Here is a 144,179-nt window from a genome sequence, read left to right on the forward strand (position 1 = left end):
CAAGAACCCAAACGGAAATTTATCCTGCCCAGGTGTATACAAATGTCTGTGTGGTTGCTCCAGCTTTCCAAATCCCTGGCTGTCAGAATCCCTCTGTAGGAACTTGCTTCTATCACCTACAGAGAAAAACCTAGGGCTACTGTGCTTGCAGAATAGGCATCTCAAGCTACTGTCTAAGTAGCACTGAATATATACACAAGGCATTTGAAGAGTTTCATCTTGCTGAATCTCATACATCATAGGGTCCTTCCCCACAGATTTGTTCTGGTGTGTAGGTGCTACCTGTGGGACTTAAACCGGTGATGGTGTTCAGCTGTGGCGCTTATGTGTGCTACTGTTCACAGCCTCATCTCCCATGGAAATAGAAGCCATCAGTTCAAACTGGCCTTCTACTCTATTTGTTTGGGGTAGAGAAAGATAAAATACATACAAGGAGACAGGAAAGAGATACTGGATTGCAGTTTTGAAGAGTGTCTGAAGTCTGTTGGGGTCCTGTTACATCTTATTCTCCTTACGTAGTTATTGAAGTGCTTAGTTTGAAAATCTGCAACTTTAGTTTTGTAGCTAAAAGGGCTAGATTGTGATCCAAGCAGTGCATGGAGCACCACAGTACCTGTGGCTATATGACCTCTGTAACAGCATGTTGCCAGGGCAGGTTTAAGCTGGATATTAGGAAAAGGTTCTTCACCCAAAGGGTGGCTGGGCACTGGTACAGGCTCCCCAGGGAAGTTGTCACAACACCAAGCCTGGCAAGAAGTGTTTGAACAACGTTCTTAGGGAGATGGTGTGACTCTTGGAGATGTCCTGTTCAGGACCAGGATTTGAACTTTAATGATCCTTGTGTGTCCTTTCCAACTCACGTATTCCTTTCTAACTGATTCTATGGCTAACCATCTCAGACACAGGCCAGGAATATTATGGTGGCCCACACTTGGAATAAGCAGGGCAGCTGCCAAACTGGGATGAAGATTACTGCAGTTTTCCCTAAAGGCTGCTTGAATAAAACAAGCAACCCTTGGAACAGATGCTAAAGCCATCTCTCCTTTCTCTTAAATGAATCTTCTAATCTCCAAGTCTCGTGTTGCCTTTCTTTACCTCCACAAGAACAACAGAGCTTATTTTCTCCTTTAATATAAATTAATATTCAGTGTACTTGCATGGAAGAAAAAGGTGCGAGTTTAAGTTCCCTTAAATATAAGAAGGCATAAGGGAAGTCTCTTGCTCCTTCTACAGACTTGAAGTGGGGTATTACAAGTTCTACATTTGGGGGACATCTGAGGAAGTGTCAAGTTACAGACTGAATGGGGCATGTAGGAGAACAGACTGAACACTTGGAATTTTTGAAGGGACTTAAAAATAACAAATTTCTCCTGCCTATTTAAGTTCTTAAAAGAAAAATACCTTTTGATTTGAGTGATTACAATCCTACCATGAAGTTCAGCTTTTAGCAAAAGCAGAATAAGGTGAGCATACTGAATTAACTGAAGGTTGAATTAACTTGAATAAAGCAAAAAGATAGTACAGTTCATCTCTAATGCTGCTATAGAGTGAAATTTATTTTAGGGTGCCTTGTTTAAACTCTCCAAGGGTCAAATGTTGTGTAGCATTATACATTGATCTTTCCAGTTTGACTTAATTTCTTGGAAGCAATGCTTGTTCCTGTAAAAAGTGCAATGGATTACTTGGACAAAAATATGTAACCATGCCATTTCACATGGAGAAGGTGAATAATCAGTCTTATAGCCTGAGATGTAGGACATTCTTGTTACTAAACTAAATAAAGTAATTGCATGAAAAAAAATTGTGGAACCTGCCAATAGAGGACATTTCTAGAAGATGAAAGTAAAAACTGCTTCAAAACGAAGGTAAACGGCTGACTCTTCCATCAAGAACCAAAAGAACTAAAGATCAAGGAACAACTTCCAGTTCACAAAGTCTCTAATATCAAGAGCTAGAAAAAAACAGACTATATTCACCTTATACCTCCCCTAAGTACTTGCTAGGGTCTTCTCTCTCAAGCTAAATTGGGGTGAGGAGATATGGAGAATGCTTTTATTGGATCTGACATAAGATACATTTATCTGCTACGACTGAAGAAAAACCACAGCATGTCTCATGCTCTTCCCTTGAAGAACCTTGTTTGTCCATCAGAACACAACTTCAATGCAATCTATTTGTGCAAAGTATTCTGAAACACTGAGCACACTCCTTTTTCTTGCTCCCTGGCCATTTCACGTATCCCCTTGGTGAGGCAGCTTACACATTCAGAACAAGCTTAAGCTTGTGCTGCCGCTCCTGCAGTTAGTTGTTTCAGGACCATTCTTATTTTCCTGAGTACTTCTAGTTCTTCCCATAATGTTAAGGAGCTTGAAAACTGACCTGAGTTCTTAGCATTGGTTTGCTGTATCGATTTTAATGCAAGAGTGTTTCCCTTGCATCTGGCAGCATTTTTTCGTAACTTACACAGAAATTCCAAGAATGATAGCCTAGTGTTGCTTCCCTTTACAACATGTGCTTTCCTTCTTAGTATTCAAAAGCTCTTTCTTCTGCAAGTGACTTCACTTTCTGCTTGCAAGAAAAGAAGAAAACTTTTCATCAGGCTGAGTTTATCACTGATGTAAGCAAGAGTGTTTAGCCACAGCTATCTCAGTGAGCTGGTTACATAATTAGTCTCAACTACACCAAGACTAATGTTAAGAGGCTGTTAAACAGTGATACATGAAATGTATCACTATCTGCTTAACGTGACACCAAAGATTAAAAGAGTATTATCAAAAATTCTTTAAGCTAAATAACAAATACCTCTACAAAGGTTTTCTTTATCTCCTATTTATATAGGTATGATTTCAAATTGTAACTGGTCCATTTTGTATGTGGCTATTTATTTTAGAGCAGCTCTTTAGATAAACATGAGTAACTCTAACTACTTTTTGGTTGCTCATTCCAGACCTTTTGACAACCTTTATGATCTTAAGGGCAGCCAGTGTTTCCTCTGAAATTCTACATCTTACTGTCAATGGCACTCTTTCACCAATTCTGCTTTCTTTCAGCTACAACTGCCCTTGGTTCTGTACTAAGGCTTCTTCATCTGTCAGTTTGTGCCAGGTATAAGGTAAAAATGCTGCCTGAAATGGAGTCCACCTTGTCCTTTAGAACTGCCAACTTAAGAAGCTGGAGGAAGGCACTGGTTAATAGAGAAAATAAAGTCAGGGACAGCTTAAGCAAAGATCCTGTCCTTAGAACCAAAGTTGATACCTGAGTTGGGACATTGCTGTGGTTACTATTTCTGGCTGGCATACTCATTTTATGAAATCACTTTAGGGTCAGCTTTGCAATGATTTTCAATTTTTAATAATTCAGAAGCTATTTTTGGGGAGCAAAGGGAAGGTATGAATATTTGTAGTAAATGCTCACTGACTAAATTCTGCAAACGCGTTTCCTTCGTTTGGACTTGGTGGGCAGGAAAAGAGGCCACATACAAAAAGAGGTAAACGTGGGGGAAGCGTTATCTCAGGTTTCTGAAGCATAATATGCATCTCAATAGATACTTTCCATTATATAACCTTCACAAGACCTGAGTTCTTTGAAAAGGCAGTTGCAGATCTCAGCTTCTTCCCCTTCCTACCTTTATTACTACAAACTATTTCTTGCTGCAGTGTATAGTTACACCTGCCTACTTTTAAATGATGCAGAAGCTTTAAGATTTTTATGATGACGAAGTATCATCTACACTTCACTTTCTATTCTAACACTGAAAAAGTACTGCTTACTAAATTTATTTCTGAAGTTGTTAATGTTTAAGTATCACTGTTGCAGGGTCACCATGTTACGCATTAGGGAACTGTCTGCTGCCACAGTGATTGGTGCAGCAGAAACTCGGGTTGATGAGAACTCCCACTGTTTACAGCTTTATTAATCTGAGGGAAAGCACTGTAAAAATAGGTGGCATCTTATCTATTACAAATATGAGAAAGGCTGTGAAAACAGAATTTTAGCAATCACTGAGAATTTACATTAAAAATAATAAGGCAAACCCAACACAAAACACAGTCACTCAATAACTTACCTCAAGATTCAATGAAAGCTTTCAGCCCTTTTGGACTCATTCTTTTCTCACAGGCAGCAGTGCCTAATCTGAAGGAGATACTCCTGTAACTCCTATAAAAGGATCAAGGCTTACAACTGAAAATAGCAACTTTATGTTCTCAGTTTCCCTTATTTTTATATAAGAACTAAGTTTTTCAATTTTAAGGTCTTTTTGGCCTGCATATTATCTTTTAAAAAAATTGTAGCTTAAGCTTTTAATTAATTTAACCAAGCTGACACTGAAACAGTGTGGTCTTAAACACCGAGCCCTTCAAAAATGCAAACCAAACCAAAATGAAAAAGGGAAATCACAGTATAAATAGACTAACTTCAACTGATGAAATTTTACTTTTAAAAATAGTGACTAGTTCTTGTGTTCTCAGTCAGTTTTGATAAAAAAGAATGACTATAAAATTAATTATCTGTATGACTAAGAAGCAGATTTGGGGCTACAAAATACCATCACTACAACTTTCCACACAGAGAGTTTGACAGGAGCTACAGCAAAGACTTAGAAGCCAAGATGCTTGTGTCCAGAGAACTGTGATTTTCAGGTGAGCTTGTTCACTGCCAGTATTCCTCCCCATGTGACGTGACTCCAAAATGCTCTAAGTCATATGCTGTATTTACATTCAAGCCTTGAGTGAAAATTGTATCATTTGTTTAAAAAGAAAATTGGGGTTTTTTTTTAATTTTCTCTCCTCTCCACTGGTTTGGAGAGATTAAAAATCTCCTTTACAAGGGTCAAGGTTATATTCACAGTTAAAATGTAGGAGAAAAAATTGAGATAATGATTAACCAGTAACCATTTAAACATGTTTCCCAATAAGCTGCTTCAAATTCACCTACTTCCAGCTATATATAAATGAGAACAAATTGTTTTATTACTGCAGAAAAAATGTGTGGTGTTCTCATTTAACCCTAGAAGACCAAAGAGATGATGACTGTTGATAGAAATAAACATCTTAAAATACTGCAGGGGAAAAAAGCAGTATTAGTCTTTCCCAAGTACACAATGTAGTAATTTACTTAAACAGTACAGGTATAAACATAATATGATGGAATAACACTTGAAATACCTGAAACAGTAAAATGTTTAGAGAAATGACACATGGAAACCAGAGCCACTTGTGAAGTAATTCAACTAATTTTTCTGAAGTTAAAACAGCTTTTGGAAAATGAAAAGAAGCAGAATCCAGGCTCAAGTCCAAAGAACTATGTGGAAAACCCATCTTTTCACATAGCTTGTTCTGTGGTATATTTATGATTACAACTGTTTGAATTAATTTTTATTCAATGGTTGTCTTAAATCCATAATAAAAAAAAAAAAAGGCAGTGTTGACTACCACTGGAAAATTGCAAATAAAATGTTTAATTTCAGAAACTGAGTTCACCATTTATAAATACACTAAAACATAGTAAATGCAAAATTAGATTAGGCATAGGTAGAGTATTTTAACAAAGCTACAACTTTTCTAAAAGGTCATAGGCAAATGATGACTTGTTTCCCAAAAATGTATTCAATGAAAACTGAAATGATAAAATGAATCTTTCTAGAGTTAAACTAAGGAGAATGTTCCTTTCAAATTAAAATGCTGGCTATTTTTTCCATCTTATTTGAAGTTTTAAAGGCCCTATATCTCATTTGCCTGATGGACACCAACATTTAAGAATCAACCTTACTACATAAAGTTCTAAGCAGTGCACCATATCCATAAGGCTATTACTGAAAACCAGAAGATCAGTTATTTCTGTACTAGGAGCTTTAAAACAGGCTGTTCTACACAACTGAATTTACACTAGGAGTAAGGGCTCAATTTTTACAATAGGGACCTTATAGTTTTGATGCACTAAAGATTAGAAAAGGCTTCAGAATTACATTAGAATCTTTGTGGTAAGTTGCCTTTTTTTGTACATGGCATTAAATAACAAGCATTAATTCACAAACTTTGAGAGAACTTCCAAGACCTTTTATAAATACCCAGAATATTTCTGTAATTCACTTAAAATGTAAAACTTGAACAGGAGAACCCATAATGGGAAGTTTTACCACTGACTGCTGTATAACTGACATTCCATCTCATGTTAAATTTAAGATTTATTTTCAGATATTAAGTCAACAGTCTCCTTTAAACACATCGTCCTCAATAACTTCTTAATCCTTTAAGTACTTTAGGGCTTGCAGTTAAAAACATCATATGATAAAAAGACAGCTTGAACCCCATCTTTCACGTACAGCTTTCTTTTGACAACTACAAAACCTGTTTTCTTGCAATTAAAGCAATGTTCAACTAAAATACAGTACCTGGTTTATGGTTTTTACATAATAATTGAATAAAAAACTACAGAATAGAACTGTTTACATCTTTTTTTTTTTTTTTCTTTTTTTTCCATTCTATTAAAACAAATGACTGAGCTTTTTAAAGTTCATTTACAATTATGGATTAAAACCTACATAATTTTGTATAATTTGACGAGACAGGCTATCTCTAGTGTGAACTTTTAAAAAACATATATACAATATCTGGCCTGAAGTACTATGAATAAGGCACATGTAGACATATTGAAAGCTGAAAAAAATGAACCTAAAATTTGGAATTGTAGTCACTGATTAGATGTCATACATGGCCCCTATTGGAGCAATTTAAAAATCTGAGTTATAGATAGTTAATATCCAGTGAGGAACAACAGATTTAGTCTAGCAGTTTGTTCATTAGTTTCAGTACTGGAAGTATATTAAAGGAAGATTCACTTTCAAAAAGATAAGCTTTTCAAAGTGTTCAATCATTAACCTTGACTGACTAAAGTTGTTGCTTTCATTGGATGTACTGAACAGTCTCTCTGAAGGAACAATGCTTGGTGGACAACCCAAGAACCTGACTGCTAATTTTGACAGTACTGGCCAAGATGACTTCTTAAAGTTCCAGTAAGTTAGAGGATCACAGTTATGCTCAAGCACTTCTTCCTCCAAGTAAGAAAGCACCATTTCCTCTGGTAACTTTGCTCTCTCTTTCAGGTCTTTTGTTTTCTTCATGTCACCCATGAGTGACCAAAGGTTATCTTCCCCATATGAATTTGTAGATGGTGAACCTATATCACATCCATTGGAAAGAGGTTTATCATCATCTGAGGTAGAACTCATTATTTCCAGCTCCCTGATTAAGTCTTGTTTATATTGTTCAGCCTCCTCTTCTGTAAATAATGATGTTTTATACCGGGGATCCAGAAGTGTAGCAAAAATGTACCTTGGATCATGAAGCGTGGAGGACAATCTACTCACCATAGCTTCTTTCAAAGATTTCAGCATAGTATCTATGCCCATAGTTTCCTCAAACAGCATTTCTATTTTTCTGTTAAGTATATGAATCATTGGAATCACTTGGCTTAGAGTAGACATGTGTGTACTCATCTCCCTACTTGCAGCTTCAAAAGGTTTGAGAGCATGACACACTGACTGCATGACTTCCCACTGATCACAACTTATTAGCTCCCGAAAGCTGCACTCTATTGACATTTCATCAATTGCTCTTTTCTGTTCAATAAGACGTTCAAGCATATGAAATGATGTGTTCCACTTGGATGGAACATCTTGTATTAGCTGATGCTGAGGCAACTCATACTCTTTTTGCAACTCAGCTAGCTTCTCTTTTGCTTTTGCTGAGCGATGGACACGTTCACAGATCTTTCTTGCAATACTAAGCAAATTCTGAACCATTCTCTGGCTTTTAATAGCCTCATTTACAATTACATTAACAGTGTGACTAAAACATTGTACACTTGAATGATCACCTTCATTTAAAGTTTTCTCTATACTCTGATTATCAGTAACAGTAATCCCAATCTGAAGTCCAATGGAAGTAATCCATGTTTCCCACCAGTATTCTAGCTGCTTTTGAATACTGATTCCATTGTAGTCGCAGTCGATCTGTGATACGTTCAATAGTGCTGAGCAATGGTAATCCTCACACTGTGGTCGAAATGAAGACTCAAATGTTACCCAGTGAGCGGTCAGGGTTAGATATTCTCGTGTTTGGTTGCTCATCCATATTCCAGATGTAAAATGGATCACTCCGCTTTCAGCTTCTTTAAGATGTGAAATAATTATTTGTTTTACATTATCATACATATCTGGAATTGCTGTCCTAGAAAAGTAAGATGGAGAAGGTAAAGAATACTGAGGTTGCAAATATTCAAGCAGCCTGTTAAAGCCAATGTTGTCTACAAAAGAATATGGCTGAAGGTCAAGTGCAATCATTTCAGCTACAAGACTTGTGATTTTTTTGGCAACTGGGTGAGAGTCACAAAACTTGTCATTGGTTTCATCAAAATTTGAAGATCCTAGTATTTCTGTGCGGAGTGGCATGTGATTATCCGTAGATGAGGATAATACTGTCTCTGGGACATCAGTTTTCAAAACATTGTTATGAAACCGCTGCAAATGTCTTAGAAGGCAACTTGTGCCTAGGTTTGTTGGCTTTTTCCCTCTACTTATTATACGTCCGCAGTGTGTACATATTACTTTTGTCGAATCTGCAGAACAAATTGAAAAGTGATTCCACAGTTTTGAGGTCTTCTTACTATTAACAGGAAATATAATTTGATTATCATGTGTAACCATTGTAGGCAAGTCAGTCAACTTTGAGGATGAACATTCTGCAGAAGCCAAAGTGGCGTAAGGAGAATTTGCCAAACTCACATCAAGAAAGCTCTTTTCATTTCCAATTACATCAGGATGGCGTCTATATAGATGTCTCATTAAGCAGCTTGTGCCCACATCTCCTTTCTTACCACGACTTATCATACAACTGCAGTATCTACATACTGCTTTTAAACTGTCTGCAGGCGACAGTGAAAAGTGGTGCCAGACTTCTGACTTAAGCCTTTTCATAATCCTTTTATTTTGCTGAAACACAGCAGTAGGTTCAAATATTAGTGGACCTAATCCCTCACACTGTTTTTCAGGAGATGAAACAAAGGAGACTTCACCTATATCATCAGAAGATGACAGCATTGAGTCTTCCACCAGAGTATCTCCAGAAGTGAGATTTGTATGGATCTCCTCAGAGATTCTGTCTGGAGAAGAAGAAACAGAAGTTGGTTCTTTTATTAGTTTTCCTGGAGAGGATGACATAGAATTCAGATCGCTATCTGACGGTAGTAAAGAAGGCAAGAGAGTAGGAGGTGTGGTGTACAGAGGTGGTATGCTGGTACCACCCCCATTCTCTTGCAGGACAATGGAACGATGGGCTCTCCACATGTGTCTTATTAAACAACTCGTTCCTAAGTCTTTTCCATTTTTTCCTCTACTGAATTCATTCATACAGTGGATGCAAACAGCTTTAGAATTATCTAGAGGTGACAAATAAAAGTGTTTCCAGACAGCAGATCTCCTTCTAGAACCTGATGCACTCTTTGGAATTACAACTGTTTTTTCTGCTACATTCTCAACAGTGTCATCATATTGGTTGTTAGCTTGCTGTGGAGATGAACCGACCATGACTTCTTCTTTGCTGCACTTTTCAGAAACTGAGAGATCTGATATTTCTTCAGAAGAAACAATAGAAACAGATTCCTCAATTATTCGATCTGGAGATGGTATTTTAGAAGCTATTTTTTTGACCAGTTTTATGGGGGATAACATAGAACTCAGATCTCCAACATCTGCAGACTGAGGTGGCAGCAGTAATGTAGATGAAGAAAAGGAAGATATACCTGGCATAGTTCCATTTTCTTGAATAAGTACAGTGGGATGTGCTCGTCTCACATGTCTCATTAGACAACTTGTACTCAGGTCCTTTTCATTTTTACCCCTGCTAAATTCTTTCATACAGTACATACATATTGCTTTAGTGCTATCTCTAGGAGATATAAAAAAATGGTTCCAAGCAGGTGACTTTTTTCTGGAGCTTATGTTTCTGCTAGAAAGGAGGCTTTGTGTCACAGCTTCCATTGCTACATCATACAGCGTATTACTATACTGAGAAAAAAGAGATCCATAATCATCTTCATTTTCTGTAGACAAATATTTGCCAGGGTTGTTGGTAATGAAGTTCTTTTCTTTGTCTTCCTGTTCATCACTGCTGTCCACATGTTTGAAATCATCTTGTTCTGTCTTTATATCTGTTCTTTCTAGAGTACAGTTAATGCTGTCGTCTTCTTGCTCTACTTTCAAGTTACTGATTTTTCCCAATACAAAAGTATCATCCATTCCGGGGGAATCTGCTTTACTCATGTCCATGGATGATAAATTCTTGCCAAGACTTCATTTATTAATAAATATAGATAATTTAAAAGATTATTTAAAATTTGATTAAAATTTTGTATACTAAATGTAAAACAAAATGTGTGCATGTGTTAAAATAATCTCTGGTTTATGAATTCTGTATCCACATTGTACATAAGCAAATATAAGTAGTCATGAAAATGCATTTAAAAATTATAGACTTAATTAATGGAATCTCTTTTTTTTCCTCAGGATCAGGACATTTTAGGTCATAGATGAATGTTCTCAAAGACAGCTACTGCTAAATGCTTCATGTTGTAGATATAATCCTAAAAAATGAATGTTCTATTTTCTTGTTGAAGAAAGCCATTCTGTTCATCTTGATTGGGCAACTGAGATTCTTTTACACCATCTACAAAAAAAAAATAAAAAATCAGAAGACAAAGTTGACTAACACACATTAAAGAACTACGGTAAAAGTGAAATGAAAGCAGGCACTAAGTATTCTATATGTTTTGAGTTTTTTCTCCTTTAAGATAAAAAATATTCAATGTACAATTGAAAAAAAAAGGAAAAAGCCCAACATTTACTCAATACATTTACTGTGGGCAAATATGTGTCTACACATGCAGCTCTGGTTCAACTTTGACAAAAATCCAAGTCAAAGCATCACTTCTGTATTTCCATGCCCATACCTATACTTCATTCTACATTATCATACAACCACTGCATGCACACACGAATACCGAAGTATACACACACATACATATCTAAAGCCATATACTATATAGGTGTCTATACCTACCTATATATACACCTATAGTATAAAGTATATATATACTATAGTATAAAGAGTAGGTTTTTGAAGTTGCATAAAAAGTTCCATACAAAAGGGCAACAGCAGCCTCAAAAACTAGAACCAAGTTGTTGACCTGTCCCTCACAAATACGAAGAAATTGTCTGCATTTATCAGTCACTTTTTTTTCCACTGCAATTATATTAGAATTTTAAATTTTGCCAAACCCTTTCTCATTTATTCCTCTGTGTCATTAATGCAGTTATTGATGCGTTAATTCAAGATAACAAACATTTTTGGCCACATTGGTGATGCTTCACTATGCAATGCAATTTTTGCAAACTATATTTTATGGAACTCTTTCTGCACAGGTGAAGACAAAACACAAATTTAAACTGATTCTTTTAGAAACTTTCCACAACTTTTATGTGCTACTAAAAAACAGGAAGAATTGGGTTAATTCTTGCAGTGTCCTGTGCAAGGCCAAGAGTTGGACTGATGATCCTCATGGCTCCCTTCCAAATCAGCATATTCTATGATTTCAGCAATGTTAAAATTAGCCATAGCCACAAAACATATTAAGTAGGTTGTTATTCACACTGACATTTCCCACCTGTATCAAGATCAATGTCATAATAGCTTTGTAATCTATTTTAACTAATTTTCTTCTGAGGTTTGTTTACAAGAGAAGTTAGAAACACTCACTTTCTGTGTAGTTCTGATTTATGGAAAGCCTATCATCGTTACAACTTCCTTTCTTTTCCAGTGCAAGGGAAGGGACAGGGAAAAGGAGGGGCAATGATCTTACAGCAGCTATTTTAAGAGAAGGGAGATGGAGCAGTCAGAACTTGCTAAGAGGTAGGAAGCAATACTGCTTTTCTTTCTGTGTGGGTTTTAGTATTTGTGCCTTTCTTTCTCATTCTCAGGGAAAAAAATATATTTTCAGATACCAAAAGCTATGAGGGTTGAGCATGAAGAACAATGAAGGGAAAGACTTGATGAAAAAGGAAAACCTTAGATTTCTACAAGAAATTTACACTTCACAGGACTTTCCATTGGCTTGTGAAATCACATCTGAGAACAATTCTGGCAGCCAGACTAAATTTACATGACTCAGTACTGAACTGAATGAAACAGAAATTAGTGATCACACACATACTAATGATACGGACATATATGGATCTGGGACAAGAGAGAGTGTAACACAGTCAACTTTTTTTAATAGCAATCAATTCAAGAGGATTTTTGTTTCATCTTTACTTTGATCTAAGCTGTGAATTTGGAGCTTGTACTGCAAACAGGAAAAGCAAGAAAATATAATAAGCTGTTGTGAATTAGGATCATAGAACAGAAAGGCTCATAAGCAAGTGGCTTGATGCAGAGCTTACAGAACATAAATTATGCATGGAAGTACCAAGTTACAGTAAGGACATTACAGATTCCTAGCTAGATTACACAAAATAAATGTGTATATCCACTGGCATCAGGTTCTGATAAAGCTTTGTGCAATTTTTTTTAGCTCAAAACAGGTAATCACATCTTTATCCTGCAATTTCTTTAATTTCTCAGTTATGCAAAATCAATTCTAGGCTTTAAAGAGACCCTTCAATTGCCTCTGTCCTGATAAGCAGTTACTGCTTAACACAGTGAAGCTTAAGGTAGCTGTGATGGGAAGATTTGAAAACCTGATAAATAAGACCAGTTGCAAACTTTATAGCCACACTTTTAACTAGATTGGCATTCATTAACAACACATTGTGGTTAAGTTCCTAATCACTATCAGCCATTATCACTACACATTCAAACACTTAGGCCGTAATCATCTTATCCTAAATTAGCTTTGAGTACACAATGCCAGTGAGCTGATGCCATGTAGTGAAATACTGATGGCTGTGGTCCTTGACAGTCTTAGTTACTGAAGCTGAGGTTAAGAGATGAGGGAGCTGTTTGGGCTATGAAGCAGGAAGAACCATGGTGGTAGACTTCTTTCTTCAGTATTTCTTCTTGCTGTCACTGTGTGTTTTTAATATTCATACTCTCCTCCACCAAAGAACGTGGGAAGCAATCTCATCTGCTCCTGACCCTACTATCTTCATTTCTTTAGGACCAAAAATTGTTCTTGGTCCACCAGAAATCCTTCCTGAATATTCTGTATCCTTGATTTTTGATTGCAGTTTTTACTTCTTCAGCTGTTGATTCACATGGGTTTTGTCCTCTTTTTGTGCAATTAAACCCAGGTCTCCCTTTGTGGCTAAGTGTTAGTTTTATATTTATGTTTAGCTGTGAAAATGACTGCATGCTGTTAACAAAGTTATTCTATTAACAGTGTTTAAAAGCACTCACAGACTGTAGTCATTTACACTGTTTTACTGTACTTACGACTGAGTGTAAGACAAGAAAAAGTTATTTATATCTTGTCCACTTTATGGCTGTTAGAGGTCACTGGCTACATAGTACATATTTTTCTCAGCCTTATTGCTGCCTTCTAGAAATGAGCAGAAATAGCTGAGATTAGAGGAGACAATCACATCCTGGGAAATCCCCAAAGTTGGATGCCCCTTAGAAGATTTTGAATGTATTTTTTTCCATTTTCTTTCAAATATCTAAGAATGATTTTTGTTGCTTTGAGGACTGGACAAATGGCAGAGCTCAGAGGGTTGCAATCAGCAGGGCAGTCTGGTTAGAGGAAACCTAACTCGAACAAACGTGAAACACAGGAGGGTCCATCTGAATACAAGGAAAAACTTTTCTTTTGACAGTGACAGAGCACTGGAAGCAGCTGCCCAGAGTGGTTGTGGACTCTCCTTTGGAGATATTCAAAACCAAAATTGACAAAGATCTTCTCCAACCTGCTCCACCTGAACCTGCTATAGCAGGGGAATTGGACTAGTTGATCTCCAGAGGTCACTTCCAACCCCCATCATTCTGTGTTATCATGTTACGTCACACTGTAAAAGTAAGTCAAGCTCCTTCCCTTCAAACAGCCTTTCAAGTTCTTTAGAATACACTCCCCAGAATACTCAGGGTTAGAAACATAAGTATGTTTTTCATCTCCTCCTCCCATGCCGACTCTATGTAAAAGTCAATCTGTTTTAATAAGAAACCAAAAAGGATGTTTTAAAATTTTATAGTCACCTAGAACAAAGTATGAATTTGATTATGACCACGTTTACATAGCTTATTTACCCTTGAACCCAAGCTACTCAAAATTAAGGACTGCTAAACAAACAATATTCAAGAAGGAAAATGTTTTCAAAGGGACAAAAAGCTATAGGCAGTTAGCTCAAAGTGTTTTATGCTTTTGAAATCTCCACAATGAGATAGAGAGTCACCTTGCAACAAAACAATCTTCAAAGAAAATAAATAGAACTAAAGAACAACTAACTACTCAAACACACTACTCTGTACTATTACCTCCTGAACAATAGTTTGCTGTGGTAAGAAGCCAACAGAAACATTTTATAGGATTTTCCATTCAAAATGGGATTACTGAAAGCATACAGTAGTTGACAAGAAATGCGCAGAGAATGTCACTGATCTTGAGCACCACAGCAAACTGACATGACCAGAAGAAATCACTGCTGAAGGAAGGAGGTAAAAAGTGAAACACAGTTGTCTCAGAATTGCAGAGACATACATTAACACACAGAGAAATATGACAAGTATGCAAGAACACTGAACCATAAGCTGATTATTTTTTGTAAAGCAGAGCGTGGCCTGTAAGCTTTAAACAATTTTAGACTGAACAGCCAGGCAATAATCATGAACTTTATTAAATCACAGAATCTTTGTGGAAATAATGGTCCAGAAAAAGTAGTTTAAAACAAAAAAAACCTACATTATTATTGGAGAGCATGCAGTGTAAATACAAAGACACACACCTGCAAAATGCAAGAACAGTTTTTTTAAGAAAGATGTGGAGAAAGTGAAAGTATTTATTAGTTTGAAAAAAAAAATCAAAAGTACTGACAGATTTTGAACATAAGATGTACATAAAAGTTCATTAATAGTAATTTGCACAAATGGATGTCAATTTTATAAGTGCTAATCTTGTTTATTTTTGGAAACGTACAGACATCATTAGGAGTACCTAAGAGCAAGCAATACAAGCAATAAGAAACACATACTTTACGAAATTATTTGCTTCAACTGCAGTGGCAAGTACTATATTCATTAAGGAATATTTGCGAAAGCAAAACAATCAAACAAAACAGAAACACAAAAAAAAAACCCCCACAAAAATCCAGAGAACAGACATCCAAAATCCTAAACAATTAAGAAGTACATATTTGTATAGATTTATAGTCCAGATGAAATTTACTGCTTTTCAAAGTTACAAATTCCCTGAAGAAGGAAAACTAAGAACAGTGCATTTTTTCTATAGAAATTTCCTATGACAAAATTACAGTATTAGCTCACCTGTAAGAAACTAGAGATCTGCATGATACTGATCAGTCAAAATGCAGAATCAGAAATGCAAATTGGCATGTTAGTCACACTAAAACAAGGTGGGTCCCAGTCTCAAGTCTCACAGAAGCTCACAGGAATTTGCACATATGTAATAACATGAACTAGAGGTATGCAATAGTTTAATCTTGAATAAAGTACAGAAAGTCAGGTTTAATAGAAGAAACACATCATTCTGGACTTCACGGAAGGTATGATTTCTAGAGAACTGGATGAGAAAGAGTTGACACCTTTACTGTTCTTAACTATTCTTTACTATTCTAAAAGTAATTACCATTACTTCTAAGTCACCTGAAAGGCAGATCTTATGAAAACCACTAACTGTCATGATTTTACAAGAGTTTTTCTCTCCAACTTGTATAACATCCTCTCACATCCACAACCCTAAGTGCTCCATCTTCAAAGGATTGAAGAGTGGAAACAGCACCACCAGTATTGAACACTGCTCCTTGTTGACATGAATAGTCTTCTGTGAGCTCCCCAGTGTGCTTGTGCTACTTGTCAGGACATGACACAGAGACCTCTGATCTGCTGAAGTATAAAGATCACTCATGTCCCTTCATGTTACTGGAAAACTCAGGGCTTGATGTAAGCTGGGGCCTAAATCAGTCATTGCAGGCAGAGAAAAAAGGTGTAGAAAGCCAAGTGTAACAGGCACCATTACCCTCTGATTACACAACTCTAATTACAGATCCAGGAATTTAGCTGAAGCAGAGACTAAAAAGATAAATGTAAATATTCCCCTCTTTCTTGCCCCACAAAACATCAAATAATTTTACTGTGAACAGATGTTTTAAGCAGTAAAACAGACCTGCTAGGGCCAAGTTACACTTTTCTGGTTTAGTAGACTCTATGTTTTCTATTTTCCTCACCACCTCCAAATTAATAACATTTTAAGAAGATAACAGCTCAGAAGTGAAAATTTTAGTCATTTGACTATTGTTAAATGGACAGTGTTGAGTTAAAATGTAACCAACACACAGAAAACACCTAACACTGTACAAACTCAAACTCCTCAAATTTAGTTTCTTACTCTTGAAAGATGTTTTTATTTGTGTAGCTGTTTTCTTCTCTTGTTGCTGTAAACATAGAAAGTCAATGGGATGCTGTTTACTAATAATTTTCAAATAGATCCTGAAACCTCAGAAAAGATTCAAAACTAAAAGCTCCAACTTTGCAGCAGCATTTCCACCTCAAACCCTAAATCATCTGCAACAGTGTTCACACCAGCTCCTCCTGCAAAAAATTATACTGGCTTGTACTGCAATGCGTAAAAGGTTGAAAATAATTAATGACAGTGGTAAAACTGAAAAGAAACAATATGATTTCCAAATTAGCATCAGTAAAAAAAAACAACTTTGGAACAAAGTAGAAATGAACATATATTTAAGTAATATTTATTCTAAGAAAGGAGAATCCAGTTCTTAATTCAGTTCTTACACTTGTACGTCCTCAACCATAAAACTTCTTTAAAGAATTGAGATAATACTTTTAAAATATGATACATTACTATTATACAAAACTATACATTTCCCATTAATTAAAGCGTGATAGAAATAAGCATGTTCAAGTTAGCATGTATATTATTTACATCAGGCTGACATTTAGTTCTGGTATCCCAGATATGTTTAGTGGTGTAGCAGGATGCTGTGCCTGGAATGGGGTAAACCAACTTGAACACTGCAAATGTACAAGCGGTAAATGAAGCAGGGAGCATCACACTGCTTTTGGTGCTGAATAATGCTGAAACCAGCCTGACTCATCAGTCCCAAAGCAAAACATCCTCCTAGCGAGATGAAGGTGTGGTAGATCTGTTCCTGGATAAACGAACAAACAAGTGATACTACTGATAACTTGTCCAAAGCTGCTGAGCTGACACAGCTGGAGACATCTAACTTGTCATCTGACCATCATCAGTCACTTTACACTATAAAAGCCCAGTCCTAAATTTTAATGCAGGGTCTTCTGACATAAGCCTTCTTGGAGTGTATGTATGGAGATTTGTCTCTTTAATGGGGAACATCCCTCAAGGTTACTCCTCTTACTCCTTGAGGCTGAGCTAAAGAGATTTGCCCAAGGTCATTGTTATGGGTGAGTAACATCAATCTACTTAATTGTTTTGCCAGCTTTCATACAACTGTTTCATAGTGCACTATAATAGAATAGTTGTTACAGTTCCTGTACTGTGTAGTAAGAAATTCTGTAAATTATTTGTATCTAATGATAATACATTGTATATACTTATATAAAAATATAGGTTTGCCATCCTTAATCCTGTAGGACAAAGTTGTATAAAGGTTCAATTACACCTCTATAATCCTTTGGACAAAAACTGCTGAAAAGTCTGGATCCAGCCACACCCAGGCTCCTCTCTGAGAAGAAGTTCAGACCCTGTGATTCAACAGGAGGGCTTCTCTAACAAACTCTGAAGCTCCCATTCAGCCCAGCGGGTTTGGTAAACAAGCTCAGTACCCAAACGTTTCATCAGACTCAAATGATGCAGGCTCACTGCACAATTCTTACATATGTGTAAGAATGAAGCAGGTATCTGATACAGGGTACTGAGTCAAAGTTCAGCCTTATCTCTGAAGAAATCAATCTTCATAATTTATCTGCCAATGACTAAGCATGTATCTATTTGAAGCATCATCCTCTACCACCTAGACTTAAGTAACATTCTTAAACACGCTAAAGCCTATAGCACAAAATCCCCATTCCATACAGTTTTGAACAGCATTTATCTTGAAAGTAAAATAAAAATGTAAAGCTACAACAACAAAAAAATCACCCTGGTCAAAACATCACTCCCAACTTTTAGTAAAAAACAAGGAAGCATGTTACATGTGCCACCACACATAACATGATGTATCACTGGAATTAGTAGCACTATTCACACCTACAGTCACCTGATAAGCCTTTAATTGTTGCTATTTTTCTCCTTAGGGCACTAAAAATACCATCAGATCTCAAACGGGGCTACATCCCTTCACATGTCCTTTACTAACTTCTCATTGCAGCACACTGTTATGAAGGACAAAAAAATGCGTGTTCTACACATGCTAATAATTTGTCCCAGCTTCTACTAAGAGAATACTCATAAAAACAGATCTATCACACTAAGTAAATCATGTCAGCATTTGTCTAGAATCCAAACTGTCTCAAGTGTTGAAGTGTTACTTCTCATTATCAGGCATGCAATACTTGAAGGATATGTTTCTGAGGTATTGTTCACACCCACCAAATGTCAGATCTTTCACTGGTTAAAATGCCAATGTTTTAAGGTAAGTTTCATTGAAACTTTAAGCAGGATTTTCCTAAGTCTTACACATCAGTGTTGCTACAGCAAATTATACATTTATTTTGATATTTTGATCCTTTACAGTTTTTGACAAACAAGTATCATACACTAATATGATGGGAAAAATCTTAATGTTAGAAGAAGTAAGGTGGTTTTCTTAAGAATTTTTTTTTTATTATTATTTTTTTTACACAGCTGATGCATGTATTGTTTGGTTTAGAGCATTTTTAGAGCAGGACATCAAAGCTGCTTTTAGTATCACATGCTGTACAATTTGGGGCTGACAGGAGACAAATAAAGGTTTCAGTAACACAACACAAGGGTAAAATGGAGAAGATAAAAAGAAAAACAGAGTAGGAAAGATGCATCAGTATTATCACAGAACAGGAAAGGCACACAACCAAAACCACAGTAACAATAGGTAAGTCAGAAAAGAACGAAAGGAAAAAAACTAAAATTTACTCCATATTTCTTGAGAACAGCAGCTTGCTTTCAGAAAAGCATGAGAAAATTCAAAGCAAAGCTCCTCTGACAACTCTTCTCTCCAAGTGATCAATTCTCTGAATAGCCCATTAGACTCTTCTCTTTCTCCTCTCATGCAGCCCACAGCTGATGAAGTAAAAGGGATAGGATTAGGACAAGTGATTTTTCTACTGACTACTCTACCTTCCTAGTTTGCAACAAAATGAAAACCATACAGTTTTGTGGGTTTTATTTTTGTTAAATGTCTATCTTTAAATCCAGTAAGAGTGAAACTTCAAGCACGTTAAGGATGATTTCAAACAGTAAGAAATGATACACCTGTAAAGAAGAAACCTGAATAGGCAGGATGATGAAAAACAAAAAACAGGAGAGAGACACCATGTTTTGTGTAGTCAGTCTTCTTGGAATTCTTGCTGAAAACATCCATGTAAGTAGAAAGTGGAGAAAGTCCTCACAGAATGTAAACTGAGTCCTTTACAGAATATATTACATTAATCTGTTATAATTTTTCTGATATACAAAATGGAACTACCTCTGTTAAACTGCTAAGACTACCATGTAGTAGTATTTATTTTCCTGCTAACCAGATGAAGTCTGAAGATGTCTTTTTTAAAAACCCTTCATAGCTATCCATCAACCCAATTCTGTTCTCATATTGATGCCAGTTAATTATATGTCCTTGGATAGTTTCAACAGTGCTAATGAGAGATTTCCCATGGTTTATATATGACATAATAATATGCTTCTATTAAAACATTTGTATCCTGGAATGCTTGTGAACTAGAAGATTATGCAAAGGAAACGTAATCCATCATACCCAAGACCACAAAAACATATTTTCAAGGGTATGAACAATAGTTTAAGTACTTCATAGGTATTTTTTTTTAAACCTAAGATTAATCTTCCTTTTGTCACACAACTTTATTTCAAGTGAGAAGACACCTGGTATGGAGATGAAAAATTTCTTTGGAGAATCATTTGCAACTGAGAGTACCTTCTTTCTTGCTCATGTAATAAACTGAGTAAGCATGCCTAGATATTTCTTAAAGTAAGGAAAAGATCATGTCTTTATTAAATCTACTAAATAAAACAGAAAACAATATTCACACTGTCCAAGGTAATTAGAGCTCAGAAACACTCAGTTTCACCACTATGCCAATGAGAACAAGAAATGTAACAAAAAAAAGAGTTCCATAGCTCATGCAGGCATAATGCATATGCCCACAATAGGGGTGAATTTCTTATGCCTCTTCCAAGCATTTTTTGTCATTCTGTATTTTCTAAGTAAATTGTACATTCATCAGTAGCATCTGACATTTTCACCTGAAATCCCACTTTAAAAAACAATGATCACATCTCTCTGCCTCTCAAAACAAACCCTCCTAGTCATGGAACAGGGGCGAGGGAGGGAGAAATGACAATGCATCGTCTTCGTATTCACTTGTCAACCTGCCTGTTTGTAGCCTCCATTACAAGAGGGATTCTCCTCTTAACCTCTTTTAGGGATATATTCTCTTTGTCTTCTTCAAGGTAAGGTGATGTGAGAGTCTGAGGCACAAAGTGTGCCCTCATCTCTGATACCAAGCTCTGACATCCAAGAAAACACCATGAAAATAACTGTTAAATAGAAAAGCTTAAAGTGTGTGTAGAGAGTTTTCTTAAGGTACTGGGTGAAAAAGTTAAACTAGTTTAGAAAACAGAAGACAAGATGGAGGATTTAGAGAGTTTTCTCTTTTCCTTCTTCTAGAATTTTTTAAGTAGTGGTAAGTGATTGAATAGAAAATGCCGCAGTGCAACACATGGGTGAGGGATCATTAAGTCACTAAGAAAAATAATACACCTGTCTATTGTTAATTGGGTGAGAAAAAGTATAAAGATAAAGAGACTGCATAGTTTGGGGCCATTCTGTGCTATTCAAGCCAACTTGAGCCAAACCTGTGGTGGATGAACTTGTGCAGAAAGTCTGGGGAAGACCTGCCAAGTCTTTTGATGATATATTAATAAACGTGAGAAACAAGAAGCTAAACGTGAGAAACAAGAAGCTAACAAACCTTTTACAGTATCCTTCCTGAAACAGAACTGAGATAAAGGAAATTTATCTCCTCTGGGATACCCTTTGAGGGGGTATCCCAGAGGAACTCAGCCCTGAAGAGACTGAGATCCCACAGCAACAGGTGAGACTTTGCAAAGACTCAACTGACTCAGACAACCAAGCTAAAGGAAGCCAATACTGTTTCCACCAGCACCACACTGAGCACTCTCAGGAAGTACTTCTCTCAAAAGAAATTATTTACAGAAGAACCATCCTACTGCCATAGACAGATCTTAATTTGACCAAATAAGGTTTTGCTCAAGGAGCAAAAAATACAAGAAATTTTAAATTAAGAATAAAGCTTTTTGTAGTACTTATTTTGAAAAATGCAGTTAATGAGCTTTAATTAACATAATGCAACTCAGTTTTTAAGTAAGTTTGACATAGTACAACTACATAGGTGTCCTATTCATTGCAAGATCCACAACACTATTAGTATAACAACAGGTAAAGAAATGGATAACCCTTTTCATTCACTTGATTCCTATTATTAATTATTTTAATAAACCTAATATTTTGTGAGTTATAGAAAAGGGAAATACAAACATTTTTAAAAAAGGATGAGGAATCTTCCTGCTCTTTATGAACATCATTGTATTTCCTGTCATAAATGGATTATGGTCTCCCCACAGTTCAGTAAGCCACTGAAGACAACTCAAAATCACTAGAAAAGGAAACAAGCAGGACCTCAATTCCTCACATTTCCCAGTACCAAAGCAAGGATGCTGCTGACAGCACAGTCTGCACACTGACTGTCTGAAAGCAGACCCACTCTTCCCACTGTTTCAGCAGCTATTGATGCAAGTCACAGCAAGTGACAACCTCCCATGAAATGAGTTTTAGTCTTGTCTTTCAGTTGCTTTTTTTTTTCCCGTCTGTACATATGCTCCCGTATCATGCATATCATATTTCCACCTTTAATGAAGGATAAGGGGAACCACAGAGTAAAAAAACAGAAAAAAATACATGATTGCCATGAGCTATGCCCATATTAGCACTGGGATTTGCAGTTAAATTAAGAAAGGTTATCATGAGCTAGGAGCCAGTAGTTGGGTGTGAGACAAACAGGCTGGAGTTTTCACACTGCTTTGTTCTCTCCCACCTTCTCAGGGCACTACTAGATCCCTTTAATCAGGAACTAGCTTTTCTTCAATGATCTAAACTGCACATAAGAATTACTGTATAGCATACAAACAAATATTATTGGATTACAGTGGATGCTGAAGGATGTAGACCAGTAGCAGTGCTGACCTACCGAAATTTAAAATTTTCACAGAAAAGGATCTGGACAACAGAATCTTTGTTCTCAGGAGACTCCAGCTCTATCTAAGCATCTGTTTTTAGGGTACCCACTTTCAAGAGAATACTGCTTTAATCACAAATTAAGAAAGGATCTATCAGAACACTGAGCTTGCAGTCAACATTTCATATGGGACTATAAATCAAGAAATAGTTCTTGAAGGTACAAAGACCAGATACTCATTTTCATTGGACAGGTAATACTAAAGTGGATTATTTTCATTGAAGGCATTTAACCTTGAGAGTCACAATGGAAAGGTACTTTGAATATTATATACTACAGTGCTTGACACCATGTAATGAAACTGTGCAAAGCATTCAGTGACCTTGAGATGAGTATATTAGAATACAGCATTAACTACATGGAGAGTGAACTTTTGCATATTCTGGAAAAAAAGAACACCTTGCCCCTTTTGTTGTATTTATTTACAGTGGTCTAAAACTGACCTGGGAGGCTGGTACAAACAACTACTCACTCCTGCTCCTCAGCTCTCCTCTAGGTTTGGAAAGTGCTAGCAGCCAATTTTTGCTTAGACTAGTGAAGAATAACCTACATACACATTTAGTATGTATTGAAATCTCCTACGTCTTCTGTATTGGTCACCAAGGAGAAGTTTCCTTCAAGGAATGAATCTGAATCAAACTTTTAATTTTCTCTTCCTACAGAGACCACAGTCTTACAGGGAAATGCTATGAAAGTTGGGGTTGTTCACAGAGAAGGCTCCAGTGAGACTTTAGACTAGCCTTTCAGGAAGAGGAGTTTGTAAGAAGGATGGAGACCAACTTTTTAGTAGGGCCTGTAATGACAGGAAAAGGGGTATGGGTTTAAACAAAAAGAAGGTAGAGTTGAACTAGTGTCCTGGGGTGACTAATAAGGAATATATATATAAGGAATAGATTTTTTTCAGTGAGGATGATTAAATGCTGAAACAGGTTTTCCAGAGATGCAGTAGATGCCCCAACTCTGGCAACACTCAAGGCCAGGCTGGATGGGGCTCTAACTCATGTGGTCTAGTTAAAGATGTCCCTCCTCATGGCATGGGGTTTGACTTCATGGCCTTTAGAGGTGCCTTCTTCTGATTCTATGACCCCCACCAAGACTTCCTAGCTCAACATTTTCTCCATCTTACACATTCTGTCCATCTGTTGCTAACATGCACGTTAACCAATAATACATATGGCTTAAAAATGGAAGTATTTTATTCAGGGCACAGAGGGGATGAGATAAGAAATAAATACAAAGTTCTGAAACACTATACAAGAACAACATTTATTGTTACTCCACATATAAATGCTTATCGTCATATAAACAATTTTTTCTTTACAGCATCTTACTTTGGAATCTCAGGCTTCCAAAAAATCTGTATTCAAAAGCTCAAATGGAATATATAAAGTTTTAATATTTTTAGACAAAAACCCTAGAAGAAAATATTAAAACTAACTTGCTCAGTGAAGACATGAAATCTGATTAAGATGCCTGTAATTTGAGTACAGGATGAATGCAGCATCTAAGTAACCTCCACTTTCTAAACAGTATAATTCAGGGTAAGGATGTATACATGCCAGCTGATACCACAAAGTAAGGGATGCCCATAAATCATAAAACAGTTACTATTTCTGTACCACTCTAAAGATATCCAGGCTTCTAAACTTAAATTTTTAAGGCTCAGGCACTCATACAAATCTCGTGCTAAATTATTAAGCTCCATACAAGTCAGTGCCCAGGCATACAATTATTCATTACCTTTTTCTATTGTCTTCCTTTAAATTAATAAAAATAATGATACAAGACCCAAAACAAACAAGCTTCTCACTAGCTTATTGTGAAAAACAAACAAACTTACACATCTGTTCCACTGCAGGCAGGCGGCTTCATTTGAGGTTAAATAGTTGCTACTCAAAATTAATGAGATGATTGTATCTAAGGAAAAGAAGAAAGTAATTACTTCAATATTTTTTAAACACATTTACTGTCACAGTGGCAACTCATGAGATGTTTCAAATTTCTCTTTAGGTGACAGCTCCAGGAGCTGCACTTAACACCTCTCAGCTTTTTTCAAATCTCTAGCCCTCACAATTATCAAAAAAAATCAGACATTTTCACTTCTAGAGCTCCAAAGCAAAATAAAAATAATAAAAACCCATCAGATGATTGCGAAAATAAAATTTAAAAGTCAAATTTTTGTATTTATTTTAGCACTGCTCCATTTTATAATGCTTACGCTGAATGAAACAGAGCCTACATTACATGCAAGATTTTATAGGAGCTTGCTGACACCTTTCCATACACTACAGGATTCACCTTGTTAAACCTTCTCTTCATAAGCTAAACATATTGCTTATACCAACTAACTTGCTTGCACCAACCACATGTATTAATCAACATGCAATGGGATAGGATCAACACAAGATTATCATTCCCCATGTATGAGAAATGAGCAATTGCAAGTGGAGCATATTAGATCACATATTTTGACTTGGCAACTAAACAGACCAAAACAGTCTATTGCAGGACACATTTTTTGAGTTTTGCAACTTCAGTTCCAGTGATCTCATCAATATACAGAATGAGTGCCATAGTGTAGAGGCCCCAGTCCACTGAAAAAAACCTAACCCAACAAACCAAGAAAACATTTTGCCACCTTATAAAATCCATAATCTGCAAGGCATTCTCTCTTATATTGCAGAGCTTACTCTTCTTAATCAGTCTGAGATGTTTAACACTATAAATATATACACACACACATGTATATATATATATATCCACAATTAGAGTTTTCTCTCTTAGGAAGATTATCTCTCAGAGGGCAAACAGTCCTGATGACTGGCTTAGTGTGCATTGTGAAATGAACTATCATTTCTCTTGCTGACATTTTTTACTTAAAACCATTCCTATAGTGCCTCTTAAGCAATTGAAACACCTCCAGAGCTGTGCTGCTGGCTAATTTGACTGTTGAGATACTTTAGCTATCCCTATTACAGCAATATATAAATAATGTATGCAGAGAGGAAGGTGTCAGCCAAGGAGACACAGACCCACCAGAGGCAGGGCGCTCAGTGGAGCAGTCAGGGAACTCTCCTCAGATGTGGATTAAGCTCCTCAGGCAAAACAGGGAAGTGAACCTGGCTCTCCCACATTCCTTGCAAGTGCCAGAGCCATCAGACTACAGGCAAAATAAAGTACAAATATCCATCTTGCGCTCCCTGATGTCTTTGGAACACACCAGAGCCCCTCAACCCTTCTATTCCCATTTTCCCCCTCTCTGATTTGTTGAAGATGGCTATAGTTTCATGCCAGGCCAAACACTTTATTAAATTCAAACTAATGTTTGGGTTTTCTTGATTGTTTATTTTAAGAGAAGAATCACAAGAAGTAATTTTAGCTGGATCTCAGATTACTTTCTTTAGAGGCAGGCTGATTTTTTTGCAGGCAGACTGATTCAGAAAATAGCATACAGAATGACAGTAACAGGTAAACAGAATAATTAATAAAAAGCCACTTAACCTATTTGGGGTAAAACAGGCACAAATTCTTTGATCATTGCCACACAAGAGAAACATATTATTAAATATCTTCTCCCATATATTTTGCAAATAATTGCAAAAAAGTATTGCTAAAATGTTCAGCTGTTAAAAATCCTATTTTCAGCCTTGATTTTCAAGCTAATGAGTACTGTACCCCAGAACTGACTTTTATATTAATTATACAGAAAATCTGAACACTCCCTGCAAAAATTACTCTAACACATCACAGGAAAAACAATCTGTATGACATTAGTGAATGAAAACTGGAAGACACAGTGTAACCAAAAAAAAAAAATTCCAACAACCTTTCACACAGCTGTAACAAAAAACCAGTTCCCTTCTAAACCTTCAGAAAGGGATTGTCCTACACATCCTTAAACAACAAAGGAGTAAGGGAAAGAGGTAAGAGATAGAAAGGACGCAACTGCACAGTAATTGCTAAAGAGAGCACACAGATTGTGAGTTTACATAGAGTTTATAGTAATATAATAATATTTCTTATGTCAACATCCACTGAAAACCAGTCTTAGACTATAGAAAAGATTTATACCACACCTTTCAATATGTTGTTCAATATAAAAACAAAATTAAAAAAAAAAAAGACTATTTATCCTGAACTATCACACTTGAATGAAAATAAGGGCCTTAAAAATCGAGCTATTTCCCTGTTGTTGCTTGAACAGCCCATCATATTGAGTTCTATCTCATCACAAAAAAAAAACCCCAAACCAAACCACAGCCCCAAACCTAAACCAATACTACCATGGTTCAACTATATACCACACTTATTTAGGACAGAAGTTCCTTCGCTTCAGCAAACAAACAAAAAACAAACAAAAAATAAAACAAACAAACAACAAACAAAAAAAAACCACAAAAAAATTATGATTACTTACTTCTTGACCTGAGAGCTTTAAACTCTAGATTTCACTTGAAAGCTACCATTAGGCCACAGAAACTACTCAATTTTTTCACTAATTGGATGAAATGAAACCATTACATAGCTGTAAATTGATCAATACTGAGGATGCCAGTAACAAATACAAATTAAATAGCCAAAGATGTGCAGAAAACAAGGCACATCTGCCATATAAGAACTCTTTCTTTGTGAGGTCTGTTTTGAAAGCATACACTACAACAGGTAACATTCTGTGAATTTCATTAATTTTTGTTGACACTAGTAAAATAGAAAGATCATCCCTACTTCAGGAGAAAAATGTCACTCATGATGAGTTAAACACTCTGCTCTATATGGTGCAAAATTCCCCATTAAACTATATATAATATTCTTTTCTATATAAAACTGTATCATCCTGTTATTTGCATTCAGCTGATTATTTTAACTGTTCATTACAGTGGCAACCCCATAGCAAAACATGCTCACTTTGAAGATGAAACTCTTAAAAATAAAAGCAAGCTGCAAAAAAACAGGATTTGCAAACCCCCCTGTAAATATTCTTCACTGTGAATGGCAATAAATTGCAGCAAGCTGTTGGGAAATGCAACATGCACATTCTTTAACTCAAACTTTCTCAGAGGAGAAAAAAAAATGCCTCAGAAGTTAATGTATTTAGGATTCTAAAAACTCAAAGAGAACAAAATCCAACAAAAGAAGGAGAAGAAAACAAAAACTCAAAGGCCACTTCCTTCTCTAATACCTAGTTTTAAAAAGTATTTGATAGTACTTTAGTGGATTGACAATTTTAAATAAACATGTAAAATTCTGTTGCTCTCCTGTATTTTCCAAGGCCCTGTTATAATTCTTAGGGATATGTTAATGTTTATTGAAGAAGACCCCTCTGCACTAAGCACCTGTGACACTGGCTGTTCTGCAAACACAATTCTTGCTCTGGACATTTACTGTCTTGGTTTAAAATAAGCCATAGTAGGGGGAAGCACCAGACAGAGAGGCTGCAGCAAAGTAACAGGAAGATAGCAAATAGCAAATATTAAGCTCATCACCTGTCTAGCCTTCTGCTGTTCTATACTTTGCCTCTCACATTATCAATGAGGATGCTGTACATATCACAATTTTGCCTTATATAGATGTTATGAATGAGTGGTTTGGCTGCTTAAAGGAACACTGTCAAAGTGTTTAAAAAAAGCTGGGTTTAATATGGATATGTGAAAAAGCAACTTTACAGAGTTCAATGGCAAGATTCACTATACTACTTACTACACAGACTAAAGCATACAAAGGAAGATCAAGTAAGAAGCAATTTGGAATAATTTACACAAAAGCTGTGAATGCAAAAGAAGATTACAAAGAATATGGGTAGAAAGATAAGAGTGCAGAAGGATTTAGCAGCACTTAATACTTCAGTACTTTAACATTTACAAAGTGATTTATTAGTTTTCACAACAATTTTAACAATGACTTAACTATGGATTCAAAATAGTAGCATTTGTATCACAACCGATTCAAATACACACAGGTAAATGATGTATACACCTTTTCTATGTGTGTAAAGGCTCCTATGAAAAATTCCCCTCAAATTCACTAAAATATGTCAAATCCCTTTGAATTTCCCAATAGGCAATGGTTGCACCTTGAAGAACATGGAGATGGGGGGGTGAGGGGCTGACAGTCCTTGAGTACCACGAACTTGAAGGTTTGTGAGCTCTGGGAGGTGCTGGGACTGGCTGCTGTGGTCCAGGAGAGCTCAAACAGCCTCACTTAGGACTGCTGTTTATAGGGTCAGAAGACGATTGACTTTGGTCATCAGAAACCTTCCTTCATAACCATAAATGAAGTCAGTAACTACTAAGCTTTTTTCCCTGAAGTGCAGTAACAATGGTACCATTCCACTTGGGCTACATCAAGGTAAATGGTTTACCAAAGCTACAGGAGGTAATTGCTTATACTTTTTTTCCCACCTTTACTACCCCAGAGCTCCCTCACGGCCCAACTGGTACAGTCAAAGGACTGCTTCACCACTCAGCTGGTTTGCTCGAGGCTTCCCAGGAGACTCCAAGAAGGCAGAGCAGTCACAAGAATGGGGGGGTGTTATACCACAAGAAGTAAAAGAGTTATTTTTATGTAAGAGTACAAATGCTTGGAAAACTTTTCTCCAAGATGTTTAGTTTAGGTACTTCATTTTACTTATTCTCAATTAATTCTTACATTTGACTGCTCTGGAGAACTCCTATGGAATAAATTCCTCAACATCTGCTGAAGCTGCAAGGTACTAGCAACATAAAGTACCAAAGCAGACACACAACCAACCGTACAAAAACTGTCAGCATCTTGCCTGTTGCTCTTATACCTAGTGGACAGCACTCAAATTTTTAAAAGTACACCAAAGAATTTATTTTGTTTTGAACAGATTTTTTTTCCTCTGCAAAACCAGTCTCCATAGTGAATAATAGCTAGAATGCCCCTGCTCAGTATTTGCACAAACACAGGCTTCCTTAGTAGCAGCACAGTATCTTGGGGATAGTTGATAAAGTCTTCCAGACTTCACTCCCCCCAGAATGTAAGCCACGAATGTCCTCCCAAGGGTGCAGGCCTGCTCTTAAAGTGAAACACTGCATTACTGAAAATAACCTTTAGAAGTAAAGTGCTGTACTCATGCTCTTAAAAAGCAAAACAGACATATATGTATAGTGGGCCATAAAGACAACATGTAAGGAAAGTCTGGAAAGTACATTCATATTATGGGGGCTTGAAAAGCTTTCTCTACTTAGTATTATATGTGTAGCATGACAGCTCATACTATATTATTGAAATTTTTCAAAGGAACCCCTCAGAAACAAGACAGGACTGCTTCTAACAAGCACTACAGAGAGACGTCTCTACACTGCAAAGCCTAACTAGTAAACTTAGCAATGATAAATAGAACCACCATGAATGCAAAAGAGGCTTTAATCTTTCAGTATAATAATACATGTTTTTATACTTTCAGTAGGCTGTATATGCAGCAGACAATTTTTAAGTGCATCAGACACCCTGAGAACTCAAGTAAGCATTCTAACACAAGCGCTCTTAACATCAGAAGCTGCCTCAGTGTAGAAGCTACAAAATACATTTTTAAGCAAAATTGCCATGCCCCAAGCACAAAACGAGAGCAACACTACATGAAAGCAAAATTCTGCACTTTTCCGAGGCACCATTCTTGAGCGACTCTACCAAAGAGGGATGGCTGTAACTTCACCGCAAAAAACACAGACGCGGTGCTCACCCCACGGCCGAAGCCGCTGGCGGGCGCCTGCCCACCTCGTGTCCTGTTTCTCGGAGAAGGAAAACGCTTTTTAGGATTACCGGGCTTTCCGGTCCCGGTATCTGACTCGGGAACTGTATCCGAGGCGGTCCCCGGTCCCAGGTTCGCACCCTGAGGAGGGCGGTGGGCTCTCCACGCCTAGGCTGCCTGGGCCATCTTGGGTCGGGATGGCAGCGGCCACATGGTCACCGCTCCCTCCACGGGCCCGGCTACTGCGGCCCCGCCAGGTGGGCGCGGGCGCTCAGCCCCGGCCCGTCCCGCCGGCCCGAGCCGGCCCGGCCCGCGCCGCCACAATACTGGGGGGGGGGGGGGCTCGAGGCGCACCCGGCCCCACGGCGGGCAGCCCTCCCTGGGCGCGGGGCGGTGGGGCCCGCCAGGCGGCCCGGGACAGCACCAAACCCCCAGGCTCCAGCAACCTCTGTTCACCGGGCCGTCCGCGCCCCCCGCGGGGCCCCGCAGACAATAGAGCCGGCACTGCCGGCCTGGTTCCCGGCTTCCTGCACTGCCCCGCCACCACACGCCCCCTCCCCGGCCTAGCGGCGCTGTCCCGCGGGCGTTCCCGGGAGGGACAAGGCGCCGCTGGGCCGGGACGCAGCTCCCCGGCCGCAAAAGGCACCGAGGCCGCTGAGGCCAAACGCAGAGGTGGCGGGCACAGGGGGGGTCGGGGCGGGGGGAGTGCGGGACCAGAGAGCCGTAGCGCCCTGCCCGGCGCCCTCCCGGTGCCAGAACAGTGCTACTCACCTCCCCGGGCGGCCGCCCCGGGGGAAGCCAGAGGTCGCCACTGCCGCCGCCCGGCCGGGCCCGAAGGAGTTAAGAGGAAGGGCCGGGCGGGCCCGTCCCATTCATTACCCGGCGCTTTGTCTCCGCCGCCGCCGCGGCGCTGAGCAGCTGCCCCGGCTCGGCCGCCGCGGGCGCGGGGCGCAGGCGCGGGGGGCGGCGCCACGCACGGCGCGCGACATGTCAGCGCGCCAGGCCGCAAAATGGCGGCACCGGGCCGCGATGTTCAGGGACCGCGAGCTCCCTTCGCATCCGAGTCCCGGCGGCGCCCCATGCGGGCCGGGGCTCGACACCGGCCTTCTCCTCAAGGGCGCGGCCGCTGGTCGCACCCCGCTTCGTTGCTGGGGTGGCTGAGGGCGGTGCATGCGATGGCTCTGAGGGCGGCGGGCCGGGTTCGGAGCGGTTCCTGCGGTGCTTCAGGCGTGGAGGGACCTCCGGTGCCTCTGCCGCGGCCGGCTGCGCCTTCCTCGGGAGGCTGCGGGCGAGCGCCTCGCATTCCCCATGGGCCGGCCGCGGAGAGGGTTTCCTAGGCCGGCTGGAGCGGGCACGGACACGCTGTTCCGAGCGTCGCCCTCGCCCTGTCAGGAATTTAGCCTCCATTGTTCGTATCCGCAGTTAAACCCACCTTGATGGGTATGCGCGGTCTAACGCACAGCGGGTTTGGTTCTGGGCGCTGTTGTGATATACTGAGTTTGCCTTGGGAGGGCCCTTGACGTGGCGCTCGAGTCTCACCTGAGCAGGCATCCCAGGGGAGGATGTTCAGGGCTGAAGGGAATGCACTGCGCCGGTTCAGGGAAACGGTGGCCAGCTATATGCTTAAGGTCATGTTCTGGATGAAGCTCCTCCAGTTCTGGTGTTCTGTTCTAGGCCGGTGATTTTCTTCTCCGATTGAGAAACATTAGTTAAGGTTACCAATGGGCCGAGTGATCCAGGCTTTTCAGGTGGGGTGAGGGTGAAGAAGGGTGGTTTGTTGTTGGGTTCTTCAGGTGTATGTCATTTCTCCGGAGAGCTGAGAGAGATATAATCTGCTGTGATTGTGACATTTGTTGTCAAATTCCCAGAGGCAGTCATAGATTTCACTTTCGTTGCTTTAAGTGTTGGTAGTCATAACTCTGGTTATCTTTGGGAGTGAAAACAGGAGAAAAACCTTAGGAGTACTGTAAACATTACTGGTTTGGAAACAATGTTAAATTTTAGATTAAGACAGTGTTCAGAGAGACAGTGCTTAAGCAAGTCCTTGCTTTTTGATCTGCGTTATTTTCATCACTTAATTTTCCGGTTTTTTTTATTTTCAACAGATTTTGTAAAGAGTGTTTTGGTTGGTTATAGGCAGTACTTGAAGAGATCAGTTGATATCTTTTTGATTTGAAATAGTAGAGTTCTTCAACATTCTGTTGTTTTAGGTATATGTTTGTACTTAAGTATGTGTGTGATTTTCTAAATGGATTCTGCCAGTCAACATACAGTAAATGATCTGTTGTGGTTAATACTTTCTTTGGAAATCTCATGTCAAGTTATTGGGTTTTTTTTGGGTTTTTTTAGTCATACACTACTCAAACTCCCGACAAAATAGTTGTCACGCTGTGTGCAGACAGTCCTTTTTTTCCTTATTTCTTTTTAATTTACAGTTTCTTGTTATTGCTAGAATTCCAATGTATCATTGTGTATATATATATATATGTATATACAGACAATATTATATATATAGTACATATATTAGTTACTGTAGGTGACTGAGGCCAAGCATCTGAGGCCAGAGTGATTTCAGGTGAAGTTACTTGGACTTGCTTGGTTTCCACAGTTATAAAGTGCAGTTATATGAGTAGAACTACTTAAAAATAAAGTTTGATCTTCACTAGCTCTTCCTACTAGACACAGTAATAGAAGAGACTTAGGTAAGAAGTCTCAATCACCACTCTGCTGATGGGAAATTATGGAGGTGATGATATCAACAACTGTTATTATTAATATCAAAATATGTCACCTCATTAAGCATCTTTTAGAGAACTATAAAATTTCAACAGTTGGAATGACATGGTTGTGCTTATCACAATATGGAAAGATTGAATATCAGAGTATGTGGCTTTGTTAATTGCCTTTTTAACAACTGTGATTTTAGAGAGTTCCACAATTCATAGTTGAAAATTCTACACTAAATTAAAAAAGATTGGAAATTAATTTTGCACTTTTGCACTCTGTGTTGCTCTTTCTGTAATCATTTCTCTGTACCTCTTAATTTTTTTCATACATTTTATTCTGAGAATTAGCTTGAGGGTTATGAAAGTTGAGATTAATGAAAGTTAATTGTTTCTCTAAATTATCTTATAGGTAACTTGAGAACCAATCAGTGATTCTGTATATTATCTACAGGTGTGTATCACAGATTGATTGAAGTAACTGGAATTTCTCTGCTCTTATTTTACAAAAATAATATTTTTGTAAATTGGGTCTTAAAAATCTGAGCAAAGCTGGATCCAGAATGTCTTCTCACAAACAACCAAGTAATGTGATGAATAAAACGCGGAGGTGGTGATCTGGTGACAGTCAAAAAAAAGAGTAAGTAACTACGATTCCTAGAGAAGGCTCCAGACTGCCAGCTTGTGGTGAATGTAGCAGCACTGGTGTGGTGATTTATAATCACTGGTGTGATTTTCCATGAAGGTTGCAGTCTGAGGTGTGAAAGTCTAAGTAAGTGAAAGAACATATTAATTTAGGAAGACAGATAATTAGGAAAATCTGCAAGGCATCCTGACAGGAAGAAACCAAAACTTCTGTTATTTAACTTCAGAAGAGTAATTTTTTTCTTTGATTTTTCCTCTATTTATGCATTTATAATCTTGTTATCTGTTTCAGATAATGTGAATAAACATCTTTATTTGCATGGTTAACTGAACCTGGCATGAATTAAAAGTGAGATGATATTTAAATTAATATAAAAAAGTAATTTTTCACTCCAGTCCTTGGAGCAAACTGCAAGTATCTGGCTCCCCGTTATGTTTTGTAGAATAGCAGAAAGCTAGGAGACTGTGCTTCCAAATAAATTTTTCAGGTTTTCTGGAAAATAGGTTTTACAAGTTTAGAGAAGAAAGAAACATCACTTAGGTGTATCACTTGTAACCATCTCTCTGTCATTCTCGGTAGTGGAGTGTACCTTGAATTGGAAGGCTTTCAGGGAGGCTATAGCAAGAGCAAGATCAGTTGGAAATAAAATTTGATTCTTATATCCTATCCTACTGTGACAGAACTTAAAATATGCCTTAAATGCATCTATTTCAATATTATGTTATTAGCCCAACAAAGATGTTTAGTACTGCAGACAAAGTTTTGTGTTTTGTGGTCTCAGGGTTTCTCCATCACTGGACTGTTCATCTTAATCTAGTTTTATTGCTTCCTTCCTTCCATTTCTTTCTTGGTAGTAAACATAATGTTGATACTGCAGTGATAAATTTCTGTTCTGTCTTTCTGCCTTTGTATACATTTGGAAACAGTAAATGTTGATAATAACAGTGTAGTTAGTCATAATGATGCCATTACGTTGTTTTAGCAAAACTGACCAGTTAATACTTATTTGCAAACCTTCTCTGGTAAGATTATTTTCACTCAAACCTTTGGCTTCACCTCTAGTAACTTCTGCATCACTGATGCATTTTTTGTATGAAGTCATGAAGATTAAAACTACATCAAGAGATAACAGTTCTCAAATAAAGCACAAAGCATTGCAGATTTTTGTGTGCACTGAGGTAAATGATCTCATTTCTTCCTTGTAAAGACTCCAGCCTCTTCCAGGAACCTATTTAGGCAACATCAACTTAATGATCAAAAAATTAAAATAGAGGTCAAAAGTACTAAATTTAGATGTCAAACTTAGTATCTATTTAGTTTCTAACACAGGGCTATGATTTCTAAGAACTTGTAACATAGGAAAGTACTTTTATTTAGTATATGTACCCATTTATTTTAGTATGGACTTGGATCATCAGATCCAAGGTGTCAAGGTGGGTGCTCAGGACATAAGGAATGGGCAGTTAGGATTCACTGTCAAAACTATGGTGCCCTTGTGCATTTATATTAATTAAATCATTTTTTACAAACACAACTGTTTCATCTCTATCATCCTCACTCTGTAGCACATCAGAGGTGTATGTCACTGATTTTTGACTTGGAGTTGAGCGTGTAATAGCATGTTGTCAGGATTTACTCATACTTGCCCTTTACATGGAATAATCTTGGTGCTGGAGTATGTCTTTCAGGAGTGATCAGTTTGAAGTTCCTATTCTAGCATTTTTACTTGGCCTGTGGAGGTTTTGTCTATGTTGTGAAACCATCAGTATAAATCAGAACTGATTTATATATACATGAGCTTGGAAGTTCTCTTTATAAGACAGCATCAGGCCTTGGCTGAGGCAGCAGCAAGTCTGGGACAAAGAAAGTTGTGTAGGGCTCATTACTACTTGTTAAATGGTGCACACAAGTTGGGTTTCTCTGAACAGAGGAAGCTACAGGCCATGTTGGTTCCTCTTGGTGGTTCAGGCTTTTTTGTGGATGTCATGTGTTGAGTCTTACTTCTGACTTACTTTTCACTTTATTTTTCCTTCCCAGATCTTGATGTTATCTTCATGTAGTCCTTCCCCATATAAACGAGGAGGCAAGGTTTTAATTCTGGATGAGCCCATCTGTTTTTTGATTTCTTCTGAGACAAACGACATGGGATTCTAACAGCCAAACTTCCTCATTGCAAACCATCTTAATCATCTGCAGACCAGGTTTGTCCTCTAGAATGAATGAGGAAGAGATAGTAAAGTAATTAAGACTGGATTTGGGTCTCATTGCTAATTGAATTTTAACTTAATTATACTAAGGCTGAAGTATTAACTCACTGTAAATATTGGAGATTGTTTCTTAGAGATACATGTTTGTGAGTGAGCTAACTAGGAAAAAAACTTCCCTCAGAGCTTATACCTCATATTATATTTGCAAGTTTTTAAACTGAGACCAGAGGAACTGAGAATAGGGAATTCACTAAGGGTTTCAATAAATAAAATGTACTTTATGTATAATTAAACTTTATGAAGGCAGTGAGCAACTTGTCTTTGCTTGGATGAGTGCTGTGTAGAGAATCATTTCCAGTGTAGAGGAAAGGATCAGGAAGTAGGAAAGGGAGATGGTAACAATGTGTTTGCATAATGTTATTTACATAGGTTATGCTATATTAAGAAGTTACTTAATTTATCAGAAACTCAGGTCCCTTCTGAAATCTGAACCTGATCAGGATAACAATCACAGATACTAAAAAAAATTGGATTTTTCAAAAATCATTGTGTATCCAATATAGGTATGAAGTACACTTTATTTTCTCTTTGCTATGGCAGCATTTTACAAAACTGTTCAGTTCAAATAGGTCTTTTTTTTTGTGTTAACTTTCTATAGATTCTGTCATATCTGCTATTGAGGTTTCTTCAGTGTGTCTTGCAAAAAAAGAGGTCAAAACCCAATGCAGATTGTTTAGCCACGCTGTTTTGTAATTTCTTGCTGTGCAAGTATTATATTTTTAGAACTTTTTGCATAGCAATTACTGTTTTGTTTTTTGATTCCTACCCATTACCACTGACATTCTGTCTTTACCCATAACTTGGCTCAGTTAGTTATGCTGTGTGAATTGACAGACACTCCAATTCTAAACATATAGCTGCTTTTGTAAGCTAAACTAATGATGGCTAATAACTGGGGGTGCTGAAGGGGCACTTCCAAATCCTGGATTTACTTTACTGCTGTTCTCTTATGCTGGTAATAATTTTCATCTTATCATGCAGGGAGGCACTCTTGGGAGCTAAACAGAAAATTGATGACTTGTTTATGAAGGGGTTGTTCTGATGGCAGTTATTCTGTGGCAGGAATAGCATCCCACAAAGACCTTTGCAGGGGGAGTTACTATGCAGAACATATTAAAGGTGCCAAACTGTAAGCACTAGGAATTCAATACTTAATAACAAAGAGACAATGGTGGAAGAGAAGGGGAATATTGTTCTCTTGATTATGGCTGTATCTACTCCTTTGGAAACAGCAATATCATTATACATAAGAGTGCCAATAACTCTGTTCCAAGGGTTTGTTCTTGATAAATTAGTCTCTGAAATAGCAGATGGTACTTTTGCTGTTTGACAGACCTACAGATCAGTACATGGGCAGCTCTGTGCTTGTGCTGCAGCATGTTGTAATTTGGGTGTGTGTTTTTGTTTTGTATTATTGCAACATAGTTTAGATACGTTTTCATGTATATCCTAATCACGCAGTTTGGTTTTGCATCTTTTGTAGTGTCCAGAGGAGTGAGCTCAATCCTCACCTTCTACCTTGCAACAGTTATGAGCACATATTGTAGGGACCATCTTAAAACTGTGAAATCCTAAAGGTACATGATGTTAAAGGACTGAAAGTAGTGGATAAGTAAAGCAGGCTTTACACCCTGTCAATTGTGTATGTCAGTGAAGAGCTTGGTGTATTTTTCAGTCAGCAAATGACAGGATGCATGTCTTCTTGCAGTAGGTGACCCCAAGCAGTAGTTCCAACAAATGTTTAAATGGAAATGGGGTAAGGACCTTTGCATAGCAGCTTTACTGCTTGAAGACTAGTCTGTCAAATGATCTTCAAGCTTATCTACAGATAACATTGCATAGGACTGCTTAGCAGATGCAGCTCACAGAGGTATTTCTTATCAAGCACCCTGATCAAGCATGACTTCTGGTGGAACTCTTACGATAAAAGGTGTCTAGACCCTCATCAGTACCATAAAAGGCACTGACTCAGCTCCTGGTCTGTTTTTAAACTTGTGTTTTGGTGAAGACTGTTTGTTTGGATAGACATGAACTGTTTGGAAGGGTCAGACTAAAGGGTCTTAACAATTTATAAACAAAGAATCACTTTGGCAGTGAGAATGAGAAGGGTGGTACAATGCAGGAAGTAGGAGTTATGGAGTCCATAAGAAATAAAAAAATCCTTGATTCCATAGCAGTTGATGAACATCATGTATACCAATATAATTTCATTTTTATTTCCCCTTTTGTCATAATACAGATAAAACTGCCAGATCAGAGGAGTGAGAAGGAAAATCCAGACAATTCTTCCTAACTAGAGAACAAGGAATATATTCAGTAACCAAGTAGGAGTAAAATGGACCAACACTTCTCTTATATATTTGAAGCCAAAATTCTGATCTTCATTCTGAGATTGTCATCTAGGACTTTAGACTATATATCCCACTCAGTCTAGTATGACATACTAGTCTTTCTGACAAGGTATCAATGAGAACTAGGAGATGGATCAGTGGTACATGTATTTTTGTGTAAATACAAAAATTTGCAAAGGTCACCCAGAAGATAAGTGATCCTGCACCACCACCCCACAGACTGAAAATAGCTGAAATTTTGTCCACACATTGCTGTAATATGTCTATTGGTAAGGTTACAGCATCTTTTCCACAGTGAATGCTCTTCTGGCTTTTGTGAAGTTTGGGACCAACCTTTCTTTTGTGAACTTACAGAGTCATGCCCATGAGTATTCTACCAGTGCCACATACGATGACTGATGAAGTAAGTGAGATCTGAAAGCATTCCCATATGGGATGAGAGGACCATGGTAATGTTGTATCTCATAGATGAGTGTGAAGGTGCAAATTGTATAATGGAGAAGCCAAACTTGAAAACTACTGGTGATACATTACCTTGAGGCATCATACAGAAGTATCTCATGCAAGGTTAGGCATATTTGTTGTCATGAGAAGAAGACACACACAGTCCAAAACCTTTCTCAAAATGTAGATTCTTGCAGGTGTCTTGGTTTGAAAAAACAGGTGTCTGCTAAGGAAGGCAGGAACCTCCCTTGAAATGGAAAATTTTCCCCCTCTCCCCCCTTCTGAATTAGGATAATCTTGAAATCAAGGGGGTCTCTAGCAAAGATACAAGAGTAGGAATAACAGTTCTTTACTAGTAAAATTAAGATAAAAATGCAATAGTACAAAAAAAAACCGTGACAGAATACAACCTGACTCCCTGTTGCTCAGGGTGTTGGTAGCAGTCTGATTAAATGGTGGCTTCAGTCTTCCTGGAGTGACAGATGTGGTCCTGTTGAAGCAGGGGTCCTGTAGAAGGGTGTACTTTTCCCCTGAAGGTCCAGTGGTGGTGTAGATGGGTCCTGTTTTCCTCTGGGAATCCATTGGAGAAAGGCTGCCTGTGGTGTTCCAAGTCTCAGATTATATCCAGGTAGGAATGCTTGGCTTCTCCCCCCAGCTGGAGCATGTCACAATGGGATGATGTAAATTTATCAGTCATGCACTGAGACTCAATGGCCATTAACAGAAGATCCCCCTGGAGTTACGAGGGATGGGTCATGGAAGAGCTAAAGAGCACTGCCCCACCTGGTTTTAACAGATGGTAATAGAATACATTTGGTTACATCTTGCATTGCAACCCAAGACAGCAGGTTCTGAGGAGGGTGCGGTGTCAGTCCAATTCTTTCTTGTCCCTTCACCCAGCTGTCCAGGCCAGGAGAGGAATAAAAAGTTGCATCCAAAGTAGGTCAGTACCCCTGCCAGTATTTAGTGCTACAGTAAGTCTTGAGTTGACTTTTAGAATGTAAAACAAAGGTGATACACTTTAGAAACATAGAAATGTGTCTCATGAAGTTTGATTCTAGGAGAAAATGGAAGAGGAGTCCAAGGCAGATAAATAGTGATTGTCTTTCTTTACGTGATCTTTCTTGAAGTGATTCTATAGAGAATTTGACAGCTAGTGGAGGTGAAAGCTAGTAGGCAGAAGATCCTCCTGTGAAGTTTTTCATGCAGAGTGAGTCAACATTGGCAACTTGGTTAGTATTTTGATGCTGCCAGGTAGGGGTCTGAGGATTCTGGGGGACTGGGACTGAAGCCCCTTGCACATGTTGAACTGGTGTGAAAAAAGGTGGTGAGGGTTCTGTTGCCATCAAACTGTGGATCAGAGGGCTTCTTATTTTTGGCTTGAAATTGAACCATGCCTCACTTGTGAGGTGGAAAAGACAAAGGTAACAGATCTTTGAGGTTATAGGGACATGTGCCGAGGACTGGTCATATGCCCCAGACAATACTACATACCGTTCTGTTTTGAAATACATGGGCTAATGTATTACTTAAAATGGAGAGGTTGAGCATCCTGCTCTGGTAGCCTGTCATAAGGTCAATGAGAAATTATTTTGAAGTCTGAGACTCCCAATACAGAGCTTTTTGTTGAGTGTGTCCTGATCTTTGTGTCATTGCTCTGAAATATCATATGAAGGAATGACATGAGTTCTGTGTCCTAGCCTGGATGGTCCAGAGTGAAAACTCCACATACCACCTTCTTACTGAGAATAATTGGGAGAATCTAGAAGCATGAGTTTTAATTACTGAAAAGTAGTCAAATGGTGCAAATACCAATAAGGAATACCACATTATCAAAGAGATATCCAGGGACTATGGAATGCTGTAATCCACCTGGCAGAAAAAAGAAACTGGAAAAATGGCAGACTCGCTGTTTGTCAGACACATTAGAATGTCGACACCATCAAGGTTTCTGTGGAAAATTTGTCTCCACTTAAAATGTGTTTGTACAGCTGCACAGCAGATACACGTGTGAATTATCCCTTAAAAGATAAACCAACATATTTCCATATAATAATATTATTAGTTTTTTGATAACATTATTTCCATTCATTTTTTTACTTTGCACAGTAATGTACATGATATGGTATGATGTTCCCTCTTTAATACCTTTCTATCACAGGTTTAATTCCAGTGCAACACTAACTTATATCAGCATGTTTTAAGACTTCTGAGACTGATGGCAGGATCACTAAAAAAATTTAACTGGAGTGTAGTTCCTCACAGCAAGTACACAAATGATCAGATGGCCTCCATAGCTCATACTCTTATATTGGAAGTTGAAGGTCCTTTGTCTGAGGCTAAGGATCTATTCCTACAGTGAGCAAACTGCACAAGTGTTACCTGCTTTAATAGGTTGTGTTTTGTTCTGAGATCAGTGCACTAAATGGTCTCTGATAAGGAAAAAAGAATTTGGAAAGTACTTTTCCTATTCTACAAGATTTCCATAGCCTAGTTGCATAAACTCCTGAACCTTAATTAACTTTCTACAAGTAATAACAGGTATATGTATTTCTTATTCCCTAGTCATATATTTATTGTAGGACCAACTGGTTTTTGAGGCAAGGAAACATCTTACTGATAGAGAAAACATAAAAAGGAATTGGTAAGTTGTTTTGCAGCAATTTAGCTGAGTGGATGCTAAATACTGATGAGTAAAGAGAATCATACCTACTCTCAATCAGTTGCTTTTTATTATATGCAGGACTTGTTCTTTATGATTGGCATAGGCAAGTGTTTGTGTTAGGCTTGCCCAGCTAAACGTTTTTTAAGGATGTGGGTGCAGCTGCCTTGCAGAAATGTATTGCAGTAAAATCCTCCAGTTCTCGAATATGGCTGTAATGGCTGTCTAAAAATAATACCTAACAAAGAGTGTCCTTCGCAGGGGGAGCCAGAAATAACCTTCTTTTTCTCTGTCAAAATGTGAGTCTATTATCTGTTAATCTACTAGCAGCAGCTTGACCCAGAGACCACGAAAGAGCTGACTTTCAAGCATATTTTCTACGTAACGAATCTTGAGCTTGGACTTCCCCCCGAAAGAGATAATAAATACCACTCGCTTCAACTTTTGAGCCTCGGTTTTGTAACGAGCCGCGTCCCGCCTCCGTCCGTTCCCTTGCCCCCGCGCTGGGCCGTTCGAACGTTCTACCAGGGACGCGCGGCGGCTTCGCGCTCGAGCCCGGCCGGTCCGGGCGGGAGCGCGGTGCTCGCGCGGCCAGCACGTTCCCGCCCCGAGCGCGGCCGGTGCCGGCCCCGGGCGCGGAGAGCGGCGGCGCGCAGGCCCCGCCCCGTGGCGGCGGCAGCGCCGGGGCTGGGCGGTGCCTGGCGCCCTCACGTCCCTTCCCTCGCTCGCTCGCTCCCTCCCTCCCCGCCCGCCTCTCCTCCTCCCCCCCGTCGGCGCAGCGCTGTGGTGAAGCCGCATTGTTTGTGCCGCGGGGGGAGGGGAGCCGCTCAGCCCCGGGAGCCGAGCGCCGAGCCCACAGCCGGACGGCGACGCGCGCCGCGCCTCACGAATGCGCCGCGCCCGGCGGCAGCAGCAGCCCCGCACCCAGCGCCGGGTGACCGTCGCGGGCAGCGCGGCCCTCGCAGCGCCCGCCCGCCCGCCCGCGGCTGCCGGACGCGGGGCCAGGCGGCAGCACCGGCGGGGCCTCCGCCATTAACCCGGCCGAGCGTCGGCCGCAGCGGCGGAGCGGGAGGTCTGTCAGCCGCTCCTCGGCGGCTCCCACAGCGTGAGTACGGCCGGGTGGGCGGCGGGGGCGGCGGGCGGGGGCTGCGGGGCCAGGAACCTGCGGGTCCCGCCGCAGCGGGACGGGAGAACGGCGTGGGGGAAAGAGCAGGGCGGACTGGGCACGGCAGCCTGCGTGGGGGGGCAGCGGCGGGCGGGCGGGGAGGCGAGGCGAGCGCGGCGGTCTGGGGGAGGGAGGGAGGGCGCCGCTGGAGCTGTTTTGTCAGCCGCCATATTTGTGGGCCGAGTATTTTCGCGGCGGGGAGGGAGTGACTGTTGGGAAGGAGTGGAGATGATGGGCCCGGGCAGGAACCATCCTGCCGGGGGCCGGGAGGGGGGAGCGCCGCGCCGGGCAGGAACCATCAGCGGGAGGGGAGGGAGCGCGTTGGAGGCTCCCTGGGCGTGGGCAGGAAGTGTTGGCGCGGCACCGGCGAAGGCGGGCCCGGGGGCGTGGGCAGCCGCGCGCGGGAGGCAGGATTCCGGGATGGCTGTGGATTCTGGCGTCGGCGGCCCTTTTCCTCCGGGCCGGCAGAGAGCGGCTCTGGTGGTCTCGCGTGTCTCGGCCGTGAGACCCCGCTCTGGGCCGTGCCCCAGGGAATTGCTCCTACTGCGCGGCTGAAGCGACGGGTGGTGTCCGCCCCGTGTGCGTGTGAGCACGGTTTGCTTACCGTCCCTCATTGTCTAGGGCTGAAGAGCATTCCTGTAACTTTTTTTTTTTTTTAATGGTTTACATGAAACTGCCATTGAGAATGGAATTCCCTAGTCCATTGAGCAGGGGATCCAGGGACCAAAGTTCATTTGAAGAGGAGGAAGGTAACTAGGGCAGAGATTGTAATTTAAAAGTATATGGTACTGTACTTTTCGTGTTGGTTTTAGCCTTCCTACACCTTGATAAATAGCTTGGTTGGGTTTTTTTTTTTGTTTGTTTTGTTTGTTTTTGGTTTTTTTTTGGCCTCATACTGTGTATTTCTGTTACAGTGAGGAAAAACGTTTGCTGGTGATTTCCTTCCCAAGTAGCTGATGCAATTCTAGGAGATGTGGATAACTTTCCTGGTTTATATTCTGCAGTCTTTAAGGGTAGGGTAGTGCTAACAGAAGTGCATTAACATAATTTTGTGTGTAGTTAGTGCAATATCTTTGTGAGCATTGAATGGAAACTTGTCTTAGTTTACTCTTCAAATTTAGGTCTTGGTCCTCATTCCTGTCGATTTACACAATACTGGGAAGGGGAGTGGGGGGTGGGAGGGAGAAATGCTAGCTGATAATTACCTTGGAAAAGCAAACCAGTTGTAAACTTATGAATTTGCTATGCAGAACTCTGGTGTTCATACAGAGTATTTATAGAACATTTGTAAACAGAAGAATTTTGGAGAAACAAAACACTGCTTTAGCCTCTGGGGCATTTAAGTTATTCACACTAAATTTGCATGAAATTCGTCCTGAGTACTACCAGTTTTGATTCTGTGTGCATTGCATTATATTTGTAGGCTACCCATTCTGTGTTTTGAGACTGTAGCTTCCTTCCTAAGTCAGCTGTATTTACTGTTGAGTATTACAGTACACTTAGATGTTAGCTCAGTCATTTTTTTCATCAGTCTGGTTCATACAGTTAATTTGGCTTTTGCAACAGCTATCCTCTATCTTTAAGCAAGATCAAAGATCTTGTGCTTTTGAGTATTTTCTTCTTACTTTTAATGCCTGCCTGAAGCCATGCTCAAGAATCTTGGGAACAGAGTGGGGTGGAGAGCTTGGAAACCTTAATGTGTTCTACTGTGGTACTGGGCTAAGGTAGTGTGGACAAGTTACATGTTTTTGATTTCTGGAGGTCACCTCTCATCTCTCCCTCTGTATTTTTTTCCAAAACAGTCTCTATCCTCAGGAGCCACAACGAACAGATACACAACCAGATAAAATGTAGGAAGGGGCATTAAAAATACCAAAACAGACTTTTACATCTAGACAGAATTGAAAGGCAATTATATGAGGTAAACATGCTGTAAACTGTGTTTCTTGATTGACGAGTAAATTGAATCCATTCTGATCCGTACTAAGTTGCTGTACAGTGACACATCAGTGTGTTTTAGCTGAAGAATCCATCATTACTGGTTCACAATAGCAGAAATCAAGGCCATTGTATTATCTTTCGGTCTCTGAATTGCAAAATGTATATTGAAACTGGGAACTAACTTTTAGTTTTGGTTAAATTACTGGTATATTTTTGGTTTTAGTCATTTTAACTACTTTGGCAGTATTAGTTGTTAAAACTGTTTGCTGCAGTTAAGTGTGATCAAATCCTGTGTTGTTTTACATAATTTAATTATTAAATATTTCTTCCAAAGTCGTTGGAAGAGGTGGAACCTTTTATTTTCTTCTGTTGTTTCTAAAGGGCAGATCAGAGATCTGTCATGATTAAATACTAACTGTTGTCCGGCTATATGGTATAGAAACTAGTAATAAGGGTTAAGAATTAGTTGTGTAAAAGTTAGATCTATGAGAAGCATAATTCTTGCGTGAATAATAAAACTATCTTAGATTATGAAAGCAGAGTCCATTTGTGAGAGCAGACAGAGCCTTTTGGGAACTAGTCTAGGGTTAGTTGGCTAAGTGATCTAGTCTTCCTGTAAAAGGAGTTCCTTCAGTACTTGGAGGCCTTTAGAAATTGGCATCATGGATTTAAGCAAAAGGCAAGCAGCATGGAGTAGTTCATGTAGTTCACTGCTTGCTGTTTTCTTCCCAAAATAGATATACTGGTCTTTCACAGTAGTTGTGTTTTGATTTCTCTATTTGTCTGCTATTTTGGCAATACATGCTAACTCTAGTTGTGTTATAGTGAGCAGCCCTGACTCAGAATGCGGAGTTGAAATGGTGAGGCCCTAACAAAACTTTAGGCAGTGGTTAAAGATCAAGGGTTTTTTTTGTAGCTGAGGTTGAATGATGCTATTTATTAATGATTTATTGGGAAGAAGGAAGGAATGGAATAGATTTTTAAACTTGACAGTGTTGGTCAGGTTTGTAATATTTTCAGCCCTTATAGGAGAAAAACCCCACCTACTGTGAAGGTGTCAAAAGGCATGAGGATGTATGGAAGCTTTTAACTTAGAAATTTTGTGACCAAAATGTGTGCTCATCCTAGTCATGGGGCTTTGGAGTGGAGGGGAGAAAGCTATCTTTTTGTATAGTATGTGATGTTTTTGCAGTAGGTTGTAAACTTAAAAATTGTTTTAAAGAGCTTGGGACTGGGTTTATAAACAAGGAGATTTTTATCTGTCAGCAGATGATTTGAAAACAGGTCCTGAAGAATCTGTTGAAGGAGAAGGGTGTGTGTACATGCATACTTAAAAGAAAGAAACATGTTTTGGCCCTAAGTCAAATCTACTTTACAGGTGGAATATTTACTAGTTGCAGTTCATACTGCACCATATTGGGCACTGCAAGTTCTTGTCATGTTCTTGTCATGTTGTGAAAATAATGGGCTCACTAAGGATTGAGGAAGGTAAAAAAAGTATAGGGCTGTCAAACTGCCCACTTACCAAATGTGGAAGTGTGCTTTTTGAGCTTTTAAATATAGCTATAGTAATTGAGTTGATAACATGAGTGTTCGAAATTGCACTGGAAAATATTCAGAGAAAACTTGTTTTTCTTTCACAATTGCATAGTTCTTTTGATAAGAGGTCTAGAGGACATAATCTGTAGTTTCAAAAATTTTCAAACTGCAGGCACCCCTAAGGTGTTAAGAAGAATTGTATTAAAGGTTTTCTTACAAGGTAACAAATGCATTTTTTTATCGGTGACACTTTTGAAATGTTTTTGTTCTTATGCAGTGGTCTTTCCAACAGTGCTTCTACAGGGTTTCTAGCAAGGATTTTGTGTAACTGTGTTTACTCAGGGAAGATGTTATTTAGAAGATCTATTGATCTTTAGGTTAAACTTGTACGAAATTGAGCATTCCTATTGAGTCAGAGTGACAGACTTTAGGTTTTGTTTACTTTTGGTTAAATATATGCGTAGAGGGCTGTAAAACTGAAGGTTTTTCTCCTTACTACAGTAAAACTACTATTCTAATACGATTGATTTGAGTTCATAGTATTAACTGTTGCTCTAATTTTAGGTAAACATTACCAAATGAGGAGAAAAGGAAGATGCCATCGAGTATCGGCAGCAAGGCATTCTTCTTCCCCATGCAGTATTAAGCACTCCCCGACACGAGAAACCTTGACGTATGCTCAAGCTCAAAGGATGGTTGAAATAGAAATTGAAGGTCGCCTGCATAGGATCAGTATCTTTGATCCTTTAGAAATTATATTAGAAGATGATCTTACTGCCCAGGAAATGAGTGAATGCAACAGCAATAAAGAAAATAGTGAAAGACCACCAGTTTGTCTAAGAAGCAAACGCCATAAAAATAACAAAGTGAAAAAGAAAAATGAAGCTCTTCCGAGCTCACATGGTATACCTGCTACAACAGCTCCTCTTCCAGAACCAAAAGTACGGATTGTTGAATACAGTCCCCCTTCAGCTCCTCGGAGACCTCCAGTTTATTACAAATTCATTGAGAAGTCAGCAGAAGAACTTGATAACGAAGTTGAGTATGACATGGATGAAGAAGATTATGCATGGTTAGAATTGATAAATGATAAGCGGAAAAGTGATGGAGTGTCAGTTGTTTCACAAAATATGTTTGAATTCCTTATGGATAGGTTTGAAAAAGAGTCTTATTGTGAGAACCAAAAACAGGGTGATCATCAGTCTTTAATTGATGAAGATGCAGTGTGTTGTATATGCATGGATGGTGAATGTCAGAACAGCAATGTGATCCTGTTTTGTGATATGTGTAATTTAGCAGTACATCAGGAATGCTATGGGGTGCCATATATACCTGAGGGCCAGTGGCTCTGCAGACACTGTTTGCAGTCCCGCTCTCGGCCTGTAGACTGTGTGCTGTGCCCAAACAAGGGAGGTGCCTTTAAAAAGACAGATGATGATCGTTGGGGACATGTGGTGTGTGCTCTGTGGATTCCAGAAGTTGGATTTGCCAATACAGTTTTTATTGAGCCAATTGATGGTGTCAGGAACATTCCCCCAGCCAGATGGAAGTTAACATGCTACCTCTGTAAACAGAAAGGTGTTGGTGCCTGCATCCAGTGCCACAAAGCAAACTGCTATACTGCATTCCATGTGACGTGTGCTCAAAAGGCTGGTCTATATATGAAAATGGAACCTGTGAAAGAACTGACTGGCAGTGGAACAACGTTCTCTGTGAAAAAGACTGCCTATTGCGATGTACATACTCCACCAGGTTGCACACGGAGACCGCTTAATATTTATGGAGAAGCTGAAATCAAAAACGGTGTGTGTAGAAAGGAGGGATCAGTCAGAACTGCTAGGTCTACATCAAAAATCAGAAAAAAGACAAAAAAAGCCAAGAAAGCAGTGGTTGAACCCTGTACAGTTATGCCAACAGTATCTGCTCCTTATATCCCCCCCCAGAGGTAAGCAAACCATCAAAATGTGAGAAACCTTTATTATCTGTCTAATTCTAAACCAGTGCTTTTAGATTCCACCTTTAAGTCTTCGTATGTTTTTACATGCTTTCTTTAGAGGGCTTTTTCTGAGAATTACTGTTAATTGTACACATTGCACTTCTGTGGAGTTGCATTAAAAATGCAGTAACTTCCTCAGAGAAATTATTTAATGATTAAGTGATCTGTCTTGTCCTCAGAACATTTGGTTTGGGGTTTTTTTGTCAGACTAAGTTATGTTGTGTGTTCACTTGTCATTCACTGTACTTCTAAGAATTAACCACTGAATTTGGAATAGTAGATGCAGTTATCTTTATATTAAAGAAAAAAAGCCAAGCTCAAAGTTAACTTTATTTGTAGTTTTGGATTTCTGAGCTTCTTTTTCTGATTTTAAGAGGTCCAAAATGAAAATTACAATAGTGTATGTAATTTTTGAATCTTGTTCATCTCACGTAAATTACTTGTAGTGTAAAATCTGTGTACGTTTTGCAAACAACCTTCAAGGAAGTGTTTTCCTTGTGTGGCAGAATAACTTCTCCGGAGGTGTTCCCAAAATTTATGTTTGTATGTTTCCAACACCAATATATGTGTTTACCTGTTGAATTAATTTAAGAGCAGTAGTTTGGAAAGTTTCTCAAACAGGCACCAGTTCATGTGGAGGCTCATTTCCTGTACTGTGACCAGACTCTGAGTACACAGAGTGAGGACTTCTAAAATAATACAATGCCTTTTTAAGTAGCTGACTCACAAGTCTCAGGTAGTAAGCAATTAAAGCTGGTTAAATTAATCTAAATAAATACATGGTTAGAGACTGCAGTTCTTTCCGGTAATAACTTTTGTTAATGTAAGAAGCTACTTGACTGACTTTGACAAACAGCCTTCAGCTTCCATACGGTGTTCACAAACACCAGTCAGATTGATTGCTCTGTTCTCTGATAGGATTGGCTTGGTAAAATGGTATTTCTGTTCAATAATGCACTCAGAGAAGCTTTAGTTGACAGTAGACAACTAATACTGCTATTTAAACAGGATCTACTGTCCATGGAAGAGGGAAGTTGGTGTAAAATAATATGGCTTTGTCTTAATTAGGACCTAATAGTATAGTGTGTTTTTGTTTTGCTTTTTTTAAGACAATATAAGAAAGAACATGGACTAGAATTGAGGATTAGAAAGTATGTTCTCAATTGTGCCTCTGGCAGCTCATTTCATTGGCAACTTTAAAAAAAAACAGGCACTGAAATGGTGCTATCATCAGATGGGTTTTTTTTTAAATAGTCATTAGATGAGGAGCAAAAATAGATTAGGAGCAAAAATGCAGAGAATTTTCTTTTTTTCATGTTAATGATTAAATTTCTTTTCAAGTCTGCAGAGAAATTCAGCTTTCTTCTATTTGTGCTTCTCTTCATATTTCTAGAAACAAAAACAGTTCCTATACTGTATGTCATAAGTGTAAAAAATGTGCAAGTTTAAAGGTATTTTAAAGTTGAGCTTTATTATAGATTGCTTGTCTTTGGTTGAGGGAGGCGCTTGCTTAAGTAGTCTTTGTAACGTGAACATGTTCAGTCCTAGAAAACTGGTCCCTGAATTAAAAGTGAAACAGAAATGGGCATATTAAAAGTGATTACACTGCAGACCCAGATCTCTAGTTTTAGAACCAAAGTTGTCTAGTTTTCTTCGACTGTTCTTCATTTTTTTTTTTTTCCGTTTAGGAAGCACACTTGTGTTTCTGTAGGAATTAAGTACATACCCGTAAAGTATTAAAAAATTATTTGGATAATTTCACACTGGTCTTCATTTAAATTATTCTTTTTCTCTAATCTGTTTTTTGATACTCTTTTTTTCCCTTCAAGCTGAAGCATGATTTTTCAGAGGTGTTGAGGAAGAACAATTAAGCTATTTAAGTTACTGGAGAATAAATATATACACTCAGTGTTTAAACACTAACTAGTGCTTTTTTACCTGAATAATTTGATTTCAGTGTGTTTCCAACATCTCTGGAAATTGAGGTGCACATGGAGATGCTTGGTTAGGATGGCTTTCTTAATACCTAGATTGTTCATCTCCTTAGCATATCGCTGGCTCTTCAGAAGAGGTAGTTGGACGAGTGTACAAATATGAAGATCATAGTGAGGAGGAAAGTACATGCTGGATGCAGCCCCTGAGTACATCCGGCGAAGCTTAAGGGAAGTCGTCTTGCAGTTTAAGTTCAGTTTAAGGAGAAGGATTTGTATCCTTTTCTGGATGGTGACAGTATATGAACAACTGAGCATTTTAGTAACACAGTTTTTAATAAATTTCTTTTCCAAAATAGTTATCTTAATGTTAAGGATATTTTAAAAAGAGTGAGAGTGGAAAGCATACTTCATAATTTCTGCACAACTTTTGTAGCTTATAAATTTCTGGATCAGCTTACCTTATGGTCAAGTTTCTCTGCTACTGCCTTGAATGACTAGAATTTCTTACACAGATGTCATATGCTGAGCTTTTTGCTGTTAAATTATATAGGTAGTGTCCTTTCTCTAGGTCATTTGTAAACTAATTATATGACTTCTCAGACTGTGAACTACTGATTTAGGGGTGAGTTTCATCTGTGAACTACTGATTTAGGGGTGCAGATCAGTAGTTGCTCACCACTGATCCATTGATGATAGGAGGTAAATGCTTACCTCCCCTGCTTCTTTTTTTTGTGATTTATTTTTAATGCTGGTCCTATATCTGTCCTGTTGCCTAGGTATTTCGGAAAGTCTATACCTAAGTATTTACTTCCAAAGGTGCAGTAGTTCATCGTAGAGCCTTAAGGTGGTTTCAGTTTTCAGTGCTGTCAATGCTGACTTGTAACTTGCTTAGCATTTGTAATAATGTATGGGATTACCAGGGAGCTCTTATGCATGGAGGATGTGTGTCAGACCTGGCTGCAGAGATATGTTATTTCTCTACTAGGAAATTCCATTCAATTTTTATTGAAATACAAAACTCTTGAATGTGGTTGCTTACACTGTACTGTTTGTTGTCATCAGGTTTTTTTATTTGCCCGTTTTTGGGGGGTTTGCTTGTTTTTGTTTTGTTGATTGTTTAAAGGTAGAAATGAGCATCATCTAAAAGTTGTGTTTCTGGGAAGTGTAGGAAGCAGCTGTGCTATGTGGGGAGAAGAATGGGAAAGGACTCTAAAACTGTCACTGTTTGGGAGGGACAGAGAGTACCTGCTCCTCTTGGCAAATGGTATTCCAAAAATATCCTCCCACTGCCACCAGCTAGTTTGGCTGGAGAAAATGGCAATTTTTTATTGAAGTAGTATTGCCACTAGGGATGTGTAATGGTTGAATTTTGCTTAGTAGAGAGATTCCCCACCCCCAACCCCCACCCCCAAAAAAAAGTAGAAGGATTTTGTTTAGACTGCAGGTCCAGAATTTTCAAGTTAGGAAATCCTAACTTTTAGGACTGGTTTGACAATCTAAATCTAGCTGCTTCTCTCTGTTATCTTGCATTCTCTGTGCTCAATTTCTTGTGTTTTTTGGGTTTGTTTTAATCTGCTGCTGCTGATCCTTGTACTTTGTAACTATTGCCTTATTCAGCAATCAGGATGAGTACCTGAAGCAGATGTGTTACAATGTTAGCTGGGAAAATGACACTCTTTCTGTTACTTTGAGCACTTGATTCTTTAGTACAAATAGCATTGTTTTTGTGTAGTCTCTCGATCTTGTGTGTCAAAAGAGGCATTTAAAAAATGTTTGCTTGTTAGCCAGTGTCAATATTCACGCTATTTAAAAATGCTGTGAATTGTACCTATATACTTAGAGGGATATAGCATGTGATATAAAATATTTAATATGCAGTATTTTAAAAGTGTACACTGAGATACACTGTAATCTGCTTTATTAAAATGCCATTCATGCAAGTACTGCTCTATTAACTGGAAGCTGACATTAAAAGTATAAATATTTGCTTTCATTTTTAAATTTCTGTTTTTGCAAACATGACATGTTTGTTATGTCTGAAATTAAGAAAACATTTGAAATGCAATACTTGGATAGAGAGCAAAGAATAAGTAAAAAAGCCCCACTTTTATTAGCCGTAGGAACACTGTTGTTGCATGAGGTGTTGTTGCATGAGGTGTTGTTGCATGAGGTGCATCATTAATATTAAAAGAGAATTATAAGATTGTTATGAAAGTAGGTAAATAGGAGTTGACAGCTGAGAGCAAAAATTGCTGAGACTCTTAGAAAAACATTTTCAGCTCTTCTGATGGATCAGCATTTATGTGTCCCACATTAACTGATTTCTCTATGTTGATATTTGGTTTTGTTAGGAGAAGTACTGTGTCTGGTAATAAGCTGGATTTCTGTTACTGTGTCTCAAGGCAGAACCTGCATTTTCTTTTGGTTTATAATTTAGCCAGTTGAGCTATCCTGAACTTTCTTACCAAGTAATTAAATGTAATCTTGTTACCTTAACACAGAAATCCTGATAGTCTCTGAAAGGCTGTATGGACCAGAAAAATAAATAATAAATAAACAGGAAGTGTTGAAATGCAGTATAAGGGGAAAGGAACAGCACCTTTGAGACACTGTTAGTCAGCATTCACAGATAATGCTTCTTATTCATATATATGTAGCTTATTCATATATATGTAGTATGTGGATTTCTTTTGGGGATTTTTTAAAACATTTTTTAGGATACTCAGGTTTTTTTTTAATACATTCAGAAAGTCTTGAATGTAGGAGAAAAGAACAAGAAATTTGGCTTAAAATTCAGCATAAAAAAGCTATTGAAAAATACTGCTGGGGCCAACATTACAAAGAACTTGGAAGCTGAATAAATTTAGACCAATGTCTGTTAGCTCCTCCTTGAATATACATACATGTATGTATAATTCACAGAATCATGTGAAAATGCTTATTTTAATTCCAGGGGAGCATGATGTAGGTGTGTCTTGTGACTGTACCTAATACTTGGAGCATAGAATCACCTAAGTGAACGGCAGAAGTCATCAACTGCTGATGTTTCTTTTCTTGTCATATTGACTTTGAAACCTTTCTGTTACCTGTAGAAACTACTGCTGGTGTCATCCTGATCTCTTTGCTTAAATAAAAAAAGTAATTTTCCCTAAATTAAAAAAAGAGCTACTGTGGTGTTCAGTAGTTTTCCCTCAGCAGTATTTAAAAAAAAACTGAAGGTAACTTCAGAGCGTAATTTGAAGCTAGTTCATCTTGACACTGGTTGACTTATTAAATAAGGATTAATTAATGTGTTCAAAGAAGTGTAACTTACTTAGTAAATTGGAAAAGTAGGGTTTTTTTTTTTCCCTTCTGTTTATTTTACATGTACAAGGCCAAGACGCTTAAAACAAATTAATATGTAAGTTCTGTAAGGCATATAATTAATATTCTATGTGCTTTCTAAGGGGTTTGGTCCACAATAGTTATATATGTGATAATGCAGTTACAAAGACTAAGATTTATGTGATTTTGTTCTTCAGAACTTCTGAATTTCACCAGTTATGTGAATTTCCTTTTTTTTTTTTTTTTTGCGGCAAAAGGAGGATGTTATGATTTGTGCCATAGCAAAACATCTAAAGAATGCATTGTCTAAAGAACTGTCTTTTGGCAGGTTTTTTTATTCAATGATCAAGTTACAGAGTGCACAAAAAAAGATAAATACTGAGCTTTCTTCTTACTACAGATCAAAATGTGATTTTTGATTAATACATCTGATGTGAATTTAGCCTTTTGATACTAGATTTCAACATTATGTGTGGTCATTATATTTGTATAGTAATATATTTACATATGTGGTCACTATATATGTACAGGAATTGGCAGAAGTAATGTGGATATGATTTTTCCAAGAAGAGATTTTTCCAATTTGACAGGGTGGAGATTTTTCGTTGTTTGAGGTGGGTTTGGTTTTGGTTTTTTATTTTACTTACTGTTTTGGGTTTTTTTTCTTCCATTCCAAAGTTTTGGAATGTCACAAACTCTAGTTGTTAGAGCAGGAAGAAAATAACAAAGAATTAATTGAAATAACAATATTTTCTTACCTCTTCAGTTCACTGTTCTACTTTTCCTGTCCAAGAAAAAATTTACAAGCTGCTTGCTCAGATAGAAAAATGGGGGGTTCACGGTCATGTAAGCAAGACAAAGTGTTTTCTACATGTGCATTTAAAACCAAATAATATTTAAATACCAGTAAATGTTGAATAAAGAATAGGAACCTGGAGAGACTTTCAGGCTTAGAAGATGTATCAATAGATTAAGTATATACTGTTAGACTCTCAATCTAGGAGAGGTAAATTCAGTAGCTATACTTATAGACATAACAGACAAAAAGGAATAAAAGCTGCAAAGTAGTTCTAATTAAGAGTGTGTATTTTTGCATGGGGATTCTGCACACTTAAGTCGCAGAGGTTTAAATTAAATAGTTTTCAGTCTTCCCAGGATTTGATATGTACTGTTAGGCACGTAGCTGACTTCCGTTTGTTATTAAAAGAATGTTATCCTTTTTCAAAAGGAAATAAAGGCATGCAGATGGATTCTGATTTTTACATAGTTATTCATTTACCTGTGTTGTCTTTCAAGTTGGTCAGAACAGTTTGAGAGTTTTTATTTTTAAGTCATACAGTAAGTTTTATCTTTTATTGAGGAATAGGATAACAAAGTTGTTTCTTCACTATTTAAAGGATAGTGTATTGAAAGACAAGTTTTGCAAACACTTTGATAAGCAGCTGCTGCCAGAGGTTTTCTGTAAGAGTAGAGAGAGTTTCATCTATCGAGGTGGGCATTATGATCTTCAAAAACTGAAGTTTCTAGATTTGGAGGTAGGAAGAATAGTTGCTAAGACTCCAGAATTAATTCCAATTCCCCAAATAAATACTTCCATAGCTTGTTATTCTAGTTTTAAGCATAGTTGTCTTCCAGTAAGTGTCGTGGGAATTACTGTAATAATCTGTAGGGAAATCCTGCTTCCTAGAAGTCTCAGTATATTTTGTGGAACTTTGCTGAGCAAGGCTTGAAAATTTAAGTGTTCTGGAAACTCAGTTTACTTTGTTGCAACTTGTTCAATTTCTTTTACTTCATTTTGTTCTGACAGGTTTTAAAACGTATCTCCACTCTTTGTGTGGGAAAATAAGGGTATTTTCTTTGCTCTGTAAAGTGGAACATAAGTTGATTGTTAATGGATATCAGCATAGGTCAAGAGAAACTGGTATGTTAGTGGTACTGACCACTATATAATACAATTTCTTGTGTTACGGATACCTTTAGTAGTGCTATGCTGGATGAAGGAAAATGCAAAATAACTGATAAAACCGGAGGCTCAGGATAAGTATGGTAATTAAAATAATAGGGTTCGTTCATGTTCAAAACTTGTTTAGCTGTAATAGATTTTTGATCTTCCTTAGGGTGTCTGATTAATACAGATTTTCATACTAAGTTGTTCATGCTTGAATTACTGTAGTAATGTTGTCAAATCACATACTTGCTCAAGAAAATGTTCTCTCCAGTTTATATTTCAAAAACTTAAGAATCTTGAGGTATTTGAATACTAAAATAATACCTATGCAGTTAAAAAGTGGGTTTGTGCAGTAGTTAGGTAATGATTGATACACTATTCCCTATAACCAGTTGCCATAGTGTCCACAGTGATATGTAACTGAAAATGGGAAAAGAAGGAAGTCATGAGTCAAAGGAGGCAGCTGTGAGGTTTGCTATGGTAAATGCACGTGTCTTACATTGACAAAACTTATTTTATGCATTTGTCTTAAAGGTGGGGAGACTAGGACTGAGTGACACACTCAGTTCTCTGAATGCATTGACCAGTGCATTAAGTGTATCATCCTTTACAGGGTCGATTATCCATCAGATGTCTCCATGTAAGGAGGCTATAGGTGCTATTTCAAAGGTTCGGCTCAAAAGGGATCTTTGCTTGTTTAAAGACAAGCAGGAAACTGTATTGATATCCCTGTTTGTAGTGCACCTCACTGTTTTACAGGGCTGAGGCTGGGGAAAGGAAGTAGTTCTGGCTCACTCAGTTGGCTGTGGCACAGTTAAAACCGTTCTGAAAAATGTTTTTGTCATCTTTGTAGTTTTGGCATGTAGCTCTAAAAACACAAAAACAAGAATTGGTATGACTGCCAGTGCTAAAACATCAAAAGGCTGCAGTGGTCATCAGCTTGAAACCTAATGCTTATTTTATGAGACCAGTTAGATAGCAGCAGTCACTGAATATCATTGGAACACAGTCACCTTTTTAAGAATTTTCAAATTCCTCTATCAATGTACTTTGTTTTAAATAACTGGTAAGTTGGGGGAAAACTATGGGTTTTTCTCCCAGTAGTTGGTATGCTTGACTTGTCTTTGTAGAAATGCAATTTACTTGCTTGACTATGCTTGACTTTTATTTGTAGAAAATAATACAGAAAGCTGTTCTTTTTTGACATGCTTATACTGGAAGAAGTTCTAGTGTGGACAGATACCTTAACAAAAAAATGCCTTTGCTGAGGTGTTTTCTGTAGTTCTGGGAAGTGCCCTAAAATCTCTGAGCCTTGCCCCTCTGCACTGGGGATTTATCAGTGTTGTGTAGCAATTAATCCTGTCATGTCCAAGTCAGATCTTGGATGAAGTCTTTAAACAGCTCTCCCTTACCTAGACCAAATACATGCCTTTTTTTTATTCCTCAGTATTTTTTTTTAATTACATCTTTGTTGGATAAAAAAAGGGAAGTGGAACGTGTGGAAAATTCCTCTTTCAAAATCAGTACCCAGGCTGTACAACTTGCAGGGTTCTACAGCAACATTGTCTCATTTGCCCAAAATGGTTGTATTGCCCATCAAAATTTAAAGTACTTGGGGCTGTTAAAGTCCACCTGGAAGTATCAGACTAAGCAAAAGGGTGGTTCAAGAGCTGTGATATAGGTAGTAGGTTGTTAGTTTAACAGCAGATGTAACATCCTCCTAGCACTAAGTTCATAGTGTAGAGGCTCTGTAGATATCTGCCACATGAAGAGTTTCAGAGCTCTATTTTGACAAGTATGTAGCAGCTACCCATATGTGGTGTTTAAATTGAATACTTGGTTTAATTTAGAGGGGAGGGCAGAGATGAGTAGTTTGTAACCCCTTGTTAAGTAGTCTCTGCAGTCAAATTACCTTCTGTTTATTTATATTTTATATTTTGAAAGTTGGAGAGTGTCTTCTGTGAACATCTTTCTTAAGTTTCTTTTAACACTACTATTATAATTATATATTAATAGTATGGTTCATTATGTGAATTGGCAAATGTACTTAAAGTTGTCGTTAAAGATGTTTGCTTAGTCTTGCCACATCTGATGGGCATGAAGCCAAAGCACCTTTCTTCATGTTTTGATTCTCTGATCTTTCCAAATAGTTGTGTATTTGGCTATGTTTTTTTTTTTTGACTCAGTTCAGTAGGTTTTACTGTTTCCAAGAGATGTGTGAAAGCAGTTACTTGATTTTGATTGCATTCTATAATTAATTGTAATTATGTTGTTTGAAGTTTAGTAGGGTCACATCTGTTCTGCATTGAGTAAATCTTTGTGGAGCCTGTGTTTGTCTTCCAGCAAAAGATGTACAACACAGTCTGAAGTCCATCTGCAGACCTTCTAAGCTTTAAATTAAGCTAGAATTTTTCAAGAATGCCTAACTAGCTTAGTTATTAATCAAAACAACGTCATTGAGGAACCAAAGGACACAATGGCACAGTATTTTTAAAGAAAACCTGGGTTTGCTCTGCCTTTACCTGGTGATGACTGAAAACTTCAGCTACAGTTAGTAGCAATGAACAGACAATGAATATTGCTCCTTATCTTCTACACAGTCCAAAAAACCCCAGGGTTAGATAACATTTGGTGAACTCAAAGTACATTCACTTGTATGTTAGTCTGAAAAATATTTCTTTTTCCTAGACATTCTTAAAAACCATTTTACCCAAAGCTTACTTCTCACTTTATATTTTCTTTAGGTGTTTTGACTACTTAGCTTTTATCACTTACCTGCAAAACTTTCTTCCTAATACAAAAAAGGGAAAAAGGAGAAAAATATTAGTATGTATATACAGTCATGATTAAACATTTTTTTTTTATATGTCTCATGCTACTGCTCTACAGTTCAGACACTTCTTGAGTTAATAAATGCTTGGTTTAGTATTAAATTTTGGAGGATATGTGATAAACCCTGTACTATTGAATGTAGAGTTTTGCTGTGGGTAGTAGTAATATTCTGAGTGAAGATTTAATTTCTTTTTTCATTGTTATTATCCTTTCTGTAAGTGTTTTGCATCCAGCTCTCTTTGCAGCTCACTCCTGCTTCCAAATGAAGGAACCATCTCTCTTGCAATACAGGGGGTTGGTACAATTCTTGTGTTAATTTTACAAGGGCTGCCACCAGTTACAAATACCAGCATTATCATACAAAGAGAAAATATTTTCATGCTACAACCATTCTTCTAACTTCTGTTTTGCTGTAATTTCAAGATACTGTAGGCACAGACAGCTGAAGATGTTCCAGATAAACTTTCTTTTTAATATGTTTTCAGAAGCCAGTGTCGTGTTTGAGACTTGGACATCTATCTAATATGTCATTATTTGAAAAATAGGAATCAGTGTTGTATGTTTGTTCATAAAGCACTTTTCTTGAGTATTTGTAAATGAGTATATGCATATTTACATTTGTTAAAAAGCAGCTCTGGGCAAAATACTTACTGGTTTTGATCTAAATATTTTGTTAACTGTTTATATCATCCTCACATCTTCTCTGTTTGATTTATTTCTATCATATGTGTGGGGTAAAATAATAATTGTTCCTGTGTTTTATATTTTTTGGTTGGTTTATTTGTCAGAAATTTAATATTAATAGAGCAATACAAGGCTTTCATTGCATGTTTTTCTGCAAAAAGTTTGAAGATGTATTGTCTGTAAAATAAACTACTTTCTGTAGATGGCAACAAATGATCTGATGATTTTCTTAGTGACTTGGAGCTTTTTATCTGATTTCATTCATGAAATCATTCTGAAATGCACGTAAAGCTTTATTCTCAGCCGTAATCTGGGATTGCTCTTCCAATAGTGATACAAAAAAATTGATTCCCTTTAGCTTTATAAAGTACCTTAATGTATTTGGTAGAAACTACATTGTCAAACACTGGTTGTAATTTACCTGCTCAGAAATAATTTTACTGGAAGGGATCTTAATGAAAGTAGTAACATAGTGATTACTTCTGGTTTTATAGTATACATTCATATATATATGATGTTTAACTTCTGTAGATAAATGTTTTATGCTTTGCTGTGAAAAATACAATATCAGTTTTTCCATGTTTTAGATTAAATAAGATTATGAATCAGGTGGCCATTCAGCGAAAGAAGCATTTTGTTGAACGAGTGCACAGTTACTGGTTGCTTAAAAGACTGTCTAGGAATGGTGTTCCACTCTTGAGAAGGCTGCAGTCCAGTTTACAGTCACAAAGAAATACACAACAGGTATGTGGCATACTTTTTACTTACAAGAAGAAATCAGAAATTTTCTATTTTATTAAGTTAAAAATAAACTAGGAAACCTAGTGTGAAGTAAAAACTTTCTTTTACTCAGGACTGAATAAATTCTTTATGCTGTTCTGAAGTGATATTACCTATACTGGCAGTTGGGAATTGTCTAATATTTTTAATAGCTGAGATACTAAAAAAAAAAAAAAGTGTAGCTTTTTCTTCTGTTTTGCTTAAATGTTTCACAAAAATACTATCATCACAAATATACCATAATAATGCCATTATTCTTTGATAAGTGTTGTCGTTTTTTGGAACACATTCAGTGTATTGTCAGATAAAAAATAAAAGTTATTTTATATTCATCAAGAGATGCAAAGCAGATGTCTTATTTGACACTTGAAAAAAATGTGGATTTTATCAGGGTAAAGGGTTAGATAGCTAGTTTACAGTTTTCAGATTCAGATCTGTGTTGCCCACCTTGTTTGGTAATAGCAAAATGCAAGCTCTTGATGAAGTTCAAAGACCTGTTTCAACTTCTGGTTCTGCTTTTGACACAGTCAAGTGGGCTTATAGACAAACATAAGTTTAGTTGTACACTCCTGTGAATAAGTTGCTGAAAAACATCAAAACAGCAACTCCAGGTGGTCTGTTGGTTTCAAGTTGCTGGATGGCTTCAAAATAGTTAAAACTCGTGAATTGTGTGGATCCATGTGTGAAGCATCATGATGTGGAAATTTTTACTGCATCCCAGTTACCTTTTTTAGTGGAATAGAATGTGTAGGTGGCTGTGTTCTTTCCATTCTCCTGGCATTTGGCTGCTTGTAAAATACCCTCTAAAACTTAGGAATTAATTTTTTAATAATTTACTTGTATTAAATTGATTTTTTCCCCCTCTGAAGTGGAACTGTTATTTTAGTTAGAATTGTATTTTTTTTTGCTGGTTAAGTCATTGATTGATGTAGTCATAAAAATACTGTGTTCAACACTACTTCCTAATTATTTGTTCTTTCATGTTTATATGTGTTTGTTTTTTAGCTTTTCTAGTGGAAAAACTAATTAATAATTTCCAGAATAATTGAGATTGGAAAGGATCGTGATAAGGGTGCAACATCTCTATATATTTAAATAATGATTATCACAATAAAACCACTATTGTAATTGGTGTTTGATTAAAATAAAATAGGCCTTTAATATGAGCATTTTAAAATTCAATTACCTGTTTACACTTTGGTCCAAACAGTATTTCTTTATTTTCTTTCCTAATTTGAGAATGATTCTTAAATAACGAAATAATATATTCTAAATAAATTGAAAGCTATTTATATTGGTCTGTTAAAAACTTTGATATTTTGAAAAGTAAAATCTAGTTTCAAGGTGAGCTGAGTATTAAATGATTCTGTTGATGAAAAATGTGTAGTTAGTGCTTTTCAGTGAGTAGCAAGTGTTCTGTGTATGACATTGTCCTTTCCATAGCACCTTCAATAGCTGTTTATCAAAGCAGTCATAACTGCAAGGCATTTAATGTATTTTGTTACTCCCAAGTATAAACCAATCTATAATCAAGACAATAAATGGCAGTGGCATAGCTGTTGTGAGAACACCTTAAAAATTTTTAGATAGGCATGATTATTTTGTTAATTTCACTCCAGATGGGAAAATTCTTTTTGTTTTATGCGATGTGTCAGAATATCAAGAAACCTACACAGATTTTTCAGTTCATCAAAGAAATATAAAAAAATGATGTAATACAGATTCAGATTTTTTCTTTTTAATTGTTATTTAAACAGAAAAGAAGTGTTACAATGATGAACCAAAACCCTGAAAATTATTTCAGGATGTGTGGTGAAAAGTGGTTTTGATCCCTCTCTCTGGTTTGGTTACCAGAACAACTTTGGCAAAGGGAGAGGTCTTCATGATCTAGACTTACTTCCTAATAAATGTGTTTCAGAGTTCAGTTATGGTATGTATGGTTTTGAAGGTTCTAAAAGTTCTAAACTAGGCAAAAAGACCTTGACTGCCTCACTGTTTGCAGGAGCAAGAAACTCTGTAAGAGAATGGTTTATACTCTCACTTCTCTCTCCACCTAGAAATTAAGGAACGATACTGGAATACTCAAATAGATTTATGTTGTCAGTGTTTTAGTTTTTTTCGCTGAACTTTTAAGAATGCTTGAATGAAAATAAGGCATGAAATAGAAGTGTAGAAGCTTGCTGCTGCAATAGTGATGTTAGTTTAAAGCCACCATTAGAGGAAATAAAGAAATAAATAAATAAAAGAAATAAAGAAGGTGCTGATAACTTAAGGTCACACCTGCACTGAAGATTTCATTACAAACATAAGTCGCAACCACTAAATACTTTTTTTTTCTGATTGGCATACAAGTCCAGCAGAGCATGCTAATAAAACTAATTGTATTGCTCAGGTCCAGTTTCATCACTGTCATTCTGTTTTTGTTTGTGTCAAATTAAGTTACAATCTCTGTAAGGAGTGAGGCTGTTCTCACACATTCACATCCAGCATAAGGAGGGGTATGGTGCTACACTGACAGTATGCCTGCTGGTATGGAGACACTGGTAGCATACTAATGGTGAGATGAGTTCTCAGTTGCTGCTTGTTCTTTGTGTAGACTTAAAAATTTTTTCCTCTTCCCTTAGTATTAATAACTGTATAAGTTTTAGCTTTTCTAGGTAATGCTGTGTTCAGCAAGAGCTAAGTCCATTGGAAAATCATGGACTCACAGAATGGTTTGGTGTGGAAGGGTCCTGAAGGATCACCTAGTTCCCACCCTGCTGCTGTGGACAGGAGCAGCTTCCACTAGACTAGGTTACTGAATGCCCCACCCAACCTGACCTTGAACACTGTCAGGGATGGGGCATTAACAGCTTCTCTGGGCAACCTCTTCCAGCGTCTCACCACTCTCATAGTCAAGAATTTCTTCCTAACATCTTATCTCAGTTTCCCTTCTTTCAGTTTGAACTCGTTGCTCTTTGTCATATCAGTACAGTTCCTGATGAAAAGTCCCTCTCCAAACAAGAATTTCTTTTATTATAAATTTTTCTTGTGTCATCAGCCAAATGAAACTTGGTGGCTCGCAGGACAGTTTTATAAAGAAAGACTGGGAAGAAGAACAACTTTCCTACCAGAAAGTTAGTAGAAACTTTCTATGTCAAAGAATTGGAGGCTTGCTATTAATCCCCAAGACAGAGTGCCATTCAGAAAGGTAGTATATGAGTGCAGAAAAAAATAAGGCAGGCAGGGTGCTCTTGATATTTTGGGTCACATCATCAGATGGACAAGTATGTGCCTTTTATAGGGAAGGAAATTGGTAAAACAACTGATTCAGATAAAAGATTTTAATTTTATTCGAGTGCAACTACACTTTGAGGTTCAGACAAGTACTTAAGTGTCTGCTTTAACATTATTTTTTCTTGCTGTATTTAAGTTTCCTGACGTGCCCTAGAACTAGTACGCTTTGTTGACTTAACTTTCATTCGGCTTGGTTCCCCAGTTTCTTAAGTTATGCAGTTACATAAGGCAAAAGAGCACTCTGAATGTTAGCAAGCAAAGGGAGGACAAGCCTTCTACATCTGGCAATTTAATTTTGGTTCTGAAAAACAGTAGAACTGAAAAAAATAGTACAGCTGAGAGTTGGGTTGCATTTCCATGCATGAGTTTTATACTCAGAGATGATGGGGTTTAGGAGGGCAGCAGGTAGTGACAGTTATAGGCTTCTTATTACAGTGAGTCTCTTGAGAATTTTAAGGAATTGAAGATTATTGAAAATATTAATATTCTTTTCTGACAAAATTTACTTTCAACCATTCTGACCCCAGCAGTTAAATTACCTTGTGTCTATGTAAAGATTTAATGTTTTAAAAGAAATTAAAACTGTCAGTTGTAATAGCCACTGGGAAACGGAACTAGAGGTTTCTAGCTCCAGTTTTTAGGTAGTTTTCTTTTTGTCGGTTGTTTTTTTGTTGCTTTTTGTTTGTTGTTTTGTGTTGTTTTTCTTGTTGAAAAGAGGAACAAATGGTTGTTTCCAGATTACTGTATTCTAGTGCAGAAATAGTTGATATTTTAAGTATTTTCAACTTAATTGAAGTCAGAGATTTGAATAAAACTAAGCTTTATCTTTACAAAGTATATAAATCAATAAAATATGATGCAGGTGATAGAATTATAGCACTAACAAATATATTAGATAATCTTCCAGGTTTTGTAATTGTGTTTTTAGAGGCAACTATCTGAAGAATTGCACACTCTTCCTTTAGAGGACCTATGGTATTTCTAAATTATTCTTCTCTTACAGAATTTATGGCTTTAGTGTAATAATTTGTAATGTTGTTTGTTGTTCATGTGCTTAGCCACTTTCCTTTATTCCTCCGTGTTCTCTATATGGAAGCTGATGGAATTTGCTGTTTTTGTTTTAGCTTTTAGAACACCCTCTGAGATCACTTAAGTGTATATTGCATTATACTACTTATGGACAAGCATGCAAAGTTTTGGGTATCTCTTAAGAGATGCTTTTATAAAGTAGTCATTTTTCAAATGTAATAAATTTCCAAAGCAGATGTTTCTTTTGTGTACTTGGTAGTAATACCAGGAATTCAGTTTCTCAATGGCCTCATTTCTAGTGAATTACCAATACCATTTGAATCCTATAAGTCGTATTCTAGTATCCTCCCTTTTCCTTACGAAAAACAGTAAAGGCAAACAAACATTCTGGGCTTTGTGTGTACAAATCAATCTAAATACTGCAAGTGTTTAAATATTGCTTACTCTGAAAAATGTGTAAATTAAATTCTTTCATCCATTTTCCAAAAGGGTGTATTGCTGCATTACTACCTGCAGTACCATTTGAAGTTACTATATTTTCTAATAAACACTTTTCCTGTCCTCACAAGCCATAATTACTTTGTTTTGTTACAAGTGTGTCCTAGTTCTGCTGGGTGTGAGGGAGGTGGACTTTGTTGACCACATCAGTAATTTGTTTCTACCAGGCTGGAGTTTCTGAAGAAACTGGTGGTGTTCACCTAATTCAGATTTTGATGGAAAAATCCTGTATTGTGTTTTGCAGCTTGTTGTATTTCTCAGTTGCTGTTTGCTGTGTTACTTCTTCTGATGTCAATACCCATTTCCATAGGATATAGTTTAGATTTTGTTTTAAATTAGACCCTCGAGTAACTCTGGAAGATACCCTGACCACAGGTTTTCTGTTGTTGCAGCATGAAGCTTATGAGCAGGTGCCATAACTATAAGACAGTAGTTTCTCCTTTCATGTGCATACATTTTGTAATTGTATAGAACTATGTTTTTAAAAGAGATATGCATTTTTTATTTCATGAAAACATTTTGATTCTTTTCTTAGAGGGAAGATGATGAAGAAATGCAAGCCTTAAAGGAAAAATTGAAGTACTGGCAAAGGCTGCGTCACGATCTTGAAAGAGCGCGTTTATTGATAGAACTTATACGTAAACGTGAAAAATTAAAAAGAGAACAGGTAAATGGAGCACCTTTTAATTTGGTGAAACTTTTCTGAAGGATAATTTAAGTGTTTTTACACAGTTTTTTCAGTAGGACAGCTGTATTTTAATCCTCACGTAGGGTCAAGTAGCATATATGCATGCTGTGCATTCAAACTATTTAAAATATATAAAATTTTCGTAGAATCATAGACTGTCTTGGGTTGAAAGGATCATGAAGGATCATATAGTCCAACCCCTCTTCAATAAACAGGGACATCTTCAACTAGATCAGGTTAACCCATCCAACCCTAACCTTCAGTTTTTCCAGGAATAAGGCATCTACCACGTCTCTGGACAACCTGTTGTTCCAGTGCTTCATCCTCATTATAAAAAATTCCTTCCTTATATGTAGTCTGAATCTTTTAGTTTAAAGCTGTTACCCCTTGTCCTGTCATTACAGGCCCTACTAATCAGTTTGTCTCCATCTTATAAAACCCCTCTAAATATTGAGAGGCTGCAGTAAAGTCTCACTTGGGCCCTCTCTTCAGGGTGGACAGCCCCATTTCTCTCAGCCTTTCTTCATAAGAGAGCTCCACTCTGATCATATTTGTGTGTCCTTCTGGTGTGCTTTCTGGAATTCTATGCATCATTCATATACATTCATGTATTACTAGCTTTACACATGTATTATTATTTATATGCATATATTTTACGTATGTGTGTTTGCTTATACTTTATTTCATGTTTATATTATATATATGTACGCACACCTTTAATCTTCCATTAAGAATTTACTTTAGCCATAGCAAGACTGTTTAATTGCTGATAATTCTTTAAATGGCCTGAAAATTAAGCTACAGCAGAACTAAGTAGTGTCAAAAATTAAAAAAATCTGAAGGATGTTCAAGTATTTGAAGATGTTGATTCTGTTTTTTGAAATACTTTTCTTGGAATTTATGTAGAGCATTGTCTTTCCAATTACTCTTTGTTTTGGTCTTACATAGCTTGTAAGTCAGATTCTCTTTTTATACTTCAAATGTAGCAGTACAACTGAAATTTAATTTGAAACTGATTTAGCTGAAAACTGATGTCAGATAAATGCCAACTGATGATATTGAAAGTAGTACTGAACTCATTTACTTAAATGTATTTATATTTTTATCTTATCTAAATTACTATGCTATTGCTGCTAAACAACTTTAATACAATATGTTAATGAAAAATGCTCAGTTGGATAACTGTTACTTCTTTAGGTCAAGATTGAGCAAGTTACCATGGAACTTCAGCTTATTCCATTCACTGTACTTCTGCGATCGGTTCTGGATCAGCTGCAGGAAAAGGATTCTGCTCGTATATTTGCTCAGCCAGTGAACCTTAAAGAGGTATGTTTGCAGCTGTGTTTCCTGATGTTTACATGTGTCTTGGTGACACTTAAGTACGAGAAACAAGTCATTACATGCAGAGTTAGCAGTGTTACCTTTTAATCTTTATCTGATAATTAACATGAGTTATGGTTTACTGCTGTGAAGCCTTTTTATGTTTATATACCAAAATATTTTATTGGAAATACTTGTTTGGAATGTTGGGTACATACTGATACTTTTTAATAAGATGATTTTGGTAAAGCAAATTCTAATGTTATCAAAAATTGCAGTGCAGTTACTATGTTCTTACTTGAAGGTGAAATAGACTTAGAATATGCATGTGTGCACATACATGTACTGCATACGCGTCTTTTTATTATATGTAGAATCTTTCAGGTTGAAAAAGACTGCCAAGATCTTCAAGTGCAGTCTTTGACCTAATAACTGGCATGCCGACAAAACCGCATCGCAAAATGCCACACCCATTTGTTTTGAATACTTCCATGGGTGGCGACTGCACCACTTCCCTGAGGTGCCTGTTCAATTATTAACCACTCTTTCAGTGTAGAAATCTTTCCTAGTATCCAACCTGAACTTCCCCTGGCACAACTTGAGGCCGTTTTCCCTTGTCCTGTCACTAGTTGCCTGGAAGTAGGAGTACATAAAACCACAGAATTCCCAAGAAAAAGTAATTTCAGCATCTCAGTAGAGTTCAAACTTGTTACCTGAGATGCAGAACATTGTAATATGTAAACTTTTGTTGGCATGCAGATGTTTGTAATATCAAGATGTGCAATTCTGAGTTACATTTTTTATTTCTTGCATTGAGGTGTTACAAAATACGTTTTAAAAGTGGATCAGTTAGTAACTAATGTTACTTCGTCTGTAATAAAACAATTTTACCCATTTGTGTTTTAAATATTTATTCAAAGGTTCCAGACTATTTGGATCATATTAAACATCCTATGGATTTCTCCACCATGCGAAAACGGTTAGAAGCTCAAGGCTATAAAAACCTCACTGAGTTTGAGGAAGACTTCAATCTGATCATAGATAACTGTATGAAATACAATGCAAAAGATACAATATTTTATAGAGCTGCAGTGCGGTTAAGAGATCAAGGAGGTGTAGTTCTCAGGCAAGCCAGGCGAGATGCTGAAGGAATTGGTTATAACAATGAAACTGGAATGCACTTACCAGAACGGCCTAAACTTGAGTCACCCCAACCTTTCTCTTGGGAAGATGGTAAGATGTTTTTCAGTTATTTTTGAAAGTTGCATTTTTTATTGCACACAGCATGTGTGTTCCATACAGATGCTTAGGATTGTTGCTGTTCAGTTTGCTAACTAGATTCCCCACCCCACATTAAAGACATTGCTTGAAAGAGTCTGATGTTTCTATTCTATTCTGTGCTATTAGACATAAATGCTGTCTGGATTCTGATTTTGGCGGTGTCAGTCTAATTTAACAATTTATGCAGGAAAGGTTTTTAAGTTGAGTGCTTTCTTTCACATGATTGTTTATGCTTCTAAGACATGGAAAATGAATACCAGTGTTCATAAACTTAAGCACATTCCTAAATATCCTACTCAAAAAATTGAGCACGTTTGTAATACTAGGAATTAATTTTTTTTTCTTTTGACATACACATGAGTTTTCTAAGGTCTGGCAGTGCAGGAGAATAATTAATACATTTCTTTTGTTACCATAATTTTGTCCTTTTCTTTAACAAGATAGAATTAATCTGTTAGAGTGGAAAGGATTAATTATGTCTTCCTTCTGACCTTTTACTTCTTTGCTCTACTAAGTTTTTTTGAGCAAAATGCTAATTAAGAAAAACAGTAAATATATAGTAGGAATTATTTTCAGTATTTCTGACAGTAATCTAAATAGGTTTTTGACAGTATTTTTTTTTATTTTGGCATGTGAATTCATTTTTTTTCTCCTGTTGGTATTATTATTATTTCCCAGAAATATTCTGGGAAATGCTAACATGTTTTCAATTGTACATGTTTTGACTCCAGTGGATAGGTTACTGAATCCTGCAAACAGAGCACATATGTCCTTGGAAGAACAGCTGAGAGAGCTGCTAGAAAAACTTGATCTCACCTGTGCAATGAAATCCAGTGGGTCAAGGAGCAAAAGGGCAAAGCTGTTAAAGAAAGAAATCAGCATTATTCGCAACAAACTCAGTCAGCAACACAACCAAGCTCCTCAAATAGAATCAGGTATTGGAAGTTTTGAAGAAGAAAGTGCAGCATTAGAACAAGACGGAGAAGAAGAAGGTAAGGTTGTAAACCAGGTTTAAATGAGTACTGTCCTGAACCACTTCAGTCAGGTGCTGTGATATGAATAATACTGTGAATTAAAGAATTTGATAAATTGTAATTAATTAAATTTAAAATACTGATTTTAATATTAAAATAATAGTTTTAAAACATTAAAATAACTGCTTAATCACAACAAATATTTTAAGAATAGAACAATCTTCTTAAAAAAAAAAAACTCCATTATTTTTCATGGTAGCAAGGCTTTAAAAACATAGGTGTTGCAAAATGCAAGTGCAAATAATCTCATATGAAAAACAGTCAGAAATGCCCAAGTGGAAAATGTCTTTGTACTTTTGGAAATACATTTAAACATCAGAATATGTATTAGGGATCGTGTGAGCCTAGGTCAATGGTAATGAAGACTCTGGCTGTTGTTACTGTGTTTGTAGCCTTTTTTATTCACGGCTCTAGGGAAGAGGGTGGGCAGGCTTTGGAGTTGTTTATTTGTTTATTTATTTTAAATACAGCTAACTACTGATAAGACATAACAAATTTCATGTTGTAGAATCAAGTCACCCGTATGGCCCAGCTCTTCCCCTTTTGCTTTTCTTCCTCCTCAAAATATTTATCTCAGAACTGTCTACTTTTGGCTAATTGCCATGGTTTCAATGCGAGCAGTGTGCTGGAAGGACTAACTTCATATTTTAATTAAATATCACATTTGCATTTTTAGCTTTTAATTGAGTTTCTGAGGTTTTTATTGCTCATTTTTAAAAGATGCAAAAAAATCTGTCACTCAAATAAGAATTCTCTGGATTTTGTTTCATGATTAGCTCTAAGAAACTAAACTTTTTCCTTAGGAGAGTTAGAGATGTGTTTAATTTTTGAATAAGTGCATTGAATAGGAGGAGGAAAGAGCTCAGGGGAAAGTGGAAGCATGGTAATAAATAAAATGGTCTCTATTTTTTGTGGCTTTATGCTATCAAAATTTTTGAAAGGTGAAGTCAATAAAATGGTTGTCCTTAACTGCCATTCAAACAGCCACTTAGTGTTTAATTCCAAATATAGAATTTGCTGGAAATTTGAGCATTGGTAGAAAAAGCATACATGGGTCAACACATTATCTTGTTCTGAGGCTTTTAAGTGTTCTCAAAATGTTTAATGGTTTGTGTTTTTTAAATTTGGGTATCTTTTAATCTTCAAGTGATGATGGTATAGTTCTTTAGGAATGTGGGGTTTGGCACCTCATGAGTCCACAACATTTTTTTATTTATAGCTTAGCATTTTTATGTCATAGCCTTTCACTTCAGCTGTTTTTTATGAGAAAAGTAGTCCAAAGTGAGCAGTAGTGGTTTTCTTATATTTACAGTATGCTTTTTAAATAAAACATGATGAAAGGCATGATCCAGGGTTGATTGATATGGTTGTTACAGTTCTGATCTAGTGGAGAGTAATAATAATTAGTTCAAATTTCAGTTCTCAAATAGAAAGTACATAAAAGAGTAAAGAAAATAAATTGCCCAAAAAAAGATGAGAAAAGTATTAAAATCCTGTGCCCAGGATCTCTACAGGAGCTGACTTTGATAGAACTGTGAATTACACCCTGCAATTCTGTTTCCCGTCTTTGATTACATGAAAAATACAGTACCAGAATAACCCCATGAAATTTAGGTTTTATTTCTAAATAATTCTCAAATGGTTTTATGTTCTTAAATCTTTCTGCAAATATTTTCTAATTAGTTGTAAGAAAATCAGAATTTGCTCACAAAGGAAGTCCCCTTGGAGATTTCAAAGTACAGGATTTTTTAATGGCTGGTAGTTTACATGTGCTTATCTGACTGTACGTTTCATTCTACAGTCTTCCTGAAATACTAATTACCAATTCTAATACCTGTGTGCCTTCAAATGATGTAAACACAGTTACACTGTATTTTAAAAACAGGTATTTTTAATATGAACTATGCTATTGTTTGATTAAACCTTAAGAATGAGGTAAATATTTTTCTCCACTTAAAAATCATTGATTTCCAAGTGAACATTGCTGTGCCAAAACCAAACAAAATAAACTGCAAATAGAGAACTTAAACGCTTGGGGTTTTTACACCTTTCTTCAGGTGGCATAGAAAATTTAAGTAAGTCTAAATATTTATGTGATAGCATAAATAGTACATTAGTGTTATTCAGTTACTCTAGAATAAGTATTTCCTTTCTTGTATTCTTTTGGAAGGTAGAAAGATTATAACATCTTTTTGAGTTGATAGTTATGAGTTAGGACATCCTTCTGTTTGTTTTAGGGAATGTTGAAATCGTAGAATGTTTATTTTCTTTCCTATTACTTGCGATGAAAAACTGAAACTACTTTTATACACTCACTGTCCTATCTCTGTTGTCTTTTCCCAGCATGTATTTAGTAGAATTGAGTGGGACATGATCATACTAAAATGAATTAAAATGTGTGTGGGTGGAAAGGGCCTGGAGAAAAATGGTAGAAGGTGTTTCTTCTGATTTTTCATATCAAATCTGCATTATCAAGTGAGATATCTGTCAACCAGTATCTAATCAAGCTGCAAGATTTTGGGGATGTTGGGTTTTTCTTCCCCATTTTTATTACTTTTTCTTTTTGGTAGATAAAACTGGCCAAAACTGTAAAAAGGCTTTACAAATTATGTCCTTGTGTAGATTATGTAACACATTCTAGTTCATTCAAGTAGAACAGGTTACAAGTACATTTTTTTTTTTTTTTAATTGGTTAGCTGATAAAATTTTTCATAGGCAGGTAAGGTGAATACTGATAAGGTGAAATAGATAAAAACATGCGTTAATCAAGTATTTACTTGAATGGTAGTATAGTTGCATTTTACAGATAATCATCCACCACCCCAACTTTCTAATGAAAAAACAGATTTTGTAGTTTTTAGTTAATGAACTAACATAACTGCATGAGAAGAAAAAAAGTACTTATCCAGGTAGAAATTGTTAATACCAACTATAGACATCTTCTTTTCTACCCCTGTTACATTCCCACTATAAAAGTAGGAGCTACTAACTAGGACAGATTGTTGCTAGATAAGTTTTGGTTTTAAAATGTTATGCTTTGTTTCCAGACAGCAATTTATTTGGTGGGCTGCACATTTATAGTGAGTTTTATAATAGACTTTATAACTACAGGTTTTCAAAAATCACACTCTATTTATAATTTTTTCAGGAGATAAATCTCCCCCTAAACTTGAACCATCAGATGCATTACCTCTTCCTTCAAACTTGGAGACTAATTCAGAACCACCAACCCTCAAACCAGTAGAACTCAATCCAGAGCAGAGTAAGCTTTACAAAAGAGTAAAATTTGATAATGAATTATATAGCACTTCCATTCAGAAAGAAATAAATGGACACACTCCAGAACACTTACTTGACAGTAATCTCAATGAGTCGACTGTTTCTGCTGTAGCTGAGTCATCAACTGATGTAAACAGACGTACATCCATTCTCTTCTGCAAATCGAAAAGTATAAGCCCCCAAAAGTCTGCAAAGAACACTGAAACCCAGCCAACTTCTCCACAGCTAGGGACCAAAACCTTTTTGTCTGTAGTCCTTCCAAGGTTGGAGACACTTCTGCACCCAAGGAAAAGATCAAGGAGTGCATGTGGAGATTCTGAGGTTGATGATGAGTCCCCTGTAAAGCGCTTGGATACAGGTAAATGTTTACAAAACTTATTTGAATGGATGCATCTGGAAAGTTAACATACCTGTTAATTTTTACGTACGCGTGATTGCTAATCTTCAGATTTTAGCACATGAAACAGATTGTCCTCACTGTTGAGTAGTTACAGTTCAAAAAATTATTACTCATTTTTTTGTTGGCCCTTGACAATTAGACTTACTGAACCAAGTTTGGGTTCTTTAGTTTCATGATGCAGTTTTTAAGATTACATGTATGGGTGTATATGAAACCTCTAGGAAAGATGAATCGGCTGGTTTTTTTCAAATTCCCTGTTAAATTACACAGAAACTTGACATATGATGCCAAAACTTGAAGGCTTGTAAGCAGCAGCATAAAAAAATACTTGTGCCATGTATGATTTCATTTTGCTGAGTGTTACTCCAAGTGTATTTTTACATTATATAACTGATGACTGTGTATGAGGCACTTTGTATATCCATGTATTTTATGGAAGTGTTAAAATCCCAACGTATGACACTTCATGTGTTTTTTTTTCTTTAGTCTGTGCACTTTAAGTAGATTTGCAGGTAAGATTACACTCTCATTAAGACTTCTCTAAAGGATATTTTAAAGAAAATGTTATCTTGATACGTTACTGCAGAACAGTTCAAGACATTAATGATATCTTCTCTTAGCACACCATAGTTCTATTTATTTGATAAGTTCATATAAAACATTTGGGGAAGAAAAGCAGCATGAGGAAATTACTTATGGATATTTCCTTAATGTCATCCATGGCCATTGCTATGACTTTTATATTACCTTTGAAATAAATAATCTGTTTCATTGTCATGTTGGGAACCCTTATGCAAGTATGAAAACAGCATGTGGGGATTTTGTCTCTTTGAATGAAAGAGATAGGAGTTTAATTTGAACATTAGGTGTGAAGATGTTCATCAAAAGCTGGGGGGACAGGGAATTTATTTGGGGGAAAAGAAAAGTTTTTTGTTTGGTGGGAATTTGGTTTTTGTTTTGAATAACAGGATTTTTTGGTGTGTGGGGTGATGCACTTTTTTTATTTGGTTGATTGGCTGGGGTTTTTTTGAATGATCAGGTGAGGAGATTAATGATTCTAATGCTGGAATCATAGTATGAGGAAACATTATGTAAGATACAGTGAGTGGAGTTGTCTTTCATTTATATTTTTGGGGTTTTGTTTGGTTTGACTGTTTGGAAAGCCCCAACTTCGATTCCTTTTCCTAACAGCTTGGAAAGAGCATGCAGATTTGATCTGGTACTTTAGTTCTGAAGTAAGTACCAAGTGAAGGCAGTGTGATAATAGAAATGAGTTAATCTTTATTAATAATATAAAAAGCTTTGATTTCCAAACATCCTAATTTGCTAGTTTATAGTCCAGATAATTTCATTATGTACCTGTATATAGATTGCATTTTATCACACACAGTGAATCATTTTGTGCTAGATCAGAACAGGTATTAGTAGTAATTCCTTGAAATTATTATGTTAAACATTGTGAATATTTTCTTAAGGGGAAGAAGAGGTTTTTATTGTGTAAGAAAATTAACTTAATTTTTAAAGGGGAAAAAAAAGGCAGCAGCAAAACTAAAACTCACGAGATTTCTGAACACATTTAAATTCTTCCATTTTTCTTTCTCTCTGTGGAATTAGGTATATATAGAGCAAATATGCTTTTGATTATCTTCAAAATTAACAACCAATTTACAGAAATAAAATCCAGACATTAAAAGGTTTTTCTATTGTTATTCTAAAACAAAACTATGTGGTCTCTTCCTGAAGCTAGTAAAGATATGAAGAGAATTAAATTTATGTAGAACTAATACTTAAGGGGCATTTATAATTAGAATTTGTACTTGTTCAAGAAGAGTGACTTGAAAAGGTTTAGTCAATTAATATTGACCTGAAAATGTTCTAGTTAGTCTTTAATAGTATTTTGTGTTTTAAGCATATGTGGTTCATACAGATGTGGCAGTTTATTAGATCTTACTCCTTTGATTAGTTTTCCTGTTTGCAACTAAACATTTTGCTTTCACATAGGAAATTTTATTCCTCATGTTATTTTCAAATTTGTATCTCCACACTAATTTAAGCAATTTGCAGTTGGCAGCTATCTTGAGCTACAGTTCAGCAAGAAACCAACACAAATGTCAGATATTTACCAAGATTTAAAAACAGTTGAGATTTTGTATGTACACAGCTGGTATTGATTCATGCAGATGTCTGTGTTATGATAAAAATGCATTAGGTGATGTATACAGCAGTACATTCTTTCTATTTGGTTATCTTTTACAAAATTTAATCTCATGCTGTAGATAAAAATGTTTTTATTCAGTAGAAGACAGCAGAGCTTTTCCATCCAAAGCCATCCAGTCATATGCAACAGGCTTCCTGTGTGCGTTGACATGAGTCAGCAGCTTTGTGGGAAATCCCTGCAGTTGAAAATTAATTATTGTTGCACAGTTTTCTTTGAATGGTGTGAATATTAACTATCCTTAATTTTCCTGAATACAGGAAAAATAATTGAAAAGAACTTCGCTTAATATGCAAAGCATTGAAATTTTTAAGTGGTCGAGAGCTGCACTGTCATATTTTTTCTTTCTTACCAATTCATAGCCAGTATGACGGTTTTTGACATTATTTAAGGATATTTCTATCCCTTACTCTTCAGTCTCTTCAGTGTTTCCCCCTTTCTCGTCACTTTTGCATTCTTACATGATGAAGTTCAAAGGAAAACTAAAGTTTATTTAATTGAATAAAACCACACCTATGTGATTGTTTCATTCTTATAGACTGCTTTTATTGTGCTCTCTTGACTTATATTTGGGGTTGATATTTTTCCAGTTATTTTGAAGAAAGACATATATAGGATCCACTGACACACTCCTTTTTAAGTGTGGTATCCCACATGCTGTTTTCACACACAAGATTACTGAAATGGCAGTTCTTTTTCAGAAATTCATGTTGTTGAACAGCATGAGTTAACCTTTAAAGAGGACTGAAAACAGTTAATTTCAATACTCTGACCTTTCATATGTGAATCTTTAAAATATACGAAGCAGGAGTGTAGTGTAATCTTAAATTTAAATTTTATAGTGCTGCGTACACGTGTCTGAGTAGTTGCTATGTAGAAACTGACAGCTCCATAGTGGGGACATGTTTAAAAATTTCCTATAGATACTTGATGTACTTTGGGTTTGCTTCACATGGTATCTAGCAACAATTTCCAAAAGAAGATTGTTGGTTTACTTAGGAAATTCTGGTGATATCAGAGATTGATGTATGATTCTTGAAGGTTGAATTGAATTTAATGTCAAGTCTCAACTGTGACAAGTTCAGTGACCTTTTTATAATACCCATTGGATACTTACCTTGCTCCTTTGTTACAAAGATGAATCCTTTTTGTCAGGGAAGTATTTTCTGCAGTTTTTACATCAGAGAAAAATTAAACTGATTAATGGATAGAAGGTAGATTTTACTGACCAATAAAAATCTGCCTGTATCAATTGTGTATAAGTAAGATATCAAATGGAACAAATTGTTTCAAGAAACCTTTTTTAACAATGTAAAATGCTAGATTATGATCAGGTGAAATTTGCCTGTGTACTTGGTATTATTAATCATCACTAAGCTTTTGTAAATTTAAGTTAATTCACAGTTACTGTTACAGTACTCTCTATTTTAAGTAGAAACAAAGTATTTAAAATACACTATCCTAAAACAACCACTGTAACTTACCATAGAATCAGGATTTCAGATAGTGATTTTTATAGTACAGTATGTTGTGTTTCTATTATTTCTTGTCCAAATGCTGTAATAGAAAATTTCAGTGAAGTATATAGTATACTTCATATTTTTGCTTCCAGCTATACAGATTTTCTCAAGGTATTGAAACACATGTAAACAAGTACTTAGAATATGGATTGCTGAAGTAGAATATTGACACAGTAGAAAGCACAGAGTGGGGGAATTTATAATTTCTTGATACATACTTCACATACAGTTACCAGCATACTACAAAGATTCCTTATTAAATCTGTTAGTGAATGTTGGGCTGACTTTGTTTATGCTCAACTACTACAAAATAATGGCAAGTGACCTGCATATGAATTCCATTTGCATTTGATAGAATTTAATATTGTAGTGAGGACCGCTATTGCTTAATCTGATATAAGTAGATATTGTGTCTGGACTGAAATAAAATACAGTTTATTTTTTTAATTTTCAAGTACTTAATTTCTAATGCATCTTTGCCTCTCTGGAGCACAGGCCAATTTGGCTAAAAGTCAGGCTTCATATATACAGCATTCAGGTATCACTCACTAAATTGAGGAAGTGAAAGTAAAAGATACATATCTAAGAAACTTACGTCCTCGAAGTAAGTAAAAAAAACTAAAATAAAGTTTTTCCTTAGCAAAAAAAAAAAAAAAAAATTGGTATAATTTCTCTTCTGGGTAGCATAGACAGGAATGATAGTACATGTGTATATAGATAGATATATAATTGATATGCATTAATCAAGTGCAACAATTTGACTAAATCTATTGATAGATCCACAGTCCTGATCTGTTTTATTTAAATGCATAGTGCTTATTTCATGTGAAGTCTGATTTGAAATTTAAGTACTTGAGCACTTGGTGGTGTCCATGAATTTTAGCTGCCTGACTGCAGGAGGTTTGGAAACACGAAACAATTTAAGGTATATTTGCAAACAAGCAAAATATTGGAGATTGTGAAGGCCTGAAAGGAATTATTCTCTGGATTGTTAAATTTGTCAGTGTAGAGAGATAGGAGTCTGACTGTTGAGTTGCCAGGATAAATTTGGTTAATTGGTTTTCTAGTAGGTTGATAGGCCACTGGGAAATGTACGACCATTTGCTTAGAAAATAAATTAAGGAGAGAAAGTAGGAGGGGAAAAAAAAAACCAAAAAAAAAACCCCACTGCATTTCTAAATTTCTTTTTAGCCCACTCAAACTTTAGACAGTTCTGCCAGCCCGATGAAAATTTCTGTCAATTTAATTTCTGGGAAGATTTTGAGAGGTAGGGGAGGGGTTTTGTAATACACATGGAATAAAATAAGAGCATAGGGCAGAAAGACAGGGTAGGAAACTACTTCATGTCAATCAACACTTGCAATGGCTTTTAAGAAAATAAATGTTCTTTCTGGTTTTATTTCATATAAATAATTATAGTGATAACTTCCTGACTATGAAAAATCAATTTCCAGTTTCTTGATTTATATTATTAAAATAGGGGGAATTTTGAGCAACATAGTTGAGAATGGTGGGGGTTGATGAACACCTGGATAAATGGATACTTGTTGCGTTTTTCAAGGCTTGTGAGGTGTGTGCATGTATAAGGTACATTATACACTAGTATTCTGGAAATTTTTCATGGGTCTTAAACATGTTAATTTATTTGAAAATTATGTCTTTTGGGTTATTTTTAAGATATTAATTATTAGCACCTAATGTCCAATTGCTGTGTTTTCTATTATTATAACCAAGTCTTCTGTAATAATAAACAAATGTTTCTAGAAGCTGTTCTGGGTTTTTTTGTGGCTGTAAGAATTGTGGAGCCATTTACTGTATTCTGGTACTGTTTTTTTTTTTCTTCTTCTCTTTTTTTTTTTTTTTTTTTTTTTTTTTTTAATACTTAGCTCATTTCTTGGCCCAGGTTTGGCTTTCTAAAATAATTAAATGTCATAGTCCCCTATGTGCTTCATCTGCGACATTTAAGACTATTTTTTTCTGTGTGGTACAGATGGTAAACAGAACTGTGGGATTTCTTCAAAATATTTTAAAAGTTAGTGAATTTGGAGACTCACACTATACTTTTTATAAGTGCGTTCTTAATTTTTTTAAGAAGACATTTGCCATGGTGCTGAGGCTGAGTATAAATTACCTACCTTCAAATTCACAGGCTTAGATAGGATGAAGTCCCCTCTTGCCAGACATACAATGTATCAGAGTGAATCAAGTCAGCCGACCTGTTTGGAACATAGAATGCCTTGGAAGGGGCCTTTAAAGGCTGTCTAGTCCAGCCCCCACATACTCACCCACAGGTCTGATTGAAGAGGTGGACAATCCAAAAGGTTCATCCAGTGACTCCAACAGGCACTGAATCTGGCAGGCAAAAGTACCAGTCACTTAGGGCCCATTCTGCTGTGAGTGGAGAGAGTGGGACAGTTTACACAGTATCATTGACTGCAGATTCATGTCTGTCAGAGAAGGTTTGTGTGTGGATTTGTGGTTTGTGATAGTTTTTTTCTTCCTTTTCCTTTTTCCACTCAGTGAGAAGAGATTAGATTATGAATTTGCATGCACAGAGGAATGTCCTTCATAAAGAGCAATTATGGTAGCATGTACTTGTCTGCTGTATCATACACACAGCCCAGTATTTGTGGATAGTTTTAATTGAATAGCTCTACTATGTTTCCCATTGTAGTACCTGGATGTAATTTCTTTGGCATGCACATGCTATCCTAATAGGGTAATGCTCCCACTTTGATTTAATTTTCTCTTTTCCTTCTTTTTATTCTATTCCTTGACTTTCCCTTTTTCTCCTCCCTCAAAAGTTGTAATAATGCTCAGAAATCACTTCCTAACAGCATGGCATTGGAAAAAACGTTACAAAAAAACATTACAAAAACAGATGCTGAGAACTAACCTTCAGCTGATAAGCATGGCTAACTCCTGCATTCTCTAAAAAACTTCCGTGTTGAAGATAAAAGTACTTCAGGTCTGAGGGGAAAAAAGCAGCTATAGATTAATCTGATTAGACACAAAGATATGAGCATGCAAGTCAGCCTTATTTTAACTCTTTTGTTCAGCTTTGCCTAAAAATAGCATAGCTGGGCTGGGTTTAATGGCTCTTGATTATCTTCACTTGATGCTTCAGGCACTGTCAGGTTGACTGCATGAGCAATGAAACATCTCATTGGGTCTTTCTAGCTCCTATCGATGAAGACAGTCTTAGAGTAGCAAGCGCTATTAATTTTTGCTGGGCTGGAATAACTTTTTAGTATGGTGTTTCAGTCTCAAAGGATTCAGGTCATGCACTCCCTCAAGTACTCTGCATGCTGTCATAGAAGGAGGCTGTAAAGCATTCGATCTTTTATACTGAATCGTGAAGTTTTAATCTCCCTGCATAAAGTACTTCTCAAGGTAAAAAAAGCCTGGAAAATTAGCACTGGGAATGCAGCTGTGTAACTTACAGAAGTAATGCAAAGATTTGCAGTTTACTGTGGTGTCCTGTACGTCATCTCAGGAGTGGCAGATCTCTGCCTTGATCTCTCTCATGTAGCAACTTGTTTCATTTTCTATCCTAGAAAGAGGAACAAACTATGAACCAGTTTTCCTAAACAGTTGTAGAAGGCAAATAAATACTAAATTATTTATTTTTAATAGAATAGGATTACTGGACCTGCTTATATAGAAGAGCTCTGGAGTTCTCTGTCCATCTGTTTCCTTTTCTTTGCATACCATACCTAAAAACTGTGTTCTCACAATTATGGGGAAACTCTTATTTTCAATGAAGAATAACTGTATTGATAAAAGCTCTGTGTAAAATCCCGTAGATAGTAATTTGCAAAAGTTAGTTCAAATCAGGAACAGCTCAGTTTAGGAAATGGAGCAGCCTTTCTTTGTAGGTGTAGATCCTGCTGGGCTGCTCTGAAAGACTGTTAGGCACTAGGATTTTCATGCAGTATATTGATAAATATTTGTCATGCTTTTTCATTATATAAACTGTGAATTAAAATAATAATTACTGATTTAAGTCTTTAAGAAATCTCTAAAGATTTTTTCATTTATATCAGGATTTTGTAGTTGAAAAAGTAAAAATCTTCAAATGGAAAACGTTTAAAAAAATTTGTTTCTTTCGTAAGGATCATAACTATTTGGGCATAAATCAGTAAAAAATGTTTGGAAAAAAGATTCTGATCTTAAATCCTCTTAAGTAATTTTTGCCAAGGTAATTAGAAGTAAATGGTCCTAAATATTACTGACTTTGTATGGTAATTTCTTGGATTCTGAATGACATACTATTGGTCTGTATGTGATTTAGGCATTTAAAGCTTGTATTTTGCAGTCATCTGTTTTACATGTCATAAATTATATAAACCAAAGCTGATTCAGAATTCAGTTTGTAAAAGTTAGTTTTGAATTTTTCAGGTTTTGTATGTGTACTTTTTAATGGCATTTTTACTCTACCACTTCATCAGTCTGCACCACTGGAAGAGCTGATACTTAGAAGAAGTTATAAATTTTAATATTTTATATTTTTGAGAAATGTTTCTTCTTGTATGCTCTTTTTTCATTTCAGAGTTTTCTGGAGTTTTCAAATTCCTCCACTAAGGTTGTCTCCCATTTGCATATTTTAAAATGCCTTGAACAATCATCCTACAGTACAGAGATCCTGTTATAGTGCAGAGCAGCGTATGATCCTTACCTTACGGAAGCTGTAGCTATTAAATGCTGATCAGTCTTCCTTTCTGTTGTGTAAATTAGATTTTGCTGTTGTATCAGAGTCTCATCTGGTTTGATAGAGACAGATCTTATTCTCAGAACTGTAGAAAATTAGTAGTTACAAGATGAATTCTTTGGCATTCTTTTGGAACCCATCAAACAGGTCATTCATTGAACCACCAAACTGTATTTGTTCTGTATCACTTAAACCTTTAAAGGTTAACATTTTCTGGTTAGGATCTTGAAAGGTGCCTCTGTTTATTGTATAGGTGCCACATCATGGAAGCTCATGTTGAGCTATCTTTGCTGTCTTTAGCCATGACCAAGTTGTAAGCACATTTTAAAAGCTTTATTTCCAAGGGGACTCTTCACACCAGGCTTTGTAGTCTTTGAGTAACTGGCTTCCATTTTATCTGTATGCTGAAGACTGTTTTAAGCACTAGAAGCTTTGATGTGCTCTGATACTCATCTGTGTATTCTGAAAAGAAGAATTGTGTTTAATACTTGTACAGCACTCTAGAATTTACTGTTTGAAGTAACATTTAAAGAGTTACTCTCAAGGTCTTAGGCTCTTTTGACATAAAAACTTGGTGGATGCCTTCTTGTTTCTTCCCATTTCCAAGGTTTGCATTTTTAAGTGTACAGTAACTTTTGGTGATTTATTATCTTCAAGTATTCCGTTATCTTGTGTGTGCTTATCTGTATATATAAATCCCCCTAAATCAGTGGCATCCCCTTTCTTACTCTTACTGGAGATATTTTTAGACACATTTCTAAACTGTGTCCTTGATACATATGCACTTGGAGGTTGTGTTCTGTGTTTTCAATGACTTTCAGTATTTTCTTTTTCAAGAAAGAGGCCTGAATCAAAGTGAAACTTACTTAGATTGTCCCTTTAGAAAGCTTAGGTTTTAGTGATAGAATATATGGGACACTTGTGTCATTCTCACAGTCTCTGGACACAGAGACTTACTTACTGCTGTAAGGATGGCTTATTTATTTGAAAGCTCTGTTTCCTTTCAGAGTGACTTAATGGCTTTTTCACTGTCTTCCAGGTTCTCATATTAACTAATATCATGCTGGGTATTTATCTCTTTGGATCCTAATTATTTTCTATTATCCTCAACATGGAATGGAGTTCAATTAAATGATCATTTTGGAACGCAGAAAGACAATTACATTTGAAGTAATTAATTTGGATCATGTTGGAGACATCAGCCATCCTTAAAACAAAAAACAAATAGAAATGAACACTCTTGGAGGAAGTCTTTGTCATATATGAAACTATGCTCTTCATTCAATATATTGCCCCATTTCCGTAAGTTACAAAGTTGTATGTGTTGTAGTATATGTGACACAGATTGATCTCAGAGTTTTACCAGTCCCAGCATTCTTATTCCCAGAACATGTTTGGTGAGAGCAGATTAGCTAAGCATGCTACATCTCCATCCTCTTCCCTTCCCCCAAAAAAAGCAGTCTCATCATCCTTGGAGAAGTGAAACCTACCAAGAAAAAAATGTGGGGTTTTTTTTAATAAAATACACATTTTCCTCTACTGTGTATATATTTTAATGAGGAGTAACATCACTTGTTCTGGGTAAGTGCACAAGTCACTACTGAAAACAAGACTAAATAGTGTTGTAGAAGTGCTGGTGCACTGTTTGCAGTCATTTTTTGAATGCTCACAATTTTTTTAGTGGTTGAATCTTAGCCCTTCGGTCCTAGTGTTAGGAGAGCACTTCATCTTACATTTGGATGTGCTTGGTTTTGAATCAAGCCACACATAGTACATTTTTAATTGCTTTAGAATAATTTCGTTCAAGTTCTGCTTCTTTTTGTTTCAGCAGAACTGTAAGATGTGATTACAGTCTGAAATGTACAGTTCTGTATTCTGGGTCAGCATTTTGTACATTCATGGACATGCTGTGCTGCTCTTTGGACTATACTGAGCTTTGTTCCTCTACCATGTTTTCCTAATTTCTGCTCTCTTTCGGAAATTACCTTTTCTTGCTTCCTTTAATTTAGTATGGGCAACAAGATTCTAACTTGCTTGATGTGTAGGTAGTCAGTGAAAGTTTTAATTGCAGCTTAAGAACAAACTGGCATTGTTGAGAAAAAGTTAAAACTTTGCCTAATACAGTTTTCAGTCCAGTGAGAGACCTGTGGAAAAGTATCAGGCTGATCATCTTAGCCTTACTTTTTTTCTTCTTAGTTAGCATTTCTTTTTTTTTTCAAAATGGTTGTGTAATGCTATGACTGGCAAGGCAGAAAATTTTCCATGTACATTGAAGTTGAGCTGAAGATGAGAAATGGCAGTAACCCTGCATTTAAGATTGATAGCAGACTTCATTGTTTGAGAATTCCCTTTCTAATTCAAAAAAGTTAAGTTCTGCTTCCTGAGAGTGGACTGCTTTTTTGAAGAAACTTAAGAACAGAGGTGAAAAGTAAAGGAAATGAACCACTAATGAAAGGCTTTTAGTTTGATCTTTAGGACTTCTGGGGAGAAGAGGAGGATTGTCATTCAGTGGCAATATGTGTAAGAAGTTACATAAAATTTCACTCCATGACTGTAGATAAAGCTCATTTGATCTAAAAAAATCATGAGCTTTTGGAAAGTTTCAAGCAGGAGGAGTTACATCTCATGGATTTTCTTTATTTGGCCTTCTTAGTTATATCTACTGATTCAATAAAATGCAAGTTCCTTAAAGCAAATGGAGATCTTTAATTTCACTTACTCTAGCAGCTACAGGACATTGAGTGTTTCATGATTCATGGTAGAAAATAGTCTTGTAATGATATAACAGAAACCAAATTGTGTAGTATATTGGATCTATTTTTGCACATCAGTGCTACTACCATAAAGCACTTAGATTTTACCTCTTCCTTTTTTTCTGGCAAGTTACAAGGTCACTTGTGAGCTGCTTCATCTATGACTAGATATGAGAGTGTTTTGTTTAAAATAAGCCTTGAGATTTTCCCTTCTTAAAATAGTGCCTATTCCTTATAACTTCTGAAACATGAACTGTGTAAACTGGAGTCTCATGGATTGTGTAAGGTCCTGTCATTTGGGGCTTGATGCTCAGGAATATTCTGCAGATAGCTTGCATGTTCTTTGTTTTTTCGTACTTCCACAAGCAAGACAGAAATATGTCTGGGAAGCTCTAAATTATTTTGCACTTTAAGATTCCTTTTTTGTTAGAAGTGTCTTGGGGTTTTTTCCCCATTTATTGTCGTTTAATTCCAGCAGAAAGCCAAGTACCACCTGGCCACTCTTCACTCCCCCACTCATCCCTCCCCACAGTGGGATGAGGATGAGAATCAGAAAAAGGCAAAACCTCTGGGTTGAGATAAGAACAGTTTAATAATTGAAGCAAAGTAAAATACAGTAGTGATAATAAAAAAAGGAATAAAACCCAAGAGAAACAAGTGACACACAATACTCTGTTGCATAGCGCACACTAACCAGTGCCCAACCCTGTCCCCCAGCCATGATCAGCCCCTCCCAGCCAACTCCCATCAGTTTATCTATGGTGTGTGGCACTCTATGGTGTGGAATATCCATTTGACCAGTTCAGATCAGCTGTCCTGGCCATGCTCCCTCCCAGCTTCTTGCTGGGAGGCAAATACACCTGCTCACTGGCAGAGAATGAGACACTGAAAAGTACTTGACTTACTGTCAGCACTACTCATCAATGCAAGCATCACTGTGTTATCAACATTATTCTTACACTAAATCAAAATATATCACTGTATCAGCTACTCAGAGCAAAATTTGCTCTATCCCAGCAGAAACCAGGACACCACTGTTAGTAACCATTCTACAGATTGATAAAACAACTTTTACTGTAATCTGAAGTGAATTAAATGAGTCATTAAACTCAGAGTTTGTATTTAAACTAGAATAAGGCTGGACTGCCACTTCAGAGAGCTGTCTCCATTGCTATAGTTGAATGTTTCTGTTGTATCCCTTGTTTCCTAACTTCAGCAATCACACAATCACGTGGTTACTTAGTCCAGTGCATTGCTGAAAACTGGCTCCTTAACATAACAACATATTTCTTTGTACTGACTTGTTTACGATGAGACAACACTATTGCCAGGGACTGAGAGTGCCGAAATACACATTTGGTGACAGCACAGTCGTAAACTGATTGAAATAATAAAAATATGAAGCCCTTTTGTCCTGGATGTGCATGTACATACAAAACCAATGTATGCAGAAATAAGCATCCAAGTCACATTTGGCTTATATATGGTTAAATGTTTTTCACATGCTCTTACAATACAGGTACTTCTTTTTACACTTTCACAGTCCATTGGGAACTTGAACTGTGCCCTTGTTCTAGCAGCAATCATTACTTGATCTGTCTTCCTGTTTAAAATTCAGTCTATGGTGTGTCTTGTTTCTGCTGATAGCTGCTTCACATTAGCTAGATGCCTGAGTGATAACTTGAGTCATGTGTCTCCAGCTTGTGGCAGGATGAAAACAAAACAGTTTATATCCCTCACTGAAAAGATAAGTCTGACAGGATATTGAAGAGTAAAAAACCATTTTTTTGCAGACGTAAGAGATGTCCTTTGCAGAATGTTTTTTTTAGCTTTTCTTTTCAAATGCCATGCAAAACGTATTGTGATAACTTAAATTCCCCTATACACTTTTTCATAAAGCATACTCTGTTTCAGCACAGTCTTAGACCCAACTCCTCCTTAATCTGCAGATATTTTTATCAACTTGCTGAGAGTGAGAACAGGATCAGTAAATAGCACTGATTAATAGTTGTGTGCTTGACACTCAGGACAATGCTACCTCTATAATTTTTCTGCTATGGGAAATCAAAGGCAAATATAGGAGTTACAAAACTATCACTCTTGAATGAATATTTACAATGTAAACTAAATGACAATGAAAGAGAATGCTTATATGTAAATAATCCAGAACCTTGAACAAATATGCTCCTTTTTCTCTTAAAAATCTAAAATTGTTTTAATAATCCAAATGGAAGGTCTCCTGGGGTGGAGGGGAAAACCCCATAAGTCACTGTATGGAAATGCTTGAAAAATTACTGGATTGTACAAAGTAACTTGCTAAGCTCAAGTTCCTTAGTTATCGGCCTCCTTTGCAGAGGGCTTTATAACAAACAGACTGGAAGAATTAGTAAAAGGAGTTCTGCCATAATTGTTTTATAGTACAAAGCTCTGGAGGTGAATGTGAAGTTACATCACCTTGTTTGACTGTGTCTGAATGTACAACGATCCTGATAACCTTCAAGCTTTTGGTAGTGGTAAGGATGGCTGGGATGGGTAGCTCTTTCTTGTGTTGCAAGCGTCATGCTCAGAATTGAATTTGTTTTAAAATTTTGTAGGCTGCAGTTTGTAGTAGCTGACTGCAGGCTGGTACCATTTGCCTTTTTTAGTGAGCTCATTTCTGATTGTATTCTAGAGTCTCTGTTGGAATCTTTCCTTGTTAGTCCTAATGTCCACACCTCCACACAAACTCCCACACATCCTGGAAAGTGTTCAGAATGCTATCTTAGAACTTTTCATTTGCCTCTTTAATTGAGTATAGAAATGGCTTAATAAGGACTAAACTGTTTGTATAGTAAACCCAGAGCAGGATTGGCAACAGCCCATCAAATAAGTCGATTGTGATATAAAAGCCTTTTTAATGTTTTCATTACAATTATGGAATTAAAATGTAATATCCTTCGATGTATATAAACATGTCTTACGGGAAAGCTAATTAAAAACAGTACCATGTGTATTGTTGATTATCGGTGACAGAAAACGGTCATCAGTATGTCAGTCAGCCTGAATTTACTAAAATGGAAAGACTACCAGGAAGAATTAGATAGTGTCATGAATAAATCCATACCAGTTTTTACTTAGAGTGTTTGAAAAGATTTTAATGATTACAGCATTGCATTCAAATAAGCCTTTTGTTGACTTGGTAATTGCTTGATTTGTAACATTTTATTTTTGGGAGGTTTTTTCTACTTAGCTTTTGTAGAGTGATTGTTTTAATAATTGGAAACATTACTGCAAAGACTGATTTGGTAGTCCATTTAGTATTTCCCATATGGCACTCTGACTCTCTGGTAGTTTTTTTTGTGGTTTTTTTTTTTGTTTTTTTGGTTTTTTGGTTTTTTTTGTACCTTACCTGAAGCTCTATCCTCTATATTATATCTATAATATATCTATATATCTATATCTATACCTATATATATATATATCTCAAGGTATCTATAATACCTCTATATATTTAAAATCTGGACAACAGGAACTTTGTATTTATAATAAATACTTCCTTGAAATTACATATTTTGTTAATATTCACATTCCTTTTCATCACACCTGAAGGACAAAGCAATAATGATATATTGTGTGAATACAAAAAGTTGTTAATGAAAATGGTGTGGTTTCCAGTTTGATGCAGTTTATTTTCTGTGTTATTCTGCAGGTCTGTCAAATGGTTTTGGAGATGAAAGTAAAGAGAGAGCATTAGATGATACTCCAGGAAGAAAAGTTGAACCTCGTCGCCGCTGTGCATCAGAATCTAGTATTTCATCTAGTAACAGTCTCTTGTGTAACTCAAGGTAAAACTGCAAATACGAAATACAGATTTGAGACTGGATATATCAGTTTTCTGTAGTGCTTGTGACCCATGTTGGAGGATTGCATAAATTCTGGAAAAAAGAGTGTGTTTCATTTTTCTCAGTTATATCAGATCTGAGATACTTTTCAGGCTTGCTGGGATTCATCTGTTGAATTCAGGTTATTACATATCCAGGCAGTTATATTTTTAAACTGGCTGTGCTTCTCTTGCTCTGTAAAGATACAGATATGTTTTTGCATGTAGTATCTTGGCTTCCTATCCTACCTTCCTAATCCCGAACACTAAAAATGTGTTTATTTTTCTGAGGGCAAGAGAGAAGCAACTTACAAAGCAGAGTCTTGTACACAGAAAAGGTAGTTTGACAGCTTTGGAACTGTAGGTTGCTGGAAAGGTACTACAGTGATGATAGTAACTCTGTACCAAGTCTTGGCTTCCTCTCCATGGAGTCTGTTGTTAAAGACAGGACTGTCAGGACAGACACCTCTGCCACCACTGATGTCTCCATCACCAATGGTGTATTTTCTGAAAGAACACTAATCTCTGGGTGAAAGGTAGCTGTCTCCAGTCCTGGGCTATGAGGATGGGACGTACAGGAGAGTATAGGGTAAATCTGTTACACAGAAAAAGAGGACTATATTCATGTGTTCAGGTTAAGGGAATGGTGTTAATGCAGTCATGTCGAACAGGCTTCCAGAAACAAAGAGAATTTAATATGGCATCTATTCTAAACGTGATATTCTAGATCAAATTGTCAGTAAAATTGTTCAGATTCTATTTTCAGATTTCTTGAAGAAAACTCAAGTGTGCAGAGAACAATTTTCCCATTTTGAGTAGAGACATTTCACAATTGAAAGACTGGAATTTGTAGTGAGAAATTAGAGAATAGTTCTGTTTTCTGTGTAGTAGAACTGTTGGAGCAGTGGAACTGTCTTTGCTGATAACCGCACAATTCTGTGTATGAAAATAATCAGGGCTTTGGCTTTTATGTTGTTTGTATTTGTTACTCAAAATATTTTTAGAGCTTGCTCCACTGATTTTACTCTTTACTAATGAAATTTAAATTCCTGTTCAAAGTGTTGATTTATAGTGAACAATGTTAATTATCCAGTAATGTTTTTAATATTAATACTTTTGTAGTTTCAGTCTGCCGAAGTGTGGTAAAGGTAAACCTGCCCTGATACGGAGACACACACTGGAAGATCGAAGTGAACTGATATCATGCATTGAAAATGGAAACTATGCCAAAGCAGCAAGAATTGCAGCTGGTAACTATAAATAATTGAATTCTTAGTAGTATTGTATAATTTTGTTAATTTATTTGCCAGATTCTAACATGCTTATTTTTACTGCTTAAATACATTAAGCCTTCTGAGAGTGTTGTTGATATCCTTCTAGAAACTACTGAATTCTGCTTTTGACTCTAAAAACTTCTAAAAGAATAGTATCTGACAAGTAGTATACTGACAAATAGTATTTTGATTAATTTTCTCTCCATGCTTGAGGAAATAATAAGAGTAGATGACTTTTCTTTTACAGATCTTGTAAAACAAAATTAGTAATCATGTGCTAGATTAGTAACCCCTTACTACCATGTGGAATAAATTCTGACTAGGAAGAATTATAAGACTCTTACTTGTATATACACCTGAGAAGTCTTTGAGTCTGGCTGCATGCATCTATCAGCTTGTGTATGATTTCCTCTTCATCATTAAAATACCATTTTCTTTGTAGCTCTTTCTTGTTAGCTGTCCTGAAGAAGAGGACTTGTACTGTTTTTATGTATGAGATGTAGTTCTACATACATATTTTTTTTAAGCAGTCTGTAAATGAAGGATGGATTAATTGAAACCCTCATGGCTCTTTCTAACTGACATGTTAGAAATTTACAAGCTGTTAATAACAGAGCAGAGAAATAGAACTTACTGTGCAGAATGATTGAACTAATTTTTTGTTATGTGATCACTTCAAACACTTTCCTCTTGCTATTTTTACTTATAAATGGTCTTAAATCACCTTTTTTCCCTGGTATGTTTTTGTGATGTTGAGATAGAACATGTATCTGCATGCCACCTTTCATTATAAATAAGCAATGCTCATTTGAAATGCACTTTCTCTAAGGAGTAAGTATTGCCTGACTGCTGAAAATGCAGCTGCAGTCCCTGAACTATATCTTGGTACCAGGTTTCCCCACACAAGAAGTGCTGCCTGACCTTTACAGCATATGAACTTGGATAACTTTTCCCCTGTTGATCACCACCCCCAGTTCATCTTTAGGGTGTAACTCACTGCCTTCAGATCAGTCTCTGGACTACTGTATCTAAGGGATCAGTTGTGGTTTTGGTTGACTGAAAGGCTTAAGCTCGTCTCAGGCTTCAATCCATTGCTGAGCAGCGGAGAAGATAATTGAGCATTCTGGTAGAAGTGTACAGTAACATAAACTCAGTTGTTCATTACCCTGCTTTTTGAGAAGAAATAAAATACTAGTGCTGCTGCCTGGAAACCTGTTGATGTTTTTGAACTTGACTGCTGGAAAGGGTAGGGCAGAGAAACCAAGAAAACTTGTTAAAAATAAATAGAAATCAAAATGCAGGTTAGAATTTAGGCATAAGAATAAAAAGGTGTACCAGAGAAGTATTGTTAAATTACCAGGTGCTAATCTCAGTGTGAGTATCTAGGTATCCAGCACTTGGAAATATGTACATTCAACTTGCATCTTGAAAACCATCACCTCTGTAACAGGATTGTCATCGCAGTTGTAAAAGAAACTGTTATTTGAAGTACCATAATTTTATGTTTTCTTTGGAGCTTTTTTGAAAGTGAAAGACTTACTGGAATTTGGCATACACTTCCTAAGAACTTAGATGTTTTAAGATATGCTATTTCTAGAAGCATCTAAACCCTTATTCTTTATCTGTAGGCTTGGAATAAAGTAGTAATATCATGTCAAGAGCTCTTATGAATACTACCTTGTTTTTATTGGTATTTGGATTCTAAGGCTCATGAGCTATTGATTAGGAAACCAAGAAATGCAGATTTGTGTGAGGTTTCATTCTGGAACATTTTAATTTTGTATTTCTTTGTTCTTAGAAGTTGGGCATAGCAGTATGTGGATTTCAACTGATGCTGCAACATCTGTTCTTGAGCCTCTAAAAGTAGTATGGGCCAAATGCAGTGGATATCCCTCTTACCCAGCTCTGGTAAGTGCCCAGATTCCCAGAAGTACTACAGTAGTGACTGTTTCTGGTCTAAAAACACCATGCGCAAACTTCAGGTAATTGGTAAATTCCCATTCAGGTTGAATAAAAGTTGGCTTATTCTGCCCTCTTTACCATGCACTGAGTTTGTAATGTTATTGCAGTGTCATATTTTAAATCAGTAACTTCTGCTACCCTGCCTGCCCTTTGAGATGTGCAGTACTCCTGTGTCACGGTTTAACCCAGACAGCAGCTGAACCCCCTGCAGCCACTCGCCTGCTCCCCGTGGGCAGGGGGAGAGTTGAAAGAGTCACAGTGAGAAAATTCGTGGTTCAGATAATGACAATAGAGAAATAATAGGGAAAGCAAAAGCTGTGCACACAAGCAAAGCAGATTCATTCACCACTTCCCATGGGCAGCAGGTGTTCAGTCATCCCCAGGAACACAGGGCTTCATCACATTTGGCTTGGGAAGACAAATGCCATCACACTGGCCATCCCTACCTTCCTCCTTCGCCCAGCTCTATATACTGAGCCTGATGCCGTATGGGGTGGAATATCCCTAAGGTCAGTTGGAATCGGCTGACATGGCCATGTCCCCTCCCAGCTCCTTGTACACCCCCAGCCTCCTCATTGGTGGGGCAGTGTGAGAAGGGAAAAAGGCCTTGTCTATGTATAAGCATTGCTCAGCATTAACAAAAGCATCTTGATATTGTCAATGCCGTTTTCAGCTCAAATCCGAAACATAGCCCCATAGTACCTACTGCAAAGAAATTGTCTCTATTCCTGCTAAAAACAGCATACTTGTCTCAGTAGTCTTCATTTCTACATTATTTATTATTTCTGTTGCAAAATGAGCATAAAAATACTCTTGATTCTGCAATGCATTAAACAAACAAAAAACTCAGTGGCTGGAATAAACTGCAGCCAATTGTGAGTGATGTACTGGAAGCTTAAAGCTGTTGGTAATACAAGATATATATATATATATAAGTGTTTGTGTAAATAAAGGAGAAACAGACACAGTGCTATTTACATCAAAGGCTGAAGAGAAAATATTGATGAAGTGTTTGGCTTTAGTCCTTTGGGGTTTATATGAACTGTTCATACAATGGCTTGATTTATGTATGAGTCTGGAGAATCGCGACTTAATATGTGTGTGCTAAGGACAACATGAAATGTAATCATACAGAGTCAGGTTAAAACCTCTGGAGGTACATTATAGGACTCAAATACATTTGGGTCAGATGCTGAAAATTTGATGATTTGATGATTGTCTCTTGAAAGGTGTTAGCGCTAGATTTAAACTGATGAAGAAGACCAAATGGTTCCTTTTCTGCTGCCTTCTTTATGTCAGCATTGGTGTTTGTGAGAGTGGGACAACTTTAGGAGTTAAACCTCTGTCAAGAGAAGAAAATTCTTCTGATTTCTGCAAACTCCCCACACTATTAGCATTCTATTAATTCGTTTCCCGAAGTCAGTTTACTGTGGATTAAGATTGGTGCCAGTGTGGATGGTGGAAAAACAACAGGAGTTTGTAGAGTAGGAGATGGGTGGAACAGGCGTGGATTAAAAACCTTTCTTTGGGTAGAAGCTAAGCTCTTCATAATGCTGTGAGCTGCCTGCGAAGGAGTTTTTCCATCAGAATGGTTAGTTTAATGTTAGTAGCATATTCCCTCTCTCCCTCAAGTTTTGTTTAGAAAGACTTTGACTGTAACTGCATGTTTTGCTGAATCATTACATTTGATATGCAAGATATTTGAAAGGTTACACCTTTTTTTTTTGTTTTGTTTATAAATTTTTGCTCCAGAGTTTGGATATGGAGCATGTATTTTACAGAAATACTTAGAGCTTAACATGGGTTGGTTCTTTCAGGTATATGAATTTCAAACACCAAAATTTGAGGCCAGTTACAGCTTTTAGAAATCCTGGTTTGACTTTTTCATTCTAAAACCTGCTTGTCAGTCTCAAGGTTGTACTAAGTGGAATTAAAATAGGACTTTAAGAAGAGCTGATGATGGCAAAAAATGCCACTAGGTCTCCTCTATGCCTATTCAGCTTACGTCAGAAAGTTGTGCGTAACACAAAGTCAGTTTATATCCAGTAGCTGTTTAGTTCATTATTTATTTTGTGTAAGCTTACTTTGTAATACCTTCTTAAAGTGAGTTACATAATTTTAAATATGAGGAACTATCCTTTCTTCTCTCTTACAGATTATTGACCCTAAGATGCCTCGTGTTGCTGGCCATCACAATGGTGTTACTATACCAGTGCCACCTCTAGATGTACTGAAAATTGGAGAACAAATGCAGACCAAATCAGATGAGAAACTATTCTTAGTACTATTTTTTGACAATAAAAGAAGTTGGTATGTTATTGAAATGTATTGTTTGATGCAGTGACTTAAAATTTTAAGAACCAGTACCTTTGATCTAGAAGAAAATTGGAACATTTTTTTTCCATGGATATAATTCCTATGGAAGTATAAACTGTAAAATTAAAATTTCATATTTGAGTCTGTATTTGGACTAAGATACATATCACCACTGAAAGATACCTTTTTATTGTCAGTTTGGAAAAAAATAGTATAAGTTATTAGTCTTCTTTATTTACAAGCTACTTTCATTTATTGATCTGACGAAATTGCTTCATTGCTTCATAGGTTTTTTAAAGTTATAGTCTAACATTTATCTCTATCATTCTTCATCATTGCTTTCTGAATTACAACACTTCTCCCAGTCTGCTCAAGTGCATTTTCTTTGTATTTTTAACCTCTATTTAGTTAAATCCTTTATTAACACTTTAATTTGAAGTTCTTAGCCTTTTCTAAATTTTTTTTTCGTTAAACCTTCCCTATTTCTAGTTATCTTGGCATCAGCGATATGCTCTGTAGAGCCTGAATGGAGATAATTCACATAACAAAACATTTTCTTTCCCTCCCCCATGGCCTTCAGTTTTAGGGCTGGTAGGGATTTTCTGGGGACATAGGGGGAGACACACCAGAGATTTTGGTGTTCTTTTGGTTGTTAGGGTTGTTTTTGTTTCTGGTTTTGTTTTCTGGGGTTTTCCTAGGCATAGAAGCTTCTCATCTACCTTTCATCAAATTATTATTCCTTTCCTGTGTTCTCTGTAGACACTTTCTTAGTTTCCATACAGGTCAAGCTAACTGTAAATATGTCCATGTCTCATTTTTCTCTTGAATTTACTTACTTTTAGCTATCAGTTTCCTCTTCAGATGATTGTATGTGACATCTAGTGATGCTGCCATTCTCTTGACTCCTTCTATGCCAGTACGCTATCATTAAATAAATTCCCACCCAAAATTTATAACTGATGTTTGCTCTTCTGCCCCTTAGATTTTTTTGCATAATTTCTGTGTTCTTCAGTTATTTTCTTACTTAATTGGTACTTCTTCATAATTATCTTTCTTTCAGTTGCTCAGGATGCCATAAGCTCTTGCATTCTTCTGCCTCTGTTTGCAGAGAACATCTGCATTTAAACATACTCAGCATTCTGTTTCTCATTTTTTTCTCTTACTGGTGTCACCAGTGTAATGCATGTTTTTCCTGGTCACTTCCTTAATAATTGCTCTGATTGCTTCTTGATCTGGGGAGTCCTCTGCAGTATAAACTTTTCTGATTAGTCTCTATATGCAGGTAGTCCTAAATAATGTAAATATTGTGCAAAGTTTTCTCTGATGGGTACTCTGCATAGATAGACAGGAAAAGACTCAATACTTCTTCCAGCCCCTTTCCTCCCCTCTGCCCTGACCCCACCAACTTGTTTTGGTAATGATTCTTTTATTGTTATTATTTTGGCACTTATAATTCTATCTCTGTTGTGTCTCTTTTAGTCTGGAAACCCCTGTTAGTGATTTTCATTCATCTGCAGGGTGTGTGTCACCTTCAGTCTGTGATATCAGTGTCTATCCCCTGCGGATTTTCATATTTGTTTCTTCTTCGTCTCCCTGCTTATATCTGGAGGACGTGCAAAGCTTTCTTTTAAAAATACCTTCTTAAAACTTCCTTTGATCTGTATTAAAACTGATAATGGTTAGACTGCTGCTTTTCATGCTGTTATCATACTATGTCCTTGTACTGACTCTTCACATTTTATTTCAGTGTGTGCTCAATACAATAAGACTCTAGTTTAGAGTCCTTTAAAAGAATGAAAATATTTCAATAGCCAAATTTACTTATTTAAAAGAATTTTTTTTCAGATTTGACTTTCTGATTTCCTGTTGGTTTGGCTTTAAATGGTCTCCCAAACTAATGTTTTTAAACAAAAGCAGGGCATCTGCCTTCTGAAGGATTGAGATTGCAGACTACAGTAACATGTCTTAAAGATATTCATTAATTTACCTAATTTTTGTATTCCTTAATGTCTGTAACTTCAGAAAACAGGATTACAATTAACATTTATGAAAATGACATAAATTTAATTTAAAGCATTCTAAATATTTACTTTTAACTAGAAGAATGGGATGTGGAGCTTTTTCCATTATCACTCCTCCATGCCTAGAATTTGAAGATATTTATGGAGCTTAAAACAGAAAAGGACCCTGAACATGGAGCTAGTGGGATTTCATACTGCAGGGTAAAAACATGCTAAGGCAAAACTTCCTTGCCAGTTTAGCTTTCCCCATAAAGAATAAATCAAGGTGCCTGAAATGTAAGGCAAAAATCCGTCATCTGAAAACTCCTTGTAGTAATGTAAGGCAAAGAATGAAGAGAAACAGTACTGTGTCAGGTGAATCTGAGCCCATGTCCATTGTTAGTTGCTGCTATCTATTCTTCAGCTGCATCAGTATTTTAGGCTAATTTTTTTCTGTTGATATTTAATCACTAAGTACATATCATTGAATTCTGTATTCTGTTTTATGAAAGAGTTTTTTTTAGTATTTCATGTTCTTTAAATATTTAAGGCAAGTGAGCACTATCTTAAAAGGTGTTTTATTGTTTTGCTTAAGATGGTAAAGCTGATCTGTGATATGAAAAACATGGCATAGCAGCCCTGACATTTCTGGACAGACTTCTTGACTTTATTCTATATTTAATGGATTCATTTTTTGCCCTTTTCTTACAGGCAGTGGCTTCCAAAATCCAAAATGGTTCCCCTTGGGATAGATGAGACCATAGACAAGTTAAAAATGATGGAAGGACGTAACTCAAGCATACGAAAAGCAGTAAGAATTGCTTTTGATCGTGCTATGAATCACCTGAGCCGAGTCCATGGAGAACCAGTCAGTGACTTCAGTGATATTGACTAACAGAGATTCTCTAGCAAGGCATGAAAAATACCACGGAGACTTGAACTCTACTAATGAGCCTCTTTGTCTAAAAGAATGTATTAAAGATACAACCCCTTAATTGTTGATTCAGTGGCTGAGTTCTGCAAACTTGAAATAGTTGAGCAATTCTTCTAAATCACCATTGCCATATTGATTAATTATTTTATTGTGTTGTAGATTGGAGGATTTTCCACTAAACCTGTTAAAATGTCTTGTTCATAGTGTTCATAATTGTACATAAATGTATATTCAACACTTAACTTATTCTGATTTTAGAAGTAGCTCCTTAATTCCTTTTATAATTTTGCTAGGGAGGGAATTGGTTTTTGTTTTTTCCATGCTTTTTATTTTTTTTTCCTTCTTTCTGAGGTTAAGTTACCTAAGCACCATCTTCCAGCTTAAGGTGTTTAGTGGATCTTGAAGCCTAATATCAAAATGGCATCAAATAGATGTTTGCCTAAATCATATACAGTATGGTGCTGCTTGTATCATTTCTTCCTTGGTCTGTAGCTTCTGAAAAAGACTTCTGAATGTTTGTGTAAATTGTTGCTCTTTGCACAAAGTACCACATATTTAAGATTGATGTAAATTTACAATTACAAATATGTATTTTAAGAAAGGAAGTTGCATTATTTTGGAGGGTACTTTGTGAGAAAGACATCAATAAAAAATATACTATGTACATCACTTGCAAATCACCAAAAACACTCCATTGTTGCCCAAAATGACTTAAGGTTGTTATTGTTTTAAACAAACCTGGCTTAAAGCCTGCAAGCACATTATTCCTTTCAAAACCATATCCCATTTATCTCCCATTGGTTTAATTTTGTTGATATGTGTGCCTCCCTGTGTTTTATTTATTGTAGAAAATGTATTAATTTGCTTTATAATGAAAAATAAAATTGACAAATATATTGATATGCATTTTTATACAGGCACATGAGAAGACAACTTGCTTTGGGAGAAAAATGTATTGGAAATTGTATAAAATAACTCGATGGTTTGTGTGTAATTTGGTTTTTTGGTAACTTGTAATCTTTTGTTTCCAATGAGGGGATTTATGTAACTTTTAATTTAGAACACTTTGGTAGCAATAGAAACTTTGGATACATTTTTGTATGGTACATGTGATGTATATAGAATTAGTACTTTATTTTTATTTTTAAGAAGTAAAGCATTATGTTTGGGCAGGGGGAAGAAGGAGGGTGGGTTTCCAGAACTGCATTTTTATATTAAAAAGAAAAAAAATAAAGTCAAGATATTGATTGTTGTAGCTACTTTATTCCTACCTTCACTGAGATACTGAATTTGTAACAATGAAAATGGCAAGGTATGTTTGCAATGTGATTTATAATGGCTCCATTATTTATAAATGCACTGTGTTTGAACTCTTTTGCAGTGATATCGTAAATACTGTACCAAGTTATATAATATGAAACACCAAATAATGCATATGAATGCACGAAGTATTTATGCCCAGCTTTTTTATAAAGGATTAGCAAATACAGCAAAACCAATACTTTTTAAATCTTTTTTTTAAAACTTCATTGAATAGCATACTTCATTGTTAAACCTGCTTGAATCTTTATTTTAAAGGGACAATTACTTTTTAAATAGTTTTTAATGTTTTTATTCTCTATTGTTTGTAATACCCCCGTAGAAGCTTGAAATAAAATTTCTTTCTCAACTGTAAATTTTGTCCTGAATTTAGCCCCTGAGATTTTGCTGCAGTGCCCATTTTCTTACCCCATGACTGAGCTGTTCCAGAGGCACTGGGCCAAGAAGCTGAATGTTCTCCTGTGGCACCCAGCATTGTCCTTACTGAGTGAGCCCTTTGCGTAGGAGGTATTTCCAGTTAGCTGAGACCAGTGGCCTGTGATAGACCCTGGTAATTAGGGATGAGCTGGATAAATATCACAAATGATCAAGCAAATGGTTTTCTCAGACTTGGCAGCAGATACAGCTTTAGGGAGAACAGTGATGGCAAGTACCCTGGAATGACCATCACTGAGTTATGCTGCTGTGATGGCCACAACAGCCACATCAGTTAGAAAAATTAAAATCTGGTTGTTTGCATTAAATATAATGATTTCAAGGATCTGCTATATAATCATGCTCTTCTTTAAAGGGAATGGAGCCTAATTTGGGCAGTGTTGGAACAGTAGAACCACTTGTCATCATTAGGACTCTGTTAAAGGTGTTAAAAAAATATGCTGCATCAGATTTTATTTCTGGCTGGTTCCACAAAATGTACTCAGATTTTGGATGTGTAAAACTAGATAATGATTCTCATTTTGGTGCACAGAGAAATGGCTTTTTTCTGTCTTGGATCTTGGAAAACTGAAATGCAGTTACAACAAAAGTTGGAAGATGACAGTACGTGTATGATCAGAATGTAGATACCTGTGAAACACAAAGTGTCAGTAAAAAAAAGCGCACAGTTGCAAAATGATTCGTCAGAATGCTCCCTACATTCTCAGTTGTTTCACATACTAGCAACATAGTGGGGGGGGAAAGAGCTCATCTTTTATATGAAAAAAAAATAAAAAAAATAATTATTTTAGAACATTTTTTTAAAATTACATCTTCTGGGAAAGCTCTAGTTTGAATTTTGCTCAGACTTCCAAGTCTTATGATTTTTCCTTTCGGAGATAGGTTCTTCAGTTCTTGAAGAAGGAAAATGTCCTGCCTTCATCTTTGAGGCACTCAGGAGAATTATCAGCTGGAAAACTTTACTGATTTAAAGAAGCCTGGTCAGTATACTCACATAGCACACTACATCTTCTGATGGAACTGGCATGAAAGGCTCGTTTATTTTTGTTCTGGATATGCAGTGGAAACTCTGAAGAAGAAATCCCAGGAATTCTTCCCAGATCCTGTGAGGGGAGGTTGCAGCAGTGTCAGTTGCTGTTCCCATACTCTCTTGTGGTCAAGTCCAGTATTGTCCAGTGCCTCTTGAGATTGGGTCAAAGTTTAAAATAATTTCTCAGACTTGGCAATCTTTGGTGTGACTGGGTGTTTTGGATGGATTTCATAGCTACTTAGCAAAGGAAGTCTGAGCTCCAAAGCTGCTTTATTTCCAAATTCTGGGGCCTAGCCAGATACAGTGGTCAGATGAGTGCATACTGGAGTGTACTCCCCTATGTTTTAGACCAGGTTCCTCTACAGTGGTGATAACAAGAAAATAGAGTGGGAATTAGTATTCTAGTGGGGAGAAAAACTGGAACATCACATTCTGGCTTGCCAGCTTCTTGGGGAGTGTTACAGTTGTAATACAGGGTGTAAGTTTGCACATTCACTTCTCAGTTCTGGTGTGATCATTTCCTGTTAATATAAGCATGAGACCTACATCATCAGTTAAAACGAAATATAAAACTGTCTTTTCTTGTATCAAAATATGAGCAATTGTGTTATAAATATTTAGGGGGAAAATGACTAGAAAACAATGTTTTTTTAAAAAAAAGTTTGTTGCCGACCTCAGTGATTTTTTGGAGAATGTTTGTTGTGATTTTCTGTCTTTTACACTAGAGGGAGCAATGCACACAGACCATCAGCATCCACAAAATAAGTATTCAGTTTTTCATTTTCAAAACGATGCTATTAAACTTACTAATTGTGAACAGTCTTTTTTGCTTCTAGTATTTCTAGTCCATCAAAAGTAGCTTTCTCTGTTTTTGCTGCAAGTGGGCCGATTTGGAAATGCTTAATTTTAACTAGAGCTACTACAAAGGACATATTGCTCTGGATTTTCTGGCTCTCATGTCTAATTGCAAGTGACAGATGAGTAACTTCTTACACTTTTATTTAATTGTTGATTTTCTTTCCACAGTTGTATTATGTAGTGTTAGAAAATGACTCCAAGGTAGTTGCTGCTGGTAGCACAGTGCAAGTCAAACACATCAATTAACAGAAATACTCAAGTTTGAAGGTGAAAGTTCCAGATGAGACAGTTGTTCTGTCCTGTGGCCTGGCAAGGGGGGGTTGTCTTGAGGATGTGTGCAAAGGAATCAAATAAATTCATCTCAGTCTTCTGATCATATGGGTAAAGATTGTTGTCTATGTGAGAAAAAACGTTTTCATCCTAGTATATCTGTAATAAAAAACATGGAAGTGAAATGTAAACGGAGGAGACATTTACTGTCCACATCCAGCTTAGCACCCTTGTTGAATTCTAGGGAGATGTAACTGTAGTCTCTCTTCAGCTTCCCTGGAAACAGTCCCAAGTAGGTTTAGCCTTAGAAGATGGGTTAGGAATGCTCACACATCTTCCTCTCCTATGGTCAGTTACTGGGTCCTTCACTTCTCCACACCTGGCTCTGTTGAGGAGATGGTTACTGTCCACATCCAGCTCTATGAGGATAGGAATTCTCACATCCTTATTAAAAAAAAAAAAAAAAAACAAAAATACAGAAAAATCTTACGTAAATCCATGGAAAGTACAAGGAGGACAAAGGAGAATCTACACCTGTCATTTTAATGGGAAAGCAGTTGTTAATAGAAAGTCCAAAGACAATAAAGGATTGGAGTTGTTTTGATTGATTTTTTGGGCTTTTTTGGTCACTGTTTTTGAGATTGTGACAGTTCATTTTTTCAGTCTCCTAGTCCTTGTTAAAAAAACATTGATACTACCCTCCTTTTGTAATTTTGCTTTAGGGCCATGGCAAGTTGATGCTCATGCTCAAGCAGATGGAGAGCCACAGGAACATGAGTAATTTTTGTCAATAATCAATAGGGAACTACTGAAAACATTAGCAATTTTTTGCCATGAAACTTGCAGGATTTTGAGACTTTGAAGATTGTCTAATTTTTAAGTGTGCAGAGTTCACAAACGTAAAACTGTAAATTACTTCAGTTGTAAGAAAAGCAATCATGTCTTCTTTTCTGAAGAGATATTTTAAAAATAATTTACAGTTAAGGTGTGCATAAAGTGTTCCTGCTTAAGGTTTTCTGTTTAGCACTTCTATATAGCACTTTCTGTTTAGCACTTACTCTATAACGAAAATTTTATAAGGAAATCATTTGATAAGGAAAATAAGATAATAAAATTATCTTAATTAAAAATAACCATAAAACTTAATAGCTATTATATAGATATTATATTTAAAATATTAATCTTAAAATAATGAAGATAATATCATTTTATGCTGTAGAACAAAGGATACACTTTATTTACAAGGTTTTCAAATAATTCTGATTTTTAATGCTGCTTTAATAAAAGTCTGTTGTTCCTCAGCTGTTTCTTTCACTGAGAATGACTGACAGCAAACCAGTACTTGTCAGGAAGCACAAAACAGGAAACATGATGTTACACAGACGAGAGCAGACGTTTGGACAATCCCCATCCAGGTGCTCAGTGTGTCAGTGCTTCCCTTCCATGAATCACACAGTGCAGGAATTCCTGGGCAAAGCAAGCAAACAAACTTCCTGCATGGATTTCACATGTGCCCGTTTGAAGCAGTGGGGTAGGGACTTCTGGGCATTAAAAACAAAACAAAAAAACTTAATAATTTTGTGATAGGAACTGTGCAGTAGCAGGTCATCGTTCTTGATGGCCCAGAAGGTCTCTTTAATGTGTCATTAATTCTTATTTGTTAAGCTGCCTCATGGCAGATAAATAAAATTTTTTACCTAATTTTCTTAGGTCTAATTTTACTATGAATTATTTTCCTTTCTCTCCCCCTAATTCACCTGTTAAAATAAAATCAGAGTAAGTAATCAGAATTAATGGTTCCCAGGATGAGAGAAGCAAATATGCTGTGGTTTTTTGCTCTCCTTTTCATTTACTTACTCTCACATTCTGTTTACTATTTACTTCATGATGTTTTGCATTGTTGTGTTGGTGTTTATACAAGCCATATCATTAAGTTCTAGTTTATATAAAGATAATGATACTTTGTGTAAATAAAATATGTCATCCAATATTGTATTTTTTTTCTGTTTTTCAGAAGGCCTTCTGGAATGGAGTGAAAAATACTTCTCATCAAAATAAAGAGTAAGAGAGAATTGTTGGCAGTTAGGAGAAGTTACTGAATTGATTTATCAGAGACTATGCCTGTCAACCAGAAAATACAAGGAAAAGCTAAAGTAAACTGAAGAGGTAAAGTACTGATGACAGTAAAATAGTTTTTATTTTAAAAGTCCTAATTCCTAGGCAAGGAAAAAGAAGACTGCATAGAAAATGAGAGCAGGATTAGGAAATGAGAGCAGGATTTTCAGTTTAGAGTTAGAATAAAAAAAAATAAGGTCAAAGACAGTAACAGCAGCAGATAGTCACATGACACCTTCTCCAGAGCCTTCCATGCCAGAGACTGTTCATGCTGCTTATTACTGCAATTGTTCAAAGTGTCTGTCAAGTCTCCCATGCTTCATATAAGCTATTTGCATAAAAATAAACCATTAGCATTTTAACACCTCAGCAATAAAAAGTTTTAGTTTTGAAAACCTTGGTCTTATTTTATATTTAACATTCGGTAGTTTCATTAATCTTGGTTAGCTTGACACTGTCTTCTGTGTCCAGGGTTGCTAGAGTTGACAGTGATGTATGCAGTCAGGTTAGGTGTAGCTAATGAACTACACAAGTCTGTTTTATTACCTGTCTCTCTAAAAATTACTTTTAGGGACAGCCTGAAGTTTGTATTAGCTTTTGTATTCCAAAGTCTCTTTAATGTCAGCTATATGTGCACAATTACCAGTTAAAGAACAAACAGCCTTGAAAGTGAAAACACAGTTGCCAAGCTGAAGCTGAGCCTGTATAGCTGTTGGATTTTCAGCAAGAGAGCACAGGAAACCTTTGCAGTAGATATTGGTCCTCTCAAGCACACATAATCAAATTACCACTTTCTTTTCTGATATTTTTGGGATCTGCTATAAAAGAAAACCACAGGCTGTTTGGCTATAAGTTTAGACAACTTTTTACTGGTTAATTTGATTACAAACAAGAGGGAAACCAGTTCCAGAGCAAAACAAAGGAGTACATGGCTGAGTGCTGCTGCTGCTGCTGCCATTAAATTAGTTCTGATAAAGCTCCTGTTGGTGGAAATTGAGTGAATTGTCCAAGAACAGTAGAAATTCAGATTTTCCAGGGCCACAGAGAAAGCCTGGGACAGAGCTAGGAATCAAAATGAATACATTTATGCCTCAGTGACAAAATTATGTCGTCTTTTTTAATCAGTTGGTAAATTTGGAATTTAATCACTGGCTCAGCTGCTCAGTGAATTTTGTTAGAAAAGGAGTGTGTGGAGCTGACCCCAGCTAGCAGCAAAGCACCCCCAGAGCTACTCCATCATTCCCTGTGGGATGCAGGAGTACAGAGGAAGAGCAAAAGCAAGAAAACTTGTTGGTCAAGGTTAAACAGTTCAACAAGTGAGCATGGAATATGCCTTTGTTCAGGTTGACAGTTGTGGCTGCATTTCCTCCCAGTCTCCTTTCTCCTTCCAGCAGAGACAGAGTAAAAACCAGAAGGATTTGGTGCTGTACAAACACTGCTCATCAGTAGCCAAAACACTTGTATGTGATCAACACAGCTGAGTTACAAACCCAGAACAAGGCACAATATCAGCTGCTGTGACATTTCAGCCAGACCCAGTCTTAAACAAAAGTTTAAGGTTTTTTGTTTTTTTTTTTTCAATTTGCTTTCATTTGGCATCAGCATCAATGGTCTTGTTATGGTAAATTTTTTATTTTTATTTTAAGGCAGAAATCCTTTAATTGCTTGTTAGAATAGTCAACAGTGCTGTAGGCAGAGCAGTCCTATGGGATATGGGAGACTCAGACAGATTCCCATTTCATCCTGTGGACACTGAACTTGAGCTGCTGTTACCCTGACCAGCCTTCTATTCTGTAAATAGGAAGTCTTCTATAAAAAGCCTTGTTGAAATGAATATGCTTCAATGAAAATCAAAATTCTTATAAAAACCAGCTTAATAATTATATCAAAAAGTTTTGCTTCAGTACATTTATTTATCTTGGTCTCTGATTAACCCATAAATTTTTATTCTACCTAATTTCTACTCCTGTGCTGCAGATGTCAAAAACAATACAAAACTTTGTCTTACAAAACAGACACTAATTATTTTAGTCCATTTACTGCTACTTGACTGTTGTTATGAGTTGTTCCCAGTATCCAGTCTGAATGGGTATGAAATGACAGTATTGAAATAAATAGAAGTTTTACTGTGCATCCTGGGAATGTATTTGGGGACTACAAAAGCAAATAGTGTGTTTAGTTAAATAGTTTAAATTCATCTTTAATTTGTTTAAAGTTACAGGGTTTTACCAGTCTCTGCTCCATTTAGAAACTCCATTTGTATTTCTTTATGTGCTGATAAAAACATGAAGGTTTTAACATTTTATTTAAGTTAATTTCATACTGTTAGATCTCTGGGCAAAAAAGATGACAGGTTGTTGAGTATTATTCCCTAAATACATGTTAAAGTAGTAAAAAGAGAAAAGAAGTTCCTTACTTTGGAAAAGTGGAGGCACCAAAGTTTTAATCAAATGATAGCACAAAATTAGCACAGTTGTCTTTGAGGGATCTGAGAACTTCATTTTGATAGATGAGCTGCTCATTTAGTACAAATATACTACAAAGAGGTAGGATAACTATGTTAAGCATAATTTTTCTTGTGAAAAACTTTCCTTATTAAGACCAGCTTATTGTGAAAACACAGTGAAATGATAAACCGTGCTTATATATTTCACAAATATAATTCATTTTCACTAAGTGAGTGAGTACAATCTTAGTTAAATAGTTTTCCCTCAAAAGCAAAATATAAATACCTTAATGGGGTGAATTTTGCCCAAACTTAAGGCTTGGGCTAAAATTCATGTATCATCAATGAAAAAATTATAGCCATGGGCCAAAATTTTTGCAACAAAAAAATCTAAACCTGACTCTCTTACTCAGTTAAGGTTGTTTGTTTGTTTGTTTGCTAGTTTGTGTTTTGTTGCTCCACCTCTCTCTGCTCATCCCTTATAATTTCTAATAATCTTTCCCAAGGGTAGAACTGTAAAAGTAACTGCCTGGAGACAGAGATGAAGAGGACATGGCCCTGCCTTCCATTTTCCCTGTCGTGCTTCATCTTTCAGATTTCTTAGGGGCCCATTTTCCACAGTCATGGTCAGGTTTCCCTTTAGCTGATTTTCTTTCTTCTCCTCTGCTGTGAGAGGGGAAAGGAAATTGTTAACTCTGAAGGAGGTGAACAAACAGAGCACATCTTCAGCAGGGGGCTTTTACCATTTCACAGTGTGAACTTAAGAGGGTGCACAAAGACCCAGTTTTTCTGGATCCTGCTCTGTGTGCCCAAACAGGCCTGCTGAAGCAGGCAGGCTGAATTTGAATTTATAACTGCATGACAATATGTATCCAATATGAAATTTTAAATTGGCTGCTTGGTTGGATTTATTTATTACCTATTTTAAAACAATACATATTACAGACAAATACAAGTCTGCAGAGGTGCTGATTTCCAGACAATATTCTGCAACTAGCAGTTGAAACAGAAGAAATAATACACAAATAATATAATGTGTAATATAATATAAATAATAAATAAACCAGTTTATTCTTCAGTAAATATGCCTGCATTCTGCAGAGTAGAACTGACTCATGTCCAATTTGTTTTGGTAAACTAATGCTTTTTAGGTAAAACCCTCTTTTTGTATTATGGAACACTTGCATAAAAATATTATAATATATAAATTCAGTCCTTTCACTCAATTTATTACTATTTGCCATGGTTTGATTCATGCAGTCCACAAATGAGGCAGAGTTTGCAGAGTCCTTCAACTGTAACTGAAGTGACAGAGTTGACTTACTGCTAGTGATGTCTCCAGGATAGACAATAGCAGTATCAGTAGGCCTTTGGCAGACAAAGATTATAATGTTCTAAGACTAAGTTATGAAAGTTAACTATTTAGAAGGTCATGGGAATCTCTAGGGTGGGACATAATTGAATCATGACTTGTTCCCAGAGGAAGAGTTGCTGGCAAAGTTATCTAGGGCATTAAACTTTAAACAACTTTTCAGTTTTAAAAAGTTTGTTTTATCAAAAAAGATCACTTGCTGAATCCCATGCTTGCATGAAATAGAGGAATTTTGACACTGGCTTTGAAAATTAATGTTCTGGGGCCCATTTAATCCATTGTATCAGATTGAAGTAGCAAGGTCTTTGTAGCAGAGGGGCTGCAGATGTATCTCCGTGAGAAGCTTCCAGAAGGTTCCCCCATGTGTAATGAAGCCAATGCCCTCTGGCTCCAAGTCAGATCTGGTGATGGCCAAGGCTGAGCCCACCAGTGATGGTGGTGGTGGTGCCTCTGGGATAACAGATTTAAGAAGAGGGGAGGGAAAACTGCTGCACAACAGCTGGAAGAAGTGTGGAATGTGTGAAAGAGCCCTGCAGCACAAAAGCAGTTGGAGGAGGTGCTCCAGGCAATGGAGCTGGGATTCCTTCCCCTGTTGCCTGGGATGCCTGTGGTGAGGCAGCTGTGCCCCTGCAGCCCATGGAGTCCGTGGGGATGCACAGATCCACCTGCAGCCCCTGGAGGAGACTGAGGGAGGGTGGATACTCGGAAGAGGCTGTGATCCTGTGGGGAGCCCACACTGGAGCAGGCTCCTGGCAGTTCCCATGGGCTCACAGGGAGAGGAGCCCAGGCTGGAGCAGGTTTGGTGGCAGGACTTGTGACCCCATGGGGGATCTATGCTGGAGCAGCGCAGGGAGATCTGTCTCCCAGAGGTGGGACCCCACACTGGAGCACGGGAAGTGTGTGAGGAGTTCCCTCTCGGAGGAGGGACTGACATGGACAATGTGTGATGAACCGACATGATAGCCCCCATTCCCCCTGTGCGGCTGGTGGGGAGGAGGCAGAGGAACAGGGAGCAAAATTGAGCCTGGGAAGAAGGGAAGGTTGGGAAGGTGTTTTAAGATTTTATTTCTTCTGATCCTACTTGGATTAAATTGACAATAAATTAAACTAATTTCCCCAAGCTGAGTCTGTTTTGCCTGTGATCTTCTGATCAAACAGATGAGTGATCTCTCTCTGTAACTGCTGAGTGATATCTCCCTGTCTTTATCTCAACCCAGGAGGCTTTTTTACATTTTCTCTCCCCTGTTCAGTTGTGGAGGGGAGTAAAAGAGTGGCTTGGGTGCCCAGTCAGATCAGGCCCCCACCCCGATTAAGGAAGCAACTCTCATGGTCCTGAGATGCAGGATGGATCTGTGAGATAAACACAGTGCCCTGCTTGAGACTGCCAAGGAATCTGAACACAGCCATGCCAATACTTCCACTGCTACCCTCATGTCTACAGTGCAAGCAGATACTCATGGTTTTGTTTTCTGGTGGAGCTGCTCAGCTCTGGCAAATATCAAACTGTTTGCACAAAGACTCACTCTGTAGGCCGGGGAACAAACAAGAGATATAAAATGTCTGGATTCATTTCTTCATAAATATTTAATTGTTTATTTAAAGTGGAATAACTTTAGCAGTGGTAAAGACCTTTCTCATCACAGGCAAAATAATTAACTATGAGGATTTAAGCTTATCTCTGTGACTTTGCTACGGAACAAGAAAATTGTGCTGACCCAAACAAATCCTTGTAGTCACCTGGCAAAGGCTGTTCATTTCTCTTTCAGTCCATATTTTATGCAATATATTATGTACTGGGGTGCTTAAAGCATGCTGAGAATGGACAGGTCTCCTGCAGAATTTCTGAGGCTTTCCAGAGTGAAGGGCACCTCAGCTAAGCAATAACTCTATAGATTTTAAGAACTTTTGGTGAAAAACTCGGGTTTAAATCAGACATACAATATAGATATTTTCATTGTTTTCAATTCTCTTACTTTTACAGAGTCTTGAAGTAAATAACTAAAAGGCATTGAATTTGTATTTGAATTTTTCAAACTATTTAAATAGTCTTCTGAAACAAATAAACTTATTTATTTGAAAAATTTTGTTTTCCTAACTGTAATTTCCCTGCAACTGAAGTCCTACCCAAGTATTCACTGAATGAGCAAATGAGCATAGAAGTCTGCCCATGGAAGGATTAGAGTCCAATGCTTTTAAGCTGCTACACTTTAAATGTAGAGCTGAAATGTAGAATTAACATAATTTGGGAATGTCATTTGGTGACCTTTCTATTTATGTTTTCCAATTTTTTTTTTGTTTAGGCCATTTGCAGAGTGCTATTATTTCCCCCTGTCCACAGCCCGACCAGCCAAAACTAACTTCTTACTGTTCCTGATTCTGAGGTTTGCTGTTTCTGCGTGCTAATTCATCACTAACTGTCCAGTATATCAAAATGCATTTGCTAGTTTCTTCTAGAATTTACTGAGAATATTGAGTGACTTTCCATTAAATTCATATTTACTGGACTGACGAGCTGTAGATCCATCCGTCTGGAGTATGTGTGACCAACACAGCACAATTTGGAGGGATCTGATGCACAAGCAGATCATTTCACGGTAGTTGCTCTTCCACTGCTAATGAAGACTTTAAAGAGACAACAGATCTCAAAGGCTGGGTGGTGACTGTTTCATCCATTTCAAAATAGTACAGCTTTGCTTTCATATTTAAATAGCCGGTTGGAATCACAAGGCTACAGAACTAGGTAGAGTAAAAAGGATTCCCACTTCAAAGGGAACAGAACCAGCATCAATTTCAGGTATCTTGAGAGTATATGCCAAATAAATCTACATATATAATTTTTTTGCAATTATTTGCAGCTCTGTTGTTGAGTCTGAAGAAAAGACTTAAAAAGTTCACTGAGGTCTAGAAATAAGCAACAGTGTCTAATAATTACTGAAAACGTTGTTCTGATGAGTGCTACCTGTATAATTCAGTTTCTATGTGTCTGTCTACATGTGTAGGTAAACCCATATGATATAAATGGGTTCACACAGGGACTTTTCATTCACTCTGAGTGCTCTTTATGTTGCACAGACATCTGAAGTGGATCAAAGCTAACAAATGGTTCAGATAATCTCTAGTCATGTCCCAAGACCCTTAAAGAGGCCGAAGCACTGCTTCTGTTCCCCATCCTCCTCATGTATTGACATCAAAAGTGTTATTGTAAGACTTGGTATTGTAAGACATAAACCTATAGAGAAAAGCCAGAAAGGAATAGTTTAGTTGTTTTAAGCTCTATTACCAGTTTTTCATGCACCTGACAATCATTGCAGCTTCTTCACACTCCCGGTCTGGGTGATGGCCACATCCTTCTCTTGCAGTGTGATAACACAAGTCTGACTGCAGGGTTCAGGCTTATATAAACGGGGTTTGCAGAAAAAGAGACTATATACGTTTAGCATGTACATTTTTAATAACTGGGTGAAAAAGGTCCAAAGATCATCTTCTCCTCACAAGGTTACTCTTCTAGTCAGTTCTTTCCCACCCCTTTCTTGTTCTTAATTCTCCTGACAGAAGCAAAAGGCAAAGACAAAGCAGTATCAGCCCTGCTGTCTTTATTCTTTGGGAGGTTTCATGTAGTGTGAAGCTGTTTCTGTGCTCAGACAGCAGGAAAGATTTCATTTTCAGCAGAAAGAGGAGTATCTGATTGTCCAGCCTTCTGGTGGTAGTCAATTCTGTGAAGCCAAAAGTGAGCCCGCAACATATAAAAAGTAGATTAAGGAAAAAAAAAAAAGAACTTTTTTTCTGCAACAACTTTAGTGTAGGAGAAGAAAAAACAGGCTTCAATTGCTGCCAAGATGTTTTAGATTTGACATTAGGATAAAAGCTACTGATACTTTCACAGTTCAGGTTTAGATGGTTGACATATTTTGTGGAATTCTTATAATTTTCTATCTGAGCAGAGTAATTAATTAAACTACTTCAGGGCATTGGGTTTTTTTTTCCCCCTGTTTCTGTGTAATGATATTTCAGTCCTCTTTTTCTGCAAATGTCATTGTGGTTAAAACTTGTACACTTGATGTGAACCATTTTTACTTTTCCCCTCTTGCAGGCAGTCAAAAATAAAGATAGACCATTTCAAAAGTAAAATGTTTCTAAGTGGGAAACCACAAAGGCACACATTAAAAAAGGACTAAGGTTTTTAAATTTTTCAAATAAAAAGATAAACTGTTTTACAAGACGTAATTACCATCAATACTTCAGTAATCAGTGACAAGTGACACAGATAAGTAATTTTGTTCTTTTTGCTGGGGTTTTTGTTTGTGTTGAATAAAGGAAAACATCAAAACTAAATGACTCCATGGAAACTGCACTTACTCATGCTCAAAACATTTCACATGATCTATTAAACACAAATATGTTTTAATTTGAACACTATTTTTATGTTCCTGGTGCTATCCATATTTATAACGTTTATAACAAGTCTCATCACATTTCTTAGTATTTTAATTGTAAAATACTTAATGGTACTGACATTCAAAATAACATTATCAGCATTAGAATTAATACTGAAATTAATAGAGTAGTGGAAACTCTAAGAACATCTTTATACTTACAATGACATTGTGTAACACTTTATTATAATTTTAATAGGAAATTATTTCATTTTTATGGGTTTGCTATCAGCTCATAAATGTACCCTGAACAGGGAAGCTGTGTGTGGTTGAAACATAAATCTTTTACCTTAGGTTGACACTGTAATTCTTATAATGTCTGATACAAAAATGTGCCAGTGAACATTTTGGAGGCTTACAGAAAGGAGAGCCAAAATGTCCTATAAATCTAGTTTAGCTGTCACCAAAACCTTATCAAACCTCTTTCTTCATAGAAAGTTTCTTACATCTTAACATCTGTATCTTAAACCCAGGAGATTCCTCTGTTTTTCACCAGAAATTAACAGAATATAGTAATTTGTGGGGTTTTTCCTATGTCAGTCTTGGTTTAACTTCACATCCAAATCCCATTTTAATCCTTCCAATGAACATGCCCTTTTTAACTGCACCCAACTTTTACCCAGAGAACATTCCAGCTATGATTTGAATAAAAACTCAAGAATATCGACAACTTTGAAGAGAATCATGTGTTTTCCCCCGTGAAGGCCTACTCTTTATGCTGCAGATACTCTCTTTGATGGGTGATGCCACAGGGACAATTTTGTTTTAACATAACATATTGCCTGTTAAAATAAATCTAAATGAACACAGAGGTCACACTGAGCTGGTCCCAAATGTCCCTATAGACATATGTACAGACAGGTGGTTAATGTAGCCTCCTGTCCAAAACCAGATCTGGAGGGATTTCTCCTTATTCCTGACAGATGGTCAGCTCTTCTCAGAGAACCTGAATACGTTCATTTAAAATATTTATGTGATTCTAAGAACTGGAACTAAGGGTTCTTCGGGTGCAGAACCATGATGCACCTTTCAAAAACAGTTACTTAGGACTTTGAAATTAATTTTGTTTTCATGAGAAAACAACTACAAAAGTACTGAGGACAAAACATTAGTTATTTAGGGATAAAACAGCAGAGATTGACTGTATTGCATTATGCTCTATTTCTCTTTTGTTTCTTTTAAGACATCTGGGGTACTGGGACACATTTGCTGTTCTTCAAAGTCACTGCTGTTTGAGAACAGCATATGATTTGGATATCTGTCCATCCTGAACAGAATGCAGAGGACACCTCTCTTGTGCAGCAGACAAGGGACCTTCCCTGACCTGGGGACAGGGAAGGAATCCCTCCGTGTCCCCCGAGTTTCACTGGCAGCAGCGTACAGGTCTTGCTGTAAGCACACAGTGCTGTGCCATGCAGCCTTTCACGGTCACTGCAGCAGCTTCTCATCCTTCACCTGCTCCCTTCATCAGGAACAGGCTCTGTGGGAGCTGCCCAAGGCTGCCTGTGCTGGTCAGTTCTGTGGGATGCAGCTGATGTCATTGCTATGACAGGAAACATTTGCCTTAGCGTTCTGGTCAAGTTGCTTGTATCATCAACCCCAAAATGACCATGGGAAATAACACCCACAGCTTCAACTTTGTTTCTCCATGAACTGCAAAGCAACTCAGAGGAGCCCAGAATATAGTTGCACAGAATAACCCAACAAATGAGTCATAAAAATGTCTGTAAAAAGTATGAAGTATATGTGTAGTGATGGAGTATTAATATCTTTTCATCGTTGGGTTACAGGTAATTCCCATAATGTGACAGACCTCTGGATGATAATGGCAAGGCTCATGCTGTGCCACTGCTTACAATTATTACTGTAATTCCACCAAGATTATCTGCTTGCACAGGTAAAGAGAGTAGGTACAAAAATGTCTAGGCTTAATGTTCAGAGATACTAAAAATGTGTTTTTTCACAGGCAAGAGTGGATAATCTGAGCCTTTGGGTCTTAAGTCCTGTATTCTATAGAAATATCTTTCAAAACTTAAAGCTGGTTTGCAAAGAAATTTTGCTCTGACAGCTTCTGCACAATGAAGGTTTAGTGTCCTTATAACAGAGGCTCTGTTAAAGCGAGTTTGAAAGAAGACCAAGTTTGTCTTTAAAAAATAGATAAACATATTTCTAGGAAACAGCTGTGGTATTTTTTAATCAATGGAGGTTTTAAAGTGAATTTCAGCACATAGCTGCAACAAACATATGGACCAGAAGATGATTAATATGTATACACATAAACTCCCAAGAAATCCCTATTGTTTTGATAGGTGAAAATGACTCCCAGTAAGAACCAGACTCTATTCTGTGCTAAAATAATAACAAAAAAGAATTTGCATTAATAAAGTGTGTTAGCTGTAGTCAGTCTGGAGAAGTTTAGCCCTTGGTTGAAAGGTGCTGTTGGTGACCGAAAAAAAAAGTCTAAAACATTTCTAATGATTATTGATGTTTCCCAAAGGAGTAAACCCCACATAACGTGTTTTCTAGTAATAGTTTAAACTTTTGACATTTTCAGATTACTACTCAAATGTGCAAACAGTTATTCTGCCCTCCTATTCCTATTAATTTCACTGAGGAATTATTAGCTGTGGTCCACAGCAGGATTCCTTACATATTTCTCTTTGCAGCACCAGGCAAAAGTGGAATTTTCATTAAGTGTGGAATTTTCTGTGTCCCTGTGTCTCTCTGGGCGGTAACATTAACTGCAAGCTAAAAGCAGCTTACCTCAGGAGCTCATTGGTTTTGTTCCTTTATGTCCTTTTCAGTGGAAATACTTGTCTCCATGCCATTAGTATTGCATCAGATAGCTCTTTGAAAATATACCCACTTAATGTTCCATGTTGAAAGAAACATTGGGATACAACAGCAATTAGAACTGGAGGAGACTTAATGATTATGTCTTTAGTGTCAGAAGACACTTCCAGAATTTTGGATTTAGTCAGCTGATATATACAGGGATGCTAAGAGTACATGGCCTCTTTAGCTACCCATATTAAGTTGTTCTCCATAGGTACAATTTATTTTCCTTTTTATGATGTTTGATGTCACATCTGATGTTTTCTTCAAAACTGTGATTTAACAGAAAGGTGATAATGTAAACATGTCAAAATACATCACACGAGGATATGCATATCTGTTATTGTGACACAACATCTGCTCCTACTCGTGTGCTTTGTATGAGCATTTTTTAATAATGAAAAGTTGCAAAATTTGAAGAAAAGATTAAGCAATAAAATGTACAAAGCTTACTGCAACAACACACACCAAGAAGAGATGGATTTTTTAATTTGTTCTTATCTCTGCTTATGTCAATCTCTTCTGTGTTTACAGACTTAACAGCAGAATGGAGTCTGTGACCATCATTCTGCTGAGGTGTGAGCTTGTTAACACGGGAGTGCAACTTTCTTCAGCCAAATCCACACCTTAGTGCCTGGTGGAAGGGATACAGCCTGTTTGCTTGCCTTTCTTGTTTTAAAGGACTGAAATATTCCCCCACACTTTGCTCTAGAGTGTGCCATGTGTGCTGTTTTACAGACATGAGCTTTTCAGATGTGTGCTGATGTCCACTGAGGCATTATGCTGTATGTTCTCAAATGCAACAATCTTTTGTACATGGCCCATTCAAGTTATTCATGATTCTTTCTCAAAAGTGGAGCAACATTTCTCTTCACTTAATTTAGACAGGAAGAATTTTAAAGCTTTTTAAAATTAGGTCTGAATAATTTCAACTTAGAAAGTCAAAATAAATGTTCACTGTTAAAATTCATCTGATTAGTATGGACACAAATGGTTGAATATATTTGCATTATTTCAACTTCTGTGATAGAAGTTGTGTGTGTTTACTTGAATCTCCTCTGTGTATTACTACACCAAATAAAGAGCAAAGTAAATAGAGCTGAGACAAAGTTAACTGAGAATGAATGATCATTATATAAAATATTATGGAAAATTGCTCTAGAAATCTCTTACAGTTAACTGGCTGATATTATATATTTAATGTACAGTTTAAAGTGACTGCAATACAGTATAAAATATTAAAATAAAGCTTCCATTTATGAAAATGATGCTGTAAATGAAATGCAAATCAGGCTGATAGTAATTGATTGTTACTGGATCGCTACTATGTGATTAGATTTCAAACTTGTCATTGTTTCTTAATTGTAACACTGAAATAAAAAGAAAAATATTTAAAGAATAGTAGTATATCTTCAGTAATGTCCCAGTTTGACACCCTCTATATCATGTAGCCCCAATATATCGTTACTATTGACCAAGGATCCCTTTCAACAGAGGCTCAGTGGCTTCTCAAATGAATGTGACATTTTGAGGTCTCATCATAAGCTATGTATCAACAGTAAAAAGAAGGAGCCACACATTCTGCAGGGTCTTGGAAAACATAAAACAATGCTCTTAGCTTTTATCTTTGGATGAAATAGTCTCCTTGGCAGCAGATGACAGAGCAGGGAGCGGGGCTCAGCATTCCCCATAATAAACCTGCATTCTCCAGATGTGCCATGTTTTAGGAATGTCTGAGTGCCTGAGAGTTTCAAGCCCAGAAATCCAAGTCCAGCAGGGCAGTGTGCTTACAAAACAGGCAGTTTCCAAAGTATGACAATGATAAAATTCAGTAAATCAAACACACATAGAAGCATCATATATGTTTATTGGATATATGCTCTCTGGTCCAGATAATTATGCTTAAAATCTTTCCTTATTACACGCATCTTTCCTTGAGAACAGATTGTTTATGTGGTTGGGTTTTTTTTAATCAGCATTCTAAAATATATTTAATTAGGATGAAGATATGTTAAAATATTTTAGATGCAAATATTGAGTAAATAAAATAATTTATGCCCACTAACCTTTTTAAAGGAATCAGTTACCTTTGTAACTTGATAGGTGAGCAGTTTTCCTGTGTTAAAGCTGCTTTTCTAGCTAAAGTCTTTTGGAAGAGAGTATTACTTTACCAAGTCACCTTCTAAAAGGCTTAATTAATTTTTTATGTCTAAATTTATAAGCCATTAATCTTAGTCTTAGAATAGAATATTATGGGCTAGAAGAGACCACTAAAGGTCATCTAGTCCAAATCTCCTTCAATGCTCAGAGACATCTTCAACTAGATCACATTGCTCAAAGCTCCATCTAATGTTGATGATGAATGTTTCCAAGGATGGGTTATCTACGATCTCTCTGAGCAACTTGTTCCATTGTTCCTCCATCCACATTGTAAAAAATTTGTTCCCTATAGCTTGTCTAAATCTAGCCTCTTTGAGTTTGAAACACTATTCCCTGTTCTGTCACAATAGGCCCTAATAAAATGTTTCTCCCCATCTTTTTTATAGGCCACCTTTAGGCAGTGGAGGGCTGCAATGAGGTCTTCAGGCTGAACAACCCCAATTCTTTCAGCCGTTCTTCAGAGCAGAGGTGCTTCAGCCCTCTGACCATCTCTGTGGCTCTCTGGACTCGCTCCAAAAGGTCCATGTCCTTTCTGTGCTGGGGACCCCAGAACTGGACACTGCATTCCAAGTGGAGTCTCAGCTGTGTGGAGGGGCAGAGTCCTGCCCCTCGCCCTGCTGCCCACGCTGCTTTGGGTGCAGCCCAGGGCAGAGCTGCCTTTCTCTGCTGCAAGTGAACATTGCTGGGTCATGTCTGGCCTCTCATCCACCTCTCCCCACAAGTCCTTCTCAGCAGGGCTGCTCTCAGTGCCTTCATCCCCCAGCCCGTATACACTGATAATTCTTGCACATAAAACTGTTCCCTGTAATTGTAACGTGTTAATGCTGTAAAATATTTATTATCAGATACTATTAATTTTTTGTAAACTGAAATTTCTCTGATTGTTTCAGGAGAGCTGAACATCCTTAATTTGATCTTAGAAATTCATTGAAAAGTAATTTTTTTTCTTTTAGAGTGCAATAAATTTGTCAGCGTTGATCATAGGACAGCAAATCTAGATTTAAAATATTTTCTTCTGCAACTGCAGTCCACAAGATGGCAATCTTAGACTGAAATTGTCTCTACAAATTATTATGCCTATAGTTTTGCTGCTGTTTCTAACTTTGGGAGCATGTTTGAAGCCTGTTGTGCTGTGCTCATGTCTGGGGCTGCACTGTGAACAGCCCTCAGGCACGTTCTGATGGGCCCCAGTACCCTCAAAACTGGCAGCTCTAGTAGTGCAGAAACACATTCCTTTGGTCTAACCAGTTTTCAGTGTTACTTTCATTCAGGCATCTAGTTTTGAAACAATCTTTTTAAAAGTATAGAAGTTGTTTAGAAGTAGGAACACCACTTAATGGCTTCTGTATGTTTAATTCAAGCAAAAGCCTTGAACATAACCACACACATTGCACATTATCTGCTCAGTATACATGCTACCTTACCCTGTTCCCACCAGAGTATTAAAACCTCTGCTAATCTTTTGAAAAATATTGACCAAATATGTGATCCTCAGAATTAAGAAGCCACCACAGTTGCAGCTTCTCAGCTATGAGAACTTGTCTGGCTCCATTGAACTCAGCATTACCACCATGGTGTACATGCACTCTGGAAGGAGTTGCTCACCTCTCTCCTGGGGCACTCCAAGACTTGAAGGCATTATGCTAATTCAAAATTGTCTCTTTAGCAGGGTGTAGTTGGTAGCATAGTCCTAGGGCATAAATCAGCCTTCCTGGGAATGGTTTCAGAAATGGGCAGCAGAAGGCCCTGAGAAGGTGCTTGCAGGGTGACATGAAGAGCATGAGTGTCACAGCCATGTATCAGCCCTGGAATTCTGCTTGGCTAATTTTTTCCTACAGCTTAAAGTATTATTTCGAAACCTGAAAATGACAAACCCTCATTTGCTAGTCGTATTGAAAAAAAAATCACAACTAATTTTGTAATCTGTCTGTATTCATTCAGTGAACAAGCTGCACCTATTCATTACTGTTTATCTCATCTTTCTACGGCTTGACTTTGGGATGTGGAAATGTCAAAATTCAAGAATTAAATATGAAAGGAAAATTATCTGAAAGAAAGCCAAGAAAAACAAGATTAACAGTTTCATCTTTTTTTGCATTAGATTTTATTTATATTTTCTGAGTTACTGAAGGTTTCTGAGCATCAAAAAGAAGTTCTATTACCTTTCTTTAGAGCAGGAAGTGGACAAAGACCATTGTGACTTCTCTATCACCAGACTTAGTTAAAAGACTAAAGATTGGTGGAAAGGTAACTAAGAAATCCAGCTCGTTCTTCCATGTCCTTCAGGAAAGGAGACAACAGCTAAGGTAGTCACAGAGAACAGTATAGGCAGAAGCCCTGGTCTGATCCTATGCTCGACTTCAGTGCAAACAGCCAAGAGCTCTTCTGGGCAGCTGTAGGCTTGGCACTGCCGGAGAAAAGAGGTGTTGGCCAACTGGCAGGAGTGGGTGCTGCCACATGGTGACAGGACTGTGCCATCAGCCTGACTTGCTCTGACGTAAATGCTTTCCTGGTCTCTCCTCTTTCCATGTTTTGACCAACATGAGTCTCAGAGGACTGAAGTGCCTTAAGTTGTACTTTTTATCACTTTTTGATATCAAATTTCAAACTTAAAATTTCTCAAGCCCCTTTTTTCCTTCTTTTCTTTTTTTTTTTCCCAAAATTTCCTTCAGATTTTCCAAATTTGATGGAGGAACTTAAAACAAAACTGAATCTTCAATACTTCTTCCCACAAATCAAAACCTTTATATTTATCACTGTTGTGTGTTTATGGTTATTTGGACAATTTCCACTTGGTACTATTTTGGTTATTACTATTCCAATTGAAATAAATTTTGGAGATATCGAGATTTTATGAGATATTAGACAAATTATTTAAATAACTATATCTTACCTTTATTCATCACCTGCAATATTTTTTGGTTAGCAATGTATGAGAAAAATTGTATTTTGCACATTTCAGCACATTTTTTTTCTGGGGAAAAAAAAGGAGTTTACCAGAATGCAATATTACTGTATTACAGTGTCTTCCACTGACAAAGTTGATTGTGAGATAAATTTAGAAAAGGCTACAATAATTTTCCCTTAGTATCTCAATCTTATTAAAGAAAGGTCTGATTCAGAAATGCAGATTAGACCAATCCCCATAACTGTGTAAAAAGTTCATTTAAAAAGGTAATCTCAATACTGAGAAAGCCTTCCCATGTAATTTCTCTTTTTATCTCAAATGCCAGCAAAACAACACACCTACATAAGAGTGTAGAAAGGTGACAGAAAAATTAGAGGTCTCATCTTAGTCTTCTGATGTAATGGGGAGTTTTTCAATTGCTTTTAATAAGAGAGAGATAAGGTCTTGAGAATGTAAACAATCAAAAGTTATCTGTGTTAATTGCTTTTATTCTTAAAAAGCCCCATCAGGAGCTCTTTTTTAATCCAAACTGCCTGAAGAAACATTATAGAGTATATACATGAGCAGAGTTTCTTCTTTTACCATTTCTTATAACCTTGCACACACTGCTGGCTTATATTTCTACATTTAAAGTTGCATTAAAGTTAAATTTAATTATTTGCAGAATAATTAAAATGAGACTATTTCTCTGCAGTAAACACACACACGATCAATATTATCCTTTTATTTATTTTATACACTAAGAAGTACAAGAAAAAATTATGCTACAAATAAAAGCATATTAAAAGAGAAATCACTTCAGAGGGCATGAAACTGAGTGCTTGGATTTGTAGGTTATCACGGGGAAACTATTATAAAAAGTGTTATAATTAAAACCCTGTTTCTTAAAATTAATTACTGTGTAAAAAACCCATTGTATTGGAAACTGAGAGTTGTATAACAACACCATGGAAAGCATTGGTTCTTCTAAACCCAAACTATAATACCATTTTTTTACTTTGAGGGAATGGATGTTCCCACTGCACTGCTGCTCCACAGTGCCTCTTGGCAGTTCTTCCATAGGGGACCTTGGTTCCCACTGTTAAATTGTGAGAGCTTTCTCCAGACAAGGAGGAAGGGGTAAAAAAAGAAAATTTAGTTAAAGATTATTTTTTTCTTTTGAAGATTGGGCAAGAGCTGAGCACACAGGGACCCTTTGTGTGTGCCATTTTGCTGGGAAGCTGCTCGCCCACCATGGTGGCAGCCACGGCAGGACATGCACCTTGAGGGGCTGTGGTGCTTCTGGGCTGAAATTTTCCTCATCCTGCAGAGGTGAACCACCCCTGTGGGAAAAGTTACCCTACTCCCACACAGGTGTGGAATTCTGGCTTCCTATAATATGTGAAAACTGGAGAGTGTAAACGTGACGCGTTCACCGCTCACTAACAGTGGGGCAGCTCGCTTTCAGGACCATGGCAGAGTCAGGGTCTGCTGACAGGGTCTCCTCAGACAGGAAGGATGGAAGCTGGCACTCCTTTTGCTCCCAAGCAGTGTGGGAGCTGCTCCTGGCACACTGGAGACGCCCCTGACAGCAGGTGTTGGTGCATGCATGAGTCTGTCCCAGGGGGCAGGTGCTCCTCGGTCTTGAGAAGTGACTACAGTTGGTCAGTCATGCAGCCCCTCTTCCCTCCTCTGTCAGAATTTTATCGACCTCCTGTCATTGGCACTGCTCTTCCTTCAAAGAGGAGCTCAGGCTCATTAGTGGGGCAGCTTGTTCTGCTCCTGCCCTGCCTGTGGCTGCTTTTTGAGGAAGTCAAAAACTATTGATGAGACAGGTCTCATGAAGATTTATTCCCTGTCAAAAATAGGGGCATTAATACATTTTACAATTAAGTCTGTTTTCTCCTCTCTGAAAGGCTTCTTGCCAACTTCCAGTATCATATTTAGTTAAGTAATCTGTGAGGATTTGTTACATTATTTACACTGGCATAAATTATATTACTTTCACACAAATTTGGTTAATGATCTGTTGCTGAGATTTTCCACTGAGTTACAAGGCATGGAGAACGGTGTGCTGGCTTAGAGTGAGGGTCTGTGGCTTTCCAAAACAGAGCCTGTCACTACAATCACCCTGAAAGGACAAGGGTTGATGAGTCTTCTCTGAGGCAATAGCTCATTACATGATGATAAAGTCTAAAAGGTAGATGAATATAATTTGAGCTTTTATCTGGGGCTTTTTGGAACCTTAGTGGTCCCTCCTGCCTCTGAACCCTAACACTTGGCTCATTTTCAAAGCACCTCACCCTGATCAATCCAAAACCCTGCTTCAGTTTCTTCATTTGTGAAATGGGACTAACAGCTGCACTGCCAGCCTCAAAAACTGAAATAGGATGAACAGCTTTCTGGAGCATTACTAGTTCGTTTTCAGTGTTCAGGGGTTTTGTGGGGACTCTTGTAGGTTTGGCTTTGTTTTCTTTTTAAATTGCTGTGTAAATTTTTTATATCATTAAATATTAGAGACATATTTTGTGCTTTTTGCTGTAGTTAGAACCTTCCTTGAGAATAAGAAATCAAGACTGGATATTTTCATATATTCACAATATTTACTAGTAAGGTGTTGAAAAAAATTCTAGCAATTATAGGAAGAAGATAGTTTGCAAAATTATCTGATAACTAGCCTGCAAGAATCAAATTAATCCTTACTTACAGACAAATTTGCAAGGTGCCAATTAGGGTAGTTTTAGTTTGACTTCCAAAGAATCTAAATTGTACCCTTTGCATATAGTATGGGTATACTAAATTTATTGGTTATAATATTTCAGGTAACCTAGAATCAAGTGAAAAGTAAATTTCTCTTAAGCATGCTGAGACTGCTGTGGCAGAAGACATCCAACTGGTTCCAATAATATAATTCTGTTGCCTTCAGCAGAGTTTTTAGATTGATTCTGGTTTGGGATCTGGCCCAAAATGAAGAGGACTCATCCCGAATCAATCTGCTCTTTCAGATATTCTGTTTCTGAGATCTTCCCTTCCCCAGTGAAGGTCAGGGCAATAGGAGGTAAAACACTGTCATGATTAATATTCCCCACATCTGTCTGGAGCAGAATGCCTAGTGCAGGAAGTCAGCTGACCAGAGGGCATTGTTAAAGAAGGTGATGCATCCCTATAGCTAAAAGCACAAAGACTAGTGAGCAAACTTTTCCTCTGTAAGGAGTAAGTCTCAGGTCTCAGTCTGACAAATCGTTATCATCTGACCTTATTCAAAGATAGAGGTCAATTGGTTTGAAGTAGAGTTTTTTTTTCAGTCACAGCAAGATGTTGTTGTTTTGTTTCAACACTGAAAATAAAAAAAAGTACAACTAGTTTGTTGTTTGAGTTTGCCTAGTAAAATCAATAAAATTCATGGGTTTTTTTAATTATTTTTAATTATTTTTTTGGTCCGTAGAAAATCATTAGCATGGTAAGATTTCTAGCATTGGGAAGTAATAGTGTTAATAGTTTCTGCACTGACAAATGACCTGCAAAAATTATCTTCTATATTTATATGGCTTATTAAAAAAGTTGCATGGCACTAAGTAAAAGTTTGCACATCGTATTTGTGGGTCAATACCACAGGAAACATTCTGCAGCAACCTTGGAAATACCAAGACTCCACAGTGCAAAGAAAGTATCACTGTTTTTTTCTGGTGAAAGCTGCCTTAATTCCTTGTACACGATGAGTACTCCCCTACCTGTGAACACTTCACGATGTGTTGAGAAACAAGTCACCTGTCAGATGTTTCCTTTGAACTTATTCCTTTCAGTGAAGTTTTTGATGAAAAATAAGACTAATTCTCAGATTTTCATTCAGTAAAGAAAATGTTAAGTATTTTAAGTAAAATATAAAATGCTCTAAACAGATACAAAATTCAAAGGTGAACTTATTCAGTATTAACTTTTCTAATTTACTTTTTCCTCTGTTCCTATTTCATAGGCTAACCAGTTTATTATCTAGATCAAAATCTCAGAGTTCCTGAAGAATAGAGTTTCTAGTTCACATGAATGGCAGTAATTTTGCATTTAAAAATCTGTTATAAAGGGTAACCTGACCTATGATGTCTGGAGAATAGCTGAACTGTAGCTCACTTGCTGCTTCTTTTCTTTGTTGTCTAAGTGGGGAAAAGTTTAAGTCTGCTACAGAGAACGAAGCACTTTTGTAGGAAAGAATATGTACTAAAAAGTAATGTTTTCCCAACTCAAGTCACTGCTGTTAAGGTCAGTGCATAAAACACATTAATAACATTTTGATTTGTTCTTCTCCTGGAATCTCAAAACAGAAGCCATTATGTTTTGAGAACAAGAACAGAGCTAGTCTCTGGTGTAAGACAGTGCTTTGCACACTGGAGGTTGGTGATAGCAGGCTGTTTTGGGTTTCCTAAAGAATAATGGCTTGTGTTACCATTAGAGCAAGGGAGGGTAGGACCAGTACTTACAGTGCTCCATCACTGACAAACCTTGTGCATTAAATGCCATCAGTGACAGCCCTCACTCCTCCATACCCTCCTGCACCACCAGAAGGAAAAGACAGAAGAAAGAGCCTTAGCCTCAATGCATTTAAGTCATGAAGAAGGATAGGAGCTTGATTGCCTTCCTGGAATCTTTGGGTACAAAGTAGAATGCAATGCAAATAATAGGACTCAAGATACCAATAAACATCTGTCGTGACTATACAGAATAAACGGTGTTTAATTTAAATACATGGAAAATCAAAATGTGTATTTAACAATGTTTCTCTGAGATCCTGCTTCTTCAAATTCCAATTGTTTGAGAGGCTGCTGCTGGAGGACACCTTTTCATTTTATGCACACTGAAAGGAAAAAAAAAAAAAAAAAAAGCAGCATCACTGAAATTCAGTAAATAGTTATTTAAAGGTTGACCAAAGCTGTAAGAAAATAACTTCCATTTCTTTAATGCTTGGGCATATATTAATAACTTCAGTCATATTAAGAGTAATTTGGAAATGTAAAGCACCAGCAATAATTTCAGGAAGTACTACCAGTCGTAATTGTATATCTTCTCTATAATGATGCCGTTAACCTGAGACTTCAGCCCCTAAGCTTACCAGATCTATTTATATGTTTACTTACCCCAAGGTACTAGCCATGAAAATCCTTGAAAAAGTGCCATCATTAGCACCCAATTAAAGAGAAAACTTATGCTAATAAAGCCAGGAGTTGCTTTTTAATGCTACGAAAAAGAAAAAATATTTAATGACTGAGTATCTGGAAACCTTTTGATGATCATGATAATTAGCTCAGTCCAGCTACAAAATTAAGGGCAGTTTAAGTATTATAGAGACATTTGAAGGTTGCTGTATTCAGAAAAGACCTTTTGCAATCCTTTGGCAGTGAGCGGCATCTTATCCAATATACGGATTTAGTCAAAGAATGTCAGTAGTGGAAAACCAACTCAAGGATTCTGTTTGGGTTTTTAGAGGCTTTGTGTAAATCTTAGATGAGGAAAATAAATGAAAATATTTGAAAAGGCAGCTGTATAGCTGCAAAAAGTCATAGCTCCTGCATGTGCAGGAAGTTACATTCTGCATTCAAAATCATTGTTATTATCAATTCATTCCACTGAAGAATCCATAGTATATCAGTCTTGAATATATTCAATAACAGTTTATGACTTATTTCAACTACAATACATTTCTGAACCATTCTAGTACTGTGCAAATACCTCTCTCAGCTAAGTGATTTCAAGTGCCTGGTGCTAGTTTCAGAGGGCAAACAAACACACATTTTTGAATAGTCTAGATTAGCTTTTGATCTTCTCTCAGAGCAGTTCAAAGGGACAAAATACCTCATTTTCCAGGTACCTAAGAGTTTGCTGTGGCAGAGGTGATCTGATGGAGTATAAAGAAATTGTGTTGAGGGGGTATGGTTCTTTCCAGTTCCTGGATGGTCTTACAATCCAGAGGATGGTCAGGTACCAAATAATGCAAATTAGGGCTAAAATCACTTTACATTGTATTAACTTTTTCATGTCCCTGTGGCAGCATTGCTCAAGGAGGTTTGCAGAGATCTAAAGCCATCCTGGTCCTGCCTTCTTCAGTGAAAGCCAGGGACTACTTTGGCCATCTGTCGTACGCCTAACTCACCTTTCATCTGATACACCTATACACAACAGATGTAAATATAAATAATGAGGGATTACTTTTAATATCTAAAAAAATGATAAAAACTGAGGATTTTCTTTTGGTTTGTTCAGGGGACATTGCTCTTCCTTATCTGTGCATACTACCAACACAGTCAGCAACTATTTCATATTTTGCCCCTCCCCTCCCCTCCCCTGGGCCCTGCCCGCACACTGCCAGGCAGGCTGCCCGGCGAACGAGTGTTTGAGGGAGGGCAAAGAAATGCCACAAAGGCAGAGGAAGAGGTTAGAAGGTGTAAGAAATGGCCCTGCAGACAGCAAGATTAGAGAAGAAGCTGTGGCATGAGGTACCACAGGTGCTCGATCAGACGTTCCCCTGGAGAGACCCTGCTGGAGGTGGTTTATCCTGCAGGACTGCAGCCCATGGAATAACCCACCCCGGAGTAAGGATTATCAGAGAGGAGCTGTTCTGTACTGATCCCAGTCCCCATTCCCCATCCCCTGGTGCTGCTCAAGGGCTGGGGTGTTGTTCTAATCTTTGTTTCTCACTTCCCAATCTAACTCAGTTGTCAACAAATGAAATTCGTTTTCTCTGAGGTAGGTCTATTTTCCCCACGAGAGTAACTGGTAAGTGACCTCCCTGTATTTACCTTGTCCTATAAGCATTCTCCTTCCTCCCCATCCTGTTGAGTGGGGGCAGTGAGAGAGCAGTGAGAGTGCAGCTGGGTGGGCAGTGAGCAGCAGCTGGACAAGGTCAGCCCACCGCAAAAACACGGCAGAGTGCCAAGTGCTGCAGGTGCAGGAGTGGTGGATTCACACAGATACACTCCCATCAGGGTTGCCTGTTGTCTGCCACACGGCGGAATGTTTTGTGACTGTGCTTCTGTGTGAGTAAGGAGACAGCTGTTATGTAAGTCAGTGCTGAATTAGGGATATTCTCCTGTCCTCGGGGGCAGAGCTGTGTTGACAAACACACTATGCTTGGATAGGCATTACATGATGGTCGGCACTGTGGTGGAGCACAAGCCTGGGAAGTAGTCCTGTGCTTGATGTGCTAGATTAGCTTCCTGACATAGAAGAATGTTGCAAATTATACTGCCTTTTTTGGACGGGGTTGATGAGTCCCATGGCTGAGGCACAGAAGTTTACACATTATCCAGAAATGGATCAATCTTCTGGATCAAAATTTTACAAATAAATCTCAAAGGCAGAATCAGACTGACTGAACATAAAGTGGAGACAAAAAGATGAGATTTAGATTTCCCCTCTATGATAAAGTAATACCTAACATAAGCAGCAGTACACTACTGCACATCATAGTAATCAATTCTGCACAGCTTTGAAGAGAAGGGGTCCTTACACATTTCAGCAATGTTTGCTACAGTCCTGCATATGCAACTCCGACATGATTTCATCTACACTGTCAAAACAGTTGGTTTTGCTACCAAAAATTCCTGCTTGCATTAATGTGATATGTTCCTTGTCTGTGCATAACCCTTCATAGGCAGCTAAAACTTTTTAGGTATTGATCAGGATAACTTAGTGAATTTTCATCAGATACAGATTTTTTAAGGCATTTCCAGTCCTTCGCATCTCAGTGATATTTTTCCAGATGGAATTCAGTGAAGTTCTGGTATGTTCCTCATCACACTGACATCTTTATTTAGGGACATATTCCTCTGGGTCAATAGAAATTAATTCTATAGTATAAATAAATAAATATACTTAACATCTAACTATTAATAAAATATTGAAAAACTGCATCAATGCTATTGATATGGGTTCAGCTTTTCTTCTGTTCAGATTACAAAAGCCATCATCTATACTGCTAGAGAAGAGTATGTCCCTTGTCATTTTAAGAGCCCAGCCGCATTGAGAGTGCAGAGACATTTGGCTCAGGTAAGACAGTGGTAGTGAGGAAGAGGGGATCCTGGGACCCAGAAGGAGAGAAGTGTAGCTGCATTATTCTGTAGCTCAGTCATGTAAGGGGAGATGGGTATCAATTAGTCTGATGAAGCACTGACCAGAAGTTGTTTTATTGCTTCCAGACCTGGTCTGTTTTATTTGCATGTCCTCTCACTGCAATACGGCAGTCACTGCAAAACCAAAAAAGAGCTTCACGTTGGGCTCTGATGTGCTGCAAAGTCTTGCATATTTCAAAGTAGTCAAGGTCATGTGTGTGCAATCCAGAACTGAAAGAAATGCAGCTGCACGTCTATTAATAAAGAATGCAGTCTTTTTCTAAATTGTAGCTGATTATTAGTTTAAATTTGAGATCTTCCCCTCTCTTGTTCTATTATGTTGTAAACATTGATATTAATTACCAAATATTTGTATTAAATGCAAGCCCTCCTTATCTGAATATGTTTTGGTTTTTTTTCCTTTTTTTAGTTATGAAATGGTTGACATGGTGGTAATAACACCAAGGCTGTGGGTTTGATACTCTTATGGGCCATTCAGCTAAGAGCTGAACTTGATGATCCTTGTGAATCCCTTCCAACTCAGAATATTCTGTGATTTGTGTCATCTTAACAACAAATCTGCAGAACATTGCTAATGTCTATTGGAATTTAAAAATAGAAAGAAGAAAAATGTAGCATGAGCATGGGTGAACATATTTCAGTAAAAAAAAGTGAAAAATAAATATTTGAAATGCGTGTTCAGAACACAAGATTGTGTAGAAAATTTAGGCAGAAGATTGTAGAAACTGAATTAATCATTTTATAGAAAAGAAATGAATGTAGGAAGGCCTTTAAACTGGAATTGCAAAGACAAAAAATAAAATAGAGATGATATAAAAAGGGAGAAAATAACTAGAAAGGACAAAACATAGAAATAGAAGAAGAGATAAAAAAAGCATAATTTGATTTGGCAGAATGAGCAGGAATGGTTAGAGAGAACATAGGCAATGGCAATAGCAAGAAAACTGATGAGGAATAAATTGGTTTTATTTGATGATAAGTCTGTTTCTTAATTTCTGACTCCTTTTGGTAGATTGTTATGTATTTGGGTTGTATTCCAATAGCTTAGCTGACTGAATATTCAGCAGAGTCATATACTGGGATTATTTCATTCTGATAGCTGATAGAAGCTGCATGTGTGTAGCAAACAAGGTGATCAGATCAGCTAATCACCAAATTATATCAGAAGTAATTAATTCAGTTAAGAACATGGGATATATTGTTCATCCTGTGTTTAATGAACTTTTTATGCACAGGATTTCCCCTCATGAATTCCACTCATGAAGGCATTGAGGAACTATTTTAGGCTTAGTCAAAATCTCTCTCTTATGTCAAGGAGACATGTATTCACTAAGAACTAATTACTAAAAACAATATTGAAAACCCTTTTATGTTTAATATATTTTTAGTAAAAAAGGAATGTTAGAAAGCAGAGACAGCAGAATATGAGGCTTTTCCTATTTCACCCAGCTTGAATGGTGGATCTAGGCATGGCAGTGACTAAGTGTCATAGGACACTTGGTTTGCTGTGCCAGGCAAGATGTAGTTTCAGATAAGAATGTAAAAGAAAAGTTTATGAAACAGCATTAGTGAAACTCAGCCCAATTTTAAATATTTTTTTTCTCAGTTCTGAAGCAGCATCTGAATGTAAAGGTAAAGAATAATCTTCCTTTTTCCTGTCTGACATGAGTAAATTGCCAAGCGTAGTTTATAAAAATAAAATAAATGAGTTTTTTTTTCAATGTACATGAATAATTTTGAGCAAGCTTGCAAAAATCCGGATGCCCTTATTGCTCTAACCAAGTTTTGAAGGCCAAACTAGGCTACCTGTCTGCTCATTAAACAGTTACTTTCCTCATCTTTTGGGAAGAACTATCACTTTATATGAATTCATTCTAGCATAGTCAGAAAGGAATGACTCTCATCACAATTTTGTAAGAGCAAGGTCCTGAAATTGCACAACCTGAATGGACTAACAGAGGGATGATGTGACATGCACACACATGAATGCATTCCCCTGATCCCACAGAAATCTGTCATGTGGATATTTCCTGTTGTAGGTCTGCCCTCAATACAAGAGCTGATATTTCTGGCTGTTCAGAAACAGTCTCTCTAATGACCTTTTGTTATTTTCATGTTTCTTGCATTGAGTTTGTTCACTCTGGAGGCCTAAGAGCCTTCAGATCTTATATTTGCATTGTACAGATGCTCTGTACATGTTTTTTCAACACTTTTACATCTGCAGACCTTCTAAGGATAGTCAGGCTTGTCATTTTGTCATTAATGGCTCCTCTTCTCATATTCAGAGAAATAAATTTTTGAACTGCAACTCCATTGCACAAATACAATATAAAGACCCTAGATGGGACGAAAACAATAACTGAATAAGAAATAACCCAAGTTAAAGCATTTAAACTCTCAAATCAAAAATGTTGCTCTTAGAAAACAGAACTGGCTATACCCCTACCTCTTTATTTAGAGGAACTAAAAACCTTGGATGCTTCAACAGTTACATGTAGTTAAGTCTAGTTTATCATTTTACCTTCCTTCTACCTGTGGAAATTCCTGGGGATCCACCCTGCAAATGTTTTCATGGGCAAGGTTTAGTAATTTTGAGGAGTATCTAACCAGACAATAGGAATGAATCCTAACACTTATTTGCTTTTTGAGGCAGTCTAAACTCTAGCAGAGCAAACTAATATGATTTTCCTAGAGGACTGAGATCCAAGGTACCCTTAAATGGGATTTAAAATCTTGCTGGTTAATCAGATTTCTCTACTGTCTTAATGAGCTGCTTGCAGTGAATAAAAAGGTCCCTGAATAATAGAGGGATGAAAAATTATCAGTCCCCATGATCATATGGTTTGTATTCCTTATTGTATTGTAAATTTTGAAAGCAACATACACCTGTTAAATTGGTATGTTAGTTTTGCTACATGATTTTTTTTTTTTGTTTGCATTTAATGACTGGACCACAGAGAGATAGTTGAGGAGATAAGGAATGCAGCAGGGAGGAGGAGCTCTCCCTGCACACGAGAGAGAGTGTGTTGCAGTAAAGGTGACTAGCCTATGAAGGTTTGGACAGATTTGCTGGAGCAGGCAGCAGGGCTCAGACAGCATTAATGAGATTGTTTATTAGTACCGGATGAACAATTCTGCAACTCACTTGACAAACACCAAGCAAAAAGAACCACAGGGGAGCGTCCCACTGCCTTAAGCAACTCCATGATCTGTGGAACAAAATAATCACTGAAGAAAAACAATCTATTTTCCATCTATTGAGTTTTCTCCAACATACGAAAGTGCTTCTATCAGAATTTAAAATCTAGGCTAACCCTGCATGAGATCAGAAGCTTTGTTTAAAAATCAGAAGTCTGTGGTTAAAACAGCAGCACAAACCCAAAATGTTGTGACTGACTTAATAAGCTGTATATGCTGTTCTGCATCTATTTAACTTCTGGGTTTTTTAAGTTCCTTGTTTTTGATTCTTAAATTCAAAAGTGTTACCTTAGTTACTGCATAGCATCAGATTTTCTTACTCCTGAAAACTGCTCTATTTTCTACAACTGTCTGCTTTTCCTTCATGCCACAGTGTTTGAATCTGAAATGGATGTTTGTCAGATAACTTCACAAAATTCTTTTTTTTTTTTCTTTTTGAATACATTCCCTCAGGGTCTGCCTGAACTAAGCTTTGTCTGTACACACACATTTCTATTCCCATGAAAACTGTGTGTGCATAAGCATGTTCACATATACATTGTCTTTCTCTTTCCATCCTTCCATTCATTTATCCATCCTCACATCCATTCACTCATCCAGTTTAAGAGCCATTTCTTATAGTATAGGATAAACAATATACTTTGCAGGGTTTTAATCTTTTTTTGTCGGTGATCCAAGATCATCAGGAAAGTGAATGTGAAAGGCTGATTCTGCTTCTTTATTAAGTAAGTCCAGGAAAACTGACTAAACTGAAAATAATTGGTCACACTGTGTCATTTATATTTTGAATTAGTGCCCAGAGTGGTTTATTCAATTGGTTGTTAAAGTGATTCTATGATTTCTCAGGTCATTTGTTCCCAAAGCTGAACCTTAGTGTTATAATTGAAGGTATACCATAGTGTTATAATGGAAGGTATACCATTTTGAGGGGATGTGTCATTATCATATTCCTTTTCTTGTGTATGCCTTCTTTCTTGTGATAACCTGATCATTCCCTGTTTATCTTGACTCTATCAGCATGAGCTGTCATTGTTATGGCATATGTTAAATACTGAGTATATTCTTCCTTTTCCTCTAGATCACCTGCTCCTTTCCTTCATCAATACAGTGAGCAACTCTCTTCTAACTCAGCAGAAAAGTTGCCACACATATCTGTACTCATACACTGTTGTCCTTCCACAACCTTGAAACAGTCATTCTTGAACTCATTTGATTGCAGTTTTACGGGTTTGGATTTAAAGTGTTTAGCACACCACAATTTTCATTGCTCTCTAAGGTTTATCTTCTCTGACTCTCACAGGTATTGCAGAAATGAAGCATCTCTCTGTTCAGCAGGAGAACTGTCGTGATTGCTAACAAGCAAACTGTATCTAGAGAAGGAATTTCATCCCTACAGTCAGCTCTTTCAGTGAGCAGGAATGGATTGGAAATAACACTTGTGCTGGTACATGGAAGCCATCTATCTATTTGGAAAGCTTTTGCTTATGTGGTTCAACATAAAGCAATGTCATGTAGTAAATGCAGAAAGCTGAAACATCTGCTTAAATAACCTCTTGGCTATTTATTAGGAATGGTAAAATTATATCTACCTTGGCACAGCTGAGGAAGAAGTCACCACAAACAAACTTAAGATTTTATTTAGCCTAAAAATAAATTTCTGTCTTCACAAGCAAGGGATGTCTCATTTTTGCTCATATAGAGATTTTGACTACAGAGAAGTAAAACTTACAATAAATAGCAGTTATTATTTTATGCAAGTTCTAGGTTAAATGCTTTCAATTTTATGCATTTTGTAAGGTCTTATGTGTATTGAAATCCCAAGAGATATTTGTTGACTATTTAAAGGCATAAGCCATATCATTATGAGGGTGGTGAGATTCTGGATGGAACAGGTTGCCCAGGGGTGTCGCGGTTGCCCCAACCCCGACAGTGTCCAAGGCCAGGTTGGATCAGGCCTTGGGAAACCTGGTCTAGAGAGCCATCCCTGCCCATGAAGGGGGTGGTTGGGACTGCACGATCTTTACAGTCTCTTCCAACTCTTAACATTCTATGACTGTGATTCTATGATTTATTGAAGAGCTCTTAGATGTGGTCATCCCAGTCTGACAGGCATTTGGGCTGTCAAGGCCCATAGCTGTCAGCAGGTAACTGCACTGTGTCAGCTCAGCAGCACTCTGTGGGCACAGCTAATTGAGGATATGATAGGTAAGGACTGAGTGTTGAAACTATGTCCTGATAATGATTTACAGTGATTATGAAGCAACCCCTGTGACCGTGTGTTAATTGATGCAGTGCCTGAGGCGATTTGCTGGCTAGCCCTTTCCCGGACCGTGCCGAGTGTGGCCACCCTCAGACTATAAATAGTCCAAGTGTTGGTAGAGCAGGGCTGCTCAGCTCAGTAGTAGCAAGGCTGCTATCTATGGCACACGATGGTCAGCATCTAGGGTCAGTGCAAGGATCAGGGCAGGGTCCTCTGATGGTTCCCAAAGAGGCTTATTCAAAAGGCGGGTCCAGGGACAAAAGACAAAACACACCAGGGTGAAGCAACTTATATACGGGGGAGGATCAAAAGGTGTGTACAAATAACAGAAAAATAAGGAACAGAGTGGGGAAGGATATAAGGTGGGGTTTACAACACATGGACCAATGGGAAAGCACAGGGGAAGGGAACATCTTACACATGCCAATGGGATGTCAAATATTGGAAGATTGACAGGGAAGGTTGGAGAACAAGGAGCAGGGTTTACAATGATGGATGGGGAAGATGCTGGAACAAGGGGTTGGGTTACAGTGATGGGCAGTATAGGGGAGGAAATAACTTGGGTCAAACCAACAAAGCAAGGGGGAAACAGAGCAAACGACTGCAAAAGGGACTTTTGACTTATTGAAGAAAATACACTACAACACAATACAATATAACAGTCAATGAGCAGCAATCTAGTCAAGCCTTGTTTTGAAATGTGAAACTGGCTTGGCTTATCAGTCTCTTAAATATTTCTAACATAGTGATCTCTAATTTTCTGACTGGTGTGTGTACATATAGATGTAGATATAGATATAGTTGATATAGATATAGATGATATAGATATAGATGATATAGATATAGATATAGATATAGATATAGATATATAGATATAGATATAGATATAGATATAGATATAGATATAGATATAGATATAGATATAGATATAGATATAGATATAGATATAGATATAGATATATAGATATAGATATAGATATAGATATAGATATAGATATATAGATATAGATATAGATATAGATATAGATATAGATATAGATATAGATATAGATATAGATGTATATATCTATGTACCCTCCCATATTTTCAGTTGTAATGCCAGTGTAAGGCAGTCATTGAGAACGAGACAAAGAATTTTACCTTTAATCTCATATTCTCAGGTTTCATCTACCTAGCTCTCTGCACTTTGGCTATTTAGTCTTTGCAAGGCATTTTTGGTACACCATAGTCAGCAAAGGAGAAAGGCACCATCAGACTTCATTCTTCCCAACTTTCCTGGACATCTAACTTGAAGTCACCTCTCTGGGGTATCTACACCTCTCATTTAATGATTATAGAGAAAGGTTAGGTGAATTTCTTGGGTTTGGAACTGACTACAGGATATTGCTGAACTGTTTCCCATCCCTGGAAGCTGCATCTTCTAGGTACTTAAATATTGTTTTAATTCAGGCCCGAGTTGTCTAAACATAAAACAGTCAACCCAGATTTTTTTCAGTTATGCGCCAGCCACCTGTATCAAGAGGAATATTAATTTATTTCAGTGAACTTTTTGCTTGGAGTTTTGAATGTAAGCTTACATATCAGTGGTGAGGAGAAAGCTCAGTCCATTATCTAGTGTGCCTGCAGCTAGGCAGCTGTACTTATTTTATTGAACCAAGTTCAGAGATTCATAGATCATGAAAGCCAGAAGGAACCATTGTGATAATTTGCTGTGACCTCCTGCATAACACAGTCCATTGGAGTTTTTTGAATTAATTCCCATATGAACTAATGTGTTCCATTTAGAAAAATAACCAATCTTGGAATTGTTTCCAGAGATAAGTCTGCCATAATCAGTAGCAATTATTATTAGCAAATTATTTTAATGTTTTATTAGTCTATAGTGCTTTACAGTTGATCTGAATTTGGCTTACTTCATCTAGATCATTTGATCTCATTACAGGATTACCTGCTGCTCTGATGAATTCTGATATTATGAAGTGCCTGTTTGTCATGTGGATATGGAGACTTAGGGCATGTAATAACCCAACTTTCCCTTTATTAAGGAAGACTGAATTAATTAGCTACTGAAGGACATGTATTGTGAGAGGTATTTTCTGATCAATAGAACTTGTATAAACATTTTCTACACTATGAACACCCTTCTAATAATGCAGGCCTTGGAGCTGGACAAGACAATATCCCTGTAGGTGTTGTAACACTGCCAAGTACAAAAACACAGATATCTTATCTATTCCAAATAAATATCCTGTTTAGTGAGACAGGATTTATGTGACTGGTTTTGATCTTGCTGTTTCATTTGAAGGATGAATTGGCTATTAGCTGAACAGGTCTGTTAATACTAATATCGTCAGATAAAAAATAACAGACAATTCCTCTGTTTTGTAAGCATTGGCTACATTTGGACCTACTAAATGCATTAAAAAGTACTCAAAGCCATACGGAATACCTGCACTGGTGCTCATTTTAGCATATGATCTACCCTTAGTGTTAGTGACCTGTCCTTACTGTTTGTCTTTCATACACTGTTTTGTCTTGTAGAAATAAAGTACATTATTTTATGTCCTAAGTTCTTATTCTCTGCAATTACAGATATATCATGCAGCATGTATTAAAACACTAGCTGATGTCCACTCCTGAGCAAATTATATTTATTTTACCTTCTTTGTCTGGGGGATTGAATCCTAAGTGATCTCAGTTACCAGTCTCCTAGAGTTCCTAACAGAACTGAGGTAATTATTTCCAAGACTATTTCTGAGCACGCAAATCACATTTTTCCATCTGAAGAAGTTTCTCTTTGGTTCTCTCTGATACCTACAGAAAGAACCAAGGGAGCCAAACAACTAGCAGGTGAAGTGGATTCCTGAAGGTGGGAGCTGCTTATACCCATTTGTGAAATTATCAACCAGTTTTAATCCTTTGATAGGTTTCATATTCTCTTTGTATTGCTGTGTTTTTGTAAGCAAAATGTGTTAAGTCAAAGGCCTTGGAGTAGTCTAAGAACACTACATCAGCTGCAATTACTTCTGTTACTTTATTAAGACTTACAGTATGATCACAATGATATTAAATTAGGTAATTATACACAAGAGGAAAGTGCTCTTTCTCCTTAAACTCATTAATTCTTTGAAACTGAGCTGGGCTGTTGCTACATACTGTGGTTAGGGAGAATCTTGGGATGTCAGTGTCTTTCCCATTTCTGTGACATGTTAGTGAACACATTTTTCACAGCAGTTCTTGAGGGCAAGGCATAGGAAAACTTGACAATTCCTGTCTTGATCATTGTTTTCAGTGCAAGTCATATTCTTCATCCTCTATGCAGGTCTTTTTCTGTGGTATGTTATTGCATAGGAACATAATAGCATAATTTTTCCATCTGTAGCATGAGTTGACTTTTCAGGATGATTGTTAGTGTGCATAACCTTGGGATGATTAGACTTGCAAATTCCAGAGGAACATGGTATGCCAAAATAATCTGGAGCACATGTGTATGGTTATATTGGCTATATTTGTGCATGCAGCTTGAAAGCAGTAACTTCTCTGAAATTTGAATTGTTTGAAGTGGAGCACTTGGACTTTGCGGGGAGTGGAGAGGGTTCTGCACTCTATAATTATTTATGTCACTTATCAAAAGCAGAAAAGCCTGCACAGGGAATTTTGGTGTGTTCATTGTACTCTGTACTTGGGATTTCTAGATAACATTCTCTTCTCTCTCAGTATAACAAATAAAAGAACAAAATCTTCATGGAGATAATGGAAACAGGCTTGCTTTCATTAAGTTTTGCCTATATGAAGATATTTACATAACTAGAACAGGAATGAACATCCAAAACATCATAATAAGGTTCAATCAAAAATTGGACCAGACAGGAAAGCATTATAACAATTGTTTTTATTTATCAGTGTAATCTAGATTGCAGAACAGAGAAATAAAATTTTGAAACTAAAGAAAAGGGAAAAATCCAGAAAGATTATTACTTTTAATTCAGGAAGGCTATTAAAAAAGATTCAATACAGGGCACATTGAAAGTATAAAAATTTTCATAGGAAAATGTTTAATGAATAAATGAAAGAAGATATCTACCAGACAATTAATATTTTCATAGGATATAAAGCAATCAAGGTCCAAGGCATTACAAGTTGTATTTCAGCTGGTACATAGTTCCACTTGGTATATGAAATACTACTGCCCCAAAGAAATCAGTACCGGGCAAGGATAGTTGGAAGGAATTTAGTTGTAAAGCTTGATGCAGCACTATCCAGTGCTTTTTTTTTTCTTTGTCCTTACCTGTTAGATTAGGATTGCAGAGGCAATGAAATGAAAATAATGCAGAGGCATGAAATGAAAATGGTGACATATGTATTTATTTGGTTGTGATCACACCTGGGAGACACAAGAATATGATTTGTATTTAAGCAAAGTGTTTATTAAAATATTTTTTTACCATTTGGACTGTCTTGGTTTAAGACAATTTAAGAGGGCAGACAATCCCAAATGAGTTACCACATTTTTACCCACCTCCTTTTCACCAATAAGAAGAGACAAATGTGAGAAGATATAAGTTTAAAAATGGCAAAAAATGGTAAAAAAAGTTTGGTAAAAAATGGAACAACAGGTGAAAAAGAAAAGTGATAAACACTAGCTACAATGCTCCTGAATCTCACAGACTTGGAACAAAGAGAAACAGAAATGGTGGACAATCCCTCCCCCCAAGATAGTGCCCTCCATAGGTGACTGTGTATGGGGAGAGAGAGCAAAGAGAGAAAAGCAACACGGCCATCAATCCTCCGCAATTACAAAAATTCATTCTTCTCGCCAAATAACAACCAAAGGGGAGAAAGGACAGAACAAAAAGAAAACCTGGAGTCTGAAACCAGCCAAATGCCCCTCATATCTCTCTGGTGGCCTGAACTGGGTTGGTAGCTGGAACCTGTGGAGGGACTTCACCTTCTCCTTGGCAAAAGTGGCATGCAGCTGGCTGGGATGACTTGGGCTCCGTGCCCTCCTGCTCTGACCAGGCACTGGTGGTAGGCTGGGGTGGCTCTGCAGAGTGGGACTGTTTCATTTTCCTTGGCATGGTGCTGCAGCTGCTTGTCTGCCGTGCACTCTCTGCCTCTGCTCTCCTGGCAAGAACGAAGAGGGTAAGGCAGGAGCGCTCCTGCCTGAGCAACACCAACCTTAAAAGAGCAGCAGAGCCCCTTTGCTGACATTGTGGTTCTGTTTCTGGCTACCAGGTCTTAAGAGATGGTAACAATTTTGGGTACAGGTAGTTATGGAATACAATAACATTTTGGGTTACCCAGGTCTGGAGCTATTCCCTTCTCATCCTCCTTCAGTGAAAGTAATACTTCGTTAGCCTATCATAAAGGTTAGCTGAATAGTTCAAAATCTCTTAATGCAACATGGAATGGGCCTGACTGTGCTACGAGATAATACTTAGCACACACCTCCCTCTGTCACATCCTGGTGCTCAGCTGCATGAAGGCTGATTTTCAGGGCTGAGCAGGCAGCACAAACAAAGAGCACAAACTGATCAGATTTTGTGATAGTGCTGTGCTTTTGCAGACAGAGACAGATCCTATGATATTTGCATTTTGAAAGATGCATTATTAATCTTTTTGCACCTGGCACACAGTTACTAATATAGCATCTGGGCACTAGGCAGTCTAATAACCCCAAGAGTGCCTTCTTGTCTAACTGTGCCATTCGGAGGTGTAATAATAATGCCTCAACCACTGCAGACATCCACCTCTCTGCTCTTTAGTCTCTGAAGAGGTTGCATTTAAGCAATATAAAGTGGCCACAAGCCTTAAACATTCCCCAGTTCAGCGCAGAGACAATTCCTTTAGAGAAATAATTGAGAGCAATAGAGCTGGCACAGATTTCTTCAGTGTTTTTGACTATTTAATTAACTTTGAGACTATTTCTCTTACTGCATTTAATTATCCCTACATTTTCTAGATCTTTGCAAAGCCCAATTCTCTTGCCAAGGTGATTTTTTTTTTTCATTTTAAGGGATCTGCACTTTTGCTCATTGCTGATTTCAGTGCCATTTGTGTGTGTGATGACTGAAGTGACCCTGGACCACTAAAAATACGAGCACAATGATTCACATCTTTCCTACTTTTTGAAATAAATACAATTATAAAAATATAAACTTCCATTAAGTATGCACATTCAAAAAAATCACTAAAAGTTTGAGGTGGACATGACAAATAATTTTAGCTTGCCATCAGGAATTTCTTTTCACCTGCAGAATAGGGTTAGAATATTGTGGCATGTATCCAGGCAAAGTATGCTTTCCCAAAGTAATTATTAATTATTTCTTGAAGCAAATTTAAAAAGTGATGAGAAAGTACTAACAAAAGCTTATTTCTGTTTTGCAAACAGAAGCAAATCTTCATGAAAATCAATGAAGCAATAAGCAATCAATTAATAGAAATTTCATTATGTAGCATCTCTGCACTCCTTAAGAAAATGAATGTATGGTTTAAGTTATGAATATTCAACAGTCTGTAAAATAACATATTAAATGATACTTCTAATATGTCTGAATTATGAATAGTTCCAGGAAAGGTTGCTCACAGTGTAGAAGGGGACTCTAAATTTGTCAATTCATTCTCAACTGAATTATATGCTAATATTATTATATGTAATTTGAATATTGCATCTTATACTTACTTTGTTCTTTCATTCTTGTGATCTAAAAGCATTTAGGAAATTATATTTCATGAAGTAAAGAAATCTGTCTGGGAATGAAATTTACAGCAGGTGTTGTATACTCAATTTAAACCACATAAAATAAATCTCTAGGTGGCAATTGCCACACACGGCCATGTTTGAATAATGTGGTAACGTATTCAAAAGGACACAATGAATGAATGGCTACAAACAGATAAAAATGCTAAAATACAACACAATAATTGCCAGTGAAGAGGCTGTGTCTTCCAAATTAGGCACTTTGATGGTCCAGGGAATGAACTTCTGCCTTTAGAGTAGGTCAGAGTCATTTTGCGGAAGTCTCTTTGTTGTTGAAAGCTAATTTGCCATACTCAGAAGCCTTTCTCAGAAATAATTTTAACTGAAGGTGATTAGAAAGATTTCAGAGGAGAATAAAAATGTTCCAAAGAGATTAAAAGCACAAGCTCCATTTCCCATACTGTGAGATGAACCCACCTTTGCCCTCTATGAGCCTTTCTTCAGATACGAGATACCCCAGAGCAAGGAACAAGAAGGGAAACAGTACTTGTTGAAAGAAGGGGACAGAGAGGATTTTGCTCTTGCAAAAGCTGAAGAATGGCTCCTGGCCACTCTGGATTCAGAACCCTGAACTCTTGGTCCTCTTTCACTAAAGGTCCTGTAATTTTGCACATTTATGATCTGCCCAGATTTTCTTTTGCTTTCCCCTCAACCCATCAAAACTCTGGGGAGCTGGCCCAAGGAATTGCAAACAGTGGCATCCCCTTTAGTTCAGTTAAATCACTGCAATTTTTAAATTGTGAGTAGCAGTTCATTGTGCTGTCTAATAATTGTAATAATTCTCAGCACTTTAATATAGCTATTCACCTTCAAAGAGTATCACAAATATTAACTAATTAATTTTCTGGTTTTCTTCTAAGTCACAGTATTGCAGGCTGTGATTATGCAGACCACCTAGGTAATTATAATTTTCTTTGCATTGAAGACTATTCCAAAGACAGTTTTTTGTTATTTTAGGTGTAGTCTTACAAATGCTAATTTCATCAGTTAAAAGTTAACACTAAACTGATTAAATGATAGAAATTTTGTTTAAAAACTTCAAGAGTGGCATGCTAGTAAATCCTTTTTGAAAAAGGATTCTTTCATCTAAAACTTGATTGGTAAGTACTGAAAAATAGCGTTAAAGGATTGGTTTTGACACAGTCCAGGCACAGGAGGAATATAAGGGAATTTAACTTTTATACTATTAGAAATTATTAAATTAAATATTCAAAATTCAGAGCAGTCTTTTGAGAATGTTTTCCACAATGATTTTGAGCTGAGCAGTAAGTAGAAATTGGTCCTTTTCACTTAAAAGAGGAAGTATGAAAGATGCATTTTGCAACAATTATTTTGGTCAAGATGCATAATACATGAGCCATTGTTCTACTGACCACCATTTTCTCAGTTCTTGATTGTTTTTATTACTCTATTATTGCTTCTTCCTTAAGTGATTATTTATTGCTTCTTCCTTAAGGGACAGCAAACAGTTAAACTAACAGAGTTAACTATTTTTCTTACTCTAAGGTAATAAGAATTAAATAATAAAAGGCATTTGAAATGAGCAACAGAGCAGATTCCTTAAATGTCTTCTGTCTCCTCTCTCCAGGGACAAGCACAACAAGGTGAATCTCATCATTATTTGTCTTTTCAAGGACAAAGCTGTGATAGACAGGGCTTAATGTGTATCTTGGTGGAATTGGATTTGATCCTCAGGGCTGGGCCAGAAGGCTTCTTTGTTAGATTTGTTAGATTTACTCTCTCTCCTGTGTTCTCTCTCTAGCACAAACAAAATTACCTCTTGGAGGCCTGCATCAGCCTCAGCACCCTGAGACTATCTCCTTTTCTTGATTTCAGTCACATCTAAATCTGTTTAAACTGTTGACATGATGATTTGTGGAGAGACAGGGATTAAGCAGAAGGGAGATTAACACAGTTGTCTGTCTTCTTTGAAATAATATACCTGCTGCCAGTAAGGGCATTCTTCAATTTACATAACTTAGCTCACAAGGAGGGTTTTACGGTTGTTATTGGGTTGCTTTTTTTGCTGTCAGCAGTACGAACTCCTACCTGCATATTTAAAACCTTGACAGTCCATCTCTTCAATTCCTGTAAGACTGAGACATGCCCTCTTCTTTTCCCAGACAGAACAGGATTTTTTGGTATTTGAGTAATATGCATTCAAATACATTATTTAAAAAATATGTATTAAATTCTGCTGGATTAGGTATTCAAATACCCTAAAGAAAACACCTACATTCCAGGAGAGTCAAAACTCTGTGAACAATTGTTTTGAAATTGAATGATGATCTCTGTTTTTCTTTCATTTGCTGAAATAAATTGGCAGATTAATTATTATTCTAGTTGTCTAGAAAAAAAAAAAAAGCCATGCAATATCTTCTTTAATACTTAGGTAATTCTTAGCAGCAGTTAACTGAATTGCTTGTTCGGAATTTTGGGCTTGGCCTTCTTGTGGGGGGGAACAAAGGACTGCAGAAAAGAAAGAAGAAAATTTTTTCTATAAACAGGAGAAAGAGTATCTATTTTTCTCACACTTTATACCTTCTATCTTTATTCAGTTATAAGGGATAAGGCACAGAGCCTTTTCTTCTGTATATCCAGGACTTTGTGAAGGAAACCTTGTTTTGAAGGTTTCAGTTGTTTCAGTTCCTTGTTAGGAACTGAATTGTGAGGTAGCACTATGCAAGTTAAGGCAAAGCACAAATTTTAAGCCAGAAAATTGATAAATGTACTGTTACAGCCACAGAAGCTGGAAAAAATATGCAGGAGAAAAAGGAATAATTACATGGAAAAAAAGACCTCCTGCTTAGGTGTGAAACTTCTTTTTTTAGTACTTTATATTTTTATACGAAATCTCACATAAAAGCTGCTTCATGATTGCTGAGTAGTGTGCTGTTCTGTTAGGATGAGGAAGCTTATGTAGTTTTCTCCAGCCTTGCTTCTCTGGGAGTCAAAGCACTTGTGAAAACATCTGTTGCACCAGAACTAGGAAAGTGTTTTTTTTTTTATTAGAGAGCTTCAGCTTGTTGCTCAGCACACTGCAGAAGAACGAAGGCAGAGGAACAGACAGAACTGTTCTTTTCATCCCCCTCTGTGTCTCACTGAAATGCTAAGCAGTTCTTAATGTGCTATAGGGTTGGGGTCTTTTTCAATGTGAAAAGCTAAAGTAATATGCACAACTACAAGTGATGACATAAATAAAATGTGTGAATGAGTCAATCCATTTCTTAACCTATTTCCTGGGTCAAATACATTTCTGAGGTCTGAAGAATTTACTTATTTTTCTTTTGGTTCTTTTTTTCAGACCTTTTACTTCATGATTATCTTTGGGTGTCCTCAGCTCTATCTATTAACCATGCATCAAGAAATAGATTATTTTCCTGAACTTCCCAGCTAAACCAAGCAGCTGTAAATCGTTCAGATTTTAGTCAAAAACTTTCAGATAGGCATCCAAACTTCGAGGTGATTGTAAGGCATGAACTGGATCTTTCAGATTTATTCATTTTTGGCAGAAATTCCAAAAGAAGTTGCTTTTCCATCTTTGTATTACCTCCATCTTTTAAATAGATCCTGTGACGTGAAATTTTGGTTACTTGACACTTGTTAATATCAGGATTTCTTTGAGGGCATAAAGATGCAGGCTCAGTCCTCAGGTGTGCACAAATCAAGACATGGAGTTGTAAGAGATTATCTCAGTGATGACAACGTGAGGAGGAGTAGGTAACATTATCAGTGACACACACCACTATGGAGGACCCTCAGCAGACTCCATATTCTCCAAAACCACACAAAGTTTCTGCAAGTCTTTGCATTGGTTTTACTAGCTTAAGACAACATCATTTATGACTATTATTATATTTGTTTTACCTGTCAACTAGTGCTGGGTTGCTGGTAGTTGAAAAAGACTCAGATGTGAAAAGAAAGGCTGTGTCTTGCACAGGCTTAGAGCAGGTATGGTAGAGACAGATAACTTCATAAGAAAGGACACACAATGATTAACAGAGGGAGAATACTTGATGAATAGATCCTTGCACTAAAAGAGATTTAGACAGCTGTATGTTTTCCAGTACATTCTATCTATAGTAATTGTAGTTGTTTCTATAGGTGAGATCTTATTTTTTAATTAATTGAATTGCTGAATTGGATGTTTTAAAGAAGGACAGTCTTAATTCTAGCCTTAAAATCTTTAAAGGTTTACTCCTAACTAAATAAATTGGTCAGGAAGAATAGGGCATCTCTATAAATTATCTTGGCATTCCACTTAGGGGAAAAAAATTATCTGGAAATTACCTTTTATTGCCTCAGATACAAGAAGAATCAGAAGTGCCAAAGGGATGCTGAGAAAGGCTGCTGTACTGTCCCCTTCTATTTTAACCCATTAGTTTGTTTGCTTTCACTCTTAGACTTTTCGGAAAAAAATTGAAAATAACCTCTTGACAAAAAGAGTTCATTATTTCCTTTTAGTGTGTGAAATTACATCAGCTGTAATTGCATCTTAGTTGCCATTAAATCTATGATGTGAGAGGAATTAATATTGCTAACTTTCTGAAATGTTTGTTTTATTTTGTGCAGGTTTAGAAATGTACAGAATTTTATTTATGCTTGCAATACCTAATCAAAAATGAAGACAGAAAAACATTTCCTCTAAACTCATTCTGCAAATTTAATTGCTTACAATATTCTCTGTAGGAATAAAAAAACTGCATGAATGCCCAGCATGAAGAGGCACTGGGATTAAATACTAAACAATTCACCTTACTGTGACTTCATATTAATGGGTTAAACATTTTAAACAGTTTATGTATTCACATCAATTTAAACTGCTGGGTGTATCTGTGGAATGAATAAATTTGCTGTTGTTTTTTTGGCTTATCAGTAAATCTAGTACAAAATCAGATGCTATTCCAGTTGGATTTATATTGCTGCAACAGATATAGATTATTACTGATGCCAAGAAGACTGATTTTCTGCTGATTTGATTAGCACAGTAACTGTGCAAAGCTACATATTAACATATTAGAACACTGCAGTCCCCCAGAAGCCTGCAGAAGGGAATTTTGTATTGGATTTGGAAAAAAACTGATCTGTTGTTTCTGTATCCTACTGCATTTATTAGAAAATTCATACAAATTCTTTAATCAGCCTGTTCATGTGTGCTAGGAAATGGGCTTTCCATATTAACCAGGGAAATGTCAACTCAAGGCTATGGGGGCTGGTGCTAATAAGGTTAATGAATAGCTGGCCTGAAAAGCAACAGATGGGCCTAACAGAGCGGGAGCCTTAATGGCATTTGTAATGCCTAGGGTCAACTGCAGTTTATCTTCATTTTTTTCTCATTTAAAATATTCCAACAGAATAATAAAATAAGTTTAAATTTTCCCCACAGGGAGATGAAATTTATGCAGCACTGTTTATTGAATATCAATGTGTTTGGTTATAAACAGAGGACTGCTTCACCACTGCTAGAACTGTAGTTGTTGTATATCTGCATTTGCAGAGGAATTTTTCATTTAGCTCACTTAAAACATAATCTCTTTTTATCAATTGCTGCTGCAGAGCTGGTTTGGATATTTTATTTTATTTCTTGTATTGTTTTTTTTTCTGAAGACAGCTAACACAGAAGGTCAATTTATGGCTGT

General features: G+C 37.0%; 2 protein-coding genes across 10 annotated transcripts; one reads left to right on the forward strand and one right to left on the reverse strand.

Moving 5' to 3' along the window:
- Positions 1–5,438: 5,438 nt before the first annotated feature.
- ZBED4 (zinc finger BED-type containing 4) lies at positions 5,439–32,805 on the reverse strand. 4 transcript variants are annotated; one of them, XM_088055593.1, is made up of 3 exons: positions 31,999–32,805; positions 24,589–24,665; positions 5,439–10,721 (listed from the first exon to the last, which is right to left on the reverse strand). In XM_088055593.1, exon 3 carries the CDS (start codon positions 10,322–10,324, stop codon positions 6,806–6,808), a length of 3,519 nt encoding a protein of 1,172 aa, XP_087911719.1. In that variant the 5' UTR covers positions 10,325–10,721; positions 24,589–24,665; positions 31,999–32,805; the 3' UTR covers positions 5,439–6,805. The 4 variants fall into 4 exon arrangements, 3 of the variants coding, with proteins under 3 accessions (XP_087911719.1, XP_014104530.1, XP_005519262.1); XM_014249055.2 differs by lacking the exon at positions 31,999–32,805 and adding an exon at positions 31,231–31,386; XR_015772560.1 differs by lacking the exons at positions 5,439–10,721; positions 31,999–32,805 and adding exons at positions 17,845–19,479; positions 31,231–31,386.
- Positions 32,806–42,576: 9,771 nt separating this feature from the next.
- Positions 42,577–97,703, forward strand: BRD1 (bromodomain containing 1). 6 transcript variants are annotated; one of them, XM_005519204.3, is made up of 13 exons: positions 42,577–42,657; positions 46,762–48,142; positions 59,503–59,659; positions 65,034–65,165; positions 66,384–66,512; positions 67,427–67,739; positions 68,519–68,779; positions 71,970–72,458; positions 87,388–87,523; positions 88,681–88,808; positions 90,631–90,740; positions 92,950–93,104; positions 95,822–97,703. In XM_005519204.3, exons 2-13 carry the CDS (start codon positions 46,776–46,778, stop codon positions 96,003–96,005), a joined length of 3,561 nt encoding a protein of 1,186 aa, XP_005519261.1. In that variant the 5' UTR covers positions 42,577–42,657; positions 46,762–46,775; the 3' UTR covers positions 96,006–97,703. The 6 variants fall into 6 exon arrangements, with proteins under 6 accessions (XP_005519261.1, XP_014104442.1, XP_087910817.1 ...); XM_014248967.2 differs by having other exon boundaries at positions 90,634–90,740; XM_088054691.1 differs by having other exon boundaries at positions 72,354–72,458.
- The last annotated feature ends 46,476 nt before the right edge of the window (positions 97,704–144,179 follow it).

This window comes from Pseudopodoces humilis, chromosome 5 (genome assembly GCF_049639895.1).
Source record: "Pseudopodoces humilis isolate 2021_Gansu_Grassland_sample_001 chromosome 5, ASM4963989v1, whole genome shotgun sequence".
In the NCBI taxonomy this organism is placed as follows: Eukaryota; Metazoa; Chordata; class Aves; order Passeriformes; family Paridae; genus Pseudopodoces; species Pseudopodoces humilis.

Excerpts from the sequence above, each read along its gene's own strand:
- ZBED4 (XM_088055593.1), bottom strand. The coding sequence starts at position 10,324 with ATGGACATGAGTAAAGCAGATTCCCCCGGAATGGATGATACTTTTGTA.
- BRD1 (XM_005519204.3), top strand. The coding sequence starts at position 46,776 with ATGAGGAGAAAAGGAAGATGCCATCGAGTATCGGCAGCAAGGCATTCT. Across the intron at positions 48,143-59,502 it reads CCTTATATCCCCCCCCAGAG|ATTAAATAAGATTATGAATC; the intron begins GTAAGCAAACCA and ends TCCATGTTTTAG. Across the intron at positions 66,513-67,426 it reads AGCCAGTGAACCTTAAAGAG|GTTCCAGACTATTTGGATCA; the intron begins GTATGTTTGCAG and ends ATTTATTCAAAG.